This window comes from Balearica regulorum, chromosome 3, assembly GCF_011004875.1.
Source record: "Balearica regulorum gibbericeps isolate bBalReg1 chromosome 3, bBalReg1.pri, whole genome shotgun sequence".
Taxonomy (NCBI): Eukaryota; Metazoa; Chordata; class Aves; order Gruiformes; family Gruidae; genus Balearica; species Balearica regulorum.
In genome coordinates, this window is record NC_046186.1 from 54881172 (window position 1) to 55018540 (window position 137369).

General features: G+C 41.6%; 2 protein-coding genes and 1 long non-coding RNA gene across 5 annotated transcripts in view; 1 reads left to right on the plus strand and 2 right to left on the minus strand.

The window, feature by feature from the left end:
* LOC142601269 (uncharacterized) overlaps positions 1-3355 on the minus strand; it is a 13798-nt gene extending 10443 nt beyond the window's left edge. Inside the window, exon 1 of the long non-coding RNA XR_012834872.1 lies at positions 3252-3355. This is a non-coding gene — a long non-coding RNA (uncharacterized LOC142601269). The remainder of the gene's footprint in view (positions 1-3251) is intronic.
* Positions 3356-26329: 22974 nt separating this feature from the next.
* Positions 26330-33577, plus strand: VGLL2 (vestigial like family member 2). Of its 3 annotated transcripts, none has more exons than XM_075750063.1 (4): positions 26330-26550; positions 28870-29161; positions 30913-31449; positions 32359-33577. In XM_075750063.1, exons 1-4 carry the CDS (start codon positions 26470-26472, stop codon positions 32481-32483), a joined length of 1035 nt encoding a protein of 344 aa, XP_075606178.1. In that variant the 5' UTR covers positions 26330-26469; the 3' UTR covers positions 32484-33577. The 3 variants fall into 3 exon arrangements, with proteins under 3 accessions (XP_075606178.1, XP_075606176.1, XP_075606177.1); XM_075750061.1 differs by having other exon boundaries at positions 30913-31422; positions 32400-33577; XM_075750062.1 differs by having other exon boundaries at positions 30913-31422; positions 32562-33577.
* A 10736-nt stretch (positions 33578-44313) lies between these two features.
* Positions 44314-120139, minus strand: ROS1 (ROS proto-oncogene 1, receptor tyrosine kinase). Its single transcript, XM_075747951.1, is given in 44 exon segments — positions 44314-45643; positions 55917-56080; positions 61368-61502; positions 62631-62834; positions 63468-63565; positions 64608-64737; positions 67419-67483; positions 67754-67916; positions 68328-68463; positions 69183-69272; positions 69905-70092; positions 72122-72239; positions 72716-72890; positions 73866-74042; positions 77305-77537; positions 82675-82816; positions 83467-83684; positions 86150-86326; positions 87265-87551; positions 88061-88272; positions 89020-89222; positions 89882-89945; positions 90817-91079; positions 91937-92099; positions 92703-92860; positions 93185-93399; positions 94950-95050; positions 99239-99430; positions 100405-100586; positions 101100-101210; positions 102083-102295; positions 102931-103442; positions 103979-104076; positions 105262-105446; positions 106471-106593; positions 109046-109122; positions 109779-109980; positions 110450-110588; positions 111989-112137; positions 112819-112879; positions 115488-115514; positions 116202-116261; positions 118013-118066; positions 119822-120139. Coding segments are annotated over 44 exon segments (6933 nt in total). The 5' UTR covers positions 119945-120139; the 3' UTR covers positions 44314-45497.
* Between the last annotated feature and the right edge of the window lie 17230 nt (positions 120140-137369).

Genomic DNA, 137369 nt, shown 5'->3' on the forward strand with positions numbered 1-137369 from the left:
CTCTCTCACATATTTGTAAAAAAGTTAGAAGGGCATTCAGAGGGCAGCCTACCTTAGCATGGCAGAAGAGCCAACTGCAGTTTAATTTTCTCCATTGGACACTACCTACAAAGCTACCTAGTCACTGGTGTCCCCAGACATCAGCTGTGAGCAAAACTGCGCATCTCAGCACTTGAATTCATATCTAAACTTTGAGCAGGTCCACAAGTGTAACGATGATGCAAAAAACTCTCTCATCTGAGTGAGTCCTGAGTGCTAGCCAAGCACAGTCACAATTTCCTCAGGGTACAGGAGTATTTCCACAGCAGCTTCCAGAAGAGTGAGGGGGAAGAAGCAAAGTAACGCCATCCGTCTTTGCCTTCTTGTACGGCTGCCACATGCTCCAACCAGTGACGCCGTCTCTGCTGATCACTACACAGGAGGTACAGCACTTCTGCTGGGCCCTTGCAGGCGGCTTAAAGGTTTGAGAGTCTGGGTGAAAACCTGGAAACTTCAGAATATGAAGCTGTTTTCTTCACCATTTTTTTCTGTGGATGGCTGTGCAAAAATTGGAAAGCTTTGGAAAAATTAAAAGGAAACATTTTCCACACAGAAGAGATACTTTCTCTTGGAATGAACAGTAGGAGAACGTCCAGAGTATTTTCTTAAAGGACGTAGCTGCTGAACATCAAGGAATCAATTTTCCCTCTATAAGAATTACGCCTTTCACATGATGTTACTTCACTGGAAAACTTGCAGTTTCGTTTTATGAAAATTCATCTGTTCCTTGGGTCAACTGACTTAATATTGTGCAGTGTTAGCAATACAAAAATATCTCCACATACATGTTCATGGAGTAAGGCTCAGTATAAGCTATTAATTAGCTCTATTTTCATTATTCGAACCCAAAGAATACATACATAAACACAAAGTTTTTAGAAAGAAGTGATGTAGCTAGACAAGCAGCTAAAAGACATTACTTTTCTTGCAAAGTTTGTCTCTCGTATTCTTAAACCACCCAGGATTGAACACTAATATTTCCACTATTTCTACTAGAAATATACACCTGTTTTTCCAACTGAACAATGTAATTCACATTCTTAAACTTAAGAAAATTTCGTTTTGATTACAAGTAGTCCACAACTATATGGAAACCTGAAAAATCTTGGGGAGGTATGTTGCTTCCTGGAGCTTCAAAACTTCCAGGAACTTTGCACCTCTAGCTCTAACTAGAAGCCAGCAGAAACTACCCAGGGCATAAAAGAATACATGAAATAAACTGCTGAGCAAGTAAGCTGTTTTGAGCACTTGGTTTAACCACGTCATGGTTCTGTTGGTCATATAACGTGAGAACATACTTTATACAAGAGGGAGATATGCCCAACTTCATTAAGCAGAGGCTATCTTAGAAGTTGAAATGAAAGAGGAATCAAAGATTGTTCCTACTCTGGAGGCAAAACAGGCATTGCCAGGATAATATAATTTACATATCTCCCTCCTTTTCTTAATAGAAAGGAAGAAAATGAGAGTAAAGCCACCGATTCTGAGAAGTACTAGGCCTTATCTGCTGTCATGAATATCTACACAAGTCACTTGGAGGCACATCTTTGCAGGTCCCCGTGTTCCTGCCAAACCACTAGTACATCTCCAGTGCAACAGAAATAATGTAAAATAAAAAAAATGAGCTTATCATATGAGCTCATTTATCATACTGGGCCCTAAGAACAGTAATGTGGGATGGGAGTAAAGGCTGGGGAGGTACCTATCATTGATTACTGCTTAAAAATGAATTATTGTAAGTTAGGTGCCTGACTTCATCTTATTTTTAACTTGCAGATGGTGCAACACAGTTATCAGATGACCAGCATTTTGTTAAGCTATCTGAATCCTTAGTCAAAGGTGTCCACCAGTGCCGTTCTGTAAGTCAACATTTATGGTAACACAACTTGTATGTAGAAGCTTACCTAATATGTCATATCTGTCACATGCATCAGCAGTAGACAGTGATGAGGTGGCACCAGATACGCACACACCTCAGGGCTCCGTGCTAAGGATGCATCTAGGGCGTGTGTTAGTCACACAGACAGAACCCATTTCCCTTATCATCCAGCCTGGGGAGTGCACTGTCAACGTTCAAAGCCTTTTTTTAATGTTTTTGTGTCAACTACTCGAGTCTTAGCCTGGTTTCTATATGATCAGCCAAGACCTCAAATATGCTGACTGCTGGTCTACAGCAGCAGTCAAACCTGGAGCCACAGTCTCCAGCCCCAGAGGACCCACTCACTCTAACTTCTGTTGGGTGCTCAAGCAGGTCTAAATTCAGGTTGCTGAATTAACAGACTCCTAACTTTTGAACTAAAACAGTCACAGCCTTATTAAATACCTAGTTTTCACCCTCTCCATGGATAAGCCACAGGGAATGAGGGCATGCAGTCAAAATCTTTGAGAGCCAGTAAGGCATTTCTATCTTAAAATCAGTTTGGAGGAAGCCTATTGGTAGACACTCCAGGACTCAGTCTTTGGATACAGTTTGAGTTTTAGCAATAACAGGAGCGAGATCTTTCACAGGAGCCAGTCTGTGCAACCTTCCTTGGTAACCACCAACCAACACTAAATGAAATAGTCTGTGCCTCAAGTACACAGTTTATTTCATGGGGACTTGGCCATGTAGCAGTGTGTGTGCATGTGTGTGTGCATACCTATAACTTTTGAGATATCAAAACACAACTCCTCTGCTGCACATATCATTCTGGGGGAAAAGATGAGGGAATAAATCGGGATAAATGTCAATTGCATTGCATGAAGCAATACTGTAAGATATTTGCCCAGTCTAATGATGAACATGGTAACTGAATATATGGGGAGCAGAATTTTAGCATAATATCTCTGAACTGGAATTTGTGTAATCAAACTCTGTAAAGCATGCCTAGACTTGCCTGCTGCTAAGAATAGCACCAATCTGAGCATAAAGCAAACTATACTAATTTCTGTGTATACTGTGGTTGAGGTCATGTCGATGGTTGTTCATTTTAAAAGGCGAAGTCTGGCATGCAATCTTACTCCTTATAGTTCCAGCTGAGCAACATATCTTAACTTTAAACACAGGCTTGAGCCCTGAGGAAGAGTTTGCTGAATGAAGGTCTGGCACAATCAGTGCAAGAAATGAGCGAGTTTCAGAAGCGTAAGATCCACACTCCTATAAAACTGTAACTTTGCAGGACAGCAACAGGCACCTCTCTTCTTACACAGGCAGCTGCTCCAGAAATACTCACTTGTTTACTGTCGGCAGCGCGTGCACGAGGAGAGCACGCCTCCGCTCCTGCGCCGCAATTCAAAGGCACACGTAACGAGGCAGTGCATGCCTGCTGAATCCTCCTGTCAGCAAATCTTCTCGGTTTTCACTTCTTCTTCACTACTTTGCAAACTCTCAGCTATTTTTTCCCAAGCTGTAACATGGGCATTCTTAGAGATTATTGACATTCCCCCCTCTGCCCGTCATACACCTTGTTTCCAAGTATGGTCACTATGAGGGGACTGTCGCTTGGAGCCTTTGTGGAAAATTAATGGCAGACAGGAAAGGGCAAAAAAGACAGGACAGATGGCTCTGTCACCACCACCAGCCTGATGCCATGAGAGAGCTTCAGTGCCTTTGCAAATGCCACTCTGTTCCGCAGACTTACTCTGAAGTTGATCCGATCGCACCCTTGGCAGCTGCCTTTCTTCTTTTTTATAAGATTTTTCCTTGTCCTTTGACTTACCGGGCTCATCCACGTGGCAAATGCAAAAGGTCAGTTTTTAAATTAGTGACTGATGGTCTGAAATACTGTTTAACTATAAGCATATTGGCATCTTGCTAGAAGTGGTGTTGAAGAGTGTTGTTAATAGGGCTTGTTTACTTGCTGGTTAAAATCCAGATCGGGTCAGCTGAGACCTGAAGGGGCAATGAGTAAACTTCTAATTTAGTAGGTGAATGAAGTGATGTCACCTCACTTTATTCTTTAAACAGCATTCTATCTAGTTTCACTTTCATAGTGAAACACAAACCCGTAGTATATTGGGTGCATATTGGAAGCACGAAGAGATGTGTCTCCTTATGCAAGCAGTGCTAGACAAACTGTGGTTCGATTTATGCTCATACTCATGTAAAAATATGATTAGGATTTTATGCGTTTAAAACATGATGAACTTCAATAGGGTGAATAAATAGTGATGTGACACTGTGCCAGGCAGTCAGAGTCTGCAGAGAGAAAGCTAATACCCTGTCCTCTGGAGGAGCAGGGCTATAATCTCTAGTTACGTAGTTTCAGCCTGTACAACTGTAATATTGCATGGAAAAAGTTCTATGTTGCACACATGCAAAGGCTGTTTGCTATTAGCAGAGAATAATTCATGTCAGGCATATTTGTTTGCAAAGACTAGCATGTTTGTAATATTTTGTTAATTAGATGCAAAATTAAATGTTTTTCGTTTCCACCACATTTGATATTGTAGGAGAACATTTCCAGGATTGGGCAAAATTGAAAAACTGGAGAATTAGACTGATGACCAGAAGAGCTAGTGCTCCAGTGTGATTTGGAATGGAACCATTTGTCTACATGTGAAAACGTGTCACTGTCCCAAATCTACAGACAGTATTCAACTGTGGCCATTGGACGTGAAGAGATATCCAAGCCTGGGGGCATTAATGGGAATTCTGAGACAGAAGTAAACAGACCATCAATCATGAGGGATTCTTGCCATTCCTGTATCTCACTCTGGAGGAGAGGTACAGGCTGTTTTCCTACTACCAGGTATAGCCCCTGCTGGATGTCAGCTTTTCCCATGATGGTTTTGCATTGGACACTAACACCACAGAGTACTGGAATGTACTCTGCTGGAAACATAGCTACAGATTGCTTGCAGGTAGGCAAGCTGACACCCCACCTTCTGGAGTGGAAAGAGCTTTTTCTATTGCTGTGAAGCGGGGGGGGGGGTTGCCCTAATAGCACTCTATCACCAAGTCAGTGATGTTATTTCTTATGGAGAAGCCTGCTATTCCACATGCTCAAGCAGATTAGTTTTGTTTTCCTCATCAAACTCATCTTAAAGCCTGATTCAATGAAAAGTTACAATGTGAAAGTTTTAAGATAAGATGAAACTCCACTCTGGGCGAAAAATACTCATTTGGTAGTGATGGGTTACAACTGTGCCTGAATATAAAGTCTTAAAAGAATTTACATGATCTGCATGGAAAATGGACCTGAAATAACTGATCTTGCTATTTTGTAGTACTGAGGTTGCCAACACCCAGCTTTGTGACATTAATCCACATATCAGAGAAGACCACTTTGTGATAATCTGCAACAGGAGTAAACTCTGGGTTTATGAAAACAGAAGGTAAGCAATGTGTGTATCAGCAGGATTTCAGGAATATTCAAGGTGTGTCGCTCTTCCTATCACAAAGCAGTCATTGATAAGTTTTCTAGATTTACCTGCATCATTCTATATTCTGATTCTTTGAGCAAGAAGAAGTAGCTCAGTTACACCATTTCCAGCAGACCTCACTTCTGCTTCATGTTTAGACAGATTAGAATAGAAGTGAATTTTATCTTTGGAATTTACGAAGCAAGATGGTATGCAATGACAATGTCACTTACGAGGTTAAACAGGGAAAGCTGTAAGTCATTGTATGCCAACATATCTGGTTAACAAAATGGTGGCCTTACCTTGTGTGGGCTTCACTGATACGTCAGTGCTCAATGCCATGAACAATAAACAGACTGCTCAGTTGCAAAGCCTGCTGTAGACACCACTATTGAATCTATCACAATCAAAACAAGTTCCCAGACCCACTCACTTCCAGGCCTGGAAACGTCTGTTTGTGTATTCTGCACCCTGCCTGAACTTTAATCAGAGGCTAAAAGCAAAAGGATTGCTGAGGAGGATGTAAAAACATAACTGCAGTCCAATATTCACTCTTGGTAGTGGGTATGCTAAGTATGGGAGGTGTCATGCTGCAGTCCCTTGTGTAGGAATTTTGAATTAACTCATAGGTGCAATTTCATGTCTCACATTAATTATGCAGACAGCTTCCACACTCCCTAAATTCACTGAAGGTCGTCATCTTTGTGTTTTCTAGGATGAAACAGAAATATCCACCCTCCTTTCCTGATATATTTGCCTCATGATCTCCATTCCTCTCCCTTCTCATTCCTCTTGAAATTTTCCCTAACATATTACCCCTAGTGCCTCCTCTTTAACTGGTCAAATATTCTGTCCTTTGCCCAGCTGGATGACTTGGCTTTCTCTGCCCCGGCCTAGATGTGACATTTCTACTTGTTGTCCTTGCAGAATATAAATAATAAAGTGCTGTCAATCAAAGACAAGCACAGGACTTTTGTTTTTGCAGATGGAAGCTTTTGTTCATGTTTCCACCTGCTCGATATCACTTAGACGTATCAAAATGCATCAGATAATTTCCTACTATTACGTTTCCTTGTCAACAAATGCTATAATCCCCACAGGAAAGTTATGTCATGATGAATGGGAGGGAAGAGTCCCCCGTAATCTCCATGGGAGGACAGATACTGTGCCATTCCTTAGCTTCTCTTTCACACCCCAGAAGCATGGACCATGGCCACGTTCAGGTTTTGTTCTGTGTCCCCTCTTTATATGGCAATAAGTATATGTCACCACCATGAGATCTCACTAGGACAGTTGCAGAGGGAGTTTAGGAATATCAGGTTCTTAGGCTATCCACAAAGCCTAACATGAGGCTACTTTTTCCAGGCTGCAAGCCTGAGTCAGGTGCCTGATGGAGGGTAACTGAATAACATCTGCCAGCTAAGAGTGTATGTTTGAAAAACAAAGGTGGTGTTAGAGTAAGCCTGGAGTTACGTGTGTAAACTTGGACTGCAGTTCCTCTCCTTGGCAGTAAGCCTTGGTGCTGTGAAAAGCCTACATGAGGCTTAACAAAAGAGCAGGATAAATTAAAAAATATTTGTGATTTTAATTATTTTATTTACCAGATAGATGAGGAAAGAACACTTTTCCAGAAAGAGCCTCAAATTTGAAGACAAGGCTATATCCCAAGATTGGGAGGTGGTGGTAACTCCTCAGTGGCAATGTGAGGAGGATAAGCACTGGATCAAGACTGTCTGTTTTAGGAACATACAAGCCCACTGCAAATGAGGAGATGGAGCCCCCCTACTTCACAGGTTCAGGCGAGAAGAAAGGATGTGTTCCCTGGACTGCAGGCCAGAAAGAAGAGTGCTGCCTGGACATATAGTCACAGTGGACCAAGAAGAGCTCCAGAAACAGCTGTAGGAAGACACATTGCCTCTCCCCATCAGCCATGTCTCCTATTTTTCTCCTATTCTTCTGCCCACTCATCCTTCTGGAAGAGCAACCCAAGTGCTGCCAGTGTTATGGCAAGAGAAAAGGAGGCAGATTAACAAGTGGATGAAGTCTCTCCATCTTTACTACTCCAAAATCTACAAGCAATATTGATGAGCTACTGCTAGTGGCAGCTTATTAGGAGAAAGAAAGAGATCACATTGACCCTTTTTTCTGCTAATAAAAAGTCTGTATTGATAAGCAGAGATCAACCCTCTGTCTTTCACTGAATGCAGAAGTCCTCTGGATCAGAACTGATGTGGAGGCAAGGACAGTCATGTCGCAGTGACAATGGACCCATTTCAGTGTCTACCTGACACACAACTGCCTCGTACTCATCGTAGTCTGGGGGGTGCAGAAAGACAAGGGGTACTTAAAATACTGCCTCCTAAACATCTCATCAGATACGCTGTGTTGCTGCAAAGGGCTGGAAATAAGAAGATCATGTGCAGTGACTCAGAAGTCACATTCAGGGTAAGCAAGTAGTGGAGAGGAGGGGGGAAGAATGGGGATGCTGCATGGGGCTGGCAGAGAAAATGTTAGAAGTCAGGACTATACAAATGTGACATGCACATGGTCTTAGTAATACAAGATGCTTAGAATAGACTGGATGCCTAGGAGGACACAAGCAAGGTGTTGGATAACAAGTTATTAAATGTCAAGTGATTGAAGCGTGTTCTTCACTGGGTCAGGTGAGTGCTAATTAATTATGCCTGTGTCAAGAAAATGGGTAAGCACTTACAGTTGCTCTTGAAAAGCAGTTACACGAGGTTGAGCGAGATGCTTGTGTCATCTGGACGTTTACGGCAAGAGACATGGTTTGCATGATGCGATGGTTGCAATGGCTTTGTGAGGCACATTTAGTCCTTATGAGCAGCAAACAAGGAAAACCATGGAGACTATCATTGAAGTTGTAGAATAGGAAATTAATGTGGCCAGAATGTTGACTTGGATAGCTTCTATAACAGAGGAAAATGAATCAAAAAGCAAAGCTTACATAAAATGTAGCATATGTGGGTGGGAAAGTGCGGGCTGGAGAGCCAGAGGGCTCTGCTGCTAACACTGGCAACAGGTCAGAAGCAGGCCTTCTTCATATAGGCTTGCGTGTAGTCTAAGGGAAAAGGGGTGAAGAAACAAAGTCTCCCCTAAGACAAAGCACAGCCAAGGATGTGATTAGCCCCAGACTAGCCTCCCTGCTCACCAGAATTTGGAACATCTCATTTCTTCATTCATCCTTATCTGCTCTCTAGTATCAAAGATGCATTGCTCTAATATTCCTTCAAAAAGCCTGCATTACCCTGGTAGGCTCATGGATAACCCACACCTCTCACCCTGTAAGTTGGTTCTTGTTTTCCAAAATAAGTATTTTGAAGGGGGAGGCTGCTGAGCCCATTTTCTTCATCAGTTTGTAAATACTTTTTAGCTACCTGTGTCTGAAGCTGGTTTTGAAAGAGCTCAAGAACCAGAAAAATTACATTAACCTTTCAGGGCAGCAGAGTGGAAAAAGAACCAGAAACGTTTGCCAACAGTTCTGACCATGGAGAGGAAGCTCCTCTCGTTAACTTGAATTGGCCATCTCTTGGGAACAGTTCCTCGCCAAGTGGAAAGGTCAAGGATGGATTAAGGAGCTCCAGCCTGCACAAGATTTAGGCAGGAACCAAACTGTGACAATAACTCGCAGCAGCCTGCAAGGTGCCACATTAAACCTCTTGCTTTTCTTTCCTCCATTCCACCACCTCCTTTTGTTAGGAAGGATGCAGGGAAAGGTTGTTTTCAGGGAAGGGTTCTGTTAATGGCATGTTTACAGGAACAAAGGTAGAGAATGAGCACATTTTTGGAACATTGTCTCCATGATAAGTCTAATACGTCATGAAAGGGAAGTTCTATCAAACCAAGGGAAATAATTCTTCCATATTTCCAAGGGCCCTGGGAGTTCAGAGTGTCACTTAGTCATCATCAGCTTTTATTATTTGATCTGACTCTTAAAACATTGGCAGTTGCAATTAGTCAATATATGTATCCAGAAAAACAAGTATCAATAATGTCAGCCAAAAGAGATATGTGAGTAGCTTCTGTATATAGATGACATTTGTTACTACTGTGGAGACTGAGATGAATAGCTGTGTGTGACCAAGCTCTGACCACAGGCTCTTCATGTCTGCACAAGAGCTCCTTAATGACATCTACACTGATATATATTTTTAAACTTTTTCAGAAACCCACAATCACCATGCTGCTTAATTCAGTGACAGCAAAGTCAGTCTCCATTAAACTCTTGCTACAGAAAGGGCAGTGTCAAAAGGAAGCAGTAAGCGACTCGGAGGTGGCAGGAAAGAGCAGTTTGGTCAACATTACTTAGGTCAACTGACAGTAGCAAGCAGGGAAGGTGAGACCCAAGAGCACCAAGAATGGATTAAAAAAAAAAAAATGAACAGAAAGCCCTCCTATTCAATTAAACCTTATGCATTTGTAATTATTTAGCAGCTCAACTCAAATAAGTAGTGTAGATACTTGAGTATTTAAGGAGGAATCAATCTTCTGACCTCCCCCAGACATTCATGACCTCTCTCTGTCCTTGCTTTTCCATAGTCTTAAGTCAAATGAACATTATCTCTCCTTGATCATGTTCACAGAAGAGTACATACAAACCAATTCTTGAATACTACGTTTTCTCTTTGATTGAGCAGAATGACAGCAATGATGAAATTAAGTATTTTATATACAAATTGATGTTGTATAAAAAAACCAGAACTAGGGAATTCCATTTTGAGAAAGCTGTTGAAGTGATGATTTAATGAACAATTCAAACTCCTAAGCTACTTTTCCAGGAGAGAGGAATCTGTAGCACCTCTTGTAATAGCTTATAATTCCAAACAATCAGAAGCCATTGAGTGATGCTTGGAAGGGTAACATTTAAATTTATGTTAATGAGCAAACACATCACTTTTCTTGCAGAGGGAGTTAAATGTTCAGAGTCAAGAGAACAGAAATAATATGTTTTAATAGACTCAAAGAAGAGTACATTAAAAGATGCAGACCCTGCATCTTTTAAATAAAGTTTTTACTGTTAAAGATGGATTTTTACACACTTTTTGAAACTCTAGATTCCGCTATTAAAATTTTTAATACAACTTGACTGAAAGACATCAAGCAAAAGATTTAAATCTTAAGAGTTGACATCTCACTAATGAGGATGTATGTATAATCACGAACCAGGTCTAACTCCAGCAGCTCCTCTAACCCTGCTCCCCTCGGTGACAGCCCCCTTGCCAGTTGGACAGGTCGGCTCTGCCTTGCCTGGAATTTTCTTGATCTTCTCTCTTGAGTGGCAGCTGCTGGCACCCTGTGGGCACGGGGAATTCGCTGGCATATTGTGGGTCAGGCACAGTGGATGCCTGAGCACAGCAGAAAAGCCAGCTGAGACCCTGCTAACTGAGGACGAAGAGCACTGAAAAGAGAGAGAAAAGTGAGGAGGCCGCTGTGCCAGACCTGAAGATCTAGTGGGTTTTTAGTTAGTTTCTGTCCAAACAGTAACCAACTTTATGTGCTGTTTTCTGCCTGCACTGTATTGATTAACCTGGAGCCAGCTCCCAGCCAGCGCCGGGGCAGCTGCACCTCACTGCTGCCTGAGCCCAGGGAAGGGCTGGGAACACTGTGCCAAGGTGTCTGATGTGGATCTGCCTTGGTATCCTCCCATCCAAAGGGTAGCACACATTGTCACACCTGAGTTGGCACCTGGAGTTTTTCTGCCTCTGCTTATACCCACAAAGAGCAATCACCCCGTGAGTATCAATTTCCTTTGGCTTCAAAGCTTTCATTAGACTGGAAGCATTTAAAACACCAGACTGTTAATAGTGGCAGGCATTTGCAAAAGCACATAGAGCACATTTCTTACTGCTCTGTTGGTTAGTAAGTGTATTTCTTATTAACTTCAAGTATCTTGCTTTGTGCTATAACTGAAGACCTCTTGGAAATGTCTGTTAGAGCAACATATCTCAGACTGTTTCCTCAGCAGTTTTCTACAATGAGTGTGTTACTCCAGCCTGCACTACCTACCATGTTTTTCTCAGGGTAAAACTTTAGTCTTGTTTTTAACAAGCACCTTGGGGTTTAGTTCCCTTAGAAGTTAGTTATTCCTTTATACAGTCAGCAGGGATCTGGGAGTTTCCCATCGCCATCTCCTCGGTATCCCAGAGAGCTCTCTCTCAGCCTCTGTGCTGTGTGAGGGGGTGTCTGTCCTTGCAGACGGGTATTTCATACCAACTCAGGTGGCTGTGCCTGGTGTCCATGCCCAGGAAGGCAGTTCCAGCCAGGTGTGCTCTCCTCATCAGCACAACTTGCAGACACCACTATGCAGCTCTCTGCTCATCGAAAGGATGTTAAGACACAAATTTTTGCACACGTTTGTGCTTCAGCAGAACAATAGAGATGATCTTGTAAATACTGGGATTTTGTTTGGGTAGAGAATCTCAGTTCTACTTCCTGTTGAGTCTTTCTGGTGTGGAGAGGAGAAGATATACCAAATTCACTTGTTAAAAGGTTTAAAAGGCTGACTTGGGTGGGTGGTTGTGCAATACAAGGACTTACTACAAAACAGAAAGGATCACTTTATGGGACATTGCCATCAGACTCCTCGGTTCAGTCATTAGTGAGGAACACTGAGGCTGGTGATGATGAAGAAGGGTACAGTGGCTATGCGGAAATGCATGTTCACTTCTTAAGCTCTCTATAATTAAATAAAACATCAACCACTACAATAGCTTGCTCACCCAGACTGACATTCCCTAGCTGATTTCTTGGATTATATCTTAATATGCAGAAAAAAGCTTAGGAAGGGATTTCAAGGACAGGTAATGGTCTTTCATTAATGGATTCAAGGAAGGCATCTCAGGCAACGGGGAAGTACAATGAAGCCCAGAGAGCTGTGTGGGATCTTGCTGGACAGGCTGCCATGGCTGGTGTCCCTGACCAAGCAGGCGGAGGTAGGTGTGATAGGAGCAGAAATACGTGTAATGGCTATCAGAGTGCTCCTTCCAAGAAAGTCATCCATACACCACTGACTTTTTTTTGGCAAATGGAAACTTCTGATTACTGAGCAACCCAAAATGTCTACTTGCTAACCAGCTAGTCTGCTGCTGTTTCAATTGGAAATAAACTTTCCCAATTAAAGTACAGCCCTGTGGAAACCAGATGTCCTGGTTCATCATTCTCAGGTCAGGAGAAGTCAGTCGTTCATCATACGAGTAGATCATGACAGGGTGAGAAGCCAGGGCTATGGATTTCTACCATGAAAAAACTAATGGCATAATCTTATCTTTAACAATCATTGTAGGAAGTCTTTGGTCAGAAGGAAGCCAGAAAATCCTGCTAAGTCCTCTCCATGAAGTAGATCAGCTGCTATCCAAATTATAGGAGCCCAAACTGATGAATTACACATGGCGCTGACATTAAATCTTGGTGCGTCTAGCTCTTTTTTGGTTTTTAAATATGTCTACCCTCTGTTGGAGAGTCAACATGTGTTGTCACAGCTCGGCTGCCTAATTTTAACCACTAATGGGGCTCGCTTATCCGCGGGATCCAGATTCGGGCCAGAAATAGGAAGCCTAGTGATGGTCATGTGTTTGACAAGGAGCCGGGCAGTGGGCCAAAACACATTTGAGCTGGATGGAATTTCTTGCCCCTGTGAAAATGCAGCGCTAAATCTTCCTCCCCCACTCGCCTCTTTACACACAAGTGGATCCCTCTAGTACAGTGAACTGTCACCCGAAACTAACAAGGAGGATGTGTCTCCCGGCAATCTGAGCTTCGGTCAAAAGTTCACCACTTGCCAGCCCCCCTATGCCAACTTGGACCAAGATTTCTGGAATGGTTAGAAAAATATTTTAATGTAATTCACCTTGCTATGCTATTTCATTAATAACCTCTAAAAATGCAAAGAGTGCGGCCTTAAAATTCCTTGACATCCTCAGCATATGACTAATAATAATGAAACTTTCTCGCTGTCGGCAGAGCCACTCTGTGAACGCTCTGTTTTCCCTGGAGTTTCATGGAGCCTTTAGCAAATGCAGTACATTTGCCATGTCCATTTTTTACAGCCTAGTAACCGCTGTTCGGCCAGGCTCGCCTGAGCTAGCTCTTTGTCCACCCCACCAAACTGCACTTTCCTTTCTCCCTGCACTATGCTATTTTTCTCACAAGAATATTTTGTCCAGGCATAATTTGGACGTGCGTGAAATACTCTTTTACACATTATGCCTTTCTTATTTTCTCTATATTTGTTTTGAATCCAGTCTCTCGATGTCTTCCAAAATATGTTGTCCACGTGAAGCATGGAGTTGGTACCAGCCCAGGACCGTGCGTGCTCCATACCGCACTGAGTGAAAAGGGCTCAGCTCTCGGATGGGGGCAGAGCATGTCTGACATGCCATTATATAACATGAAACCAATGTATACAAGACCGTCTTTAAAAGTACATTTTACAGAGATCCCTATTTCTATATCTTGCTTCAAGCATTTCTTTCTAAAATAGCTTTTTGGGAGTCAGCAGACGAGACTCTCCTCACTGGGGGTAAGTCCAGCGCTACGGGATTGCTTTCCACTCCGTGTCTGCATTCAGGCTGCTCAAACCAGGAGTCTATAAATCACTGGGTGGTAGCTAGGATTAAATTCATTCCAGATTATTTTTTTGCTCTTTGCTCTAGATTTTGCCCCAATGGCAAAAGCAGAGCAAAGAGTCAAAAGTGTTTCATTCTCAACACCTCCCAAACTAGTAATAAAACAGAAATCCTCTCATCCTCAGGTTTTTTAAAGCATGTAACGAGGCCTAATTATGGGCCATACAGTGTACTCGCTACCCATCCTCAATAGGTCTGTCTCCACTGCACACCCCAATCTAACGGGGTCATGTTCCACAGCTCCCAGTTGACACGCAAGTATTTGTAGATGCCGTGCCAGATTACTGGAGTAGATCCCTTACCCAAACAAAGCCTCCTTTGGTCCTGGGAGGTTTGCAAAAACTTAGTTATTCTTTGGAGCTGGTGATTTTCCCACCAAGAGAAGCACTTGAGATCAAATCAAGAGTGCTACCAAAACCCCTGAGAGGTTATAATCTGAACATATATTCTCTCCAGCAAGCTTAGCCAGAGGAACAGTTCCCTGAGGGGCCACCCTGCGCAGCGCCCGATTGCCCAGCTGCCCTATTTCGGTGGTGGGGTCTGTTCATACCACACTCAACCAGAGGCAAACAGGCAGATCCAGAAAAGTGTAGAAAGGCTAAAAACTATTTTTATAGTCTGATGACCTCCTACTGCATTAGTTCTAAATTATCCCTTTCTCAATGAATCCTGTTTTTTCCTAACCCTGCCCTCTGCCTGCCTCAATTAACAGTTCATTTTTAGATTAAGGTTCTGCCATATGCACTGAGAATTTATTTCCGAGAACTTCACTGACTAACAGATGTAATCTTCTAGCACAGGTGAGGTTGGCCAGTAAAAGAGTTTTCCAGAAGTGAAAAGGAGATGGAGTATTTTTTCCAAAATATTTCCCTATTTGCTCAATATTTTCCTATTTGTTCAAAAATTGGGCCCAGGAAAAAACTGTAACTTTCCAACCTGCTCTAGAGGTAAGCAAAAACTGGGGAAAAAGAAACAAAAATTTATCAAGACAGTTTTGTGACATTTTAAAGTCCAGAATATTCATGGACGGCTGTAAATATTCCCAGCCGCAGTTGCCTTGGATTTTGAAATAACACAGACGACTAACAGCAGGTTTGGGAGTGCACTTTTTGTGGCATGGACATTTGATTTGATTTTTAGAAAACAGAGAAAGACTAGCTTTCCTCCAAAGTATGGGCAATTGTTACACTTCCACCAAACACAGCACACAAACAGTGCTTTGGGGTTTTTTTCCCATCGGTTTGGCCAACGTCTCCAATCACCGTTTGTAACCCCCGGTACATGGTGCAGGAGCAGCTGCAGTCTGAGGTGGGGGGGAGAGTGTTCCCTTGCAGGAGCTCTCTGGGAACAGCCACTTTCCATGACCTCCAGGAGAGAAAGCAGGACCTGCTTCTGGCATCTTCTGGTTTCAGAGAAACATCATCTACTGGCCTGGCCACATGCTTTATGTTGAGGCAGTTCTTCAATCAAATACTAGTTTTTACCATTTTTTGAGAAAAACATCCCTTTCCCAGTTTTAGCGAACAATTTGTTGGTTGCTGACAATTTTCATCTCCAAACTTTCATTATGGTTGCCAAAGAATGAAAAAGAATATGTATGTTGGACCTATCTATGTATAATGTATATATACACATATGTGTGTGCGTGTATATTTGTATACACATACATGCATATACTTTTTAACCACTTTTACTGTCTTCTTCACAATAAATTGTCCATTTGTGTTATTGTGTCAGAACATGTTTATCTGGGAGTACATCCCAAGTGGCTGGTATACCAGTGATGTATCATTCTGGGGTTGTGTAAACCCCACTTACACAAAAACCCCAAATGTACATGTACTGTATGTAAGCTGAACAGTGGAAAGCAGTCAATACATGTAAATTAATCAAGAGAACAGTTTTTGGAAAGAGCTGTGTATATAACAAGCATTTCCGCAGACTCATTCTTACTGCACTTGTTGTTGGCCCACAGTGCCAATAGTGTGCTTCTGAAAACTTCTGTTCTGAAAACCAAACCTATTCTTCCAGTCCTTTTCTTCTCTCTTTCCCACCAACAGCAAACCATTTTCTTGTTTTCCCAACTGTTTCTGACTGTCGGTCAGTGAGTCTGTGAAGCTGGAAACCTCAGTGCAGGTGGGAGCAGGCTGTCAGAAGCGTTTTTCACACATCAACAAGACCTGCCCTGAGTAGGTTTACATAGCATGGTGTCAAAGAAGGTTGTAACAGCCAGCTGGCCATCCACACCGGGAATGCTGCTTATACTGGCAGGGCTGAGATGAGGGTGCAAGTTTCTAGGAAGATGTCCCAGTCCAAAATGTCCCAATCCAAGTCCTTCAGGCCCGCAGAAGTGAGGGGCACCTGCTGAAGGCACCCAGGAAAAGAGATCTCACCCCAAAAATTGAAGGAAGCACACTGGGGTCTCCAGGGGCTGAGACTTCAGCTGACTCCAGCAAACAGGGTGGAAAGGATGGCTCTGGAGGAGGAGGGGGGCATTAGGGGAAAGTGCCCCTCCTTGTGACAGAGGGACCAGCACTAGAAAGCAACAGCGTCAGGGAAAGCCCTGTCAAAACTATCAACTACAACAGAATTCAGTGGTGATCAGCTGCAGTGTTAATTGTATAGTTGAACTCTAATTAACCTGTGCTAGGCTTTTTAAAGATGCTAATGTTCCCAATACAGGGAGATTTCCAGTCCTCCTTGAAAATAAAAAGGAAAAAAAAAAAAAAAAAAAAAAAAGGAGAAAAATACAAACTCAGTAGAGCTGCGGGAAATTAATGGATTTGGCTTAGGCCAAATGTTTCCACAAAAGACAACAGCAAACTGGAAATGTTATGGATCCCTGAAAGAGATTGGAGGTGAATCTTGGCTGCGAATCTGCTGCATATTAGCCTTCGGGCTGCCCATTCCTGGTAAGCCAAAGTGCTCTTCCCCGTCCTCGATTCAGAAGTTTCCCCGTCGTATCTTTCAGAGCTGAAGGCTTGACTTCTAGATATTAGTTGCTCAGCCTTCTTTTTCCATGAAATACCTTTCAAATTGTCTCTACTTAGCTGATAATTGTGAGAAATTTGTATAATAGGCTGGTAGGTAGGTAGGTGGGTAGGATGGATAGATAGATAGATAGACAGACAGACAGATAGATAATTAATCTTTGTAGGAACAGTCTAGCAGACATGTAAACTACAACTTGCAAAGCATTTGGGACTCTTCAGTGTGAAAGACTGTATATATTCCATGCATGTTTTCATATATATATATATGTATGTATTTTTTTCTGAAAAGCAAAAGGATTGACTCTGTGTTGATAAAGAGACTTGTAATCAACTTACATTTTAGGATAAATGGTGAGTACAGAGGAAGACTGTTGAAGAAAAAAAAATTTGTGTTTGCTTAGAAATAATTGCCTTTTTACTAAGTTAATGAGAATGGTAGAGTATTTTTTTCTGCTTAGTGTTTCTTGTATGTGTGGAAACAGTACTTTAGCATGTGCTCTCCCAGATGCAGAATAAAATACGGTTCAGACGAAAGCACGTACAACTACTTGGATGAAAACATGCAGCCTTGGGATGCCCTGAATACCCTTTGGAAAGTTCATTTTACCCTTGTGCCAGCTTTCTCTCATCTACATAAAAGCTGTGAGGCAGCATCACTGATTTAGGAGATTAACACTGATACAATTTATGGAGTGGGAGGCATCTTGCTTTTCTCAAATAACAGAAACATACAGAAGGATGCCACGTGGCAGTTGCTTTTAGGATGCTGCTGGGAGTGAAGGAAGGATGTGCATTTTCCAGGGGGCTGTGGGAGGCATCCCTAGGCTGGGCAAACTGGAGGACGCTGAACTGACAAACACTTCACCCTATTTCTACAGTGCATCTCACTTTTGACACTGTGCCAGGGTAATGCACAAAAGTAACATGAAAAAGAACTGGCGGCCAACCTCTGAAGCTCCAGTGAAGAGCAGGACACACACCCCAAACTGGCTGCAAGCAGAAAAGCAGCGTACCCTTAATTCTGTGTACATGGACTATGGGACTAGAGAAAGCATAGGGGCAAAGAGGTTATATGGCATCTTCTCCCGCTGTCTTCAAACAGTGTAACAGCACTTGCAGGTCAGCGGAGCATGGCACCTGGGTGTGTTTTGCTGATTAATGAAAGTTCTCCTTCCCCGTGAGAAGATGCTCACCTGGAAAAGAGCACAACAGCCATTAATCTGTGTGTGGTTTCCCCTGGAGCATGGCCGCAAGCTGTGCTCCATACGGGAAGGGGCAGGAGCAGGGTGTCCCATGCTGCGGGAATGCGAGGACTGTGGAGTTTGCATGGTGCTGGAAGGCGAGAGACTGAAGTATGGCTTGGCACGCGCCGGCTGGAAGGACACAGCATACTGAAAGACATGCTTCTGCCCTCGGTTGTGCGGGAGGCTGGGACACAGCGTGGGGCGTGTGGGAGAGGAAGGAGCCGTAGGGGATTCCCAAGGCTCCTGCTCTTCCTCTGGAGCATGGAGTTGATGGCAGGCTTTCCCCAACAGCTTTTTCTTGCCTGTTTCTGATTTTCCTGGAAGACACCCTCAGCCCCTGCTTCAGCTGCCTTGCAAGCAGCTACCAGCCTGCCCCAGGAAGGTGCGGGAGAGCTCTTGGAGGCAGCAGCATCCCTGCACAGCCAAACCAGTAAAGCCAAGTCCCAATTTATTCCCAGGTCAGGAGTAGAGGAGCAGATCAGAACAAGAGTCGCACAGACTAGTAAAATTGTCCCTGTGACTGGCAATAGGCAGTATAACAAAAATTGATGCCTTAATGGCAGAGAAGCCAGTTTATTTAATGCAGCAGTTGTATTATTTCCACAGTCAGAGATATAGAAATAGCTTTGAGCTACCTTCCCATTCCACTCTGCATTTGGCCAGCTCTTCAGCTTTCGTACTCTCCTCTACAATAAACCATTCGCCCATCTGGTCAGTGAACTGTCTGTGAGTTAAAAATCGATTTCTGAAAACTGTTATTCAAAAAGTTATGCCAAATTCTGAGCCTAAATGAAGTCCTGGCTATTAATTTCTTGTGAAGCAGTAACTCCAAGTATTTGTCACCCTGTGTGCTTGGCTTTTACCAGCTAATACAGAACCTCAGCAGAAACTTAAAGGTAATTTTTAAAGGTTTCCTCAACTGGGATATCTTTCTGAATTGAAAATTGCATTCTCTTACTTTTCCTACCTTGATATATAAAATGGACTTGCATTTCAACAACTTGATTTGTTAGGACAGTGTCTCCATCAATTTAACTCCATAGAACAGAAATTCTTTAATGCATGCAAGCCTTCTTTAAGGAAGAAAGCATAATCATGGGAAAAGTATGAAATGGCTTACCATCTCCAAATTGATGGCTCTTACATCCTCTGCCAGCTCACTGACTGATACATATGTACATGTAAAACACTTTGCAATTCAGGAAAGTGCCTACCTCAGCATGAGAAAAGATCCTTCTTTAAAATGTACAACCATCTTGTGTGAAGATCCCAGTGCATGATCCCTGGTATGCACTTCATGTTTTCCCTTTGAGGGTGTGTTCATTGCATGGGATTTCATGATTTCAACCCTATTCTAATATTTCCGTGTACAAGCAGGGGCATGGGGCAGAGATCACATGTCCTCAATAGAGTCTGGAGCATTGTTATTTATTGAAAATAATTCATCTGCATACTATTTTCTTATCCTTCCGTAGTAAATGAGATAATCTACACAGGTACTAATAAGAAATTAAAGTAGATTTTCCAGCTGGGCTACAATATGGCTGTGTATACACTGGTTTCCAGTGGACTGGGCTACAATAAATAGGTATTATTATGAAAACCAAATTACGTTTTTCTTTTGTCCCCTTTTCCCTCACACAGTGCATATCTGCAGTGGCAGTACCTGTCTTTATTCCTTTCTTACTCTCTTCCTCTCTCTCTTTCTTGGTTGTTTTTCCAACTTCATTTCTAAAGATGGGGTTGGGTTTTGCAACCATCAGGACTAAGTTCTCTGTTAAGTATGGCCATAAAAATTTTAAATGTGGGCTCTGTTCAGTTTCAGAAAGTCAGGATATTTTCCAGCCCCTGAAATCACATCTATTTCCACTCAACCCAGGAGCTACGTTATTTGGGGCAATTCCAGGCGACGAGAACACAATTCCCTGTACCATGGCTCCACCTCCAGTATTTTGCTATGAATTTTCTTTTTACTTTATTTTTGCACTTATTTGGCTTAAAATATACTCTGTTAACATTTTCTAGTGACATTTTCTTGAGGCTTAGCCAAATACACATTGAATAAAACAGAAGTGAACCCCTCCGGTATGATATTGCTCATATTCTATGAGCAATAGAAGTTTCCGCTCAGGGAAGGCTTAATCATGGAAGCAAATGAGAGTCTTTCTTTTCCTCATCCCAGCATCATATTGTCAGATTTATATGAAAGTCTGCACAGATGAAAAAAGCATGTACGTCCCCTGTTTGTGCTCTATTGCAAACCTGATCATCTTGCCATTTCCTTGCAATCAAGCCACTTACTCTCTCAAGCTGCAGTCTTTCTCTGCCACCTACCTCCCTCTGTCTGAAATATTATCTATGAAAGTGGAAAGAAAGACACTTCTAAAACGAAACTGTTTCTAGGAATTTAGGCCCTCACATACAAACATTTTCTTTTTTTAAAACAAAGCACACAGATCTGTGACCGCATGCCATCAAAATCACTGAGACTGGATATTGCCGAGGATCTGTGTATCACAATTACATCAAGAGCTTAGTGCATATATTGTATTAATAGGGCTGGTGCTTAAGCAACTTTGACAGAGCTCAGACACAGCCTGTTACTGCTTTTACATCACAGCAATAAAAAAAAAAAGGAAAATAAAACAGGAAAAAAACTATTTTGTGCTTGGGGGTGATTGCTAGGGGACATTTTGCCTGAAATTGCCTCTCTGTCCTGAGCACAGCTGAGGAAATATGTATTCCATAACTTACTTACACATACAAAAATATCTGTAGAGTGTCTTGGTGAATGAATGTCAGAACAAGCCAGATTCACCTTCGGTGGTTCAGTTCCGAGGGGAGGGAAGAGGTGCACAGCGATTCAGCTCAGACCCGAATGTGCCACAATGCAGGCATCAGAAAAACTGCCGGCTCTACCTCCATGAACAAAACTGAGCCTATTCCTGTGCTGATACGTGAAAAAACTTCCATGAGCTTTCATATTGCAAAATCAAGCCCTAAATTCAATGAGTGCAGTGTGTTCTCACACATGTTAATATATTCCCTCATGACAGCTCTAGATTTCCCTTCCAGCCCTGCATAATGATCTCTTCATCTGCCGCGATCAGTAGAGGAGAGACAGGTGATGCCTCTGGCCCGTAAGGGCTGGGTAGGACGGGTGAGTGACACACGCCAGATGCTGCGCCCGGAGCCGGGCTGCAGCTCCCCTGTAAATACATCATGGAGTAAAAATCACCACGTACGTTCCAGCTGCTGCAGAGCCTGTCACTGGAGTAGACGTGTTGTCACATATACAAACATGCACCAAATAGTATCTGTACGTGTGATTAATTAGCAGCTAACAGTTAATTCTTTGAGCCACAGGGGGAAAAAAAGGAAAAGGAAAAGGAAAAGGAAAAAAAAGCAGGCCCTCAAAGGAAGATTAAAATTAACTATACAAGGTCTCTGAGGTTGAAAATTAAAAACAAAATAAAACTGGGTTCCTCAGGACAGTGAAGGAGACAAGGAAGTCAGTGATATGTGTCCTCGTGCTATTTTGCTATACTGATTTTTATCTTTAATTTCAGTTAATTCAGTGCCCATGAAAACTGCCAAGCCAGCAGCTCTTGAGCCTAAAGTCTTCTGCATCAATACAGACCCAGAGGATGTACCTCAAAAACATCCCTGGGAACACCATGGTAACAGTTGCCAAGCCCTAAAAAAAAATAAAAGCTTTTAGGGAGACGGAGCACAAAGACTGACAAGATAAGAAAGAAGAACAGCACTATTGATCTTCATTCATTTCAGCCAAATTTGACCCATGTAAACCCACAAGTAGTGCATTCAATTGAAAGTTAAGTATGTGCTGAATTCTATAGACACATTGAAGCGTTACAGAATAAAACAGCAAAAATAGGAAGCCTCGTGAAACTGAAGTTATCATCTCAGAGGAGGCACTGCACAATATAGATGATGCACGCAGCAAACAGACAAAAATTGCAAGAAACTGGAGTCCACAGAAAATCTTTAGTATTTAGGAGTATGAATACTGCCATATAGGAGTATAGTATATAGGACTATATAGACTATATAGGAGTATTCATATTAGCTAGTTTGTGAACTGTGCAAGATGTTCTTCAGTAACTTGAAAGTCGATATAAAATCACACCAATAAATTTTGTAGGTAACATAGTGACAAGAAGACTGGTGAGTAAGGTGAGAAGTGGGACATTTGGAAAGACCTGAGTCAATTGCTAAGTCTCTTGGCACATCTAGGACCAAGGAAGGCAGGTGATGGAAAAAGCCCTGGAAGGGATGACTCTACAAGGGGTCATGAGCAGATGTCATAGGCTTGCATGGGATTGCCAAAGCTTTCAGTCTGGCTACTTGCAATCTCAGTCAGCTATGTAAGAGCTCAGAAGAAGCGCCAGAAACATCCCTGTACCGTCAGCTCCACACCGCCAAACAGTCCATAGCTTTTACAAATTTGTAATAGCGATTCTCAAAATACTGTGGTGATCACAGTAGGAAAGTACGTCAGCATGACGTGTCTTTAAAATTGTGTTGTGGCAAAAAACCCCAATAACCCTAAGCATCAGTTGCTAAGGAGGTATTTTATTTTGTGTATACCTTCAGCAAGAGAGATGTTAGAATAATTCTAGTTCTTGTGTCAATATTTTTAAAACAATGTTGAAAAATTGCACAGCATGCAAAGAAAAAAGGTACAAAAATTATCTGAGGATGGGGGAAATTGCTGTAGAAAATTAAGGAGCTGCAACTATTTTGACGGGGGAAAAAAAGATTATTATGTGGACTAAAATAAGTTTCATAGGAGAAAACATTACATATGAAAGGACTGTTTAGCTAAGTGAAGTAAGGCATTACATGAACCAACAGCTGGAAGCTGAAGCCAGTCCAACTCAAGCTGGAAGTGAGAAACGCTGAAGGCAGCTAAGCACAGCAGCAAACGGCTGCAGCAAGGGCTGGATTCTCTATCCATCTCGTGGCAACTTCCAGTCAGGAAAGTGTGCCTTTCTGGAAACAGCAAAAGTTTCCCTGAGCTGCTAAAAAAGTATATTATCAACAGCGTGGAGTATATATATGTGGTCAGATAAAAAAACAACCAAACAAACAAAAAAAGAAACCCAACAAAAATGTCCCTTCTGGCTAATAAATACTTCATCCTTTTATTGAACATGATGTTCACTGCTCAAACTTTTACACACCGGCTGCTGGCAGGCTGATGCTACATGTAGTATTCCCAGGGAAAGTGAGCAACAAATGTGGACAGTGCTATCGTGTTTCCATGATTTTTCTTGTCCCAGTCTTTCTGAATGTCAATGTTTATCTGTTTCCCTGCCCAGTAAGCCATTCTCGCTAATACTCAATTTTTCTTTTGTGAAAGGTTCTGGCTTAGTTAGATGATAACTTTGAACTACTTTATAGCAATGTTTTCTAAGGCAAGTTGTAACTTTCTGCATCTTGACGTTAATCAGAACCCATCATTCTTTATTCCTAACAATAAGATTTTCTTTTTGCATTACTGCTGTGAAACATTACCAGTGTATGACTGTAGGAGTAGGCCCATGCCAGTGTTTTAATGGTACACAGCCAATTCTAAACCCATGTCCTTCCTAAAAGTGTGCTTTCCTTCATTGCTGTCATAATTTTCTCCCTGAGATATCTCAGCTGTTTTTTTCCAAGCCTTTGTAGTTCCTTGTGTGACTCAACCCACCTAAAATTCTTTAGTTAGGACCAAGAAAAACTATTTATATATAATTGTAAGTACACAGTGAGATCATTAGTGAATATAGTTCCTGACCCTTGGTTTCCAGGATAATTTCCTATACCAGGACTGATTTCACAGAGCGAATCGAGAAGGCAAAACAATGCCGGCACTTTTGCATGAATGTTTGTATTGCTCCACATTAAGGCACTGAAGTTTGCTCGTGTCCCACAAGAGACAGTTTTACAGTCAAACAGCTGTTTGTAAAAGAAACTGAATTCACACCAAGCTGCTTCAGACCTGATTCCCCTAACGTATATTTGAGTGTGAGTTATAACCCCTAAATTCAGCCCTCAAGGAGAGATTCTCCAGGGGACACAACCTAGACCATCTACCGCATCGCAGCACCCAGTTGCACCTGTTGCTATTACACTTGGGTTTTTCTTCACAAGAAGCAAATGCCCAGCCTCGGCAAGTGTCAGGTCCTACCTTTGCTACTGCACAAAGTCGGTGGTGAGGAGCTCGTACGAACAGGAGGAAGGTGTGCCGTGTCTTTGGAGTACGCGTTCAAATCAGACTCGCCTTCTGAGAAATGGGCGCTTTTTTTGTACGTCGCCCAGCGTACTGTTACCTTTGAAACAGGCACAGATCTCGGCATGGTGGGAAAGCTCCCTGCCTCTCAGGAGCAGGGACACAGAGGAGAAGTGAGATCCCATCGTCCCAAGTGAGGTCCCTCAGTCTCTTGCTGCAAGGAGCGGAGGGGCGTTCCTTAGCTGACTGCCTTATTTTGGATGCCAGCCACAGAATGAGTCCTTCCCCGTAGTGTGGCTGTTCACTTGCTACTCAGGAGAAAATAAAATGATAGAGTATGAGATAGATTTCTTTTCTGAAGGCCTAATACCAACAGTTCTCCCCCTCGTTCAGCTCTCGTCCACCGACAAAATTTACTCTGATGGAGGAAGGAGTGGTGCTGGGGCTGAACCCCACAGCCAGGGCATTTCAGGCTGCACTGCAGTATGAAAAACAAATTCACCCAACTAGAAGAGGGAGAAAAAAAAAAATATTTTAAATATAAATTTTAAACCTTGCACCTGGTGCAGAAAAAAAATGAAACTTATGCTCCTTAGGCACTGAAATATGATTTTGGTGAAGGACAGGCATTCAGAACAATTCCTAGAATTTGGAATTAAAAAAATACATTTTTGGGGAAACAAAATAGGGACAAATATTAATTTTTAATTGTAAGGACTTTCTGCTAAAATTCGATTAAAGATTTCCAGGTCTTCAAAATTCAAAGTGTGTGTTCTTTTCAGATTTTTTCCCCCCACAGTTTTGTAAACAATCGGCATCTGAAAACCAAGTAATATTCTTTGTCTCATATTTTCTGTATTTTCGACTTTATTATAAATGCCTTAAACATTACTTAAAACGGGTCTCTTCTCTCTGTGGTTGTGACCCGTATCGTGAAGCTGAACGTTGCAAAGGGTTGGTATTGAAACGAGAACTTCTATCTCTGTGTTAGAAACTAACCTCCCTCCTAGGCATTGCCATCAAAATTAGCAGTTAAGATGCATTCACCTATGGACGCCTCCGGGTGCCGTACCCAGCAGAAAGCGAGGGAGCAAATCCAGTTTACCGTCACGATAATTTGTTCATTTCACGTGCCTTTACCCTCGGCGTTGGTTTAGTTTCTATTAGATGCAAAAGCATCGCAATTCCCGGCATTTCTAACTACTCAAAATTTCTGGGAAGATTCCTCCTCGAGAGCAACTGATTTTTTCCTCCTTTGCTTCATCAGACCTTTCAGTTTCCTCTAACTTTGGTAGCGGCATTTTCCGGCGGACGCCGGACTCGGTGGCATTCGGGGGGGGGCTTACCCAGACCCCTGCCTTTCCCGGAGCCCCACTTCGCCCCCGTCGGCAGCGAGCAGCGGGGCCCGACGAGGCGGGGGGCGGCGGGGGGGTCCTGACCGGGGGGGCGCGGAGGGACCCGGCACCGGCGGCGGGGCAGCGCCCGGCACGGTAAGCACAGGAGATGAGATAAATGAAATGAAACGCAGCGGGAGAGGGGCTGCCCCGATGAGCAACTCCCCCCTGCCCGCCCCCGCTCCGCTCCCCCGCACCCCGCGGCCGCCGGCGGGTCCCGGCGGAGCTGCCCCTGCGCCTCCCGCCCCGCTGCTCCCCAGCAGCCCCGGCTACAGAAGGGGGCTCTCCCCGGCTCCCCCCCACCCCTGCTGAAACTCCCTCGGCGGCCGCGGAGCCCCTCCGGCCTCGGCGCGTTTGCTGAAGGGAGCCGCGCTATAGGGAGGGAGGGAGGCAGGGAAGAAGGGCAAGGGAGGGGGGTGTCATCTCAGCCCCGCGCGGTCTCATCCCCCCTCACTCCTCCCACCAATGAGTGGTGCCTCTTAACCCCCGGGAACCTCCCTCCCGCGAAGCACTGCTCCACTTTGCAGAACACGAGTTGATGAGAAAAAAAATAATTCTCGGCCGCGGCCAGCCATGAGCTGTTTGGATGTTATGTACCAAGTCTACGGTCCTCCCCAGCCCTACTTCGCAGCAGCCTACAGCCCCTACCACCAGGTACGTGCGGGGGGCAGCGGTGAAGAGCCAGAGGGTGGGAGGGGTGTCTTCTGGAGGATGGCCGTCTGGGGCCTTACCAAAAGGAAAAAGGGAAAAGGAGAAGGGGAGGGGAAAGGGTGTGTGTGGGGGGGGAAGATCTGGGAGCCTGCGATGGTGAGCGGAGCAGAACCGCATCCCACCTTGGCGCGGGGCTCGGCAGGGTACGTACCCCGGCGGCGACCGACGGGCTGCGGGCTGCCTTGGGAGCGAGAGCGCGATTTTAACCCCGAGGTGGCTTTTTAGGGAATTTTTCTTTTTTTTCTATTTCCTTTTTTTTTTCCTTTGTCGGGACAGGCCTCATCCGAGCGCGGGGGCTCGGGGTAGCGATGCCCGCGGTTTGCAGGGGGCCCGCCGGGAACGGCGAGGGAGGGCTGCCCGGGGCATCGCTCACCCCCTGCGCGCCGGCATCCCCACCGCCGCCGCGGGAGCCGCTTCGGGCAGATATTTTACCAGCCGCCTTGGAGGGGTGTTCCGGAGTTACCCCCTGGAAGTGGGGGGACGCGAGATTGCCGGGAGGCTGTGGGATGTCCCCGGTTTGGCGGTGGGGGAGGAAGCCCCGGCCCGGAGGGGGCCGGGCAAGGTTGCGGTGCGGCAGGGCTGCGGGGATGCTCCCCGCTCCCGGGCCCCGCTGGGCGGCGGGACCCTGGCCGGTCCCACCGGGGTCCCGGCGGCGGCGGTCGTCTGCGAGATTCGCGGGTACTTCGTGGCCGGGAGCCACGTCTCGCCGCCGCGCTGCACGCAGCTCCGTCCGGGCTGTCGCGGGTATCGATTAATCCCCGGATTTCGACAAAAGGATCCAGCTGGCCGCGAGGATGTGTCGCGGCACGCACAGCCCGTCGTGAGTGGGGAACTGCCCGTCCCGGGACGCGCACTGTCCCGCGTGGGTCAGGGCTAGTTTCCTCGGGCTGCACCTGCTGCACACCACTTTCTCTTTCGCCCTCTGGGTTTCTTTTTTTTTTCCTCCCCCTTATTCCTTCCAGAAATTAATTTCTTCCTCCCGCAGCAAAACGAAAAAGGGGGCGGACAGAGACAGCAGCCCCCCGGCCCGGGGCGGTTTGCAGCCCCCGCCGGTGCAGGGCCGGTACCGGGGCGAGCGACCCCGCTCCGCGCAGCCCCCGCGGCTCCGCGCAGCCCCCGGCGTGTTGGCCCGTGTGCCACCTCCAGCGCCTGGCAGCGGGGCCGGAATACCTGTTACAAATAGCAAATGATGTCTTCCCCCACCTTGCCTTCCCCTCCCACCTCCACCCCCCACCCCCCCCGCACACGGCTTCGTGACATTATTTAGGGGGGTGATCATTACCTCAATGGCCGAGCCGGGAGCCAAGTGGAAAGGCGGTCGTCACGAAGGAGTGACATTATTAAATATCTCGCGTGTCTTGGCCCAAGGCTCTGACCCGTCCCCTCGGTGCTTTTCCCGCCGCCCGCCCCACGGCGCTGCCCGCAGCGGCCAAGGCCGGGCTCCGCGTCCCACCGCTTACTTCTAAGAAACTCCCAGCAGCTGCGGGCACGCTAACGCGGATAAAGAGAAGATGGGATACATCCAGCAAACTTCTCAACGCCTGCTCCTTTCCCACCCAGCGGAATCCAGTAAAAACAGAATCATCTTGTAGGAAATACCTGCAGCTTCTTGCTGGCCAGGAAAATGCTTTTTTTGCCCTGAAATGTGTTTGAGGCTGCCAGTCTTTTTTTTTTATTATTATTTTCCTTCCTCCTCCTCGCCGCTGTCGGTTACAGGACACTCTTCGGGGAAGATTTTGCGTGCCGGGGACCGAGCGGCTCTCGCCTTCCCCCCGCTGCCGGCACTGCGCCGTGGCTGCGCGGCGGCCGTATGCCCGCGCCCCCCCCCCCCGCCTCACCCCCCGCATTTCAGCCCCTGGGCGGCCGCCGTCCCCCCAGGAGCTGTCCTGCAAAGTGCTTTCTTGTGCAGGACATCGTGCTGGGGACCCACGCGTGTAACCCCCGGCCCGGCCGCCCCTGCCCCGCACGGAGGCTGTCTTGCTCCATCCTGGTCGGCATCTCTGGTTTTCGGGCCCCCAGCCCTAGTTGCAGTTCCTTCGCTGCCTCCCGGGGTGCGGGTGCTGCTGGGAGGGGGGGGGGGGGGCGGCGGGCAGCCGAGGACCAGACTTTTGCATCCTCTCGGAAAGACCGCGGGAGCGGGCTCGGTGCTGCATCCCGGCTGGCACACAGGGAGGGCCAGCGCACCTTGCTGCGCTGCGCTGCGTGACCGGCTCTATTTTCTTTCCTTCCTTCCTTCCTTCCTTCCCTCCCCCTTTCCTCCAGAAACTCGCCTTTTACGCCAAAATGCAAGAAGCCCCGGAGAGCGGCAGCAGCGCCAGCGCCAGCAGCTCCTTCTCCAGCCACCCCGCTGCCAGCATCAAGGAGGAGGACTGCAGCCCCGAGAAGGAGCGACCCCCCGAGGCCGAGTACATCAACTCCCGCTGCGTCCTCTTCACCTACTTCCAGGGGGACATCAGCGCCGTGGTGGACGAGCACTTCAGCCGGGCCCTCAGCCAGCCCAGCAGCTTCTCGCTCGGCAGCGCGAAGGCGGCGCGGAACGCCGGCTCCTGGCGGGGTGAGCAGCGCGGGGGACGCGGAGGGCGGAGGGTCCGTTGTCGTCCCCCCCCCCCGGGGCACCCTCCTCCACTCCGCCGGCCGCGGGTGCCCGGCGGGCAGCCCCTGGGAGCCGGCTGTCCCGGAGCGGGAGCTGCGGGCGGCGTGACTCTTTGAGGGGGGAAAAAGAAAAGAACCCCCCATTCTGTTGGTGCCGTGCTTCCCACTGCCCGTGCCAAGGGAGGCCGTCGGGGCAACTGAAGTGCCTTTACACCCCAAGAGATTTACCTGGCGGGGGCTGCAACCAAACAAGCCGCGGAGGGACCCCCTCACTGTGGCTGTTGCAAGTGCCACCCCTGCAGACCCTGCCAGAGCAGCTTAAAGTTTAGCACGGTGGTAACTGAAGATGGGAGCAAAGCAAAAAGCAAATGTGGGAACCATCTCACTAGCTTCCCATAGCTAAAAACCAGATTGTGTCCCCCCGCCCTGTATCTCAGTCTACATGTATCACCACCCTGCTTGCTGCCGGAGCAGAGACAAGGACCCTAAATTTCTGAAAATGAGGGTTTTCAGACCTGCCCACAGCAGTGGCCCTGTGCCGGCAAGGCTAAGGCCACAGCTGATGCGCAGCTCTCCATAGCCATGCCCGATTCACCCTGGACGGGCCTGTGGGGGTACCCAGGTCAGAGGGGAATAACCTTCCCCACCCTCTGCCCACTGGAGAGTTAGGGTAGGCACTTCTTTGGGGGCAGTTTTGGGGACTCTCCCTCACGGAGCCACCCACTCAGCCAAGAGCTGGTTTCCCAGCCCCTCCATGAATTGCTGTCAGTAGTTCCTAAAAATGAAATAGTAGTTTAAATATTTCACGGGTGAAAGATATTCAGCACTGGAACTGATATCAAGAGAGGAGAGCTCTTTGCTCATCAGGAACTGCTTCCCCTTCTCCTGAGTAACGCCAGGGTGCAGAGCTGACATACCTCCCTGGCAAACATGTATCAAGAGCTCGTTTTTATTTGTCTTGGAAACAGTGTGTATTCTCAATTAATAATGCATAACGTCTATCTGTGCTATTAATAATCACTAGTCCATCTCGCATGTTGCTTACTGGCCAAAGAAAATGTAGGGTCCTTGTCCTATGCCCTGCAATCTCCAAAGATCTGCAGAGTACTTCCCAAATATGTTAACGATATACCCAAGAAACAGGCGTAAGTCCAGTGTAATAGAAGGGGAATTGCACCCAGATATTTAGAAAATTCAAACTTGCCCTTAGTCACATCTCGCACTATTCCTATTTGCTTTGAAACGGCACTGAGGCAGCAGCTGCTCCCCTGCAGGGCCAGGCATCCTCCGAGGTGCTGGGCGTAAATGCTTAGACGGGGAGATTACTACAAAAACAAACGAGAAAAATCCAACCCTGGAAATCACTGCGGTGCATAATAGCTCTCACTCAGTTTCCCCTACCGAGGAAAAGAGACGTTTCCCTCACCTTAGATACCTGCTTTTTCCCCAAATACATTCCAAGAGAAATCTGGAGCAAATAGTTTCAAAACAGTTTCATGGATAAGCCCCGGGCTAGGCATGTTGGCTGTTTAGCTTGAGAAGAATCTGTAATCTTTGGGAGCAATTTCTGGTGTTTTGCAGTTTGGGGGCGGGGGGGAAGGGAATGGAAGGGCTGGTTTGGGGGTATCTGGGGAGGGGCAGAGCCCTAGGGAAAGGAGATCAGAGCTTGCTGGGTATGCTCATTCCTGCCTTTCTCCTGCTCCCTTCACCCAGATGGCTCCTTCCCGATGAGCCAGCGCAGCTTCCCGCCATCCTTCTGGAACAGCACGTACCAGCCCTCCTCCGTCCCAGCCACCCTGAGCAGCCCCCTGGCAGCTGCTGCCCACAGCGAGCTTCCCTTCGCCACCGCCGACCCCTACGCGCCCCCCTCTCTGCACGGCCACCTGCACCAGGGTGGCCCCGAGCCCTGGCACCATGCCCACCACCACCACCATCACCACCACCACCCCTACATCGGGACACAGAGCACTGCTTACCCCCGCCCTGCCGCCATGCACGAGGTCTACGGACCCCACTTCGACCCCCGCTACAGCTCACTCCTGGTGCCCACCGCCTCCGTCCGCCCCCACCGCCTCACCCCCGCCTCCGTGCCCACGCCAGTCAGCCCCCCCTGTGAACTGGGCAAGAGCGAGGCGGGTACCACCGCAGCCTGGACGACGCCAGGACCCTTCCCTAACGCGGCGGGAGACATGGCACAGAGCCTCGGCCTCAATGTGGACGCAGGTAAAGAGCCGCCCTCGGTCCCTCCGGGTCCCCGACTCAGCTGCAGCCCTGCCCACAGCATCCATCCATCCATCCATAGTAATAGGGAAGGACCCCCCTGTGTTGGGTAGCTGCGGTGCTGCTGTGAGGGAATAAATTGGGGGTGGAAGCCCCATGGGAGATACCTGAGCTCTACCCTGGGTGCCCTTCTTGGGGCCCTCAGGCCAGGCAAGTGAGGAAGGGGAGAGGGAGGATGGGACAGGGCAACACATCAACTCCCAAGGCATCCTTTGAATTTCTGGCTCCTGTAAACATGCCCTGAGGGTACAGGATGCTTTGAGGTACTCTTGTCCTGGCCCTGGCCCTGCTCTTGCCTTGAGCAGCGAGAGCTGGGAGCAGGACGGAGCCACCCCAAAGGTCACCGCTGGCTCCCTCCCCGGGCTGCCCTGAGGGCAGGAGTGCAGGCAGCCACAGCAGAGCAGGTCATTTCTAGACCCCACACAGGTTCATGAACTACCTCCTCTCCTTATTTATTTTTCCTTCCTGGTTTTTGAGAGGAAAGCACAATTGCATTTGCTGAGCCAAAAGGGCAGAGGTTTGCCCCTGGTAGTGGTACCCTGTGCCTGGTGGGGTGCCTGGAAGTAAGGCTGTGTGCCATAGCGGTGACAAAAAGGTGACACAGGCATAGCCAGCAGTGGCAGTTCCTGAGTCAGTGGTTGTAGAGGCAACGAAAGCCCGCTCCGGCGACAGTTCTCCATGCTGAAGTTGAGTTATTGCTGCCACAAAAGGCTACTTACGGTGGCCTCACTCAGACACGTGCCTGTCCCAGTCTAGCTTGGGCTCTTCTCCTTGCTTCTCAGCCTCCTGGGGCTCTGGGGAGCCCGTGCTTTAGACTGATTCTCTGATCTCAGCTGGCAGAAATGCAGTTTGTCTCTCTCTGTCCTTAAACGCCTGTACCTATTTTTCTTCTTCCCTTTTTTTCTTCTCTCCATTCTCAGGTTTGCAGCCTCAGGATAAAAGCAAGGATCTATACTGGTTTTAGAGCTGTCCTTCACTCTTCTTCCCCTGGCTCTCCCCTGTAGATCTCTGCCTGTTAGACATGGTGGCATTCAGAGCTGAAATCGGGTCAGTTTGTAACAGCTTCTGATCTTGGTTTGCAGCTCGCCGTTACTCCTTCTGTGGTGGATCCCTTCTGAGCTGATGTGCTGACTCAAAGACTCTCAGAGTCCCCCTTGCCCTTTTCCAAGCCCACCATGGCCCTGCAGCTCGGGGAAAGACAACAGGACTTAAAAGGACCTGGCATTGCAAGGACGATACTTTAGACTTATTTCAGAGACGAAAATCCTTCTGTTGCAAGAGGAGAGCCAAAGACGTTTAACTTCTATTTAAGCAGACTCCACACCCAGAACTGCAGTCAGACTACTCTAAGAGAGTCAAATGACATCATGGATGGTGATGTAAAACCACTGGCCTTCATACAGGGAGCAGAGGAAATCGTGGTGGTTTTTTTTTCAGTGGTGTGAATATTTTTTTATGGCAGTGAAAATTATCTTTCAAATGCAAACGTCGGAAAGCTACTTAGCAGTTTTGAACTGGATTTTTACTTTACATTCTAGAAAAGTAAAAGGAGAAGAAACTGGAACTCATAAACATTTTCAGACTATCAAGGAACTGGTCAGATTTTTCGGCTTTGCGGTTGTGAGTGGCAAGTGTCTGGCCGGGGCCACCTGCCCTGGGCTTACAGAGATGCAGCTGTTCCACGCACAACTGCTCAAACCCCAGAAAGACGAAAACCAAGGTGGCACTTCTCAGAGTTTGGCACAACATTTGCATTGGATATATAACGCTTGTTTGGTTGTGGGGTTTTTTTGTTTTGTTTGTTTTTTGTTTTTTTTTTTACAAGAAACATTTTCTGGTGAAAGTAAAACCCTCTTAAAGCAGGGGGAGGAAGGAAACCTGTGAAGAATGGCCCACCCTCGACCCAACAGCCTTTAAGGGGAACGCCAGAAGGAAAGGCACATGATGAACAATAGGTCCGAGTTGCCTCTAACATTTCTCTTTGTCTACTTGTTGCTGTCATTTTGTCACTTTAATAGTTGTTTTGTTTTGTTTTTTTGAAAGGGGGAATATCTATTTAACAGTAGAAAAGCTGCATTAAAGGTATCTCCTTCTTTCACCCTGTGTGCTTTTATGAAGAATTAAAGCTAAATAAGAGAAATGAGGCAATTTGAAAACTTCAGAATGAATTAGGAAAAATATCTGTCGTGTGGATGAAGTGAGTTATTTTAATACTTTGCATTAAAGATAAATAGAAATCCTAGCAGTTGAAAATATTTTCTTAGTGAGTAAAAATATACTGATAAATACAAAAGTTAAGAAAATGCAAGATTGCTGCAGTGCTACATTTTAGTGTAGAGTGTATATGTGAGATGGGTTAAAGTAAGGGGGCTGCTCCATAATAACTAATGTTTCTTCATAAAGCTGATAGAAGAGGGACAAGAGCATTTAGCATTGCTATTGCACTGGTAAATTAAAACACTATTACAGGGTGATGAATAATTAATGAAACATTGCAGAAATGGCAATTTTCCCCTATACTTGGAAGCTGACTTTTTTATAGGCAAAACTTCTGATCCCAACACTACCATGTTTTGGTTTTTTTCTGTTTTTTAACAATGTAATGTCTTTGAAGGCTGACAAAGTTCAACGCATGTAAGAGGAAAGTCCTAACATTAGTCCTCTGACACGAGGACAAGCAGTAGAAAATGGACTTTTGTGCCATAATGAGAGTTTTTGCCTTCCGACACTCACATAATTTGGCATACCGTTCACCACATGTCAGAAATGGAGTTATGAATAACCCAAACTTGCTTCTCCTAGGTTTCAGCTTGGCAGTAACTCAATTTCTGGGAAAGAATAGGAATCCTAATAGCAAGAGTATGACAAAACAGTGTGAGTAAATACTGTGGGAAGCTGGTGAGGATCAATGTGTGCAGAGCATCCCCGGCAAATGGCAGGAGGTGACTTGCTGTGATTCCTTCAGCCAGACGTACCCCTGAGCATTTTCCCCTTTGGCCTCCAATTAGCCAGAGCCCAGACAAGCTGTAAAGGGCAAGGGAAGGACTCCAGAATTTATATTACCAGTTAAACCAAAAATGTTCTGAGGCCGCTATCAAGAAAGAAGGCAGCAGCACTTTACAGGAGAAAAGCTAAAACTAAAAAAAAAAAAAAACAACCCTAAAAATGGCATGTAACTTTATTGCTACAGAGGCTTGGAGATAACAGGATCATTCTGTGAGCATTTGTGTGCAGGTTTTTTAGGCTGTTTTTAAAATTATTATTTTTTTAATATTAACCTGGCTTTATCATTAGTTGTGCTTGACCACAATTCTGTCTTTTTTCTTTCTTTTTTTCCCCTCTCCTCTGCAATTCATAATGTGGAGGAATGGGCAATACAGCCCAAATACTTTTGGAAATGCTCATGTAAGCACAAACCAGTCATTTACTTCATTGGCATTTACAATTCATTTTGGCTGTGAACGTTTTTGAACATGAGAATTTATGCAATGAATACATGAATATTGGTTTCGACATTTGTTCTCCAGGTAATTTTTTTTTATTGTTGTATCATGAAAGCATCCAAACACCAAAGTCTAGATTGCGGCTCAAGGTGTCCGATGTGCAAACAACTTTTTTAAAATGCTCCTAGTCCGGATGGACTGCAATCTGAAAGCCCACATGCCCTATTTCAGCTAGTCCTTGCAGACTTTTGCTCACTCTGTGTTATTCTGACTCCAGGGGGACTGCTCCCAGCACCTACCTTTAGGGCTTGGGCGTGAGTCTTTGCAGGACTGGAGCCGCAGCTCCTAATGCAGTAACAGTGCAAATAACCTCGGTGCCATTTCGCAAGCCTGGTTTATTCCTCTTTGCATCATAGGTTATTACTTGCTTAATCATGAATGCTTGCAGGAAATCTGGAAATACAAAAGAAACCTTTCTTATATGTTACATCTGTCTTACCTGTCACATGCTTGTCACACGTTGAAAGAGCCAGGCTGAGTCCCTGGTGCTGCAGCCTGAAGAGCAGATCCTCCTGCTGCCCCTTCCCAAGTGTCGCGCAGAGATTAGCACCGGTTTGTGCTGTCTAGCTACACACCTGACAAACAGACTAGCCCAGCTGGGACAGACGAACAAACACAGCTCCAGACCTGTTCCTGCTGAGTCTGGGGAAGGAGGCAGAGGGACGGGGTCTGCTGCAGCGAATGGCGGTACGGGGCATAGCGAGGGTGTCCGCTGCTGCCCAGTGAGAGCAGTTTGCAAAGTGAGCTCTGGGCAGATTCACTGCAGACATTTATTTCCCATTCTGAAAATAACTGAAAACTAGCAAAGCACGAAGGAATACTGTTTTAATGACCTCTGAGGTTAAAAGTGATCTGTCAAGGGAAGGATGGAAGTGGGGATGGGGCACAGTATTTGTGGTCTCAGTCTCCACTTTATTTTAATGAAGGTTTTGCTTCAGTGTAGCTGCAGTTGCAAGAATCCAGCACAGAGCTCTTAGACACATCTATATGTGCTCCTGCACTTACAGTCAAATGTTGGAGACCTTTAGGGCGATGTTGCTTACTTTGCACCTCCTTTTCCAGTGGGTTTTCCATAGAGGCCTGCAGTAGAGGAGGAGGAGGAGGGGAGGAGAGAGAAGGTGAAAGAGAGTCTGAGTAATCCGCTGTGCCTCCCCTGGACTGTGTGCTGCCTGTCTCTGGGGAAATGTATCTGCCTTGTCTCCTCCTTGGGTCAGGAGGGACTGCCATCCCTTCTCGCTTTCCCTTTGAAGTCCTATTTAGGTTCATGACAAGCTTTAGCAACGGCTTAAAGGTTGGTCCCTTCCAAGAAGAGAGGAAAATGCTGCTGGTGGCTTTGGATGCATCAGGGTTCTCTGACTGGCAGTTCGCGTGCACCTTTTTCTGGGCAAGGGTTGTAATTAACGTGCCCTTTTGATTACAGAGGGGTGAGCCAGCTCCTCTGGGGGATTGTGGTGTCCTGGCTGGCTTCCCTGGCCTGCCACCCAGAGGAGCAGTTGCAGCAGAGGAAGGACTTGCGTTGTGATTATTTGCAGGACTGAGCTATTGATTTTTGTAGGCTAGGCAATTTTGCATAGGGAAATGGGAATAGAGGATTGTTAAAAGAAAAATAAAAAAGGGGAAAAAAAAGAAGGAAAAGAAAGGAAAGGAAAAAGAAAAAGAAAGAAAAAAGAAAAAGAAAAAGAAAAAGAAAAAGAAAAAGAAAAAGAAAAAGAAAAAGAAAAAGAAAAAGAAAAAAAAAGAAAAAGAAAAAGAAAAAGAAAAAGAAAAAGAAAAGAAAAAAGAAAAAGAAAAGAAAAAGAAGGAGAAAAAGAAGGAGAAAAAGAAGGAGAAAAAGAGAGGGAAAAAAAAAAAGAGAAAAAGAAAAAAACTGTACTTCAGTCATCCCCCAAGCTTTGGGGCTACAGCCTTGGGAATTGTATGGTGAATTTAGTTCCCAGCACAGTAAGACTGTTCTCTAAACCGACGGTACTGACAAGCAGCTCAGGCTGGCAGGGTCCCCCTGTTCATGTCCATCTCTAACCATACAGGAGGAGTTACCTTCACAGTGCACCTTCTACTGCCTCCATAGCCAGGCATAATCTGTGAATAATATGCACCAAACTCGTGAATGCAAATTGTAATGGAGAGGCACTGGGGTGTCATGTCCCCCTCCTCCTGCCCCTGCCTTCTGTGCATCAGGTCCTGTGGGAGAAGGGGAAGTGCTGGAGGAGCACTTGCAGGGTGCGGGGTGCCAGGGTGTTGGGTGCAGGGGTGCACACCCCTGGGCCCCACTCTCATGCATGGGCACCTCCCTTTGCCGTGCTTGGCATAAAAACACAGGCTGACCGAGGACTGGAGTGTTTGTTTAGGGATGTGTCAGTTGTATTTACATTCATGGTGAAGGTAGGATAAATACCAAACAGGAGAGCTGTTCCTTTAGGAGATGTATACCACGTTGGACGTTACTGAGGGTGCCCCATCTCCCCGCTGCATGGCACATTTTTCTCCTGCCCCACCTGGCCCAGGTAAGGCACCCTCCTTGTTCATCACCACCCCTCCACCACCCCTCCCTGACTTCTTCACTTCTTTTCTCCTTGACTTCTGGCCCGAGGTCTGACTCTGCATCTCATCCCCTCTCTGTTCTCCTGCCTCACCCAGTCTCTTCCCTTCTGCACTTACTACTCTGGCCCTCTGCTGCAGCAATGAGGAGCAAAGGAACAGCATCAGGAGGGGCACAAACTTTCCTATCAATGCTGTTTGCATGGAGTTGAAACATCAGTATTTCTATGATAAACAGAATTGGACAAACACAGATCCTCTCTGGAAGAGCCAGCACATTGGCCTCAGTCCTGCACCATAGCCCTGTGGTAGGAACCAAGCCCTAATCCCCAACGCAGTGGAACAACCCCTTTTTTCCACAAGCCGAGTCCTAAGAGCTGCGACAGCCCCAGTTGCACGCAGACGCAAATGATTATTCTCTCTTGACAGACCTGCACAGCTCCCTCCTTGTAGTTAACTGCAGTCCCAGTGAGCTGGATCAGGAAAGAGACACTTGATAGCTGCTGTTTCCGTGGTTGAAATATTTGTGAAGTTAGCGCATAATCTGAAAGCAGAAGCTAATAAATTATAGGGTGCTAATTGGGGCCGGAGTGGAGCCGTCAATCATATTATCCTAAACACACAGAGACCCTCATAACCTAAAAAGGCAAGAGAGCCTCCAGGAACAGCTCCCAGTTGTCACTAGCCATGACCTCCACTTCAGCGAGAACACAGAGAGTCAAGGCAGAGAGTTTATTCTGCTAAGAAAATGAAAATCCTGTGTTTAAGAGGGCACTTGTATTTAGTTTTGTTTACCCTCTTTGGGAGAGTATTTCCCAGGGCACTTTATTGTTTTGCTTTGCCACTTAACTTGACACTCTTGCAATTTTAAAAGTATGTGTAAATCAGATTATAAGAATTTGAAATTTTTATATTTGCATAGTCCTTAAAGGAACAGTCATAAGTTTTTAGTTACAGTCCAACCTTTTTGCATATAAGCATGTCTTCTAAAAGCCATCCTATTGCTCACATTTCTTTTTTGCTTCTCATGCCCCAGAAACATATATTCTCCTTTGAAGTTTCAGGAGTCTGTGGTCTGAGCCAAAACACAACTGTGCAAACATGGTAGCAATAGGGCACTTGCAGCTCTGGTCACTTTGTCACCACCTTTTCTTATATTGCTTCCGTCAACACTGAGTATTTTACTCATCATATAATATAAAATTGAATCGAAGAATGCTGAAGAGGTTTTTAGTAACACTTTTCCCCAGAAATTAATTTCTAGATAGACACAGGTAGGCATTTCAGAAATCATTCCCTGGAGAAAAGATCTGAAAAAAAATTGGAGCAATCCAAAAGTGAGGAGTGGGAAAGCTTGATTTTGATGGCAGTATGACGACTGCATGCAGGCCTGACATCTGAGCCACAGTAAGGTCAAACCCTTTCCTAGTTTCACCTCACCCGGCCCTTTGTGACCACCTAAACTTGCTGCTGCAAGACCACATGATTAAGTGTACATAAATGTGTCATTTTTCCCTCATTTTTGATGCCTGTATTATTTAATGCCAACCTTGAATGCTGGCAAGAACTAGGACCAATAGTCCCTTCTCAACTTGCTTCTGTGAAGAGAAATTACAGCATCTAACCTGGTGATGCTGCTACTAAAGCCAAGAGCCATTTCTGAGTGGGGTAGGCAAGAGGATGTGTTTGACAAGTGACCATGGTTTATCATGGCCACTAATTTTGCTTTAGTAGATTCAGGTAGAGGATAATTCTTTGTGCTTTAAGCAACAGACTCAAAAATTATGGAGTGATACCTCTGTTAATATAACAAAGACTATGTCAGCAGACAAACCGAGGAAAGCACAAAGCTAGCAAGGTCCTACTTGAAGAAGGATGGTATGCGGTGATGTCAGACTGAAGAAATATGAAGATATGAGAGAAGATATTCTCATAAAAGGTTAATTCTCTGACTCCCAGAGTTCTACCTCTCCTATTTCTCTGTAAGAGAAAGCTAAATATATTTGCACTGGAAATTACTGAGAACTTACATGTGATCAGCCCTCCTGGAAAGGTGTGAAAATTGGATACGTGAAGAGAAATACACCAGGACATTAATCAGAGTCGTGAGATTTTGGTGCTACACAACAATGTTGAAACTGCACTGAGTTTCCTATAGGGCAGATGAAGAAGCAACTGTAGTTGCTTACTGTACTGCGTAGGGCAACAAAGGCATTTCAGTGGCCTCATCTCTAACGAGCACTAAGTGGTTTGTACTGTCAGGGAAGACATGAGAGGAAAAAAAAAAAGCAGGAAAAGGAAGATCCTGGTATGTTAACAGCATTGCAAAAAGGATTGGTATCCAAACAGAGAATGGCTATTTCACAGCTCTGTTCTTACCGTAAAAGATAGAAGGCAGTGATGAACGTCCTCCAAATGGAAGACGTCATCTGAAGAAGAAGTTAACACATTATAAAAAAGGTTATTTTATATGGCAGTATCAGTCATGTCACTGGCAATAATGACAATATTTTGGCATCATCACTTGGCTTTGATGCACTGGGTTTCTGGTTATTTATTAGACTTAAAACATAATGTCAGTTGGAGGTGCCAAGTGTCATTATAAATAGAGCCATGATCGTTTGAAAAATCCACCTGGTATGCAAGCTCCTGCAACTCACTCCAGTGTGTGTGTGTAAAAAAAACTTTCAAGAATCAATTAAAAGAAATGAAGGTGAATTAGAACTTTTTAATCATTAACAGACCTGTCAGGGCTATTTTACAGTCAGTCTTTTCTATAACAACTATTTTCAGGTCTGTGATAGCTGAATTAAGATCAACTTTATGTAGAAAGAGGTAAATTTGAACCCAGAAGAAGGCTTGCCTTCACGGTTATTATTAAAATGCATAGTCCTAAACCTGAATCACAGAGGACTGGTTTCACCCAGTTATGCTCAGTAAAGCCACACTTGAGGACTCAAACCATCATAGGCAGCATGCAACAGATGTCAAAGAAAAAGAAAGAAAAATTAAAGAACTGTAGATATTAGTCAATTCAAATAGATGGTAAAACTTTGCTGAAAACAGCTGTGGGAAGCAAGGGTGCAGTGGCCCTGCTGTAGGGATCTTTGTGCCCTTCCATACAAGTGGTGAGGGAACCAAATTTGAGGGACCATGTGATCTGGAGGATATTACTCTCTCTGTTATCTAGGGTACCAGGAAAGCTGAGGAACAACATCTTTAGTCTCAGCCCTAGGCCTTGGCTCGAGTTTCTCAGATAAGCAAGGTTGTGTTGAACTCAGCCTTTGCCTTGTCCCCATCACTTACTAGTTTTTGCGGGTAACAAAGACTGATAGAAAACACTTGTGTTAGCAGTATAGCTGCACAACCCTTTGCCTTTCTGGTGGTCATTTTTAAGTTCCTCAAATCTTGGGATGATGCCATTGAATGACTGACAATAAAGTCTCCCAGAGAAGATGAGACCTAAATGTTAAATATAACAAAGGCAAAGAAATCATCTTGACACCCCATGTCTTTTGCCTTTCATATCTCAAAAAATCCTCTTTTCAAGCTGTGTAAGTTTTCCCTTCAGAGCTTTTGACAGCCACGTTCCCAGAGCTCACGTCAAACTGCTGAGCACTCCCTCTGTGACACATGGGGATAAGCCAGTGAGCACACTGAAGCCTGGCATATCTCTCAGCAGCAGCTACACGCAAACTTTCCATAACTTTATCTTTGACTCAGTAAGGCCTCGATATTTTTGTCATAAAGCATTGGTTTTTCCTTTTTAGGATCTTGATCACGATCCCAATGGAAAGCAGGAGGTATACAGGTTTTGGATAGATCTGGTCATCAGTATGTGATGGCTTGAAAGGCCTTGCAAGCAACCCTGAAAAACAGAAATGCACTGACGGTCGGGTGTTACCACCTGCTGTAGACCAAGGGGACTGAAGATAGCAGACCTGGAATTGATGCCACCGAAAATGCTGCCTTAGTAAGTAAGTAACATCTGCCCTGGCCCTTCACATTTCCAAAATAATTTACAAACTTTAATTAATCACCACAGCATTTGTGTTATGTTGTAGTAAATACTATTCATAGGTAGCAGTAAATATTTTTCATCTATTCATATGGATGTCAAGTCTGCCGCTGAGAGATTAAATAAGCCAACTAAAGCCACATAGTATGTCCATGTCTGTCCAAGCACGGCTCAGAGTTCAGTCATTGCCATTTGAGAGCCCAGCACTAGTGGGTTGTGTGTGGTATCACATCCTGAAGCATGCTCACCATCGTTGCTCAGCGATCTCGCCAAGTGTCTGTGCTGGCATCAAGAGACAAGGAAGAGCCTGAGACAGTAACTGTCTGTGACCCAGAGACTCACGTAGGGCATCCCCTGATCAGCGCCTGGGAGCAAACACCTCCTCTTCCTAGGCAGGTTAGACACTAAACTGCGTTGGAGTTTATTTTCTTCATAGCAGCTTGTCTTGTGTTCTGTTTTAGATTTGCGATCAAAGCAATACTGGTAACACACTAATATTTTAGTTATTGCTGAAAAGTGCTTGCACAGCATCAAAGCCTTCTCTGCTTCTCACTCTGCCTGCCCCCAGTGAATAGACTGGGGGTGCAAAAGAGGTTATGAGGGGACACAACCAGGTGGATGACTAGAAATAAACGAAGAGATATTCCATGCCATATAACGTTATGCTCAGCTATAAAACGGAGACGAGGAGGCTTAGGGAGATTATCCATCTTTTGCTCAGGAACTGCCTGGGCATAGGTCTACCTGTCTCAGGCCAAATCTTGAGAAGCTAAAGACCTGGAGGTAGTTTCTCCACTGCTGTACATCAGCATAGCTTAACATATTTAACCTGACTTACAGCAGATGAAGATTGGGTCCATCTGCTTTACACTAGCCTAAGAAAGATGCTGTTCTTAAGAAGGTTTTGGAATTGCTGACAGGAACCCCTATGCAGTTATGATTCAGACTTCAGACATCACTTCCTGGTTCCTCCAGCTCTTGCAGAGGGAATCTTCGCAGGGCAGGTTTCTCCTCTTATTTAGGTGGCTTCCTCTGGCTTACAAGGGAATCCAGAAAGAATTCCTCTTACTATATTGATATCACATCCTAGACTCAGTCTCACTTTACACCTGAAATGAAGAAGGTAAAAATGCACATTATTACCTCTATGCTTGAGGATGAGTCTCTCACCTGTACGTCACACAAGCGTGGTCACTTGTACCCTTATCTCACATTTAACCTTTCTGATATGTCAGGATTCTTTTCTCCCCTAAACACATATTTCTTTTAAATTATCACCCTTAAACCCACTTACACTTATTTAAAAACCTATAGCCTTGAAAGCCAAGACACTTGAACTCAAGGTGTTCTTGACTCTTTCCCTTGATCTGCCACAGGAGGAGGTACCAACTATCAGAGACAAACACTAGCCAGGTAGTGCCCATTTCCCTGCCCCAGAGACAATGTGTTCAAATGGTCTTTCATTCTCATCACCTCTTATATGTATGTCTCCCCTACTGTTTTCAAAAGTTGCTATGAAAACTGTCATCAGGGGCTGGCTTGAAGGCGAGGGATGTCCTCCTGACAGTGAATAAGAGTTGATGAGTAAAATGTGAATCATCATGAAGAGTTTGAATGAAGAGAGGAAGCATCACTTCAATGAGAGAAGGTGAAATAACAAAGACGTGTAAAGAGAAGGGTGATAAAAGAAATGTGAGGGATTAAGAAACTTTGCAAGTAGCATCATGGGTGGATGCAAGTGAGGTAAGTTTGCGCACATCAAATTCAGCTTTACCATAGCTCAGTGGAATAGTTGCATTTGCATACTTAGGGAAAGGAGAAAGGGAGATGGAGTAATGGAGTGATGGGTAGGGCTGTGCGCAGACTTGACATTGTATCACTGAGCGTGCCTCAGATCCCTGCACTCATGGGGAAGGTTAGGTATTGCGTCTTCCACTGAATTCAGCAAGTTATAGATCAGGATCCTTAGATTTGGATCAAGAGATTTGTGTTTTATGCAGTCTAATATATTTTTCATACTATTAGGTGCAAAAGACTCAGATCATTGGTCAATATCCTGAGCTTTCTTTTGCTGGCAATGCATTAAACTTGACACTTTCCTCCTCATCATGCTGTGATAAATCCTCCTTTAAAACTAGTCTTGTCTTGCAACACTTACAAAATGTGGACAAAACAAGGCTTACCTTCCCCTCTGTTCTTGCTGTGCCACTTTGTGACTACTTCAAGACCTGAGGGACATTACTTCTGACAGCTGTCCGACACTGACACTCACCTTGCCCACCAACCCAGTTTGCCCATGTTGGATAGGCTCTTGCATAATTCTTTTCAAACTCATACCTACATGAAACTGGATCGACTTGGGTTATTGCATCACAGATGCAGTCATGAGGCCTGTGAAAGTTGTTGCCTAGACAAAATTTTGTCAGGATTGAAGGCTTCTCCTGCTAAAGAAAAAGATATCATAAGAAGTCCTGTTGGTTTTCAAAAGCTTTGTTTGTGGCTTGCTGACTGAGCAGTCCTCTTGAGTTAAGTGGAATTACACACGCATGTGAAGTCATCCAGGTGTGGTGACTACAGAACCGGGATCTTCCTGGTTTCTGGCTAGCACATGCTACTGGTCAGTAAACATTACTCATGTTTAAGTTATTGAAATGGAAGGAATGGCTGTACAATCAATCAAACAGTGCTTGAAGAGGAAGGAAACATACAGTATTTATTTATCTATCCATCACTCATGATCTGGTGAACATAGAGAAGTGCTGCAATTGTTATTAGCAAATCTGGCTTTTACACTAATTTGTAGATGAAGAAAAAAATATTTATATTATTATAGACTGCTTGAATGGGCTTTGTCAGGGACTTTGAAGCATCCTAATTCAAAAGCTCTCAATTTCTCTTTTGTTTGAGTAAAATGGTCAAAACCCAAATTTCTTGTTCATCTGTGTTGGATCTCCATTCAAGAAACTTTTGAAGCTTGATTTCAGCGGAGTTGCATCTTAAAAATGTATACATTCTGACATCAGAGAGTGTCTTTACTCTTTGGTGTGCCCCGTTATCAAATATTTGCATAAAATCAGAGCATGTTTCTAGCTTCCTGACAGCTGTCAGTGAATACCTCTGCATAATTTGCAAACTACTGTTCATGATGAAATGTTCCAAAAAGCATATTGCTGTCTTTTATTCAGTAATAATTTCTGCATCATTTTATTATATACTTTGACTTGATCTCCAAACACATCAAGGAAAAGTATGTCCCTTCACCCAGTTTGATAAAAAATAAGTCAGGATGATGAATGTTAAAAAGGGAAAGGAAAAGAAACGTAAGAAAACAGGTCTGTCTAGATTCACAGATCAATCACTGTGCAACTTAACATTCAAGATGATTGCAAGCATTTCTTTAAATTAAATAGTGAAATATACTATCGCCAGCAGTGGACAACCCAGTCACCCTTCTACAAGTGCTTTCTGATTTGGAGTTCATAAAAATACAACAAGAATTTATGTTAGGTTTTCAATTTATAAACTCTTGTACGTGCACAATGAAGCTAGATTTCAACTCTTTTTTCTTTTCATGAGCGAGTTGGTCCCTTCTTTGAAACAGCATACCAAGACTCCCTTTTTGGAAGGACTGCCTGTGTCTAAGGCACATGTGATTGTGTAAATTTAATCAACATCACAGTAAAATCACTTGCTGTCTGATTCCTTTAAACTATCTCCTGTGAAATACCCAAACCATAACATGTAGGAAATCAAAAGATACATAATTGTTGTCTTATTCTGCTACACATCATTCAGTACCTTGTGATATTTTCTGGTAGTTTTAGTGGTTTAGAGAGTTGCTGGGTTTTTTAAAGACATCTCTGTAAGTATGGCAATGTGCAGAATATTTTCCTTGGGTTATGTCTTCTTTGGTAGAGCCTTTTTTCTTCTTTTCCTCTTTCTTTCAGAGGGAAACACACTTAACAAAATTCAGTAGAATTGATGCTTCCTTGATCTTGGTTGCCTTCTTTGACTAATACCAAATAATTTAAGCCCTCTTGATTCCTTGTTTCCATTAATGTGGCTGAAAGAATACTGCCTGAATCTGCACATGGAACATCACTGTCTGCATGTGAAAAAAAAAAAAAAAAAAAAAGAAAAAAGAGAACAGCCCAGTGATATACATGTAGTATTAGAAAGCAAACAAAATCAGACAGCTGTTGGAGAAAGTTGGTCTAGTGACTGCATAAAGAGTGACTGATGATTCAAATTTATTTTCTGCTACTGCCTGTGTGGATTATAGGTTTAAACGAATCACTTAGAGAAGGTTGGTCATCACCACTCATACCTGCACAGGCAACACTACAGTTATGAATACATGACTTGCTTCTTCTGGTAGTAAAGATAGCCTGCATAAAGCCAAAGTGATATTAATCTGTACCTTTGTGTAACCCTGCTGATAATACTGCTAAAGAGTCCTGTAACACAGGCAGTTTTCTACCTACTAAATAATTATATACTGTCTCTCTAGAGGACTTGTAATATTCTGTGTTCTTTGAAGCTTGAACTTGGCAATCCAATGTGTTTTTCCCATTTCTAAAAACTTCCTATTTTTTTCCCTAATTTGATGCTGTTCACATATACAGTTGCCTGAAATCTATTGCAGGGGATATATAAAAAATGTAAAAATGATTAACTAAAGGCTCAAGTTATAATTGTTTCTGGGTTTTGCATTTATTTTTGTAACATGTACCTTCTTTTATTACACTCCCTCCTTATTTTACTTCACAACTGGAAAATTAAGCACATGACATTCAGGGTTATCTGTTCAAAAGAGTCACAAGCATTGTGCTGTCGCACCAGGCAGCATACAATTTATTATGTCACTATAATCACACCGTCCCCCAAGCTATAAAGTCAGAAGTCTGTTCCACATGCTAGAGTTCATTCGGAAAGATTATCAGGAGAAGTCTGAAGGAGAATTTTGATTTTAGAAACCTGTAAGCAAGATGGGGATTGGGACATAGAGCAAGCTGCGGTCACATACCACAGTGACTGACAGCTATGAAAAATCATTTGATACTCACTTTGTCAGTTCAGGACTATTATGGCAATATTTAGTAATTCTATCCTGACTAAGTCTTTACCAATCAGTGCAGCTCTTCTGTGTTTTTGGTTTTTGTTTAATAAAGCTTTTAAAGGAAACCCTCAGGGGCAAGTTTCTTTGGAAAAGGCACACTGGCAAATGCTGAGGGCATGTTTGCAGCAAACTCTTAAGAGAGAAACCTTAAAATAAGGACCCAAGTAAAACTGGGTATTTACAGACCAGACATATGCCGGCTGACCTGCCTAAGTATAGAACACTAGAGGAGCATTCAGATTTGTTTCCTGTATAAGTATCTGGAACTGATGAGGTGATGTTTACACAAATGTGAGTATGAGGTCACTGAGATATTTTTACCAGATATATAGATACATTACTAATTCTTTCCCCAACAGGTCTGAAGAACTACAGAATATATAAAATATTATAATCCTTTTTCAGCCTATGCATCACTGTGTTTCTCATTATAGAGAAAAAGAACTAAAAAAATCAAACACCTTGCCTTGGTTTTACTTTTGGAGCTTAGGAAATAAAATAAGCAAGAAAGACTACTTTTGCCAAATATTCTTATCCTAGAATACAATGTTGATGACCTTTCCTCTATGACATGGCACATATAAGCTACATGGCCACTTTCACAATGAGATTTTTTGACTACAAGTGCCCTTTCCTTCACTGTTGTGTCATCTCTTAGTGCAGTGTTTGTCACCTGTGAAAGCTTAGCACCATTCTGCTGTACAAGCCAAAAAATCTATGCAAAGATGTCAAGTTATGTAGTACAATGCTTGCCTCTCATGTAAGTCAGCGAAGCAAGCAAATAATGTTTGCTCAGTTATATGATGGATGGAGATGGAAGATACTGAAATTGAGCAATTTAAGAAAAAAAAAATTATATGTTGGGAAATTCCCCCAGAAATGTGAGGGCTAGAAGCACCACCAACACCCTTGGAAGCCATAAGCCAATGCAGAGAATTCTGAATAATCTGTGGAAGTCCCTTCCAAAAAATGTTAAGAATTTGAAGGAAGATAGAGAGAAGGCAGAGTGGGGAGACAGGTCAGTATATTCATGAGATATCATTCTTTTCTTTTCAGTTTTAACATTGCTAAAATTAGTTGATTGATGTATAGTCATGCTGGGTTATACGTGAGTAAATGCAGGATAAAACATGTCATGTGATCCCCTCAGATTTCACAAGCAAAGCCTGGCTGAGCCAACAAAACACCCCGAGAGGAGGCGTCCAAGGAACACCTTCATGGAATCTGAAGTCGTGCTGGGGCAGTCAACTCCAAACGCTTAAATCCTGAGGGGTTGTCTACACTGTGGACTGCTCCATAGTGTAGAGTTACCCATGTTCACTTTAAACAACCTACCTCATGGCATGAGGCAAGCTAGCTCTGGCAGTCCAGAGCTTTGTACAGGCTGAGAAGTACTCTGCTGAGAAGCAGGTTCCCACTGAGCTCTCTGGTCTCTCAGGTAGACTGCTTCCAATAAGTAAATGGCATGTTCAAAGCTCAGCACTGTACTTGCATAGATACCTGTCTCAGGTCTTAAATGCATGTAACTTTGACCTTGCTGGACACTTTTCCTAGTAGTGGTGTGCTTAAAGCACAACATGGGAGCCAAACTGCAGGCAAATTAATGACAATGCATCTCTCCAGGGGTAGCCAGAAGCTTACTCTAGAGAGCCCCGTGTTGACACAAGAAACTATGATCACCTGACTCATACTAATGAGGGATGGAGTTTGCTTGCTTAGCCTCCTCTGAGGAGACCGATCCTAACCTGATAAAATCTGTGCTTCCCCCTTCCCAATCTCAGCATCTCGGTCGGCTGCTTCCTGCCGCAGGGCAGCCATGGTGCCGAGCTGCGTCATGTATCCTGCTCCGCGATTGCAGAGTGTCTTTCCTTGCCCGCTCGGTAGGCTGTGTGGGCTCACAGCATATTTTGAAGTCCTGCCTGGAAGGGTGCAAATTTTTGTGATGTCTTGATAAGTAGATGTTTTTTCGGTGTTTAAGTTCAGAAGGTGACAACATATAATAAGAAAAAAAATGTCAGCAGAAAAGCTGATTGGTAGAGACTGAACAAACTGATCTAGAGATGCTGATCTTCTATTACAGCTATTTCAGAGCCAGAGCCTCAGCTAGCGCAAATTAACAAAGTTCCATAGAAAACAGCAGGATGCCACTGATTTACACCAGCTAAGTAGCCAGCCTGAGACGTTACTAATTCTGGGTAACATAATCCCATACGATGCCTAGCACCTTCAATATGGTAAGGTATTTAGAAGTGCAGCCACATTTGCATTTTCCCCATTAATATCCTCTTGTTTTTCTCATACATACTCTGCCCTTTGTCCCTGCCACACAACATACGTGGTAGTAAACAAGAGACTGGCTGACTTACTGGCATGGCTGAAAGACGTACCCCACAGTGAACACGTTCAAAAGAAGCTCTTGATGACATATCTTTGTTAAGGGTGAAAAAGGTGGCTATTGGACCCTGATTTCTCCACCTCAGCTATATTGGTTAGCTCAAGGAGATAGTTCCTGTGTAGGGAGTATTTTCCTGATACCTGCTGGCCACCTGGAGCTGGAGGTGCTATGTTTCAGTTTCTGCACATTGCCAGTAAGAATATAAATAGAACAAATATATATCCGTTTTAATACTCCACTCTGTATTATATGTCAGTGGAGATATATCTGTGTTTCCTGTCTAATGAAGCATATGATCTTGCATGGTTTGAGGGTGACTCACCAAGCTTTGCTACTCTGTCAGACACAAAAGGTGCTAAAAGTGAGAATATTGTTCATCTTGCATTTCCACTGCACTATACTTCTTGAAGCATTGACTGCCTGTCTTTATTTTAATAGATTTTTCAGAGATCTGTGGACTGAAACCTCTGTGTTCAAGAAGCTGCCTTGGGAAATACAGATATAAACCTGTTTATTATCTTGTTTATTATCATTTATAATGTAAGAGCACCACAAAAAAGGCCAGTTCCACATTTGCTGCAATACAATAAGGCTATATGAATAGAAAAGCACCCCCCTTCTCCAAGTCACAAAGCAGATTAATTTTACTAAGTTTTAATCACCCAGACCTTTTGTGTCCAGTTTCAGCTCCTTGCCTAGGCTGCCTTTACAGTCAATGGAGAGAGAAAGGGAGAATGAGTTGCTCTGTGGAGATGCTTATTTCATATCCTTACCTTTACACAGTAACATCCCCTGAACATGTCTACAACTCTCTGGTGACTGTCAAACAGCCTAGACAGCCGGCGTAAACGCAGTGCCCAAATTTTAGTTGCTTATATCTATACGCCCATACTAGACAAATGTCAGCTTTTATAACATTGTATCACCTGATTTTTTTTCCTTAGTCCAAGACAAAGTATTAGCATGACTTTCCTTGCAGTATCTTACAGCTCATGTGTGCTCTCTGGAATCAAACAGCATTTGTCTAGGAGACAAATAAGAAATGACCATGCCACCAAGTCCCCCTTTTCCTGCAGTGTTGTAACCACTCACTGTTTTGGAAGAAGCCTTTTCTCTGACCTCTGCTGGCTTTGGGTCAGCCACTCACTAAGCTAAGTGGGGAAGAGGATTACTGAATTTCAGAAAAATACAATGGAGACCAGATACAAGGTTTAAAAAATGTCTCTTATCAATGCATCTGCTTTAGAGAAGCTTCCGTTTGCCCAAGTGATTACTTTAAGTTCAGAGAGGTGTGCAGAATAGTTTTTAAAAGGCAGCTGGTTTTAGGAAAATAAACCGGTGACTCTCACACAGAGAAGAGCAAAGCAGTACTCTCAGTCAGCAGAGAGGGCAGACATATAATTAACGGTAAAATCGCTGATTCCAGATTTTAATATCAAATCCTCTCAATGCAAATTTTTGCACAGAGATTTAAAAAAAAAAAAAAAAAGTGACATTTTTAGCAAGTACCTTAATTGCTGAAAAAAGTAAATACACTGAGTGACTGGCTTTGGAAAGAAAGGTAAAAAAAGAAAACATTACAAAATTCTAACTGTTTTATCTTCCGACATTTTTCAAGCAAAATCTCCAGCGTAGGGATTTAAAAATGATGGTTTTGAGGCCAAATGTGTTTCCTTTCAGTCTTTAGTCTTTTATTCTGAATTTCCTCAGGCTCCCTCCAACTGCCCTGCATGTCTTCTTGCCAGAGGAGCCACTTCCAGCAGTAAGAGCGTGGTGCTCCGACACGGCTTCTGAGCAATTAGACATTTTTTCCTTATAGGTCCAAAAGGGACTGTGGGGAGCAGCCCTGATAAGAATAGTCCTCCTAGGTCATAAAGGCAAGGAGCTGCTCCAGCTGCTTAATGCCCAGTTGTCTGATGTCGGCAAAGGCGTTTGCCAAAACAAACAGGTGTTTCCATCCGTAAAGGGGCACGCTTGGGACCTGAAAAAATATAGTGCTGTCTTGTATGTGCAAATGTAAAAAGTTATGTCTGAAAATAGATGGACTGGTTATTTTTACAGCAATGCAGGGCCGTCCTGTTAGCATGCTGATTCATGACATTTTCATTTGCACTTCTTGAAACCAGGGGAAGAACAGCCTGGCTTTCAGCAACAAATGGGGACTCTGGTGGTGGGGCCTCTGCTCAGTCAATTTCCATTGGATTCAAAACCCACCGGTGTCTGAGTCCTCCAGCTGGATAGTGCTTCCCTTGCTCAGAAAAAATGTTAATGCTACTTAATGCCCATGATCAATGTCCTGGGAAAGCCTGTAAGAACAAGAAGGAAAAACTAAACTGGTAGACCCGCTCCTGGTCCTGAGTTTGCTTCCCTCCCTTCCAAAGCAGCAGTGCCAGGAAGTGCTGGTATTGCTCAGGATAATTTATTGCTGCCATTTATTGATGCCTCCCTCTAGAAGGGTAACTCTTGCAATAACGTAGCCAATGTCCCTTTTGCCATCCCCATGCTATCCTGTTAGCGTGCTGTCCAGACCACTAACATTTCGTATTAGTTCACCCACGCTTGCAATCTGTGTGTCATACTGCACCAGTATTAAAGTTGTTGAGAAAATGTAACGTTTTCCCACCTATGAAATAGCACCAACAGCATGTATGGACCTGGTAGAGGTGTGGCTACCTACAACTAGGTAAGGCTCAGCAGAATTTGGAAGATGTATGATTCCATAGGGCTAAGCATCATAGTTATTTTGAGGCCTGTCGTTTCACTTTGCTTGACATTTGGCTTTTTCTTTTGGAACCAAGTCTCCTGGTGAGAGCAAGAATTTCTTGGCGGGAGGCTCATGACAGGAGTTTCATTACACACAAAGGCCAATGACCGCTTAACATTTTTGGAAAATGTTGTCCAGTACAATCAATCATGGAACAGTCTTTTGGATTATTTGTTTTGGCTGTCATCTTTCTACTACTACTACAAACATAAGAAGTACTTCACTTAGTCCCAGCTAAAAATGAATTCAAAATTTTTAAAATGCTAACTAATTATACAGCGTTTTACAAATCACGGACTAAGACATATTCCATGCCTTGAACTGTTTGCGTCAGGGTCATAATGGATCATGCATTTTAGTCCAGAATCTTGACTAGAACCCAAATTGCTGGTTCTTGCTTTCATCAGTCACACTTCTGGAGCCCACGTTTCATTGAACTCTGCACAAGATTTACATCACAGGCAGAAAAACTGTTGAATTAATTTAAGGCTGGAGAGCTACAGAAAACTGGCATGCATGTGTCCCTGATCAGATAGTCCAGCAACATTAAGACATCACCAGGACTCTAGGCCTTCAGTAAAGTACTCACCATAACATTTGTTATTGTGTCCCTGCCCATGGCAGGGGGTTTGGAACTAGATGATCTTTAAGGTCCCCTCCAACCCAAATCATTCTAGGATTCTATGATTTTAATGGGCTTATAAAAACTCCTTGGGGAAAGAGGTAGATAGCCTACAGGCGAACTATGAATATACGGGGAAATAAGTATGTGCATTATAAAGACATGTAGAGAGCTCATCAAGTGTTTAGTCTTTTAAAATACATTTAAATGAAAGGATGATATGTAGATGAATAAAATTCAAGGTATACTGTTTCATGATGGGCATTTCCTATATGAAAGTCACCAAATGAGCCTGAGGAGAAGTTAAAGAGGAGTTTCAAGAACTGAAGCATGACAACACTGAATGGAAGCATGAAAACAGTTGCTTTGTCTTCCCATCCCATGAAGATCCAGCAGTGGGTCTGTGGCAACAGCAGCTGGGCAGAGTAAATTGAAAGGGAAGAATGGGGGGATGCCACAGTGGGCCGGATTTTGCCAACTAGGTTATTATAAACAGGCTTAATGGAGTCTGATTTAAAAAGTGACCACTGCGAACAGATTCCCTGACTATATTGTGCATCATGGAGTACCATTATTATTAAGACTACCCTAAAAGTCCACTATACAAACACATTTTCTGTAGTAAACAGTGGGATTTTTTTCAAAATTTAACCATTCAAACTGAAACTTTTCATGGAAGCCTCAATCCATATTTTCCTTTTCAATAACTTGGCCATTTCTAAGAACGCTACTTTTGTCCCTAGCAAACAAATAAAGCAATGGCTTTTTTCCTGTGACCTCTGCTGTGTGGCAGAATCTGAAATTTTGGCAAAATAATTTTTTTTTTTACATTAAGAGTATGTACTTGTCATCCCAGTGAAGCTAATGATTTGCCTAGATTGAGCAAGATAACAGCAGGGGAAATTAACGCGTAGCTGGCACATGCTAAGCAGAGACTTGCACCGAAATCAAAATCACACAGAATCACAGAATGGTTTAGGTTGGAAGGGACCTTTAAAGACCACCTAGTCCAACCCCAAAGGTTGCAAGGGTTTTCCACCATCCACATACTCCATGCCACTGGACTTCCACCGAAATTGTGAAAATAGGGATTTTAAATCCCAATCTATTCGGCCTTCGTTGCGGCCTCCTTACGACCCTTCTGTGTTTTAGTACCGTATGGGTACTGGAACAGGAAGAAGAGGTCTCCGGCTGCAGCCACCTCACATGTTACCTCTGTGCCAGGCCTGCTCCACCAAAAGGATGACAACCTGTATTCCAGCCTCTTTCCCCAACTCCAAGCAGCAAAAGGGCAGACTCGTATTTAAAAGTTTCAGCCCTGCTAAAGATTTTAACAGATATTGATGTAATGCCACAAGAATTTCTTGACTCCCTTAGTTTCATGTCTCTGTTGCCCGTGCAGTTAGGGAATGAAGAACCAAGATGTCTAAGCTAGGAAACCACACTAGGTCGGGAGTAGATGCAAGCAGTCAAATCAGTACAGCCCTGTGCCCAATGGATGTTGTGTTCCTGTAGCCATCTGAAAATTGAACAGCTAGTACGAGATGCTATATCCAAGTCAAATAAGGCAAGTCACCTAGATTCCAGCCATTATCAGTGGAGAGAAAGGCAAAAGGTGACCCCTTTCATGCTATGATACATCCCTAAAACATAGGAGTTGTCACTCTCTGGAGATGTCTGTTTCTGCTCCTGACTACAGAGATATCTAGAAGAGTATCTTAGATGATACTCCTAGCTTCTAGACAGCTGCATTTAGGTGAGATTAAGTCCATCCAAAATGTAAGGCCTATTAGCTTGGGCATAGTGCCTAATTAATTGGCTGTACTCCTTTCCTGAGTTAATGCCAGGCTTAGATTTGTGCCAGATTAAGTATCTCTTTCCTGAACTCCACTCTTCAGAGCAAATATGCCCTTAAAGAAACTGGAAATTACACTACATGCAAATATACAAAGCTTTTCATTATAGCATAAGGGTACAAAATCAGCTGTTAAAAAAGCATGAAATGATAGGTTATCAGTGCTGGCTTCCTTTGGTCCCATCATGTCTTGGTAAAGTCTTTAGTCTTGTAATGACACATAAACATGTCATGCACAGACTGGATCTGACACAGAGCGAAATCATAATGGGGAGAAACTGACATTTGTAAAGCTACATCAAATGATAAAGATTAGCAAAATACCAAATAGACTATCATTAACTGAGCATTGGACAATGGCAGTGAATTGAATATAGGTAGAATCCTGTAAAAAAATACTACATGGTTGTGTCATTGAGTACTGCATCATTCCTGGAATGGATCAGGAAATTTTTAGGAAATGATGAAATAATGATGTATCAAAACTGTTTATGAAGCAGGATGAGTTCCTAGTCCAACAACATTTTGTGAAGGGGGAAAAAAACCCCCAAACCAAAACAAAGGCTTTAGATATTTTAGAAACAACTAGGTTTTGCATTTTTAGAATGGAAAGTAATTCTTTTAACAGGAAATGTTTTTCATTAGAAAACCATAGAATGCAAACAGGTTAAATTAAAAAAAAAACAACAAAAAACAAAAACAACAAACAAATAACCCCACCCTGTGAAATAAAATGAAATATTTCAACTGATACTTTTTTTTTTGCAGATTTTGAGATCACATTGTTTGCTAAGACTTCACTTTTTCTCTAGATTTAGCCAGTCAGGAATTACTGCAGGATGTCAAAAGCTTCTTGATCTGGCCCAGTCAGGATGTTCATTTCCATGTTTAGATGATTTGAAGCACAGTTGCAAAGACAACTTCAAATTTAGCGTCACCTATTTTTTTTTAATTCCTGTCTTCACACCCTTAATAATGTTCTTATATAATATGGCTTTGTCGTGTCCCATGTCTTAAGCGTATGTTCCCTAACATCACCTCGTTTTATTCATTCACAGAGTGCAGAGCACAGGCATGATGTGACTCCTGGCTGGAACTGTCACAGTTGGGGCTAGGATAAAGGCTGCCTTACTTAGGTGCCTAATTCATGCCTCACTTTGAGGCAACTACTGAATCAGTCCTCCTAAAGTAAGTGCCTAACTGCCATGTCTAGCTGATGGAGAGGGAGTAGATGTCTTTGAAATTGGAACAGATTTCCGCCCGGAAGCCTTCTGAAGCTCTCCTGGCTGTACAAGGAACTTAAGCATTTACTTTAGCAGAACTGGGTCATGAAGTATCAACACTTTAGATGCAAGCTGGATGTTTCTGTGAGGCAGGCTCAGTTGCAACCTCATAGGGGTCTTTTTGCTTGGTAATCTTGTATGTGCTTTACCTAATGCATCATACCTAATGGCACCTAATGAATCTTTACAAGTTCATTATAAGAGAGGTAAAACTCTGCAGTTCCCATTTTATAGGCAGAGAATTTGGGGCAGTGACAGATGCCAATAACAAGAATTGCTGAATCCCACTTTGTTCATGGGGAAGAGGCCATGGGGACAGCAGGTGCTAGCCCAGACTCACCTTCAAAAGCTTGGTTGATGAATCCAGTTGTTGCCTCTTTGTCTTCAAGGTATTGGATGAAGGACAGTGGAGAATGTCTTATCTCTTGCAGTTTGTCCTGAATATAAGAGAAAGTAGGTCTGTTGTGAGGCTCTTGGGCCCAGCATCTTGTCATTAAATCACATCTGGAAAAAAAATGTTAAAATGCAAGCATTAAAGATTACAGAATCATTCATCTCAACACTTAACCATTGAATCATCTGAGAAGCAAATTTGGCCTAGATTTTCAACTTCCAAAAACTTTATATGTGGTACAAAGATTATCATCAGCTGCGAGGGAAGGAAAAGTAGATTAAAGATCAGTTGTCAGGAATACTCACTTATGAATGCTTTTAATTTTTCAAAGATGGATATTTTTGAGAGCAGCTATAACATTAAAAACCAAAACAAAACACATTTGCCATAAATATCTGCTCTTACTGAAGAAGTCACCAATATTTTCTCAGAAAGCAGATGAGGAGGCAATTCTCTCACAGAAAAAAAAAAGAATGTCTAAAACCAGAAATGAACCTGATGCTATCAGCTTATTTAATTCTCCTTCAACTCACGCTACCTCAAATTTAGGAGAAGTTCAAGGCAAACCCTCCAGCACAGAGAGAGTTAATTTAGACTTTTGCCTCCAGACCAAAACAAATAGGTGTAAGTTTTCCCATCAAAGGCAAAAATGGTGAGCTTCCCCCGGGTGCAGGGATCCTATCCCACCTTGCACAGCTCTATCTGTACAATTCAGTGGAAAACTGCCCCTCCCATTTGTCTAAAGGATAGGGCTGATTTATATTGCTTACTCAAGGTGAGTCCAGGCTACAAAACCCCAAATCCTACAAAAGCCAGGGGGAGCCAGGCTGAAAACCAAAACACAGCCAGCACCTGGACATGCTAAGTGTTGGAAGGGGAGAGAGGTCTTAGAGTCTCAAAACCAGAGAGCAGTGCTTGAGCAGCCAGTGAAAGCCAGTTCAGGAAGCTGCTGCTGGAATGCGGAGTATTCACCTCTAAGCCCTAAGTTCAAATCCTCCCTTGACAAACAGCCTCCCAGACCTGCTGCTATGTGATACCAGGCGTTACTCAACTATGTGAAATAAATTGGCGTGCTCAGATCCTCGCTTATCCATCTTAAAAAGGAGACTGCTGTCCTTCACCACAATTGGGTATTTTACAAAACACTTGGTGACAGGTGGGAGAAATCTTTTGATTTCTGATTTTACAATTATATTTTTCACTAAAATATTGGCATTGGGTGAGAAACATGAGTAGAAAAATTGTTTCAGAACCACTTTTCATTGACCTGTATTATGTGGTTGTGGAGCTTAACAGAGTGATTCTGTTTTTTCAAAAGGATCCAATGAAATCTTGAAAATCTATTTTAAGAATCTAAAAAGTGGTAGTTGCTTCCTAACACTCTGAATCACTTCATATGCATACTTTCAGGTGTACTGGTTATTGATGACACTGGAAACATAGATGGAAAAGTATTGAATAGAACTCAAAACGAGGTGAAATAACTCTGGTTTTCCTTCCGCTGCCAGCAAAGTGTCTGTCACATTGAATTTGAAAGCCAGCCTTGGATGCTGGAAGCCAATCAATCTGCTTTCTGATTATGTTGGTTGGTAGGATATCCAAGAAAAAAAACATGAGTTCAGGTGCTGTGGTCTTCCAGGTTAGCACTTGGGCTCTCATGAGCAGAGCTTTGTGCAAGGTGTAGCAACGAAGTAAAAGAGCTGACTGAGTATGCTGCTCCTCTAATTAAAAGCATGAAACAGACAGTCATAGACTAACAGAGGGAGAGAGAAACAGGAAATGATACATAAGTCATAGATTCATAGAATGGTTTGAGTTGGAAGGGCCTTAAAGCTCATCTAGTTCAACCCCCCTGCCATGGGCAGGGACATCTTTCACAAGATCAGGTTGCCCAAAGCCCCATCCAACCTGGCCTTGAACACTTCCAGGGATGGGGCATCCACAGCTTCTCTGGGCAACCTGTTCCAGTGCCTCACCACCCTCATTGTAAAAAATCTCTTCCTTATATACAATTTAAATCTACCCTCTTCTCATTTATGAAACAAGAACATGACAAATGTGGATTCTGAATTATTTTTTTTTTTATTCCTAAGACCAATCTCTGTCTTTCTAAATAAATAATTTTTTATTGGACAATCTGCTTTATAAAACTGTTCAGTTTTGTTATTGAGTAGGGATATTCATTGCTGCCAAAACATTCAGAATTGGAATTTTCTCATTTTAATTATATTCCATATTCTTATTTCCTAAATTAAATTACTTGCTGGTTGTCTTAGAACTGATATTGTTCACAAAGTATTTAATTCAGATAGGCTTTAAGTTTCTAATGACAAAAACTTTCATGCTGTCTCAGAATATATCTGCAAATTTTGCACGGACAGCTATTCGTGGCATGATATTTAGCTTGCAAGGCATGCTGTGACATCCGAAGTTTTAAGTCACATGGCATAAACTTTCACTAGCCCAAAAATGCATCAGCATGAGACCAGTCAAAAGGGTGAAAGCCAGGTTAATATGCCAAGATGTACATGAATGACAGCTTGAGCACAGTCCTATATCTTTTTGTGAGCCAAACATGGGCTAGCACACAGAGCATCACTTCAGTATGAGGAAGGGACTCAGAGGATTCCCCTGCTTCATGGGGAAAGCCTTTCAGGAAGAAATGAAAAATAACAGATCAAAACACATCATCAGCTAAAGGTTTATGTTAGGTTTAAGAACTAGCCTGTACACCTAGATGTACACCTACACACCTACACTTCACAACTGTGTTTTATCTGGGTGTGACAATTGGCAACCATATGTCCAATTGACATATGTATACATGGCACAAATAAGAAATTGAGAACCTGGAAAACCAAAGAACTAATACTCAGTATCTAGTATTGCAGGCTGAAAGTAAAAAATTCCTGAAATGCGCTGTAGTGCACAGAAGCTACAGGACATTAGCAATTTTGTTTCACACGAGATGGAAAATGTAATTAATGTGGGGATTTTCTTAGAAAAGGAGAAAATATGTTGGGATGAAGAGCCCTTGCTTTCATCTAATGCATTCTGAGCAAGCCCTTCTTCGCTCTCACCCTCCAAATCCCTCCAGCAGGGCATTCCCAGAACCAAATAGCAAAAGCTCTTAGTTACCAAACTAAAGTTACTTTATCAGACTCAGTTGTGTAACTTTGCATGGGAATGACCATTTGGTGAAACCGCAGCTTCAGGTCAGCAAGTGGCACTGCATTTGTACAAATTTTCCTGACTGTAATCCACAGCCCTTGAGAATCTATGTTAAATTAGCTCAGTTCAGTCCAAACCGTGGCATGCTCTTGCATGCAGCCTCACACCCAGGTGGCTGTGTCAGATGTGGATCTCCGACTGCAAAAGTAGTGCCGCACATACATCTGATTCATATTTCAATAAACGTGGCTCATTTATAGATCCACAAGCCCCTTTTCCAATTCATTACCAAGCTTTACCTATTCACACTTCTTTGGGGGAAAGCAGATGATTACTCCCTGGTGTAGCATCTTATGGAGGCGATGGGGGAGAATTTCTCCCCCTGCTGAAAAAAACCCAATCCCACTTCCTTAGTGCTTTTACACCCCAAGGTTTCTGTGTCAGCCCTACTTGCCCTTGCAGTGTAAGCCCACCACAGATTCCTAAACACTTCTCAGTTGAAGTAGTTTGGCCTTTGAACTCTCTTCCTATCAGTGATGGTTTGTTTTGTCAAATGACAATGAGCAAGCCAAAGTGCCGAGGAGACAATTACTGACTGCTGATGTCCTGATGCAGGTTCAAAACCACAAGGAGGGAGCAAGGAATGTCAAGAATCCCAGCATGCCATTAATGACCTAGCAAAGTAGCAAAAAGCTATTTAGGCTACTGACAGAAGCTGCATGCAGGTGCTGAGTGTTCACCAAATGAGATAAAAGATGGTACAAGAGTCTAAGAGCTCATTCAGCCCCTTGGCTTTCAAAAACTAGCTTCTGCTATTAGGCCCTGATCCCACAAGTTACAACAGGCAGACCAGCATTTTAAGCCCTACTTGCTATGCTAAATTTAAGATCTGGGACCTTAAAAATTACTTCAAGCAAAGTTTTCTTGATTCTACAGAAGATCTGATCAATAGTTTTAAAGGCAATTTATGAGCCTTTGTGTGAGCTTGAATATCAAACTAGTACATGGATATACATTACCTCCTATGCTTTATTATTCACAGGACAGCTGTCTGTCAGGAATTTTTTGAGGAAATCTTTTTCAGCAGAAAGTTTTGAAACTGAAATTGCTCTGAGCTCTCATTTGTTCTGAGACTTCCAGTTTTCACTCTGTACTTAAAACAAAATCCTAATCTCATCAGTTCTTCAGTTCCTCCAAGTGCTAAAGCTTACTTCCTTCTTTTTTTTTTTTTATTGCTAATATGGTGTTTCAGCTATACCTACATAATGATAAATAATCACCCTCTCTGGAACTCAGAGCATGGTAATTGATATGAGACCTATCACAGAGATCTGGGCTTGCCAATGACAGAATTATTCTCCAGTCATTTCCTCAGCCCCAGGAGTAAGAATTGTGCACTTTAAGTAGCCTCTCTTCCATTTGTAGGACCAGCTGCCAAGTGCATTGCTGTGACTGCTTATGGAGAGTGGGTGATATAGGAATTGAGACATTAAATTAGACAACACTGAGTGATCATTGGGCTTTATACACCTCTGGCCAGTATGGGTTTGATCCACTATATGTATTCATTTTATTCTTTTAATTGCAAGAATTTTGCAATTAAACCTGAATTTTATGCTCAAGAGACAAATGGAAATTGAAAGCTTTGTTCATCCAGCTCAGCTAAAGACTAACCAGAAGTGCAGACTTCCCTTTCACTGTACTGCTTCAGATTTTCCTATTGGCTTTTGTTAAGTTATATCTGCAAAGAGAGCATGGTTTATTTTCCACATATGTTCTAATATTAACCTAATTCCTGCAGCAACCATTGAGAAAGCCAGTTATATCTGCTATCGCAGGCACATGGTGTACAGGGACCAGTAAATTCTTTCTTCAAGCCATCTTAACTTTTAACCAATACCATCAGGCATGCTCACCCTATGTAATGTTACCACATTACTACCAGATTCATGCCCAAGACTGACTATATATTGTCTCTGAAATCCTGTTTAAAAGACCAATATCCACCATTCAATTTCAACACTTAAGTTCTTACTCACAGGCTGCACTATTGGATGAATTAGTAGCAGGTTGGCAGCTACAAGTGCTAGCTGTTTTGTATGAAAAAAAATGGAGAATGTTGAACTTTGCATGGGCATAAGTAGCATTCAAAATTATGACCACCTGGCAATAAGCCCCTTGCTGCTTATAAATATTATCAACAACATTTAAACAAATTTAACTTACAGGTCATCAGGACAATTGTTTGGAGATTCCAGCCTTCCTCCTGATTGTACATGGTGTAAAACTTCTGTATTGGAGAAACCTGGATATGGTTGTTGACCCAAAGTCAATGTTTCCCACACTAAGACTCCAAAAGCCCTAAGAAACACCAACAAAAAAATTAATTACCATAGTCATCATGAACAATCTCCCTATCAATAGTTAAATTATCTCTAACATAAGAATAAGACTCAGTTAGAAAAATTAGGAGTAAGAAGTTTTAATTTTTTTGTGAAACAACTCGTATGTCCTTAAGCCAGCCTCTGGAATAGCTAAAATAAGTGTGTAGAACTGACACACTTCCCCAAACTCACTGAGATGCAGCTTAGAAGAAATTGAGTGCCCAGAGCTTCCCTGGGCAACACTCTCTGGTTGAGCATGTCCTCACTTAAACAAGTGTTTAGAAATCTCTAGAGGTGTCATTGGAAATGGATAGAGACAAGCTCTCCTAAGCACCACTCACAAGGCAGTCAGCACCTCATTCAGTTTGGCACAGAGCACTAGAAGTCCTGCTTAGATAAATGTAAGAGTGGCAGTCAAATGGATGGGCTGCAGGGGCTGAGAACTTGGACAAGATTGGTGGACTATAGCCCACTATGAGTACCTATGGCTACTGAAATCTAAACTTGTGTGAATCTCAGATTTAATGGATCCGGTTTGGGTTTTTTCCATGCCTCCTGACAGTGAGTCTCTGCTTCTTCACCATAAACTCCAACTCACCCAAATACACACCTTAAGTAAACCTCCACAGCAAAGTACTATGACCTTCCCCTGATGATGCTGAGAAATTTGGGCTTCAAAATAATAAAGTCACCAGAAGAGGGTGAATGGGTAAGGGGAAAGTATTTGGCTGTAGGAAGGCAATGGCAATTAACCTAATGAAAAACAAAATGGAACAGCATGCAGGCAGTCAATTCACTGCCTAATCAAGCAAAAACCACATTGTGGGCCTAGTACAAAGTTGTTTGATTGAGTGACACTAGTTCTTTCCAGCCAGAATCCAAAGCCAGAGCGCAGAGCATTAAGAAATATATCCATGCAGATATTGTCATGGTGCCAAACTTTTCATTAGCTCATTAAAATATCACTTAGGAGAAAATCTGCCTTAGCCTAAAAATTATTAGAGATGGCAATATGCAACCTTATCATTCCTCCTGTAAACCAATATTTTCTTGCTGTGGCATTTAGTATGATTATTCTAACAGCTGTGTGGCTGCTATAACTCACCAGACATCAGAGCGATTTGTAAAGACACCGTCAATGAGGCTTTCAGGAGCCATCCATCTGACAGGGAGCAGGCCTTCTCCTCTTTTCCTGTAATAATCATTTTTATAGATATCTCTGGCAAGTCCAAAATCACCAATCTTTACTACTCGGGAGGAGCTTTCATATTCTCTCTCAGACACAAGGCAGTTGCGAGCAGCCAGGTCCCTGGTTTGTAAGGCAGGAAGAAGAGGATGGAGTTAGCATTGCAGAATAACTCAGATCAGAAGGCACCTCTGGAAGTCAACTGGTTCAACACTTTCTTCAGAGCAGTGCCAACCTCAGGGTCAGATCAAGTGGCTTAGGGCCTCATCCAGTTAAGTTTTGCGTATCTTCAAGACTGGAGATGACACAGCCCCTCTGGACAACCTGTTCCAGTGATTGATCCTGCATGTTGTGAACAATATTATCTAATTTCCCTCACTGTGACTTGCGCCTGTTGCTTCTCATCTTTTCCCTATGCACCTTGAGAAACCTCTGAGTCTGTGTCCTCTGTAGCTACCTGTTAGGCAGATGAAGACAGTAAATTGATTTCCCCACTTGCCCTTCACTTCGTTGCATGGGATATGGCTCTTGCCTAGGGTGCAGTGGGTCTTGGATTCAGATCTTAGAGTAGCCCACCATTTTGTGAGAGAAGTGTAGGTGATTTTTAGCAGAAAATCATAACATTGAATTTTATTCTGGTGCTATCACCTTCCCTGTTACATTGTGCCACTTTTCTAGGCATTTTTTCCTCATGTAAGATAATTAGTCCCAATACTGTGGGTAAATCTTGGAAGATTAAGGAAATAAGTTCTGTACCTGTGTATAAAATGCATTTTCTCTAAGTAGACACAGCCTTTGCAAATATCCAAACATATATCCAAGAGGTCAGCCACTGTCAGTAAGGGCCTCTGGAGCTACAAGAAACAGAGACAGTAGTTAGCCATGTCTTCCAGCTTTACAAACTCAAAATGACAACCTCCCTATGCATAGATGGTATTGTTTCCTCATTTGAAATGTATAGGGTTTTTGCAAAACATGCAAAGCACAGGTGCAAAATCTCTGTATGTCAATAGAGCGCATGTTAATTACCGGCAGGGTAAACTGCCAAATCACTGCACTACAAGGCAGGTAAACACATCCTGTTCTTTGATTTGGGGCTGAGAATATCCTGGGACCTTCAGAATTGTTTCTTCAGTACAGTGGAAGAAACGGGATCCCACTATTTCCTCCCACTATCATATCAGGTTTGCTTGCTGCTGTATTAATCAGTATAACTTATTATTCTAGTAGAACACATGTATATACATTTCAGTAGAATTCAGTACTGACCGTGGATTTGATCTGATCATGTAAATGAACTAGACAACTGCTATAATGCTGTAAAATTTCAGTGTTGAGTCCTTTTGACCTAAAATCCTACCATCCATATTCTTAACTGCATGCTAACTATGGGGAAAATTTCCTTAATTAAGGATATTTATTCTTTTTTTTTTCTTCTCTTGCCTTCTAAAGAATTTGAGGATGCAGGCACAGGGTCAGTATCTTCTCATATGCCTGAACTATGCCTAGCATATTAAGGATACTGCTGCTATTCGAAAACAAACAAACAAACAAACAAGTCCCTATGAGGCCTAATAAACCAGATACATGACCACCATTATTTATGGTCCTTTTTCAAAGGACTGATCATGGTATTCATAGAAAGAAGCTCAGCAGACACATCATGACTGAAAACACAACTTTGGTCAGTGGTCTAATGACATTCAATCATCACAGCAGCTCTGAATGCAAGGCCAGCACTCAACATTGAGTTCCTAAGGCATTAGGGAAAAGCCCAGTCAGACCTTGCAGGTAGAGAAACAGCTGACCATCAGCATGGCCTTTAAGAAAGGGAAAAACTGAGAAACTATGGGCAGCTACAGGTTAAAAATATAAGTCTCATGGTCTTTACCCTACCTTTTGCTTTCTGGCTCCTCGTAAATAGCTAAGTAGATCCCCTCCTTCCATCAGCTCCAGTATAAGGTACTGAGGTTCATTTAACAGGCACACGCCAAGTAACTTCAGAATGTGGGGGTGATCAAATTTACTAAAGAGAAGGAAATGACTGTAAGATTACATATGAGAAATCCAGCTGGTTGATAGCTAATAAAGTGCATATAGCTGCAAGCAATGAATGAGCAGTTTGGCCTTTACAATCCTGCCTCTACCAATAACATGATTTAGTAACTCACAATGCCTGGATTTGCTCAGTCATGGGGAGAGTTCAGGGACATCCTTTCAAAGCACAGGCTTACACTGTACTTTGAAGGGCACTCTAATGCTTGCATGCGTATTAAAAACACACTTCATCATATTTCCAGGAAGCGAATAAAGGTACTCAAATGGCAATCTCATCTAGGAACAACATGAATCGCCTCCTGTTCATTGAAGGTATCTATATTATCTTACTAGACTACTTTTCCTACTATATTCACAGTAGAACTGCTGATTCAGAGAAATGCACAGAGAAAGACAAAAGCACATGGTGCAACATATTATTTTCACAATTCAGAGGAACACTGTTTCTTACATTTTCAAGAGAAACAAAATATGCATGAGGAATACTTGCAGATATGCTAGCAATTGCCTGTGTGTGTCCAAAAAGATAGAGATTACCACAGAGCATTCAGCACTCTCAGATCTAGCACTTTTCAAAGAATGAAGAATATTTATGCCTCTGTCAGTGCCTGTGTTTTTACGATCCCATTTCTTGTGTTAGAAAATGGTTTTCCCTTCACACTGCTGTGTGAAAGGACTTGCACCAGCAGTCAGAGAAACTTGACTCTGTTGGGGGAACTGATGGTGTCCAAAGTGCTGTCAAATGCACCAATGTAAACAAACAAATGAAACAGAGGGACATTTTCCTTCTAACCTCTTTCAATTCACATAATCTTAGGTGTGGGCAAAGACTCTAGCAAAAAGTGTGATTTTGAATTTGACAGTTCCCCCCGGCCCCTAGCACATACCTCTCAATCAGACAAACTGTGGCAGTCTCAAGAACAAAAAGAGGGGAAGGAGCACCTGGTGCTTTCCTTACAGCTCACACAGCCCTTTCTCCACTGAGCTGTCATTCCTTACTTCCCAAGTGATGGGATACACCCAAGAATTTGCTACATGTATTTGTACACAAATGACTCACCAATAACCAATATCAAATGACTTTTTGAAATACAGGCAACTCAATTTCCCCATTGCTGCATAGCAATAACAGAAGAAACAAATAATCCTTGCTTAACTGGGACAGTATGCGTAACACTACATTCCAATTTTTTAATGAACACTCAAAAAGGCAAGCAAAATAAAAGTTGCATTTAAATATCTAACATCAAGGTTTGTAAACAATCAGGTCCACTTAGTTTTCCTTTCTGCCCTTGGTTTCATTTATGAGACCTTACAGATGAACTATAGAAAAACTATTAAGCCCCCCATGAGAGTACTAAATCATTCTTTTTTTCACATTAAAAAAATGAAAGATTTAAAGCATATAAAACATAGCACTTTATTATTATTATTGTTATTGTTTAATGACTACTGAGAATATATAATATTTAAACTTTTCTGTTCTCTTTGTTTCTGTGCCTCATTGTATTGGTGTACACATGGGCCCACATCAGTGTTTACATTTAAATGCAATAATTTCCTATTATATATTTTTCCAAGATTTCTGGTTTTGATTTATCAGCTGCAACAAGAAAGCAGAATTGGGCAACCTTCAGAGACTTTAATTATGGGTACATACAATTTCCATACTACACAGAAAAGAGACCTTAACTGGGTTTATGACTGCTAGGTAGACTGACGACAGATTGCTGGAAGTTTACACATAATGCTTACTCTTTATATTAATTTACACTTTAATGACATGGTTCCATTTTGTTTTTACACAAGCCTCATACCTCATTCAACATATAGTGTGTGGAAAAAGTAAGGCAAAAATGCAAGATATTTTTAAAGAAATATGTAAAGACAAAAAAGAATGCTGTGAAAATCAATGTCAAATTTAATAACGCTAAGTTTTCTGTACAGGATATAAAATCCTTCATTTTTCAAAAGATGCTTCTAATCCTGCACCCAAGAAATAAAAGTCAGAGAAGTGCAGAAGCGTATTGAAAACTAAACCACACTCTCAGTCTTATGTCGCCAGCTGAAAACTTCAGCTGATCTTCTACTTCTTTCTTTGGAGACTCTGGAAGACCAGATTTCTAGCTGACACACAGACCTTTCCATGTGAAATTCTTGCACTCGTGATATATATTATTTTTTTAAATCTACCTCAATAGAAGAAGTATGTGGCAGCCTCTAGTGGTAAGTATGCACATTTTAAAACAACAATTTCCACAGTAAATTGAAACTTCAAGGCATCAGCTTGTTTTGATATGTTTATTTTGGTAAAATGGGATTAGCCAAATGTTGCCCAATTGCCTTTAACAACTAACTTAGTTTTAGGAGAGCAAAGATACTGAAATACATCGGTCCAAACCCCAATAAATCCATGATATGAGCATACTGAACTTGCAGTCTGTATCTTAAATTTTGCTAATCAGTTTTATAACTTTATTTTCATAAGATTCATCAGTAGTGATTTAATTTTTAGCAGAAACAGGAGAACATCCAAAAAATGCCACAGTAATTTGTTTAGAGGAAAGTTTGCCTTTCATTCTTCTTGAAGGCCACCACCCTCACATGATACTGGCTTTGAAGGGTGCCCAGTGACAAAGCAGTCCCTACCTCATTAAGTGTGCCTCCTTCAGGAATTCACTCTTCTCGTGGTCTGTCGCACCTTTCTTCAAAGTCTACTCAACAGAAAGCAAAAGTATAATAACACTTATGTCACCACCACCATTATCACGTAGAGCTTAAGTAAAGCAGTCAAACATGGCCTTAAATACACATTATTTTCCAGCAATCATTACAAGGAGATAGGCTCAGCTTTTAGTGGCTTGCAAGAATTATTGCCAGGAAATGCCCAAATCTGTCAACACCTGTTTCTGTGGTATAACCTCTGAGCCAAATCTCTCCGCCCACCCCATACTTTTGCCAGAGAAATACACAGCTGCGATTACCTTGACCGCTACTTTGGATTTTCCACTTCCATCTGCCAGGATATCTACTGCAGTTCCTTCATAGACCTCTCCAAATGCTCCGCTTCCTAACAATTTGTGTAAGTTCAGTTTGTCCCGGGGGAAAGCTGGCAATGATTCAATCTCTGCCTGAGAAGGAAGAGTGCTACAAAACAGCAATACTAGTCACTTGTTCATACCTAAGAATATTTTAAATGTTATTAAAATTCTTCCTCAAATGAATCTGGTACTCTTTGTCCCATTAGGCATATTTAAGGGGACCTCAAGTGAAGCCTGGAGGTTTTGGAAGATTTTGGAAAACACCAGGTCTTCTTCCTTCCCTGTGCACTTGCGTTTCTTGCCAACATGAGCATGCACGGTGGGCTAGGGGCAATCCAGGGTGCATGCCAGAGAGCCAACATGGCAGGGTGTACTTCAGAGCAGACATGCCCTGCAATGCAGATGCAGCCCTTAACTTCACCTTGAGATGTCAGGGAAGAGTGCACCGATGAAAACCAGTCCAGGGAAGGCCTCTTAGGTGTTTCTGTCCTGAAAATACATTGCTCCAAGGACATACCTGACAGCATAACAGGCATTGGCTAGTCCCACTGTCTCAGCCATCCCCCTGAGTTGAGCTAATTCTTTATCTTCCTTGATAAACACTATCTGTCCAGGGAAGGCCTGTTTTCTGGATTTCTGTCTTTGGTGCCATACTGGAACAGAAAAGCAGATTGTCAGATGTTTCACTCTGAGAGCATCCAGTGTGTGAGTAGGCTGAAAGGCTATAGTTTTTTTTGTTATTCTGTTCGACATGACCCCCAAGCAGCTAATGTAAGCAAGACATTTCCATCTGGCCACCATTTTTTTCCCACAAAACACAGACAACTGTTCCTTGAGCTGAGAAATCAGTCAAGCATCCACTTCTGTATGTGGCAAGACCCAAACCAGAAGGGCTGCTGCTGCATCCCAGGAAGAGGATGAGGAGTGAGAGGGCAGGACCATGACATGTGGACATCTGCATCTCAGGGTAATCTCTACATCCTTTCTTCAGGGGCAAAGCTTAAGAGGAAAAAAATGGGACCCTTTGGTGAATAAGTGCAGTACCCAACTTGAGAATTATAAGATACAAGTTTTTATAAGGATACACAGGAAGATCAGAGTTCCTTCAGCATTCCTGTGCTCTCCCTGTAGGCAATCAACAGCAAGAAATGCCTGATGCTGGAGTGAATTGAAATCCTGTCCTTGATACTGGAAATATAACCAGCCATCTCTAGGGCCTCAAAGGATGAGAATATACAAATTCCTGCCAGCTCCCACCCTGTGGATTGTTCAGCATTTCCCTAAATCTGGAGGCCGATCATCTCCCGCCATCTGAACTGCCTTTTACTGAGGCCTAGCAAAACAAGGATATGCAAAAACCTCAGCCACATACCAAAACCAAAAAGCATGGCCACAGTCAAGCCCAGCACAACTCCAATCACAGCAGCAATGACGATGATGGTGTCTGGGGAGATCATATCATCTGTTAAATGGAAGGGGAAAATTGGTTAATGACTGTATATACAAATGATACTAGTCCTATAGAGCCGAGCAAACCTGAGAGAACCCTTGAGCTGCCTGCTGCGTACATGTCTTCCCCTGCACAAAGATTTCTTGTAGGCTGTATGTAGATGTCTACATTTGGTCAGACTAATCCTTCTCCCCCAGCTCTGGGCCATTCCTGTGGTGATGATCTACTGTGTACACGGAAAGAGAAAATGCTGAACTGTTTGACCACTCAAGGTGGGATTTTCAAAAACACTCACAGTGTAGGTCTAACATTCTGGCTGAAGGCAAGACGTAATCCTCACATCCTTACCCAGAGTGGGAGCTTGCCTTTATTTCAAGAATGACACCATAATGCAGAGTGCAGGGCCACAGACACAAACAGGTATAAAGGAGCAGAAGCAAATTTCAGGCCCACCGTTCCATGCAAAAGAGCCTGGATGAGCAGCTGGGGTCACCATATAAACATCACTGTTTATTACCTCTTAGACACATTACTTTACCTGTGCAGTGACCTCATTCTTCAAATAGCAGGTCTCTCTTCATAAATTAGTATGATTATTCTGAATAAAAAACTTGATTAACAGAGTAAGAAACTACAGGACATACCTTCACCTAAAATTATATCCTTGCTTGTGTTACTGTATTCACCAAGTCCCAGCACATTTGCAGCTGCCGCTCTGAACTGGAAAGTTCCTTCTAAGTTCTTGGCCACCCATGTGCAAATACTGGCACAGGAGCCATTGTAAACCACCTCCCACAAGGACTTCACTTTGCTGGTCTTCTCAGACTGCTTCCTGCAACGGGCACAGCAAAATAACACAGGTACATCGTTAATGCAGTGAGGGTAATTTGCTGTTCCCCCCCCATTCTTCGCTTCAGCTCCATGGCCTTCACAACATCTCTCTGCCTGCATGCAAGTTCAATCTGGTTATGGGGTTTTGGCTACGGAGCAGAAAATTGTACTGTGCCATTTCAGCAATGCTAGGAATCACACATCTTTAGTTTGCATTGGAAATGAAATGCTAGAATGTTTTAGACATAAAAAGCTCCAGCACTCTTTCACCTGTTTCAGTGTACACCTCACAGCCAAGACTTCAAAACCTTCTTATTTAGCTTTCAGAGAAAAAAAAAAAAAATTGTGTTCTGCTGGAGGCTTTTGCTTTCCTGGGCCCGGAGTAATTCAGTGGCTCTTGTGCATCAGGTTTCACAAGCTAAACAGGAAACAAGTCATTGGCAGTGAAGACACAATTCTTTAGCTAGCCAGTTTCCCATAGTATCTGCTGACTGCTGGGTACATTTCTTCCTTTCCCCATTGGACTGAGATTGATTGCTCACAATAAATTCAGAGCTGATTATTCACCAACCAAAAGAAGACCATGTATTTAAACTTGAAAGGCCATATCTGAAATATCATTTCATGTCACACAAGACTGTAATATTTCATGTGAAATGACCTTCATGAGCATGTCAATCATTCTCCCAACATACTTTAATGCAGAAAAAAGGTCAAACAGTTCTAAACCCCAAAGACAAGGGAAAACTATATGTTCATGTCCTTGGTGGGTACACATCCCTACCAGAGCTGTATGAAAACCAGGAGTTGTTTCAAAGGGCTATGCAAATATTTTCTAGAATGCTACGCAACTGACCTAACATTTTTCTACCTGGTGTAAAAGGACCATGAGGCTCAAAGAGAAATTCAGTCAAACACATCAGCAAATGCACATTCAAACTGCAGGAGAAAAGTTTATTTCATTAAAAACCCCAAACACCTTTGCATTACGATTTCAGTGATGAATAAGAAGCTGGAGCCTGGAGAACACAGCAGCTCTTGCAGCCCTGACACAGGCCAAGGGACTGTCCTTTCTTTACCCATCCATAGCAAGCCAGGTACAAACTGGCTGTTGGCATATCAAAATTATTGTGGTCTCATAGCATGCAGGTCAGTGCTGCTGTACGCTCACAGAACTGTATGGAGGAAGCTTACAGCACCAGGAAAATATGTCTGGGTGAAAACTTATATAGGTAAAGTATGCACAGCTCCACAGCGGTGCCAGTACTTAGCTTTCATAAGCATAGAGCTAACTGAGGAAAAAGAAATAATAGCTGAGTTTAAAAAATTGCTTCCCTTCATCAATCCTGATTTCAAACAGTGTCATAGGAATATCTCTGAAGATGGACTCTCCTCATTTTTAAATAATGCATTAAATAAGCCTAGCACTAACTGCCTTAAACAGATCCCTCCACAGTTGTGGTCAAAAAATGAGAAGTGTCAAAGCCACTGCCCACAGCAATATACTCTAACCTGTCACTGCAGCCTTTCCAATGCCAGTGCAGGAGTAAGTGTGAACTGGCACTCTATAGATGCCTAATGAGTATGACACGTATAGTCCAGGCAATCTGTATTTGATGACAGAGCACTTGAAAAATTATCTAGTCATCCCATGTTGGTGGGAATACCTTATGATTTTTTTCTGGCAACTTCATAAGGCCTTTTCATGAGTCCTGTGAACACTGAGATATTTCTACCTATATTTTAGCCAAAAATACATACTATATGCTTTAAATTAGTGATTTGAAAATATCTCCAATTCTTCTTCTAATTCACCAACATATATCTAAATATATCCTTGTATTTCAGAGATGGTCTGGAAATGTTGTTAGTGTATATTTTCTTATAAGTTGTCCAGGAATTTCTGGAAATGTTGATTATTTTGTTTAGCCAAGAAAGAGATCCCATCAGAGCCAAAATGAAAGCACCTGCACACCTGGATTTGTTCTGGGCTGCTCCCTACCAGAAGAGTGCCTGCACGCATAGTTTACCTGCTTTCTAAGATGTAGTAGGTCAGGTTGCTTCCATTGTCATCAGCCTTTTCCCATTGTACAGCATTTTTAGTGTCTTCTGCTCTTTTTGGAACTCCTGGCTTACTGGGAACACCAGCTTAGGCCAAATGGGGAAAGAAACAGAACCCTTAAAATGTGTTTATAGCAAGACAAAGGGCTAACAGGCATAGATAAAAATTTAGATGTGCACATGAGGGTTTAGGCATGCAAAAGGATGGAGGATCTACATCAGTAATCCTTATGGAGAATGACTCTTTGGCCTTCTCTTTGCAATGGACAAATTTCAAAATTTTTATTGACATGCAGCCTTTCACCAGTAGTTATGAGTTCACATGTGTATAGGCATTTCATTTCAGTTTCCCTCACTCTTTTCCTCTATTCCACTTCGAAGCAAACCTTTCTTTCCCCCTATTACTTCTGCAGATACGGTATTGTGCTATTTATTTTTCAAACACACACAACTCTTGGCTCTCAGTATAAGAATTGCCTGCTAAATTTTACACAGTATTGTGTTTGAATGTTCACATCGTGAAAATAGTCTTAAAATCTTGTTACACTACAGTAAGTGCTTACCTGTAGTTTTAAAGCTTGTTGAAGAGGAAGTGCTTTTCACTCCTGTAACATAAACTACTGTTACTCTTACAAAGTAGTTGGTTGAAGGAAGAGTTCCTGTGAGATTGCACGTGTAAACAAGATCTGCTGTGCACGTAGTGCTTGCAGGAGAAAACCAGTCACTTTTTGTTTGCCACTGGAAAAATAAAATATCATCGTGGTCAACTTTCTTGCTCTGTGGAAAGTGTGTCACAGTTCTATTCGTGGGTAGATTAACTACTTTTCCACCTTTTAATATCTTAGGGGAGAGATTACGTATGAGCTGTTTCAATCACAGGACTTTGTCCTCTTAGAGACCAAGGACACAAAACCTAGTTTTTTTCTTTGTTTTCAGGAGACCTACAAGTCTTGGCAGCCACAAAGGACAACAGATTAAGTGACCCCTTTGCACAGCCAAAAGGAGCCTTCCCCTTGCTTATCTCTGTGCAGCTTGTATTTCTGGATCACCATGACGTGCCCATGAGTTCAGCTTGCCATGATGCAAGTGAAAGGAGAAGGTTTAGTGGCATTGTGTTATGACATTGGTTTTAAGGAAGGGAGATGTTTGGTGTAGGCCTAATGAATCCGATTATCTATATTAAGGAATCTACATAATCCAGTTTAGCACATGACATTTTCTGTGTCCAGTGGTCCAGATATTAAAAGCTGAAACTTCCATCCATGCTGCTGTCACTGCAGCGCTTACTTCCACAGCCTGCACTACTAGACCTGTTTTTCTCTCTGGCATTTTCTCCTAACATCTATCACAGGAAAATAAAATTCACATACTAGGTTGTAGCTGATATTTAATGCTGAAAACCCTGGCTGGGGGAGGGCAGTGAGAAAAGAGGGAGGGGACTCTACTGAAACAGGAGACCCGTGAGGAATTCTGGTGGGGTCATCCAGGATGTCCTTTGGCACTATGGAGTATTAAATGCTACAGCTGCACTCCCCCTTGTTCCTGGCAAACACTGCCTCCATCCTGCCCCTTCTGAGCCACTAAGACTGACGTCACCATGCCCAAATTATCCACTGAGTCTCTTCATATACATCCTGCCACCCTGTCCTGCTCACCAGGACAGAGTGGGTTAAATTTGCTCTGATCTGGAAAAAACCTAAGGGGTATTTTTACCTTATGCAGCTCAAACCAGAAGCTGGTTTCATTGACATGCAGAGGAGCTCTCCATTCTAGCTTGAAACTGGTATTTCTGGGAACTATGTTCACAGGTGCAGGTGGAGTCTCAAAAGTTTTTGCAATAACAGGGACACTTTCAGAAAACCAGTTCTCGTTGGGATGAAAAGCAAGAACCTAGTAAGGAAACAAATGAACTGTACAGTACCAGACCAGTTGGAAGGGTGGCTTTAGCAACTCTTGAGTGTTTGGAAGTCTAGCTGTTTTCAAACAAGACAATATTCAGGCAACATAGATACAGAAAGATTTTGAGCCTCACAGCTGCAGCGTTACACATCTTCAGGCTGGAAGTTCATGGCCTAGAGTCCCCTTCCAAAGAGACTCTTCTTAGTTTCTAGTTTCATCTTTCTACCAAGACTCTTCTCTTTCTAGACCTTTCTTAAATGTCACACACTCTTACACAGGCATGCAGATGTCACATCGCACGCTAGGCAGTGTTTTAGAATCTCAAAAACACAAGGCACGGAGGTGCCTTAGTACACTGCCTTCCACTAAACTGCAATCAAATATGACCTATGTTTGGCTATGCATACTTACATATATACATATATAGGTATATAGGTATGTGTGTATGTATGAATTTCTGTGCTAGTTTTGGCTGGGATAGAGTTAATTTTCTTCACAGTAGCCAGTGTGGGGCTATGTTTTGGATTTGTGCTGGAAACAGTGCTGATAACACAGGGATGTTTTCGTTACTGCTGAGCAGTGCTTACACAGAGTCAAGGCCTTTGCTGCTCCTCACACCACCCCACCAGTGAGTAGGTTGGAGCTGCACAAAAGTTTGGGAGGGGACACAGCTGAGACAGCTGAGCCCACCTGGCCAAAGGGATATTCCATACCATATGATGTCATGCTCAGCATATAAAACTGGAGAAAGAAGAAGGAAGGGGAGGACATTCAGAGTGATGGCATTTGTCTTCCCAAGTAACAGTTATGCATGATGGAGCCCTGCTTTCCTGGAGATGGCTGAACACCTGCCTGCTGATGGGAAGTGGTGAATGAATTCCTTCTTTTGCTTTGCTTGCATGTGTGGCTTTTTCTTTACCTATTAAACTGTCTGTATCTCAACCCATGAGTTTTCTCACTTTCACTCTTCCGATTCTCCCCCCCATCCCACCAAGGGGGAAGTGAGCAAGTGGCTGTGTGGGCCTTAGCTGCCAGTTGGGGTTAAACCACGACAATTCCCCATTATACCATCCAAATTGTTAACAAAAGCACAAAACCAAATTAAGACTAGAACAGATCCCCTCCAGACATCAGCTGAATGTTCTTCCAGCCCATGCCTGAACTGCGAAAACCACTCTCTGACTGTATTTGTGATGCACCCAGTGCGTATTCTGCAGAGAACCTGTTTACTTGGTTGCTTTTGAAAATGTCACTCTGGTGATAGCCCTGCTGTCCAAATACATCATTTACTGTTTTCCTTTTAGCCCTTCACCTGTAAAGGGAGAAGCAGTATGTTTTGTTCTTACAAATCCACATTATACATTTTTATATCCTCTAGGGGCTTGTATACCAGCTGTTTACCATTTTGTCCTAATATAATCCTCATAATACCTATATATGTCCTAATACAGTCCTAGTAAAACTGTATATGCCCTTAAAATAATTTCAGGTGCTGGAGTTACACAGTGTGATCTATAATTTCCTTTTTGAAGCTGTGACCTTTTTTTGCTAGTTGTATGGGACTTATTCTCTTCCAAAAGTTACAGAAGATAATTACAAACATTCACACATTGGTTTTAACCATGTCCTTATGAGGTTTAAGGCCATCAGATGCTGCTGACTTAAATACATATAACCTACCTAAATAGTCTTTAACCTGATCTTTCCTTCTCCCAATCTGTTGTGCTACCATTGACTTCGTGTAGTTCTGTTAAATATCTAGTCACAGGTCTCCTGTTCCTAAAAACTAAACAAAAAAAGCACTAGATACTGCAACTTATTCTTCCTTTTGTCGTCTTATTAAGCACACTAACAGAGCCTTCTCAACTCTCTTTTTAGCCCTTGCTACTTTGAACTCCTTTGGTTACTCCACCTTCTTGATTTTGTCTCCATGTTAAGTTATTCTTTTCTGGTCATTCTTAGAGCAACGACAGATGTGCTCAGGCAGGTAATACTGACATTACCGCAGGATGGTGCTCCCCCTGCCCTGGCTGTCCAAAAAGCCTTGCTGCCTGAGTCTGACAGCAGGGGTGGCAGGGGCGCTGATATGTCTGCCCATCAATTCTCACTGTTCATAGCCCAGCTAAACTATGCAAGCCACCAAAGTTTTCACACAATTCTCTTGTGGGAGTCCGCATGAACTGCAGCAGCTGATGGATATCCCATGCTACTGCTTCTGCTAGCTATCCTGGGTCTGGCCTATTATTGTATTTCCTATTTCTATAAATGTCCTGTTTCAATAAGGTAGTTGAAAAATCTAGATCTTCCTCTGTCTATGACTTGCCTGGACAATGGAAGAAACTACTTCTATTGCACTGACAGCATCGTATTTCACTGAAATCCAAAACCAGAGGGTTTGCAACCACCCTTCAATATTCTTGTCTACAGAAATTTTCTTCAAAGGCCATCAAATAACCAAGCCCCTACTTGCATTTTTAAGTCATTGTTAGTCCTCTGCATTTGTTACAGGGTAAACATTGATATATTGTTCTTGTTGTGAACTTTGCATGCATATTTCATAATATACTTTTATTTAAAATGGGACTGCTGCAAGACAGAATCAGTCAACTGTTAATTCAGTCATCACCTATATCTCTATGGATATATCAGATGCTTTTGGTTTATTGGACGAAGAAAAAACATATTTTTTGCTAAATGAAAAGTTATTTATTAAAAGAAAAGCAGCAATTGGGAAAATGACTGAGTCCGCTCTTCATACAATATATAGAAGTTTCCCCTTTCTGAAAGTCTCAGACATGTTGCTTTCCTGAGAAAAACCTTTATATTTTGAGCATGACCCACTTGCACTCACATAGCCCTGTTTATTGCACTTCACCTAGTCCTTGACAGGCAGGTCACAGTTCCAGGCACGCTCCCTTAGGAATAGAGGATACCTGTCATTTGACCCTCTCAGCATGTTGCATCAAGTATCCGCTTGGATACAGCAGGATTGCAGTGGAAACTCCTGTATACTCTTGAGATCTCTGATGTGCTCCCCAAATAGAAAAGATCTCAGTTCTAAGGATTTAATCTAAACAACCCATGTAGGAATAAACTACATGATATTTAATTCTCCTTAAGACCAATGGACTGAGAGAAGTTTTCTTCCAAGTTTTGAACTCATATTTTTGAAACACACATATAGCTTTACAGAACAGCAGTCTGAAGATTTGCAGGTTAGTGAACAAACAGGTAAAACTGCTTGTAATTATACCTTGAATAAATTGTTTATTCCAGATTGGAGCCCACTGACAGACCAGGCAAGCGTCCCATTTGGAAATTCACTTTTTCGCAAGGGTGTCACTGGGACAGGAGGTAATAAATTGACAGAGATTTGATAGCGGATGGATTCTAGAGGTCCATTTGGCTTCAGAGGTTCACTCCAAGATATGTTGATGGTGGTGTCAGACAAAACGACTGTCTTAATGGAATCAACTGCCTCTGGTACTGAAACAGAAAGAAAAATTAATCTCCTTTTAGGTACAGATCTCACTAGGAGTTTGTTTGTTTGTTTATTTTCTTTTTAGAGAAGTCAAGAAATGTCACTGAGGAAAGAAAAAAAGGTTATAAGCATATGAATATGATCCATTTACAGGACTCACACTCTACACATGTAAAACTCATATTCTTGTATAGTCAGGTGCAGAAAAGTTCTAAATATTTTGAGGGACATTTTAGTATCTCCTTGGCTATCCTACCATGCAAACAGACAAAACAAAAAACCAAGCAAAACAAAAACCAAAAAAGCTGCTGTCCTATACCTCTACGTTTATAGTCGTATCACTGAATTCCTGCTTTCTCTTAGTTTCCTAATCAGGGTCTCAGATATAATTCTAATATCCTTACTTGGATATGCACTAAAAAAAAGCTCCCATGCACTATTCCAATTGGAAAGTCTTTTCTTTAACAGAAAAATCCGAAGGAAGAAAACCTAAAACTAAGCATTGTTTGCCATCATTTACAATTTTGCTCAGAAATACATGGTCTGGCTGAGCTGTGTAAACAAGAAACTGGGTTGCTGGTCTTATGTCCATGCCAGCTGGTTACTCACTAATTGTTGTGGAAAAATCAAGCCTTCCTTTGAAGATTTGAGATCATACATTTTGAAATGCATACGGCATGCCCCAACTCTGCATTAAAAATTCTTTTTTTTTCCTATTGAACTGTCCAGATAGGTAAAAAGTTAACAAGTCATTACACTATCTATGTTCCCAACATATCAGAATGATAGGTATGTATGCTGTAATTAATGTCCTAGTAGCAAGACTGCAGATTACTCAAATGAAATGCGCAGAAGCTAGACTAGCAAAGGTGGCAAATTTCTCATTTCACTAGCTAAAACATATGTGGAGTAAGAGTGACACTCTGTGGCAAGAGTAAAGCATTAATTTTTCAAAGTCGTCTTCCTTTTTCATTCCCTCTATCTTGCTATGTTTTGGAAAGTACAGATTAATCCAAGCTTCTTTCATTTCATTACAGAATTGAGGGAAAGACAGAGGGAATTCACACAGCTTCAGAGGTGTGAAATAGTGTACACACTTCAAGAGGCTCTAGCAGCATCTGATTACAATTTAAACTAGCAGTTACATTCATGAAATTGAGAACGTAACAGGACACATATACATTCTGTTTACAGTTGGTTGGAAATTTTTCAAAAAATTGTGAAAAGCTCTGAACATTGACACAATATATATATATATAAAATGTTCAGGGTTTTGATGCTGGTGTGGGTTTTTTGGTTGTTGGTTTGTGGGGGTTTTTTTGTCTAGGACTTTATTTTGATCCCGACATTTTGCTTTGCCCCAACTAGAGAAGCCCGTTCTGAGTTTCATGTTTCATTTTAACTTGAGACTGAAAAATTCCATTTCAGTGGAGCAACCCAGTCTCCCGTTTCATACACTACCTTTATGTTTCACCACTGAAATGGTGTATATTGCTGCAGGATGGCTCAGTTTACCACACAAAGAAGCAACGGTGTGAATTCTTGCCACATCCCAATAGTAGTCAATCTTATTCAATCAGTGTCATGCAAATTTTACAGTCCAAATGGGGATTCCCATGCAAAGAATTGAAATTTATTGATCATAGACCAGCTTTTCATATTTTTTTGCCATAGAGTCCTTAGGAATAGGCTCATAGTAATGAGATCCACAAAGGATGAGAGCCTATTTGCTTGATGTTGCAGATACTAAGAGATCTGACTGTCAAGAGAAAAAGAAATAGCACGGTTGGAAGAAAACTTCCAAGGTATAGCATGTCTGGATCCCAAAAGAAGACTGGCAGTGTGCCTGCACCTCTTGTTCCACATTCATTTGAAAGATGAGAAGAAGTTCAATTTAGAGGATTTCTTAAGGGGAAAAATGTGACTGCTCCCAGGACAAAAAAGAAGGAATGATCTGTGCGTAAGAGGAGCTACTGGCAGGTCACAGGTGATACTTTCCTGTGGACAATGGCGGCAAAAAGAAAGGTTACTTTTTCTACGGATGAGGTTTAGAAAGGGAATCAGGACCCCTGGCATGTACTTGTTGCCAGCTATTCTCGATTAAATGTTTCCTTGGGCACAGTAGATCAGTAAGGGAAAGAGACTTTGAGACAAGAAAAACACAGTGGTGGCTATGTGTATTTCAATTCCAGTTGCTTCAGCACCTTCTGAAACAGCCAGAAGCCAAGCAGAGGTAGAGAGAAAAGGAAACCTTAGGACTCCTGCTGAGATGGACAGCCCTAGATGCATGTCACAGTAATATCCCCATAGCTGCACAGTCTGCACAGCTGTGTGTTGGCTACAGCCAGCCCTGCTGTAGCTGGGTTAAGTGAGCTAATGCCCAAGGAGCAAGTGCTACTATGCCTCTCAATTTCACTCCTCACACTCTCTCAGAGAAGAACTGCTCCAACTCTGCATGACAACAGCCAGGCAGGAAAACTAGTGAAGGCGGGGGCTATAGCATTCCCACATCGCTGTGAGTTCAACAGCAAGCATTTCTAGGTACCATCTCCCCAGTCTTTCCTGCAAAACACAGGCTGTCATGTAGGCTTGGCTATAATTCTCCTTTGCTGACCTGGATATTATCAGAGGTGTCTGATGGCTTTGCAGGTGATGAGTTTATGTGGATCAAACTGACCCTGGGTGGTGACACCAGGCACAATAAATGGAGCACAGCTGCAGAGCAAACCTGACATGACAGAAGAGCAAGTAAGTGCAATGCGTACTGCAGGGAAGAGCTAGCACTCACAGTTCTCCATGTTTTCATCAAATGAGTCCAGCTGCATCACTCCAACGATGAGAAAATTATCTGAAGAGCAGCGCAAAGGCAACTCCTCATGAAGACAGATACAAGTATGCTCATGCACACATACAAATGCAAACCAAGAAAAAGTGCTGAGCAAGGTACTTCTATTGGGCTGGGTCACAATGCAAGACAACACATGCAAAGGCATAGCATGCATCTTTGGATGATCTTTTTCTTTCTGGGAGATGACAAGAGCTGTAGGGAAACTGGGACAGTAGCTGCTCTGCAGCTGCAAACAGGCGGACTGAAGCAAGGAGTGAGCAGAAGGATCTTCCTGCCCTAATTAAGGTATTTCCAACCACAGGAGGCATCTAGCCCAGACTAGTAGTATTCTCAAAGAATAAGTACATCTTGAACCCAGGCTGCCTGTGAATATCAGTTGTCCTTGTGGTATTTGAGGATAGCTTCTGGGCCATGTTGGCTTCAAGGATAGATGGGAGACATGTTGGCACTCACAGTGACAGCACCTGGGTCTGCATTAAAGTGCAGCAGAGAGTTGAGTTTCCTCGCTATAACATGCTCCAAGTTTCATCAAGTAAGACAAGATGAGCAGTTAGTAGTTTTGGACTCAAACAGACGTCTGAACCCACAAACAAAACCAGCATCGCTGGTTTCTATTTAGTTAGGGAACTAAAGCAGCACCAGATCTATGTTCTTCAATGGAAACTCCAGGGTGGAGAGGAAAACTATGAAGGTAAAGGGTAGAGGATGAATGCAAGAGAAGACGCAGTAAGAAATATACCAGTGATCAGGTAAAACCATAGCTTGCTGTGATCAGCTGGATAATCAGTGTGTGCTGAGCGGAGTTACAGATCCCTCATAATGTAACACAGGCTATACACATCAACAGCAGAACTGTTACAGAAGTCCCCCATTTGTTGTTCTGGAAAATGTGTCCTAAATAAAACAAGTATGTTTAAAACAACTGAGTTCTCTAAGAGAGCACTGAAGAGATGGACAGTACTTTGGAGTATAACAACAGAAAGAGAAATTTGCAAAATCGCATACCCAAAGCAGGAGGTGGAGGAGGTGTTAACCTAGACACATTTCTTGAGCTACATCATCAGGTAATATAGCACTCATGTGAGGTGAAAACTGGCTTTATAAACTAGACATGCTACAGAAGTACAGGCCCAGCTCTCAAATAGTAAAGAATCAGCTTGAATAACAAGCTATTTAGAATTTAGATGGTCTTGATCATGCTTTCTTTACTCTTTTGTTTCTCATTCTTTTTTTCAAAAACAACTTTGTACTCAAGAGAAAAACCTTTAAAATAAAACACACCTTTCACTTGCACTGCATCTTATCTCTTATGGACAGCATTATGTGCAGGTTTTCCCCAAATGTAGCTTTGGCTTGTCACTTGGTGAATGCTTCCTGCTTTTCCAGAGAGTGAGCTGTGCTCCTGTTACACTTTTCTAGGCTGCAGCTACCTGCTGCCTTAGATGCTGCTACACGCTCTTGCCCATGTCCTCTTCCATTGTATCAGCACGTCACGCGTCATCACAGAGTACAGAGGTAGCTCCACTTAAACACAATTACATTTGGCTGCCTTGCCATCATATCTTGGCCTCTTGCCTTCACTCATACCTCTCTCACCCATTTACTCCCACCCAAGTTTTTTAGTTTCCTTCTGCCATATTAGATAAGTGTACTGATGTATTTATTTTTAGGTAATCCCTAACCAGTCCACTCTCTGCCCTAAATGACACAGTGAACATTCAAGTTCAAAGCACTGCTCCTAGCTTTCTTCTTCTAGTGTGAAAGGGATCGAGAAGGGCACAACAAAATTCTTGAAACCAGCTGAGTATGTGCTATTGGCATTCAGATCAAGAGAAGTAAAAATTGTTATCTTTTCAGCCTGGTTCACAATAAATCAAATCTGCATTACCCTAAGAAACAGTAATTATGAGAATAATGTCAAGCCAAGGGAAAAAATCTTAATGCTGAATGAATACATAACACACATATTTAAACATACGTAACCACATACACATTCAAACACAACTTATTAAAAATGTGGTCCAAGGCAGAAACTATAACTGTTTAGCCACTTTTAACCATAGTTTATCTTTCCTCAGGAAGCCAATGATCAAAAGCATTAACGAATACATACATGTCTCAAGAATCTTACAGATTCATCAAGTCTGGTTGTCAAAACCTTGTGAAGATCTACACAGGTTACATTTTAAGCAGAAAATTTTTCTGCTTTCTGATTTGCAACCCAAACTCAGATATATCTTCCTTTAACTGAGATGACAATTCTGTTCAAAATCAGAAAAAAATGTGAAACAAACCTCCATATAGAGTTGTGCCAATTGTGTCTTTTCCCATAGGCAGCATTTCCTCATCTGAATAGCAGTTTTTCACTGCAACTTGTATGACATAACTTGAAAATGGCTCTAGGTTGTCTATGATGGCTATACAACCCTGAAATTCCTGTAATTCGAAATCAGATAATAAAAATGTATTCTTAGAAGAGAGAGTCATCTGTCAATGAAATGAGTGTTAAAAATAATATAGTAATGGTTTTGTATTCTAATACACTTTAGCGTTTAAAAAAGCATGTTAAAATGATATTTTGGGCAATAGATCACTACAAAAAGCACATACCAAAAAACAAGCTGAGATGTAATTTGCATGACTACAATAGTACATTGTTCAGTGGCTGGTACTTAAATAGGAAATGGCAAAGTAAAAAAAAAAGTAACAGAAGAAAAAATTACTAAGGCAAGTACAACTACCACAAAACACATAAAGGCAAGCCATATGGATGCTGGACAGTCTCAGGAGTTATTTAAACAGATTAATATCAACCACAACTGCTCTTACAAGTAGAAACCGAAGACCCGTTTCAACAGGATTTTAGCAAAGGCATGTTAAAAAGTAGGGTAGTTGCACAAAGGAAAGCTAAGGAGTCTACCACTTAACAAACACCAAACACAAAGGGGAATTACTGTTCGGGATGTAGAAGTGGAAAAACTCCCTGATAGAAAGTTACAGAATGCTTTATAAAATTACTAGAAGTGATATCACATTCCTTGTTTATATATGATATCACATGCATTTTTGTTCCAAAATAGCCATACCAATGTCTTTTGCTGTAGAGCAGACAAACGGTAGTTTGAGTTCCTGCTGTTGTTTGTCATTTGTTCAAGAAATACCAGATATGTCGGCGTAGGCTGTGATATACCAGGGCATAGCTGCTGTGGTGTGGCAGATGGCAGGCTTAATGTAAAACTGGTGTTTGTCGTGTCAAGGATGGTAGGTTTCTCACTGCCTGGCAATAGAATCAGGCATCTTTTATCTAGGAAAGACATGAAAAAATAATTAAAAAATAATTAGTGCTGGACCAATCCAAACTTACATGGGATTCTACCACCTTTCCTATGAGAAAGCATAACCATAAAGTATTCGCTCTGTTTTCACAAACAGAAAGATAAAAAAATCCCACCTGAATGTACTTTATTTGATTACTTTCATGGACACAAAAATAGCGTTCATCAAAAGTAAAGTCTCATTTAACTTTGATAAGATACAGATTCATTAAAGGTACAGATTTACTAAAGAATTTAGGTTCTTCTTTAAGTACCTAAATGCCTTGGAAATCCAGATCATAGTTGCTGTGTTAACAAGGGTAGTACACACTGATGAGTCCAAACTTGCTTGTTACAGGAAAGACAGATATGCAGAATAAAGAGTACCTTTCTCTAGCAATTAAATGTTATCTCTCTTTTCTTCCAAACAGCTTTTCATGTGTAAAGTTCATAGTAACAATAAGGAAAGGGGAGACAAATTTTTGAAGGAGAAAAGGAGCCTATAGAGAGAAAACAATAGAAAACTATGATAGTAAACAAAAGGTACCAAAAGAAAATCCTTCATCACTTAATGTACTTTTAAAAACAAATTAAAATTATATTAAATGGACTTATGCTAAGAAGGAAAAGATTAAGGCATATGCATGGGGAAGATGGTACAAGGACAAATGCTTGCCCTTAGGCCAGAACAACTGACCTCGTTGTCAATATCTTTTCTCCCTCAATGAGCAGCCCCACCATTCCTACCAAAGTCAGGTTCATGCATATAAGGGAAGGAGAATAAAACAGTCTGTTCAACAGAAATAAACGTAAGGTTGAATCTTTTTCAATTTTATAGTTACTTAGAGCAGTAAAACTCCCATGGGAAAAGTCCCAGATGGAATAAAGAATTAAGTCATTTTCAGAGTTAAAGTTTCTGTCAGGCAGTTCCATAGAAATGTGTTTACCCTGACAAGAAAATCCTTCACTACATATTCAGTCCCCTTCCTCCTAACCCTGAAGAGAAATCATTCTCTCACAGAATCAGTGACAGGACAATAATTTTCACTGAGCACTTCTGATGTGTTAAATGATCAACTGACATCACATCTCTGGGTGGCAATTAAAAAGGTTAGAATGAAAGGAAACTCTAGCAGTACTCCTTACTCACATCACTAAAGCAATAAAAAGCATGTCAGTCAACCCAGTTGGTCTTTGCAAACATCACTTTTTTTGCATATACACCATTTGCTTTCAGTAGTGAGAAGAAGAATTTTTCTTTTCTTACTTTAGTATGTTCATTTACTTTTATGTTAAGCTTGTGTGAATAATTCTGTGCATTGCTCCCCCTGCAAATGCCAAGGCTGTGTATTCCTCCAAATATATTTGCAGCAGTCAATGTAAATAAGAAGAGCTCTGTGAGGATCTCTGAGTAGAAATAAACCCTTCGGACTGAAGTTTGGTTCTTCCCTTTCTGCACCAGCTAAGCCTGGGGCCTTTGCAGGAAACCCTGTCCCTGGGCGTAGGGATTGGTACGTTCTGTACCAGGGCAAAACCAGGCTCCTGCACCAATGCCAAGCCCACACAGATCTCATGAGAACAAACTTGCCCAAAGTGCTGGGAAGAATAGCCTGAGCACTGCTCAGAGTAGCTGCAGGCAGGAGTAATTCTACTGGCTGCCCAAAACAGTGTGATATTCTTTTACTTCAAAGTCCATCCTGTTAAAATAGTCTCTTGTATATTTGTCAGATTTTTATCCAAAACTGAAGTTAAAGAATTATTTTTAATATATTCATCATGCTAGTAGCTATTCTAAACTTCTGCATTTAAAAAGATAATCCCTGTAGGTACCATGAATCCTAACTTTCTATTAAAACTATTTCTATTAATTTTTCTTTCTTTCATTATCATTCTACAATGGTTTGTTTAAAATATTAGGAGTTCAAAGTGAAGCCTGAGTCTACTATAATGTAAGCTGTAATTACCTCTCAGGCACTTCTTTATAAATCATTTTAATAAGGAGAGTTCTTATTTCTTTGTCTTTGGAAGGCCAGACTTCCCCTCCATCCCAGCTTTGCATACTTGTGAACAAAACCAGAAACCTGTATCACAACAGGGATCATTGTCAAACTCTTGCTACAACACTTTGTGGACACGTTTTCTCTTTTTATGTGCTTTAATGTGCATCACCTTTTCTAAATCTCCAGCTTTTGACACAACTTTGAAAATAGGCATGGTTTGGCATTAACATCCTGAGCCTTTGAAACACAGGCAATATTCATCATCATGATCTTCTATGTGATCCAGTCCTTATATTTATCTTTTTAAAAATGTGCATAGTGAATTGTTTCCCTCTAGAAGGTACCCAAACCCATAAAGCATACTTTACATAAATACACACAGCATGATCTGCAACTAAATACACACTCTGAAATAAATTTGTTAACATGTACAAAACAATCCAAATCCCCTCTACCTGGATACAACTGTGCCGTTGAGCTGTAGGCTAAGATTTTTAGCTCATTATTTGCTCTCTTCTGAAGAAAGTGTCTTGTGCTTTCTTTATTTGATAGCCAAATTTCAGTGTGTTCCTTTATTTCAGCACTCCAGTATATAAATTTCTTATCTACAGTCAGGCTGGCAATTTTCTGACCTGTAGGAAAACATTGTATAGTTAAGCTTAAGAATAAACCCTAAGCTGACAATTTTACAAGAGCAGATGGGTGCTGGTATTCACAGTGAGTCAGTATGGGTGAGTATCTTGGCCATACTATATCTTCAAAGACCTCCTCTGGAAAAGAGATTTCTGATATTTCCCAATAGGTGTCATGAAGCTGAGACACTATTATTTCAGTTTACAAATGTAGATTTGAAGGCTTTTTATTATCCATAATTACGAGGACTGCAATTCAATTAACAAACACCAGAAATAAAACACAAGAGCGAGAGTTGTCTATAGAAACTTTCATCATTTTTCCAAGATGAAAACCACAGCGCTCTGCCATCTCGCAGGAATCATTAAGGCAGCTCCTTTGGTAACAAGAACAGCTTTACCAGCACTCCTCCAGAATCAAGCTGAAAACTGAGCGACCAAGATTAAGCATTATTATTACAAGAAGTGCAACATAGATAAGTTGCCACCCAAGATTCTACCTGCATTGAGTATCCTCCCCACATATTGAAGTCTGCAATGCCACTTTCAGGCAGAACTTAAGATTGTGTCTATTCATTGAGATAAACTGCAATAGGTGTATCTAATATGAAACCCTAGCAAAATAACGTGTTAGTATTATAAGTGAAATCTATTGACAAGTAGCATTTGAGGCTGTAGCATCTCCATTTGATTTACATCTTACTAGAAGACATGCTCACATCAGTAAATATCCTCACACTGCTCTTTCTCCTAGTTTGTATCAACAGCGTACACAACTGGAAACACAGAACAGAAACATTTTGTTCATCTTGCCTATAGATGAATCAATTTTATAAAGAAAGTGCTTCGTGAATGCTATTTTGCTGAAATGAACATTGTTTGATGTAAGAGACAGCAAGAATCACAAACTACCTAGAAACATAACAGAGCACTCAGACCTTGAAAACTTGGTATTTTGGTAATTCTCCAGCAGTGGCAACCATCCACATCTGAGGCCCATATTTCATCTCTTCCTCTGATAAAGAGCAGCTGAGGATTCTTGGAGTCAGACACATCTATACTCATAGGTCTTCCTAGCTCTGCTTCTGCCACGTTACAGGTGCAGTAGTTCCTCATCTGTTCTTCTACTGATATGTATCCCAAAATGTGGTGCACGGTGTTATTCAGAATATCATAATAAAACATGCGGCTGCCATAATCAAGCTCTTCCATCCAGTACAAGCGGCTATCAAATAAAATGCATTGCTTACAGTAGAAAAACTTCAGTTTAAGCAATCTGCCCTAAATGCAGTCCTGTACGTGACTACAGTCACAAACCTCCCAAATATTTAAAACAAGGTAACTACAGCAGCATGCTTGCAGAGTGGTTCCAGGTGTTTAACGGATATTTTTGGGTGGAAGGTCACAATAACTGACTATTCTGGATAAAACAGTTACTGCAAAAATTGTTATCTGGTGCTGACTTTCATTTGCATCACTTAAATAGAAGAACCTATCAGTATTTAAGTATCATTTGAAATCTTTACTCAAACACAGATATCTTTTTGAAATTAGATACGTCCAAGCTCAACTAGCAGGATAAAAGTAGAACTACATCCAGAAATTTCTGAGATTTACACAGTGCAAAAGACTGATACACTGAAAAAAATCCTTTTTGATCCTTAACAGTTGATGATTTCATGAAAATCCTGTTTAAAAGATGCTTTAAAAAGTTTTTAGTAATATATGCCTTACCTTAAGAAAGGATATGATAACAAAGATGATACAGTTGAATTACTTTTACCCAACTGTATGTTCAAGGCTTTTAGAGATTTTGTCTTGAGCTCAAGATCAATAACAAATATTTGAGTTTCATTCCATGATGTTTTCAGGGCAACAAAGAGACGTCTTGCAATCCAGTCAGCTGTGATGGCTGTGGCATTGTGAAGATATGCATCTTTGAAAAACTTCAGAAAAAAATAAAAACATTACTAAAACTGCTTGAGAGCAGAATTTTCCCACCTGATGCTAGAACATTATGAAATTAAATTTGTTTCCAAAATAATTTCTACTTGGCAAATAGAAGTCAAAATATAAAGACATGCCATGGAACAAAAATTCCAATATTTTTATACAAATGAAAACTATTGTTTCACAAATATCAATTGTCACTTCCATGTTGTTTCCATATTCCTGAGATTAGAATGAAATCAAATTAAATTAAATTACATTTGGTACAAAAATTAAATTTCCTTTATATAATAGTGTGAATTTTAAATTAAATGTCTGTTCAAATATCTTATCAACAAAACAGATGTCAGTAAAATAATATATGTTTAATAGGAAAACTTTACTAATGGCATACTCTGGCCTCTTCTAATAGCTATTGATGACAAAAAAATTGAAGTCCAAATTTTATTATATAATACATACCTTTATTGTACTGCTAGAAAAGAAAACTATCCAGCTAATCTCTTTCATATTACTTCTTATATGAACTGACTGTCATTAAGAAAACTGTGTCTTCCCAGTTCTATTTTGCCCACTGTATTTTGACATTATATGTGCTTTGTTCATGATGCTGCTTTTTTTTTTTCCTGTTTCAAATAGGTAGTTTTGACATCTTCAAAAACATAATTACCCCCAAAATAATGATAATAATGGCTACATATTTTCCTAGATTCTCTCAAGAACGGGAATGAACAAATTAATACCTAAAATTTTGAAGTAGTCTGTATATTCAGAAGAAAAAGAGAATCTTCTATGATATAGTACACTTTGTCATCATTAGCAGTATAACAGATGTCCTTTACATTTGTCTTTGCTGAAAGTTCCCATATGGTATGATTATTGTCTATGTCAGTAAAAACCAATTTGTTGGCAGAAACAGTTATAAGAGTTGGGACAGGGAAAAGATCTGGAAGGGAAAAGGCACAGCAGAATTTACAAGAAACATTCTAGACAATAGCAGTCATTCATAAGGAAAGCAAGTACAAGATAAAAATAAATGATGGCCCTGCACAAATTATAGTTGAGCGTATGTCACGGCAAATAAAAAAATAATGAGACGCCTTCTTGTCATCACATGCAAACTCCTAAGATTTTTTCAATGGCATTGTGGATGCTTACCTGACAAATTTAAGCCTAGTAAAAGCAGATTTCCTCACTTAATTACTTTTAACAGCCCAACTAAAATAGCCTGTGATCTGTGGTAGATCTCTAACTCGCCTGGTTGCCTTTCACAGCCCAATTAGAAATATTCTATGATCTCTAGCAATATGCAGAATACAGATCAAAACCTACTGTTCCATACTACCCTGGAGTTGCCTAGAAAAGTTAATTTAACATAGCTTTAAGGAAAGGCTTGAAATTCCTGAAATTTAATCTAATTATAAGAAATGTGTTAATCATTTCATGTCAGAAGCTGTAACTATTTCCTCTGTAGTATCTACTGTAGGGTGGAACAAATGTCACGCAAAGTGTCAGAGGCTATTTATCTGATTACTAGATTCCTGTACTGTCAATTTCACCAGCTATTACACACAAACCATGAGATGGCATCTAAGTCATCCATACCTGATGAATTCCTCTCTGCTATACCAGATAAAGGTCCTGGACCCGCAGAAGTGAAGGCTTGCACCTGTGAGACAGGAGATTGTTATATACATTAAATAGCGACGTAAATCATTGCATTCGAGAGCACGTACAGCCATAGTTAATGACAAAACCAGAAGCAGATCCCCTGGCTGTTCAGCTAGGAATATATGCATGTGCTCTGTTTGACCTAAGGGTGTTCTGCTCAGTGCAAAGGCAACATTCACGGTTGGACCATGGCTATGAAGGATTTTAAGCAGTGGCCCAGAGAATGACAATTCATGCTGCATCTATCAATTAGAGCTCAAAGGACAACAGACAATCTTGTCTCCTTCCGCAGGCTGGAGCAGTTCCTAGTGTTGGTTGATGTTGCTACACACATGGTGTTCTTCCCCATCAATACCCGGCCTATTACACACTCTTGTGTTTTTAACTTATCTTTGAAGTACACATTCGGTGCGTTTCAAACCTTTTATCACAATGAAAACATGACCTTTTGTCAAGTTTTAATATGGAAGTCTCTTTTTATGGAAGCCATGTGAGTCCTTGCATTCATCCAGCAGTGGAACTTCTCTTGATCTGTGGCTCTGTTTTAATAGTCTGTCACCCTCCATCAGCTCAGCTGAATCTGTGTTTAACTTGCAGCTTTAAGCAGTGGCTTTGGGAGACCTCTAGAAAAGCTTCTTTTGGGCCTCACCAAACTTATATAAGATTGCAGCATTGTTTTGCACCTTATTTAGTGAACAATACAATATGTTAAGCCAGGTATCCAAAGGTGAGTCAGTGAATCAGCAGTTCCACAAGTAGAAACCACAAGTTCTTGCCCCAAGCCCAGTATCATCTCCCAAGCAAACATGTCAGGCTGCACTGATAATATCTACCATCTAGCATGAGATAAGCTCAGTAATTTTTCATACCTGAAACCTTACTCTGAGGCTAGGAAGCACATCGGTGAGAGAAAAGAACGTCAGGGTGGGTTTGATATTGCTTGCATTCCACTCTGTGAAAGTGTCAGCAGTACCATTCTGACTCAGTAGTTGATAGTAAACTCTGAACTGCGTTAATACTCCATTGTCCCTTTCAGGCCTGTCCCACCTGAACTCCACAAGGACTTTTTCACCACTTTTACACAGGTTATTTTGTAATACATATATTCTAGGGTTTGTAGGGGCTGAAGGAACTGTATAAAAAAAAAAAAAATCAAAAACACAGAGTGCAGTACTATTGAAACACAAATTCTACTTCATAATTAACTCTTTTAGTTTTGAGCCTGAGCTTTACAACCCCAATGCTGACAGAGACAGATAGCAATTGGTGAGGTGTAAATTAGAGAATAATATCTGAAACTTCATGGTAGTTCCTTTCTGGTTTTCATTGGTGTGTAGGTATCTGATTTTAATTTGCTTAGCAAAAAAAAAAAAAAAAAAAAAAAAAAAAAAAAAGGCTGTATGAACAGAGACAAATGCACTCCTGCCCTCAGACTGGGACATATCTATTTAGCAAAGTTGTGTAGGTAACAATGGAGCTGCAAGAATTTTCACAGTATAGAGTGTACTCTATCCCCCTTCTAGCCACTTCGAAATCTACTGCAGCTCAGAAGCTTTCTCAGCGCTCCAGTCACTCAGCACTATATTTTAGCTGACTTAACTTTGACCTGCATGAGTTCAAAAATAAACACTGAAGTAAAAAGTAAAAAATGCGTAACCTTTATTAAAAACTTAATAAGTGGTTAATGTATTACATGCAGCCTTTGATGGTCATTGTAATGGATCTCAATTTCTCTTTCTTGCTCATAGTCATAGGCACGTGGTAAATATACTGTCATGCAATTTCTGTTCCAAATTCTATTGCTGCAGCTGTATGCATTTATGTGTGTGTAGATAACTGCCAAAGATACTCAAGAACATGTCCTTGCAACTCTGCCTGCAGCTGACTAGCCCTGAAAGCTGCTCATTCCTCTCCAAGGTTTCACTTGCTGACACAGACCTGGTCCCAGTACCCATTACAGGTGAGGAATGAGATTTAAAATTCTAGTACCTCCTTCAGGGGCTTGAAGCAATACAGATGTTGGTAGTGCCTTGCCCCAGTATGTGTATGGAGTGACAGTAAAATCAAAGAGTGCAAATGGTTCCAACCAATCAACTCGGTAGGATGGCACAGTCAGGTTATGGGGATGGAGGCACCATTCACTCTCCACAGTCTGTGAATGAAATAAAACAGAATAAAGTAAAACAAAACACTGGCTTTCCCTCTCAGAAAGGCCTTCAGTTTTCCAAAAGTCCCCTCACCAAGCTGGTCAACTAATTCAAGACAGAGCTCCTCTGCCTGTGAGTGATCGTTGTTTCACCAACTCCTGTAGCACTGTAGCAATGCATAGCAATCTGCTAGCAATCTGCCCTTTCACTTTAAAGAACAGCTTGTCAAACGTGCTAAAATTAAGTGTGGATGAAGGCTAGATTTCGCATTCAGGCAAAGGCTGTCCCACTGGCAGCTCAGAGGACACTTCTGTCTCTGAGTTACCGCGAAAGGCTTTCTCACACTTTGTGCACTGAGAGCTCCTCACCCGCACTTCACACTCCAGTAGCCCAGAGCTACTGCTAAGCCCGTGTTCCTCCCGTGCTGGCCTCCGTGGTGTAGAAACAAGACAACTTGCTTTATATTTGCAGTTTAGTTTGGTTGCTTGACCGATTTGTAAATGCTGGAGAAGAAACAAACTGTATTTCTGTTTAAAAATAGATAACATCGGCAAGTAGATGCAGTAATACATGTAGATAATAAGAAGGGATTGCACGAATATCCTCACTTGCAGAGCTTTTGATCCCACGCAGTAAAAGACAGTTCCCCATTCCACATTTGTGGAGGGACTCCAAGTGATGTGAAAACTTGAAAAATTTCCTTTAATCCTGAAGGAAGACTCAGGCACTGAATCTGGAATCACTTTTGGTGTAAAAGAAAAATTTCCTGTCCATAGAGGAAGAAACAATAATAATTTAAAGAATATGAGCAATAGGTAGACTTTTCAAACCTGACTTAAAACATTAAAGTACTATGGCAAATCCTGTAAGCTGTCATTAGAAACAATAAACACCACCACCATGTATTCTTTTTAGCCATACCCATCAGCTTTTATAATTGCGCATTATCCAGGTAGAGCCTGGTATATTTATTAATAAGTTGCTGCTGTTCCTATCTTTCATCAAATAACTAAAGAATTTCAAGAATGAAGAATTACAGGCTGACAGTGAATATCTCTATTGGGGGGATTAGATAAAGAAAATAATGTACCTGGCAAAGGTTTAAGTGATGTGTGAACAAGGGTAAAGGCTGCAAACTCTGCTGGCTGTGAGAAGGGAATGCTAAGGCTCTGGTTGACTTCCTGAGTTGTAATGAACTGAAGACTATTAATCCAGAACAGACGACCACTGTAGTACTCCAGTGCACCCTGAGATATTTCTGAAGTACTCCAGGCTGCAAATTCTGTGACGATGGCATTACCACAACTGTTAAAACATGTATGAAATTAGCAAACTGAAAACACAGGTGTAGAGACAGCAAGATTTACGCAATGTTTGATACTTTGATAACTTTCTCATCATTCAAATTCTTAATACTTATGTCGGAGGCAGGGCAACAATTCAAAAAGTTTTCTTTAAGTTCTCTACAGTAGAACACTTTTCAGAATGGCATACTGTAGGAGCACCTGCAAAACAAAGCCTTCATTCCCTTGATTTCATTAGAAAACAATTATAAACTGGCTTAATATTCTCATAAATGGATGTAGAAAATTGAGTATTTTGAAAAATCAGCCCATTTTGAACAGTGAACAGTGAGTTCACTTCACAGCATGGGATTCATTCTACTTCATTAGAGCAGCTCCCCAGATGAATTTGACCCTGGTAGTTTCCTTGATAACCTTCCATTATTTATTAAACTCTATTAGCATTTTCCTCCACTGGCATCACTGGTGATTTAATCTGTCTTGTTACTTCTATGTCAAAACTTACAGGCCTTTTTTTGGTCCCAATTTATCTTCTGGGTAACAGATTAAATATGTTGTAAGAGGCATCATTTTGCCATCTCAGAAATGTCTTTCAGCTTAGACACATGCTATCCAAAACAAATTTGGAAAAGCTTTGACACGCCATCAGGTCCATTAGGATGGATTACTTCTAATCTCTCTATTCTGGCATACCAGGGACAATGATTTATGACTGCCAATTGGTTCACAATGAAGCTGCATGTTCTAGCTAAAACTAATCAACATATTTTGATTCTTTAAATGTTTACCATTAATCGTAGCAAGTCTAAAAAAATTAGCTGATTTCACACAAAGCCAGCCTGCAACATTATGAGCACATGTAAATACAGATACTGTTCAATTAAGTTTAAGACATTTAATGTGATATTTGCGGGGGGTGGGGAAGGCACTCTCCATATAAAAAGGAGCAAAAATGCAGTTCCATGAGCTACCACTCATCATGCACTTGGCACTTATAGAGCAAATTACTGTTTTTCCCAAGGTCTTAGTGTGTATTTGAGCTGAGCCGTAAACATGGGTTTGGTCTGGTTTGTTTTTTAAACTTTGCCTTTGAGGAATAATGAAGCTATTTCATGCTCAGGATGATGAAGAGGAAAGCCTGCTGCATGCTGATTGCTCAGGTGAAAAAGTGGTGTCAGCTCGAGTGGTGTCAGTTCATCCATGCAAGATGAACAAGTTACAGCTCTAGGCACTTGAAAACTGTCAGCTGTTGTAAATGCCAAGATAAAATAGACAATAAAGAGTGATTATTTCCTAAAGCTAAGTCTAAAAATTGATGATCGTGACCTCAGTTCAGCTGAGCATCCATACTGTGTTTCTCTTACTGTAAAACCATGTCAACAACCATCTCAATGTGTAGTTTGCCATCAGCTAGGTGTGGCCATTAGCTCTTCTTTTGTTTATTGTTAAATTGTAACTAGGGTGTTCAGCATTGGACAAAATTTGTTTTTAAAAATTTTCACAAAAACTAGAAAATACAGACTTTCTTACCTCTGCTACACATTTACTTACCCCTCTTTGCAAAGAGAAACTCTGTATAGGTTTAGGCATAGACTATCTTGCACAAGCCAGTAAAGAAATCCATAGGTGAGATCCAAAGTTAAACCAAACACCTAAGAAAAAAAGTCTAAATGGCAATTTGAACATGCCTTCACTTCTGAGGTAGAAGCCCTTAGGCATAACTGTTGTCTAGACAGCATCATGTGTAGGTCTTTGGCAAAAATAACATTACTACTATGAATGTTTACTTTAACACAAAATGAAGTAGCACTAGAAAATAATCAGGTCCTCAGTGGACACCTATTTATAGCAGCTGATGATTTTCTAGATAGCATTTTATGAGCATCTGTCACAGTGTTCATCCCTGAAGTATCTGAGTACTTCAGATATTATGGCAATAGTGTATCAAGTGATTAGTGAAACTAACTATCAAAACTTCCAGAACACCTCTGGTATTTTAATAGTCTTTGTCAGAAACAGGTGGTTGATGTCCAGTCTGAAAGTCAGAATCACTTTATGAAAGAAGTATTTCAGATCTTTTGTCTTTGCTTTCTAGCTTTGCTTTTATGCATCGAATATTTAACGTGTTGCATTTTTTATGGAAAATACATGCAAAATTTTTATTTATGTATTTGGTTAAACAGGAAATTCAATTATTTACATTTTGGTAAATCATTTATTATTAAATAAAGAGTCAGGGGAGGAAATTAAACAATCTTCCTGTTCATTACTGTGATATTTCATCTTCACCTAAACTACATGCAAGATTTTTTGTTTATTTTTAATAGGATCTAATATTCAAAATAGAACTTTCTTGCTTTTGCAGTAAACAACAGATTCAATACCATATGCAAAAATAATAGAAATCAGACAGCTAATAATCTGCTCTATGAGTAACAAAGAATTTGCTTCCACAAATTAGTCTGCTAAATGTTATCGAGGTCAGTCTATGTCGTGTCATTAGCACAGCTTACAAGTTGTTAGGGGCCTCTCTGAACATGTTTTCCAGCAGCTCTCAAACTTCTCGTCTAAACACTAGTTGTAGCTATTCTTTTAGAAGCTTAAAATTCCATTATGGATGTAAGTGGAGCAGCCTTTTTGGTTTTTTAACTCTTCATTAATAAACTGCAGAAGATGATGACAGGAAAGCAAATGCCATATCACTTAGTTGTCTGTTGGTCCTTATGTAATCACATTCTTGACATGTTTCTGTTGACATTGTGTGTCAGAAAATCAAGGTTTGAATGATTGCTCCTGTAGGTTTTCCTGCTAAAAATATCTTACAGTATGTATGTGCCTGAGTGCATATTTAATCAAGCATGTTATATTTTACCCCATTTACCTATTGTCCCTCCCATGCTCAACACCATATTACATCTTCCTGAATCTACCTCGCTTTTTTAAACATTTGGGCCTTCTTTCCTTGCCCCACTTTTTTTCTGCAGTTATTATATTTTCCCATAGACATACTCTTTCTCCTGGTCTCTGCATTCCCATTAATAAAAGGCAAATAAATACTTGTACTATTCATATTCAGGTGTTAGGCAGTAATTTAACACCTCCCTTTTGTTATGCTTCAAAAATAGACAAACTTTTTCCATTTCAGTGGAGGTATTAGTCTCTGGACACAATATATAGTTGTGATCATGCAATGTAACTCAACATCATAAGACACAACATAAATTTAGCTATTTGAAATACCCCTTGACTAGAAATATTCAGACCACCCCTAGAAGGTCCTGGCCCCTCCCGCATACAACACATTTTGCTGCTCCCCTGTAAATTACTTTTGTCCCAGGTATATCATACAGTGTAAACAACTTACTAAGTGCTTTGGAAATTCATGACAGATCATAAGACGGAATAAATCAGAGTAGCTCTGCCAAAATCAATCAAGCTATGCCAATACACACCAGATAAGCTAAACAACTGACAAAAATAAAATAATTGAATAATTGTCATTAAAGGATCTAGTTCCTCCCAAAGAAATTAGACTTTCAATGCTCTGCCTTCATATTTGTTTAGGAAACCTGTCATCTCCATAGTAGACCCTTCTATTCCTATTACTCAGATTTCAAGCTAAAAGGAGATACAGCTATATACTGCTGAAGATCCTGTACTGACCAGCTGAACAGCAATTCTTTATCAGAAAAACAGCTAGTAAATACCAGTAAGAACCAGTTATGTAGAGAACATGCTCTAACTGTTGGATAACAGCAATTAACTATTACATCTGTGTTTTAATATTGAGGTAAGAGGTACTCTTTTCAGGATAATGGACTCCATTGTGCAGGGAAGATACATATTACTACTTCTGCAAACATGTATTTGTATCTTTATATGGGATAATAATGACCAGATTGATAATTCCACCATTAATGACTATTGTACTGCCCTTTTATTCCTGATGGGTTTATTTTGGGTTTTATTTTAATAAACAAACACCTGTCAGCTATAACTGGTCACTTCTCAATCTAGACATTTTTACTTGGCTTTTTTCCTGTATGCATCACAGCAGGAGGCTGAGTTCAGGAAATCAGTGCATAGATTAGGGGCAGCACAGAAGCAGGAGAGGAGATGTTTGTTTGTAGGAGGTGTGAATAAGTGGATGGTTGAAGGCTGATATCACTGACATAGAGAAAGGTGCAGAAAAAAATGACAGAAGCAGACAAGCAGTCTTATTGCTGCCAAGGTTCTTGAAAACAAGAACAAGAAATTTAAGGTTAGCATGAGGCAATTCAGAGAAACAGGTAGTGAATCAAAAGAGAAGGGCAAGGAAGGTGACATTCACCACTTAGAATAAACTGCAAATTGTCAATCCTTTGCAGCAGATCACCCAGAAGACCTGTGATAAGTGTAAGTGTGCTGTTGAGCTTGGACAGCATATATCTTCTCATGAAGACAGTCCACATCAGCCAACTTCTGTGGAGAGGTGTGGAATATACAGTGACCCTTTGCAGCACAGACATTTCTCGCTACATATGACAAAAGTTTTTCAATTCTTCTGTATTTACATTTACAAGTATAGCTGGTGCCACACCAGAACCAGCTTTCCCTCTCCTCCCCAAACCCTCATGAATGTAACAGGGACCTGTGAGATCGGCTGGCCTTTCTAAGTGTTAATCATCTTTCAGAGACTAAGCCCGGCCTGTTTGTTGTTGTTTGGGTTGTTTTAGAATCAGAGAAACACCAGCTTCTTTTCCTTTGGGAAAGGAAATTGAAATGTTCTGAGGAGTGACACAAAGCTAACCAAGACACGTAGATCTCTCAAATTTAGAAAGGATCTTTAATAAAGAATCCGTCTTCAGGTAAAATGGAAGCACAAATTGTAAGACAGATGGACTTTTTAAAAAGGCTTCTTTAGCAAGAGCTGTGTTTTAAAGAAAGCTGTTGCAGCAGTAATACATCTAAAAGTTAGCCTCTTCTATGACAGTCAACTTGGGAGAGAGGGTAAACTCCCACACAGGCAGTGGTTTGAAGTGGGGAGCATTCAGCTTTTCTTTGAGAGAGAGAGGGAGAAAGCACTTAAGTAGATGGGCGGTCCCTCCACCTGAGTGGCTCAGGATACAGCCTGGGAAAGGTTCATCAAACCTGACGTGCTTCACTGGGTCTGCAGTCCCAATCCCACTGACTCTGAGTCCTCCAGTCCCTGTTATGGCAGTAAGGGATTTTCTTGCCAGGGAATTGGGTCATCCATCACTTTTCTCCCAGCTACATGAGGAGGTGAAGGGAGGGGAGGGGAGGGCAGGGGAGGAAGCAAGCAAGCACAAGAATGGCACCAGTTGCCAGTCCTTGTCTTTCATCAGCACAGGCAAAGGCTGTTTCTGCAGCAGCACCTCTGCAGTCTGAAGTGCCACTCTGGTGTCCCTGACAAGTGTCTAGCCCCAAAACTGGCCCTGTCAGTACCTGTGAGGTGGAGAACATCACAGAGGAAGCAGGATGCTATGGACCTCCAGTTCCATATTTTGATGGAAAAGCCAGAACTGACTCCTAGACTTCAGCCATTTGGAAAAAGCAAGTACTTTCCACATATGGGAAGGAGCAGCATTACAACTATAAGGATATCTTTAATGTCACATTTTTTGCAAGGATCTGACTTTAGAATTACAGGCCAGAATTTCACTACAGCTATTAGATGATTTAATTCTTACTCTGTTCTCAAAATCATATAGCAAGAGAGGCATGTTATTTTTCTGGTCATAATATGGTGATATTGACAACCATGAACACTGACTATATTCAAGAGATCTAACTACTAAAACACAACCTCAATTAAATAAAATAAAATAAAAATCAGTCACCTGTTTACCAGAAAAATGTAGCTGCTCTTGTAACATCAGATACTCCTCTCCATTCAGTCTTGCGCTCTCCACTGAATACATTGTGGTCCAGTATAAATAGCCATTTACAGAATCCACTACTAGATTCTTCACTAGGAACACAACATGAGCCACAACATCCATATCACCTCCCAGCACTGATTTTCTGTAGATCTAGGGACAAAAGAATTGCTTTTAGCATCACACCTAAATCATCAGCCATGATCCATTGCGTATACATAAATGACTTTTCTACAGCTGTTTAGCAGAAGCTTATGCCTTAGGCTTTCAAAGCCTGAACCTTTTGCATTCAAAGTATAAGGATGAAGAATAAAGCAAAATTATTAGTTAGTGTTTGCCAGAAAGCAACAAAAGAAAAAGCTGAAGTGTCTCTTCCCCTTTACTTTCCCAATTTTGGCAGCCTTCTGTCTGACAGAGTTTCTCACCCACTTCATATTCACTATTCACAAGTGTAAATGAGGGTGCAAGGCAGTGTGAAATCTGGCCTTCTAGCTCCAGTTTTTAAAACAGCTTCTGACTTTGCACTTACAAGAAATGAAAGGCATAATTTGACAGCACTGCATAAATTAGCACTGCAATTTTGAAGTCAGATACCTTTTAAATAATTCACATGTCAATGTTCCTGATATGAGAGTGTACAAAGTGCAATTGTAATTATTTTTTATCTGCAGTGATCTGCAAAATATCACAGTACAGAGGCCATTCTTGAAAACCTCTGTGTAAACAAATCATGTCAAATTTGCTGCATATACAAGGATTAAAATAAAGTCTATCTACTTAGCTGAGCTCAACTTGGCAACCTCCGTTTTCACTATCTTCACTTATTTTTACAATGTTGAATCCAACAAAACTGTTGTTAGCATGTTTGATTTGACTGTTTTGCACTTGGAGTTCAGTATCCTGCAACAGTGAATATTAGTGAACATTTTACCCCAAACTTTTGTATAACTCTGGAAAATCACACATGGGAAGAAAGGCCTTCTTGTTCTACACTATAATAGCAAAGGTCCAAATGCATCTCAGGCCGCAAGTTGTAAGTATTATCTTCCCAAATACTGTTTTACAGTCTTTCTTATTGACTTTACGGGGTTGGGTTTTTTCCTTTGAAGAAGTGCAGCTACACCTACCGTATTTGATTTGGCAGCCCAGTACAAGCATTGACCCAACCAATCAAAGGCCAACACCCTTGCATTTCTGACATCAGATACATATGTATTCTCAGTGGTACCCTCTCTTTCGTTCAACAACCAGGTCTGAACTTCCCCCATGGAATTAATCCAATAAAGAGTGTCATTATACCAGTCGAGGTCTTGAAGAAAAAAAGGGAAGATATTAAGCATTTCACAAACATGTAAATGAATAACCATATTTTTTTTAAAGAATAAAAAGTAGCCAGACACTTCAGGTTTTTAAAAATCAATGCAAATGAACAGTTAGGCCAATTAACATTAAGATAGGTACTTCCTAATAGGAATACAATGTACATATATAGTACATATATAGCCCTGATGATTACGTATGTATGACATATATTGGGATGATGGAGGCACAACTATTTACTTCAGAGGTGTGATTTTAGCTCTGTTGTAACTGTGGTGATGTCAGTAGGGTTTTCCTAAGGATTAATTTGAGCCATGAAGTAGAAGCAAGAGAATGGCCACAAAGCCTTGGCTCGGTAAAACCTTCTCTGCACTGCACTGCATTCAAGTCTAGACTGCTGCAATGAAAGCTCTTGTCCTTCAGTTCTGTTGATGAAATTTATGGAGAGCTAATAAGTGCCAACAAGTCTGTAGCAGCAGCATGCAGTTGATTTAGTATTTACCTGAAATATTTCTTATATGAGGATAGAGGAGTTCTCCTGGCCCATAGCTATCCAGCCACTGCTTCCAGAGACCTTCAGCTCCCACTGCCAACATATACGGTTCTTCTTCAGCTGATAAAGAAAGAAAACTGCAGTTGTACACACCAACAAGCAGTTGATGTATAATACTTGTATTTCAATATCAGCGGTTCCTGTTTCTGGAAAGTTATAGAAGCACAGTTAAAACTGCCCCTGCCCTGAGGGATAATGGACAAAGAAGAAAGGCATGAAAATATCATAATTTGAGAAACTCAGAGATTCAGGGCAGATTTAGATCCAGAATAATAAGGCAGTTTGGAACCCTATTAGATGCCTAAACACTAGTGTGTTTGGACCTGGCCTTACTGATGTCAGGCAAATGTGACCCCTAATCTGAAGGGCCAGTCCAGTACCTTAAGTTGAAAGCTATTTTCCCCTCAGACATAGGTTATTATGAGTGAATTAGGTTTCAAAAAAACATTCCAAAAATCTACAAATTTCAGACATTGTGCACACATCCATTTGCCCCATTATATATGCTCAAACCAAGGATTTTCAGCTTTTAGTGAGCCTGCACTTTCCCATAAACTATCATTAACACCCAAGGCACTGCTCAAACCGCTTCATAGAAGTTACTTTACAGAGCACAGGAAAGGAATAACACCTCTCATACCTGTTTATTTGATACTGTATCAAATAATGTGTTTGATAGTGTATTTGCATTAGAAAAATGTATATAAATAGTAATAATAAATACATAACATATAATACCATTGTTGTAGTTGAGAATCTTACTACTTTAACTAAAAGCAAATTTCGTTATCCTGTATTCTTTAATGTTTCTAAGACAATCCTTTTTGTGCCCCTCATTTTGCAGTCTTTGTCCAAAGCCTGGGCCTCACCAACTGGAAAGCTGTATGCATAACTCGTTCTTCATTTCTCCTGGGTGACTAAGCAATTCTCACCTTCTTCTAAAGTTGTGCCTCTAAATGACTCCGACCATGGCCCTTCACCAGCAGGAGACACAGCTCTGACTGACACTTCGTATACTGTGAAGCTGGCCAGCTCCTTCACTGTAAACCTAGTGTCAGTAACGTTTGAGATAACCCATTCCTCCTCAGATGGATGCTGAGATGACACTTTCACATCGTAGGTCCAGTTCTGCCAAGCAGATAGACCTGTGAGATCAAACAATCATGTTCTTACAGAGTAGATGGCTGTTATCAGAAGATACACATTCTTTAAGAAAACTGTACATTGCAGACTCATTTCAAAATTGCCAGTATCAGGGGAATTAGGAAAGATATAAATTAAAAATTTACACTTTGTGGCTCTGGGACCAACCAAGAATAGTGAAGAATGAAGTTGGAAGAACCAAAATTTTCCCCAACCAGGTTATTTTCTGCTATTTAAAGACACATACACAGAGGCTAGAGACCGTATCACAGTCACTGATCAAAAGCTGTTACATCTCTGGCATGCATTTTCTGTGTGATATCAGCAACCAATATTACTGCTACTTGGTACCGTACTCAAGATGGAGTCTTGCTTAAAATCCCTTGCAGATGACAAATGAGTTACCAATATAAACTTGTATTAACTTAGCCAGACAATTTAGTTATTTTACTGGCAAATCTTGGGTTAAATTTTTCAAACTGAGTTAATTCCACATCTTCCAGCAGGATCAACTGTTGAAGTCACCAAAGCCCAGCATCAGGAAAAGGGAAACCAGGAAGTTATTCCTCTAGAAAGAAAAGGACTGGTCTTTCAGGAAGAAACAACTGGATTTTCAGGAAGAAACAACTGGACTTACTGGTTCCAATAGGGTGTTCAGGTGGTGTCCAGCTGATCACAGCTCGATCCAATCCAAATAGTGCCATGACAAGCCGAGGAGGAGTTGGTAAAGGAAAAGGCTGAGTTGATGCCCCATAGAAAAGCAAGTTGCCAAATCCAAAGTACTCCGGATACGCCAAATTGCAATCCACAACATACTCATTGAAGCTAGAACTCCCCACTGGAGAGACCTCCTCATGGAAAACTGCTCGGCCATCTGTGACAGTAAACGTGTTATCCTCATAAACAAAGCTCTCCATGTCATTGAGTGGCACGTGTGATCGCAGCGTGTGAAATTCTGAACCATCAAGAAAACCTGACACAAAGGCCTTTTCTGTTTTGTTGAAGAAAATAAGTCTCTTAGATTGGAAGTTGATCATGAAGTCTCTCAGAGCAGTGGATTTCACTACCGGTGAAGCTGTGGAGGCAGTGCCAGGGAAGAGTGGAAGGTTTGCTCTGTATATGCCATCCTCCAGGAGAAAGAAAATATAGCTGGCCATGGAGCAAAATAGACCCAAGTAACTACAGCGCAAGAATTCTGTAGATGAGTCACAAATATCTTAACAGCTCAGACATGTGCCTGTCTTTACAGAGACAATAGGAAAATGCTTTTGGTGCTATTAATATACATCCTGGGAGAATTAAGCATGTCATTTTTTACCTTCTGGGGATTTGGCTGGCAGATTATTGGAGAATATTCTTCCATAATACCTCAAGTGTTAAGCATGGATATTTAAAATGCATAGAGCTTCATATTCATAAAAGCAATGAATGTCTGAAAAACAAATTTCTGCATTGGAAATACTTTATCTCCTCTGCTAACACCCTAGGGAAGAAAATGCAGAAAACACTGCACGGTGTCACTGTTGTTCCAAAGGTTTTGTAGTTTGTTATTTGTTGACAATTGCACTTTTGTTTTGGTAAGGGAAGAGTTTGAAACAGGAACCTAGATGACTAATGAAGCGAAGAAAATTAGAGAGGAGCTTTATAGCACCTTCGACACCAAGTGCTCAAAGGACGACACTTACCCATTATAGGGATCAGCTATAACCTTCCTAGGGGATGTCACATAAAGAGGAGTGATGTCTTCAGCTGCCGTGCAGTTCTCTAAATGGCAGACATGTATCTGAGGAATGAGAAGAGAAACTGGTGATGCATTCATAGGGCATTTGCTAATAAGCAAACAAGCTGACCCGAGATTCCTTCAGGGAAACCAGACAATGAAACACCTCTCTCACAATCCTATGTTCTTCCAGGCTCCTGAGTTGTCAGTCACCCGAGTATAACACTTGCTCAGTGTGGCAAGTACGAATGCATCCTTGATAGCTTACCCTGAAAGAACTGTCTGTCAGTCATCCCCCTCTTCCTACCTCTAAGCTGGAGGGAAAAGCCTGATTTGGGGGGTATAAGCAAACTGTGCTTTGAAAACGATCTAGCAGGGAAGGGAAAAGGGGGAAGGAAGTGCTTTTCTGACCCTGGGAGCAGTACCTTGGGACTTCTCTAACCTGCAATGGATTCAGAAATCCCTGTCATCAGTCTGTTCGTCTACAGCTTGTTTGTATCTTTTTCTCACTATTGCTTCTCCTGCTCCCTGTTCCCTGAGCAGTAAGCAAAAAATCAGACATGGCAAGAGTCTTGCCAAAAAAAAAAAAAAAAAAAAAAAATGTCCCCCACTAACCATTATGGGCAACTTTCTAGTCCTTCGTACATTAGAGGACCACAGAGGTACGTGCAAAGTCTTGACCATTAGAGTAACTGTTGTTTTATGAGTAGGGAATCAAGTGCATAGTTGCCATCTACATTTTTACTTCAAGTTGAAACAGTTGTAACTGGAGTTGTCATCACTGGTATAAAACACTTCCCCTCATGAACATCTTTTTCCAATTATGAATGGCATTATAATCACTAACTAGTTATCTGACCACCTTCCTGAGGCAGAATAGGAACTAAACAGGCTAGATGGAGAACCAAGTGACAGAAACAAAAAGTCACTTATATTGGTTATGAGGTGGGTGTGAGTCAGTCTCAAAAACAAAGCAGTTAAAACCAAAGCTTATTATGTCCTAAGGAGAAAAATAAGACAAGAACACAGAGTTCCATACAGCCTGTTTGTTTTAAATATTATCTGATATTCAAGCCTTTCTTCTTTTTTTAAATCTCTGAAATGTGACTATTACTGAAGTAAAAAACCTATTTCTATAATTATATTTTGTGCATGCATATCTCTATATAAATCAGATTTTCTCATGTAAAATAAATCACAGTAATGGTTCAAAAGAAATAAGAAATTAATTAAGCCCTAGAGCACTACCTTTTCATTCATGACGAAGTATATCCTCTGGTAAAGCCAGTCTACCGAGATGGATGTAATATTCCCCCAGCCAGCATAAAAGAGTGTTAGGTCAGATACATTGGACATATTTGCAGCTCCTTTCACCCAGATGGAATTCCCCTCAGAAAAATAGACAACTTGCTGATAAACATTCACAGAAATTCCTAAAAAGAGAAAAATATGTGCACACAGATAATATAAGAACTAAGTTTCAGTTTTGCAGTTACTTTTTCTACTTGCCTTAAAAAGAAGTATTTTTCAACTTGCAACCCAACATCATTGGAGAAAAGTTAACTGGTTTTCTCCTCCACTTCTATTCTTCTTTCAGATAATAGGGAAACTTTCCCATTTGCTATGTAAGTGACTTTGTTATAGACAGTTGCCCTTCAGAAAGGTAATCAGACAAAAGGAGGATATATAACATGCCAACCAACTGACACTGATTGCCCCTCTCCAGGGCAAACAGATGCAATTTGCATCTCCTCACAAAGCACCATTCACTCTAATTCAAGCTAGACATTGTCTGTGTCATCCCTGTATTATCAAAGAGTATTTAGTCAGGGGCAACATTCCTTCTCCAGCATCTTTGTGGCTCTGTGAACTTCACTCTGTAGATAAACTCAGATCTCCACACTGTCTCCAAGGACCAAATACAGCACCAGTGTAGGTAAGAAACTTTAGAGTGGCAAGGAATTTGAGATAACATGGTTGTCTGGTGACTTATGCTACTGTATACCTCGCCACAGAGTTCTGTGCCCCAGAACTAGCTAACATATCCACATACTCTTCAGCCAGTATCTTTTGATACTTCATATTATTTAATTCTTAAGTTTGAACCACTTCCCCGTATTCATTTTGAGAAAATACAGTCATTAATCATAGGTAAACATCTGCTTCAGCTTCATCTTACCTCACTTCAGATACCTACTATGTAACAGTCCAGCTCTGAAGTAGCTGCTTAGATTCAGTGAAAAAAAGGTTACACTGGGAAGAACAATTCATCTTTTCCCAATGCCTGTCATTTCAAATAGGTCAAATCATGTCCTGAAAGTTCCTTTTTGTCCCCATTGCCTATAAAGGGAGGCTAGATACTGTCTCAGGCTCTAGGTGAGGTGCATTCTGTCCTTGGTGAATGCAGAAGTCTAAGTCGTACTTGAGAGAAAAGGAGAGAGCCCGATCTGATTTTACCTGTAATGTTGTTGTATATAATACCATTTTGCAGGCACTGGGCTGCTTCGAGGAAATGTTCTGTGTATCTCTTCCTTAAAGACTGGTTTCTGGATAGGAAGAGCCATGTTGCTTTTTCCTTAACTAACAAACAGAGAAATCCAGAATTAAGACAGAGGACTGCAGTGCACAGAAGAATGTTGCTAACTTGGATACATCATTAATAGACATGCATGTACACACGCAGACACACACATATATATATGTACCTATGTATTTTTACACTAGCAATGACTGACTAAAACTTAAACTCTTTGTGAGCTGAAAGTAGACGGAGTTATTAATTACAGAGCCTTCTGGCTGCTCGCCCAGGGTGAGAACGCACCACATGAATTTCATACCATCGTTTCCTGTAACAGCAGCGAGTCCCTAGTAGGGGAAAGCAAGCCAGAGCAAATGAGGCCCTACAGACTTCCAAGGAAACGAAGGCACTAACACATCCATGTCACTCCGAGATCCAACGGAAGTGGTATATTTAACCCCGCTGGGCCTCTTTGAAAAGTCCAAACTAGAATATTGTCCCACAGTGCTGGGAAGAGGAAAGCAAGTATGTTTATTTCATGTATTTCATCATGCTGACCAGTGATTATTTCAAGTAACAAGTAGTTTTCACAGATAAAGATGATAATGGGATAATATTATCTTCTTCAAAGTTGATAAATTTGAAATATGGTTATTTTTTAAATAAAGTCATAGATTTTAAAGTCAAGAAGAGCTTTGGTCACAAGCTGTCTTCATGCTTATACAGGCCCAAGTAACTTACATCAAAACCTCTGCAGCAAATCCATATCTTCTGACTGAGCTATGCATAGCTCTGGGAAAGATAGCTAGTCTTTCTTGTGAATCTTAGATCCCTGAAAATCTTGCACATGCCCTGCTAAATCCATTCACAAGGTAGTTACCTTCTTTTTAAAAAGTGGTGCATTATTTTGAGTCTGAATTTGGCTAATTTCAGTTTCCAAACAATCCTTCCTTTTTTTTTTTCCTTTTTTTTTTTTCCTTTTTTTTTTTTCCCCCTCCTCTAGTTTAAACAGCTGTCTGCTGTCAGATATCATTTCCTCATATGGGTATCATGAGACTGTGATCGAATGCTGTCTTAATTCATTACCAGATAATCTTAATAGATTGAGCTGTATGCATTTCTCACATGATGCGTACACCAGAAGTCACTTGATTAATGACCTCTCCAGAGCAGAGTACAAGAGGTCAATATCACTTCCTTATCTCTTTTCCAGTGACTTTTCTTGCAATTTAGCCCAGAGATAAGATTCTTTCCCAGACTCTTCTCAGGGCTCAGGTGTACACAGCTCAGTACCTGATGCAGTAATGCCATTTCTCAATGTGACACATGAGGAAGGGTTGCTCCTGCTCATGTTAGCACAGAGAGAAAGCGCGTGCCAGTGCAATTCACAGGAATCAACTGAGGTTTTACGTGGTGACTAGTAAGGGGAGGTGGGATGATTCCACATCCCCAGAAGGTGGGGGTTTGAGGGGTAGGGGTTTTTGTTTGTTTTCTACCTTAAATTAATTGATTGGTAATTGGCTTGACTTAATGAACACAGTCAGGTGTACCACTCTGGACATTTCACAAATGGCACAAATGTTTATGGCCCAGGGTCAGTCAGCCCTAGAGGAAACCTCTGAGGGTCTTCAGATAAGGACATATCAGTGTGACTGAGCTATTACCAAAGAAAAAAAAGAAAAAAAAGAAAAAAGAGAAATAAAAGAAAAAAGATAAATAAAAGAAAAAAGAGTAATAAAAGAAAAAAGAGAAATAAAAAGGTCATATTTTAATAAGTACCAGAAGCTATAAGCTCAGTTTCTGCAACCAATAGCAGAAGACTGGTGATTCAGAGACAGACTTAAAGTTTTTGCTAGAGTTCAAGAGTTTCCAGGTGTTTGACAACTGGATTTCTTCAGGAGGAAGGGAGCATCCTTTGTTTTCTTTTCTAAAGATACATTTTGGTAACCTTGATTTCATTTTCACTTGTGCTCTATCTCAACATGTACCATTCTCTGGCAATTAATAAATATTTCTGCAATTCTTTGAGTGATACCTGTAGTGTATCATTACTTTCATTATTAATTAGTTAATATAGTAAAATAAATACAGCCATTAAAGAGCAACAAAAATTGATATGATTTCACATATTTGGCATGAGATAACTGAGGCTGTTTTGATAAGAGTTTCATATTAAGTATTTAATATTATTAGAAGAAATATATTTGTTTGTCAGCTATTAAAATCTCATCTAGAAAATGAAAGTATGTCCTCTCCATCTGTAACACAACTGAGGCCAAATTTGTTTGAGCTTACCAGCATGTCAGCTTATTACCATGCTGTGTAGCCCAATAATGTCTACAGCTAAAGAACAGGACTCTTGCTGATATGCTATTGACTCCTCAGTGCACAACTCTTTGTCATGCACTGTTTACAGTCTAAATATTATTCTCTTCTGCCAGGTACACAGCAGCCCAGCGAGCATGACTTTGTCCCCAGGAACAGACAGCGATAAGGACTCTGCTACTTTTGTACCTTTGGATTCTGGGGTTGTGATGTTGGCTTCAGCAGGGGGTCCAACACCAAACTCATTGACCGCCACAATCCTGAACCTATGGTAAACCAGAGACAGATTTTGATTCGCAGGTTTCTTTTGAAAGATTGCCTGAGAAACATTTTATCAAGTAGGGCAGCTGCCCTTTTAAATATAATGCTCTGGGAAATTTATAATAAAGATAAAACCAACCAGAAACTGAATTTCCCAAAGGTGGGACAACAACAGAATCTTCTAAATTAAAATTCAAGATGGGGTTTCAGACTCAGAAGAGCAACTCAATTTCATTTTGAAGGAAGATCTGTATTTACCAGTGCAAGCAGAATGCAGGCCTTTGTGTTTAATAAAAAAAAAAGGGATTTTTTCAGATGCTTAAAGGACTAGAGAGGACTGCTCTATCATTCCCTGAATATACTGAAAACATGCCACATAAGCTTAAAAAAAAAAAAAAAAAAAAGACAAACGACAGCTAAGAAAATGCAGCCTGCTGGCCCTATATCAAATTGCTTTTCCTTCTTTTCCATCTGACTTCTACATAAGCAGCCAACTCATCTGGAATAACTCTGTTATCTCAAGGAAGGTACCCTTGCTTTTGGCAAGAACGTAAGTAAACAGCATAATTGTGCAGAAGTGGTACTTAGGCATACCCTGTGCTATCAGGGCAAGAAGTGCTACAGCACACTTGGTCATGTTGGTTATCTTTTCTTTTCGTACCTGTAAGTGTTGTTTGGGAAGGTGGAGTAGAACTGAAAGCTATGCCCTCTTGATGCTCTCCACAGTTCATGATTCTCACTGGTCAGGAGCAAGTTATATCCAATAATCAATCCATTGGGAAAAAGTGGTGGAGACCAACTGACTTCAACAGTGTTTGGACTTGAACTCTGAATATCTTTAATGACAGGAGCTGTCGCAGGAGCTGCAAGAGGCAGAAATAACTGACTCTGGGATGGCATTTAAGACATTAATTGTTTTTTTAGGTACATTTTTAGGTTTTACACCTGTTAATTCATTTATACTAATAAATATGATTAAAGACAGCGTAAAATTTCATCAATGGTTGTTTTCAATGTCCAGGAAAATATGTATTTCAGTCAAAAAGTTAACATGCATAATTATGCACAAAAGTATCCAATGTGGCCTCGCAATTATGATCATGTACTTTTCTGTGCATGTTTTTAAAACTAAAAGGAGGAAGCAGCCCTAAATCTTCTAGTTCAAATAAAAAGAACTTGTAGTATTTTAGTTTGGTCTTCTGCAGCTGCTCAGCAGACAACATACACATCATTCTGAAGATTAAGCATCAACGTTTTCTGTGAATGAAACAAGGAAACCTAAATGTTTCTGATATGGTACTGAAAGATGCAATTAATAGTGTGATTCATTACCTCCAAAAGCATGTGTCCGGTAACTGGGACTCGATGGAGAATGGAGCTGCAGCTGAGATGTAATGATCCAAACTACTCGAAACACGTACTCTGTGAAGGCTTGAAGATCTTTAACTGTATATGAATTTTCAGATACTACCTAGATCAATGCACAGACACAATCATTTTTTTTTCTTCCTCCATCTGCAGTTACTATGTAGGGTGTTATCAAGGCAGAAGAGGTCTCAGGCAACAACATACATATTTCAGGATATAAAAGTGCAGCATCCTAAGTTTAAATAAGAAGAAATTCTGGGAGTTATTTTCACCACAGACTTTGATTTTCCATCCTTTCAGAACTTTTTCTCTTCTCTTTTCTTCAGAACACACTGCCAAATCTAAACAATGAGTGGATGAATGGAAGGATGGATGCAATATAATAATAAAACTCAATAATAAGGTAAAAATTCTAAAATAATAATGTATTATGGGCAATGTATTTTAAACTTTTGATACATATACTACAGGTTTAAGATCCAAAGGCTCCTAGCTACCCTAAAATATTTATGGTTTGAAGTCATTGTTGCCCATTATTTCACCAATGATTAATTCAAAAGAACTTCCTGCTCAGCAAATTATTGTTACCTTTGATTTGTGGCACCAACTTGCCATGCTCTGTAAATTGGTCCAATAGAGATGATGGCAAGATAACAAGTGTACAGTTGACGCAAAAGAACATAATATGAGAATAACTGTACTGAGTCAGAACAAAGGTCTGTCTAGCCAAGTATTGTGTCTTTGACAAGAACCAAAAAATATCTCTAGGGAAAGGTTTAAAAAAAAAAAAAAAAAAGAAAGAAAGCCTACAGTGATATTTCTCTCGAATACTCTCAGTCTTGGCATTTTATAAGCATTGCTCAACATGAAACAATGGCTATGTTTGCATTTAGTAGAACCCATTTTTTTCTTCCATTAGTTTGTCCAGTCACTTTTTGAACCCTATTTAGTAAATATTTAGGAGTTTAAATTTAGTAATTTAACATACACATGTGCCAGGAGGCAGCTGAACATTTTAACTACACATTCTGCAAGAAAATACCTTCATTTGCTAATTTTGAACCTGCTGGTTTCCATCAAAGTCCCCAGTTCCTATGTTGTTGAAAATAGAATAATTGTCCACTTCTCAGCTTCTCCATGCTACTCATGATTTTGTAAACCCCTTTTGTGTGCCTAACGTATTATCCAATGCTTTTCTAAAATAAAGTGAAGAGCAGAGATGGCAAACACAACCAGTGACCTGAAAGTACACAAAGAATCCCAAAATATTTTACCAATCTTAGCCAACTGCTATAAAAAGATCAAGGAATCACTTAATTCAGCAATAAATTACAGCCACTTCTGTTTCAAAATCTAGTCGTTACTTTCTTTCCTCATGTAGTTTTTTATATGACTGCACTCTATTAATAAATTACCCTTTTTTCTCCAGTGAAACAAGACTGGATTATAAATTAAACCAAGAACCTGTTTCCTTGCAAAGTAAAAGCGAGTGTCCTTCTATACCTCTGTGTACCTCCAGTCTCCAGGGAGCTGATTGAACTTCCACTGGATAATATATTTCACACCAGAGATGTTAGCTGGCTTCCACCCTAATGTGACACTGTGGCTTTCAATGGTAGATGCAAATGGTGCTCCAGGCTTGTTCAAGTAGTCTGAGGGGAAAATACAACACAACAGTAAGAAAAAACCTTTCATGGCAATCTCTGGATCTTAAGGGTAAAAGCCTATTACCCCACACACCTGAAAGCTGTGAAGCCAATAAAAACACAGAAAAGAATATATTGGAAATGTTGCTAAGTAAATCACATTGCATCTTAGAGACAGTTTGATAAGTAAGCCTGAACTGGGCCATGCTCAATGCAAGCACATGTGACTACAACTCTGCACTTGGGTAAATGCACTTTTAGTTACAAGTACTTAATAAAATTTTGTGGAATAGAAACCTAGAGAAGATATGGGAGACTTCTGAAGAGATTATCAAGGAGCCTGTTTCAATAGCACTGTATTGGCCCAATTGTTCCCATGTAAGTTGCAGGAGCTTTTGACAATGATTTCAAGGTAGCAGACAGGTCACGACAAAGTATCATCTTAAACAGTTGAGATTTGGATTAAAAAAAGTCTCATGTCCATGAAAGGGAGGAAAAAGAGTTTTACTGCAAGATAGAGTTAACTCCATTGTATTTGTTAGAAAAGGAGTGGTAATTTTCTGATTAATAAAAACACTCAAGACATTCCTATTTTTTTCAAAGAAATCCAGATAGTAAACAAGACTATACTCTTAAAACTGAATTTATCAGACTGTGAATCAGACACAGGACTCTATTCAGACTTACTCTGTGCTTCAATTCCATATGCATCCTCTGCACAGCTACAGCCAAACTTACAGGAAATTGTCTGTGTAGGGTACAGAACTCACTGGTTAGTTTTGTGTAAAGGCAAACTTCCTCCCAGAATTATGCAGACACATTTTAAACACATACAAACCCTGTGGAAATCATTACATTCATTTTAAAAAATAGCAGTACCACAAACTCACTTCGACAAGCTTCCTGAGAGCCTTTCCATCAGTTCACTGGGCACTACATTAGGGTTTTCCTCCTTACACACTGTCTCTTTATGGAAAGCACAAATACGGGGCTACATTAAAGTTGGAAATAGACTTCAGTGACAACCATGGAGTCAGGAAATAATGTTTTTTAACTGGTTAATGATATATGCCAAATGTTGGGTTTCACCCTTTCCCGCTTCATGTCTTTCCTATGAATGAGGTACATTTTTAAAAATGTATTTCCAGTCAATTTTCAAAATACTTCATATTAGCAATTGGTCAAAGCAGCAATGTCTAATTCACACCTCCTGGTTAGCAGTTACTGCTTTTGGTACAGTCATGTCTACAAGCTGCAAACAACAAATAACACAGGACAGTGAGTTCTCCACACTTGCATCCTAAGAACAGAAAACTCCTAAGAGTTTCCAGTTTAGATAGGGAACATAGATATAGTGTTACCCTGCTTTACAGGGGAGAATGTAAGAAGAGGTAGTAACATTTTCCAGGTGGATTTCTGTGGCTTAAAAATTACATGTAAGACTCTGTCTGCTGGAAAGCCAAAACATTTGAAAAGTGATGGTTTGAGCTTTTCTAGACAGCCATTTTATTTGGGCTCATTTTATTCTGCAAGTTCATCCAGCCTATAAAATCTTGAAGTTTGCTTCATACAGCAGTCAACTTTCAAGTGATAATTAACCTTTAGATCATTCAGAAGCAATTCATTATGTTAAGTGAGCAAATTTTTTTTAATTGCTCTTCCTATACTTCTAGGATATACACTTCCGGCACCCTACGGAAACCTGATAAGGCATGTTATTTCAGACAACACAGATGCAGCTGAGACAGATTTAAAAACTTGCTTAGCAGTATATTCCTACATACATTAACTGACATCTAGGCATTCAGTGCCAAGTGCAAGCACTTAAAAAGTTTTTTCCAATGTTTTCATATTCAGAGAAATAAAATATTTCCAAGTGAATTACCAGGCAAAGATCCGGGTATTAGCAGACATCAGTTATCAACTGTACACTGGAGCTTTCATTTACAACCAAGCTTTGTTCAGTTTGTAGGGAATAGTGTCTCCAGATCACACACTGATTCATAGTGCCTTCTGCTTCATTTAACACAGACATTTCTGACCATTTGGGTTTTGTCGAGTTTTTCTTTCTTCTTCTGATTTTGTCCAAACCATAAATCCAATTTTTGATTGAGGTAAGAGGATTACTGAAGCTCCTAGCCTTAGAAATTTTGAGGGAAATTTGCCATCTGCTCTGCCTGAAAACAAGAAATCCTCATATCTTTTCCACAGATCAGCATTGCCCCTGTATGAGCCAGATTCTGCTGCCCTTTCTTGTGAATATTCCCGCTGAATTCAGTGGCACTCCCCTGTTCCTAGGTAAGAGGTAATATCCAACTGGAGTAATACTAACAGATTTCAGTCCCAAGGTGTAGTCACAGGACAGATCTGAGCCAACACCAAAGGAAAAGTCACACTCTTACTACTCCTCCTTTCCCCTGCAGACTGCCATGCTCCTCTGCAGGCAGTGACCTGGTGCTTGCGTGACCATGCAGGGAGTCAAGTCAGCCAGTTGATCCAGCAGAAAAATAATCCTGCAAGAGCCCTTGCAGAGTTAGTGAATTTCACTGGCATATTGTGTGGCCAGACAAGGTAAAAAAAAAAAAAAAAAAAAAAAAAGAAAAAACCCCACACCAAAAAACCAACAACAAAAAAAACCCCAAAACCCCAACCAACCAACCAAAAAAATCCAACTCACTAATTCTGTGTTTCTACAAAAGTAAGTTGATTACTACTTGGACTGTTCCTACCCTCCAAAGCCGTCATTTAGCACACTTGTAAACCTTTGTCATGGTCACAACTTCACAGATTAAAAAGCACGAAAAAAATCAGTCCTTTCAAAGTTCCAGCTTGCCAATGGGTTTGTGTCCTACACAGGATTCCCTCCAACTCCTCCATCGCTTGCTTGAAGTGTGTTTCCCTCATCTGGGTACAACCTTCATACTGAGGCTTCAACAGCCCCACTTCTGGTTTCTACTTCTCGCCAAGCTGGTGTCATACCAGCCTTAATAAGCATTCTCTCTGGTTCATCTCTGATGGCATTAATGTAAAACTGGTTAGAGCAAGACTCCTGTGAGAGCCTAGAAGATAGTTTCAACAGGTCTGTACTGCGTTCCATACTGGTGTGATTAGTCTGCTTTCTTTAAAGCAATATTCTATGCTACACAGCAGTTTTTAATGCAAACATGTCCTTAGCCACCATGCTGGAAAGAAAGGATTCAGGTACTTCACTCGTTCTTCAGCTTCAGGGAGCACAAAACAGTTAGACCTAGATTGATAAGTTTGTGTATTTACATTGTATTTCTTAGCACTATATGGACATAGTCATCACTGAAATAATGATTTTTTTTTTATTGATCTGATAGTGTTTAACTTACCTCACATGTTCTGGTGTATGTCTTGTTCTGCAAAGAAGCAAATTAATAAAATGTGAGATTAGCATAAATATAATCAGAGAGTATTTCAAACAAATAGTATCTATTAATTAGAAGTTTCTTACAGTGAAAGTACTCTACAAAACCTTGTCACTGGCAAATCATGAAAGAAGGAAAACCCACAGTTGAAAAACCAGAAAGTCAACATTAAAATGATACCAAGGATGAATGAGCTTCAGGTGTTCAAGAGGTCCAGAAAAAGAGCAGTTTAAAAACTATCATGGTGGTTGTCCCAGACCAGTGCTAATTCTTATCCATCTGGTTTAGTAAAAGCAAGAAATCAATCTAGTAAGGACCATGTGCTTCATTTACCTCTGCATACAACTCTGAGATAGGCCCCAGTAGAGTAAAATCCTGAAAAGCACTAGTTCTTTCTCACTGCCTGAAAATTTGGGTGAGTGGTTGAGCTTAATGAACTGTGAAATGTCCCCATATTTTTACAAACGCAATTAAAACTTTTGATGTTACAGGTAACTCCCATAGCAAGAATTATTAACTTCCCCAAAGAGAATTTATAAACGTACTGAAAGAAAATATGGACATTACATCTTTTCATAGAAACACTGCTCTGGTTAGGTTTTCCACATCTTCCACTGGATAAGGTACTTGATGGACTGGATACAAGTGCTACAGAGTCAAGGCTCAGGCAATACTCACACATTTCAGTGGGCAATTGATTTGCACTGTTGCATTCCAAAACTGACATCCCTGTGTGCACTGAAAAGACAGATAGTGGCTTTAAAAAGGACTTTGAAAGCACATTTTTAAAGAGAAGAGATACTCCAGCACTAAGGGTGAGGACAATAGTTCAATTTCCAGCTACAGTAAAACATTCTGCATCACCAAGTCACTTAGCTCCTTCATGCCCTGGTTCCTTAGCAATAAAATAGGCATTTACAGCACTTAAACTCTGTAACAAAAATATTAAATATACTAAAGATTATAAGTACTCAGGTACTACAATAAGGGAATTATGTTGTATTGTGCCCTTCTCAATGTAAAATCAAATACAGAGCAGAAGAAAAAATTAAATCATTCTTAGAGATTGGTTTGTGCAAAACGGTAGATGTTCAACTACCTGTTGAGCTCTAGTAAATACTCTTACACCCTGGCATGTACAGAGAACACCAAAAGCACTGCAGGAGACCTGAGCAGACTGTGACCATCACCTGGGGAGAGTGCTCAGCTTTACACACGCCTTGGGAAAGAGCTGATGCACAGCTCCAGGGGCAGAAGGAGCCCTGGCTAAGACAGTCCATGTTCAGTCTTGCCCTGGGAAAAAGTCTCCCAGCCAGCCATGATGTGTGTGGCCAGTGTTCCCTCCCTCCTTCCCTCCCAAGTTTCTTTTACCACTGGTTCTGTGTGGAGAAGTAACAGATATGCAGGAGAAGTAACAGATACGCAGTGTGCAGCACAACCAAGTACAGTGGAAAGCCATTCCACACAAGCTCCCTGCTCTCCAACAAACAAGGCATTGGCTTTAAACCCATCATTTTTCAAAGATGTAATAAATATTAGGTGGTTTGGATTTGATATTGGACCTCGCTCATTTATTCTGTCCCATCCACTTCTTAATAGTCATGTACATTTTTCTTTTTAAAAGGAAGCTGGAAGGGAACGATTTTGGAAGCAGGATACTCTGACATCAAGCATTACAAAGCCTCATGAAAAAAATAGTAAGACGTGATAACACTGAGCAAAGATACACAGTAACCCAAATAGGCAAGTCAACCTTACTGTGTATTGTCATGACAACACAGCCTTTTATGGTCCCAGCATCATAAATGACCCAGTCTCGCTCGATACCAGGTGCTGAGAGGCTGATTCCCACTACTTTCTGTGGAAAATATTGATGACTGAATTCTCCACCACTGTTCAAAGAATATGTATAACTGACAGCTTGAATTGCATTTGAAATCTGAACTACGAGAGCATCAGCTAAAGTCCTCAAAAGAATGCTGCTGTGGAAAGCTCATGTTAAGCTAAAGAGCCCCCACGATAAACACAACCATTTGAAGTCCTACAGAACTCTAAATTTTCAACAACCATCATTTTAAGTTTTCTCCCATCAAATCACTGAGAAAACAAAATAAACTCCTTTACCTACAGTACAAAGGTAATTGAATAAAACAGTCTTAATGATTTGCATTTTGGAGGGAACACTAGTTTTGACTCATTTTCTCAAAAATGAGTGATTATGAATTTTGTAGATCACAAATGTGAACATAACTCACAGCAGAGATCCACACCCTTTACACATTTTCTTTAAACAAAAAAGATAGATGTATCTTTAATAATTTGAGCCAAACCTAAGCACACAACCTACTAACTTATGCCTACTAACTTATGCCAGACAGGCAACTGTGTACATTTATGTGAAGTCTTTGACAATGTGACCATTGTATCTATTTTATTCAAATAGCAGGAACATAAAATGTCGGTAACTAACAAAACAAACCATTACTCACTGCTCCTGTGATGTCACTAACATTGCAAAGGTTAGTAATTCCAGGTTCTCCTTCCTATAAGAGAAATACACATATTTTTACAAAGAGTCAAAATGTTTCCCCAAATTCTTCGATTAAAATATATTAAAGCACTGATTTCTTGTAAAACAGATTTTCTTTGACTAATGTTTCCTCATTTGAAGAAATTTATTGATGACACACAGTAGCTTCTTATTTGAGACTAATTGCAAAGTACCATCAAACAAAGACATTGGCAGAATCAGTTGGTGTGAATTAAATTATCTCAGGTAGGAATTTGGCTCTCATCTCCTGATTCTGGTTCACTGAGTCAATAACAAATGCTTCATAAATACATTGAACATAAATGACAAAGCCAAGTGGCTTTGACCTCTTGGGAGCAGAAAGACTTTCCTTGAAGCTAAATGCCTTTTGTCTGGCCTCCTTTTGAAAGGGTTTTACGAAACCATATGGTGACCACCCTTCCTCTCCTGCCAAAAGTGCTCTGGAGCTAAGGTGCCTATTTTTTCACATCATTGGAAGTGTGTAAAGCCGGTCACCACCCGTGAAGTGTGAATGATTTGAGGATGTAGCTAACAACCTTGGAAAAGCTGAACTTAGGTCTTAAGTTTTGTCCTGTAAACAGGTAAGAGCACCCTTAATAAAACAACTCTCAGGAAGACATTTTCAGCATGCCGGGCACACTGTGACAATAGTGAGAATCAAAGGTGTCACAAAGCAAATGTGAACACTGTAAGTAGATTGGAGGCGAAAAATAAGATTTACAGCTCTCAAACTCCAAAATTATATTTTTTTCATCTGAATCCCTTACACAATATGTTCAGTGAACATGAATGCTATTTTCCTGTCTTTCATAGATGAGAGGAAGAGCAACTTACTTCTTATTCTGAATTGATTTAAGTTTAAATCAAAGGATCCCCATTAAAGTTATCATTGCATGATAGGCTTCCAGCAGGGAAGGCAATTAACTGTTTCACTGGTGCACGAGTTAGAAATAGTTTTAAAGGAACTGTCAGACAAATGTATGAAATAAAATGGAGCATGTGATAGTCTTCTTCAGTAGGTTTCCACAGTTAGCCCCAAGGCACAAAATGTCCTTTTTACAGAGCAAAGGTACATGGTCTTCTAAACAACATCAACATTTCAGGCAAATAGAAACAAGGAGGTAACTCCTGAAAGCCTCCTGCAGAATTAGTGTTTGGATTTGAGAGGTTTTGCTTGTCTTCGTTGTGCATCGGTAGAAGGAAAAATAATAAATTCCATCAACTACTCAAAGGAACACTAAGAAAGCATAAGATTAAGGATTCAACCACTTTTACTTTAATACTTAAAGAAATATCCATGATATAAAGCATAGATGATTTAAAAAAGAAGCTGAAACTAGTTCAGGATAACTGTGCAAGCCACAGATACCCAGACAATTTCTTGTGAATTTACACTCTTCCTAGGTTTATATAATAAATGTCACAGACTAGACAGAAACTGATAAGTAAAGTGAATAAACTGAAAGAATAAAGGTTTCTCTCCTCCACCTTCCAGCATCTTCAGCATTTATAGTAATTTGAGGAGTTGTTGGCACGTAAGTATATAAAAAAATATAAAATGAAAACGCACACAATCTGGTCAATGGGATTTCTTCCTTACTAGGTTCCACAAATTCAAATGTTAAACGTTCTCAAATTCTGCTTTTACTCAGATACATTCTTTTAAATTCTTTGGAAAAAAGCTGATATATAATAGAAAATTCTTACAGTGCTAACAAAAAATTAAGTACAGTTTTTCAAAACTTACCAGGTTACTTGCACATAAGTTTTGACAATTTTTTGAGAAAGCACAGTACACTGCAGAAATCCATACACAGTAAAAAGCAGCAAGTCTTTTTAGCAGGTGATCCCACAGGCAAGTGTTCCTCATAACTTAGACAATTATTTCATCTATCAGTCTGATTCTTTCCTTGACTTGGCCATATGAACTCCTTTTAGTCTAGATGACGGAGATGCGACTGAAATTTCTGCATTTCAGTTTACTAGATATTTTTCAAATCCTTGTTTACACTCCGTTCCTTCAACAATTTTTCAGCTTCCTGGAACACTTGTCTTGAAATTGCACAACATCTATTTCATAGTTTCTTATTAAACCACTGAAACAAAAGAGTTGACCAATGAAAGTCAGCGTATCTCCTTACATAAATATCATTAACGTAAAGAGGAAACTAAGTGCAATGCTTTTAATCAGGTGCTCCAAGCAACAGGAAAACAGGGAAAGAGTGAGAGAAAACTGGCTTAATCTTCATTTCGACTATGATTAAGCTATTTCTCAATATTTTCAAATGTATACAACTATGTAAATGTGTTTGTGATGATTAATACCTTATTAGAATGCTACAGTTCATACCAGTCAGCACAAAAATGTTTAGTAATTCTCTATTTTAACGACTGTTTACAAATGTTCCATTTCTGCACCAAAATACCACTCAAACCAGACCCCTGATTGCCTTCTGATGCAACGTAGACAGAAACTAACCAGAGCCAACCTGCTAGGGTTCTCTACATGGGCGGGCACAACTGTAAAGTAAGTTTGTGCTCATGTCATGGAAGAAAATTGAAGCTGATGGATAAATCGTGTATCTATCTGATTTAAAGAGAGGTGAAGAGTCCTACATAAGGTCGGACACTCACATTAAAGAGATCAGTGGGAATTCAAGCTTAAGATACATCCATCTCCCAGTCTGTGGCACATCTCTGTCGTACACCAGAGCTATCCACAGAGTCACTCTCTGAACCGCACTAGGAAATCAGTACAGCTTATATATATATACACACACATGTATATAAACAAATGCTATGTCATTTTTATGCATGTGTATTATGCATTATAAATAAAATATGCTATTTTATAAATAACATAGTATTTTGATGATCAGTTTAAGCTGATACATCCTGTCATAGCTGCTTAAAGACGGGACCCGCTTTTCCACCACACCTTCCCAGCCCCATTCACTTGCCAAGCAAACATTCCTGGAGTCATGCGATAAACCAGGCTGAGAATCTGGCTAACACTAACCCAGCAACAACAGAAGTGAATTGTTTAGCATTAACCTGGTGCTGTTTTCTGTGATTCAGGCTGCAGCGCAGCCCCACATGCTGCTGTGCCCACGCGTGGTAGGTGAAAGGAGCTAGAAGCACCCAGACAGGAGCAAAGGACAAGATGGGCTGAAGAGACCCAATGGGTATTGCCAAGCACATGGCTCGAAGGTGGTCTGAAGAAGGAAAGGCTTTGTGGAGCAGGCTCCTCCCTCTTCTTCCACTTGTCCTGGAAAGCATTTGGGGGTTTCCTTGTGCCTTATCTCAGCCTCCTCATCACTACTGAAGGGAACTCCTAGATGAGAGTGAGACTCATCTAAGGTGAGTTTAGCTTTCAGCTAAGGGCTTTCAGCTACACAGGAGGGGGAGTTACTGCCCTTTTGCTTGTCACTTCTCCACTCCAGAAGGATGCTGCCCCCGCTCCAGCCCACCAGCAAAGCTGCTCAAGAGGGAACTCCTTAGCTCTAGCCAAAATAAGCCAGTTTAGTCTGGCTGCTTAAATAGTAGCTCTTTGCTAATCCAGCTCATCTCGGCTGAAGAAGCTTCGTCAGAGCTCCACGAGCAGCAAAACTGAAGAGGAACCTGGTGGCAGGCAGCTGTATGCTGCAATTTCTTCCTGAGGCAGAGCACTTTGTGCTCTGGATAGATCTTTAGGAGATTTAGGACCCTCAGGATTTGATCTCTAGGTCTATACCAGTAAATTAAATGTAACCACACCCATACCCTGGCAGGTGGCATAGGATAACTCAGATCCACACTTTAAAAATCACTCATACTCCAGGAGAGAATGGCCACAACTGAAACACCTATGAGCAATGGCTCCTAGCTTTTACTGCCCTCCCCACCCCGCCCCTCCCCAGGGATTCCTGGATATTATTATTTGGGCTAGTGCTGATGCGGATCAAAACCAGCCAGGGACAACTCTAACAGTTTAGCAGTTGATCTATATGGTCACTCAGGATTAGGAATGCCGCCTGGCATGGCTTTAAATTGCTAGTTTAGATGTAGCCCAGGTAAACAAATGTGTCTAAGTTCAATCTTTAAAAAAAAAAAAATAAAATATTTAGGGGTGTATATGGAGGAGCAGTGGGAGGGGAGAAGGAGGGATCAATTTTAGATTCTGGTGAGGAATGTAATCAAGGTGCATCTGAAAGCCTGAAAAAGTCAGCAGCCACATAAACGTGTTGGCATTTGGCTCTTAGGGCAAGGAAATTTGGCTGCTATCAAATATATGTAACTAAGCCTTGCTTTATAACTGGAAAGATTTGCAATTACTGATGCTGATAGTTCTTGTAAGTGAGAATTTACACATTCGTATGTATGTAGCGCATACATACCTTGCACAAATGGGCTCCAACCATTACTGCTATATAGATAGTTCCCAAAATAATAACATTAAAAACACTATTCAAAAGAGTAACTCGGGTTTTGAGGCAGAAATTTTTCTCAGACTCCCAACATTGTTTTCCACCAGGTGTCACTGTAACATCCCATAAACCAGGACCTTCAAAAAAAAACCCACTGAACTGTCTCCTTTCTTGTTTATGTTCCTTCTAACACATTGGCCAAATACTAGCAGTCACCTCAGCCTTTGGATTTTTCACCTCACTTTTAAGAATTCTTCAGGAAGAGAGTATTTTTGGGCTTTAGAAACCAAACTTTAGAAGGAGGGTTTGTAAAATCTGTAAATGATGGGGTGTGTGTTATTTTTAAGGACATGTCTTTCATAAAGCTGCATACTGGCACAGAACTAGGGATCCAAACTCTGTGAGAGATCATAAATAAATCTTGTCCTTTATATTATAGATCTACCTACAGAACACCACTTCCTTCATCCAAAGACCAGCACAGGGAGAGAAAATGTGAGGATCTGAAAGGGAGAAGACTGTGAATGAGGAGAAAAATAGCAGTGCAGTGAGTAACAGAGAAAAGCAGACTCTATTACAATTCCCTACCTGAACAGCAGTACATATCAGAGCACCTCACAAAATGTGGATTCATCTTTTAAAATCCTTTGAGAGCAATAGAAATATATAAGGGCAAATGATCAGCCCTCATAGTAATGAATATAGGCTATTATATCTTGAGGAGAAAAATGCACATTAGTACAGCTAGCAAGGCAACTAACATCTTCTTTATACCTGATATTATCATGATCAGTAAAGGCAAATCTTTCCTGTATGTGAGCATGCACATGTTTGTGCATATGTATACATGGATAGTATCGCATAAACAGACTAATGATCTAAGACACAGAGTTTTAGGGCTCCTGTGCACTTAGAGCAGAAGGCTGAAATCATTGGCTCAAGGCGGGTTGGCAGCCTCACCTACCATGCACCCCAGTGCACAGACACACGGTGTTACCCCTGCAGCCCGAGGGATCAGTTGGAAAGCATCTCCTGGGCTGCCAAAGGCTACAGCCCAACACATTAACATAAACTGATGCCAACTTCAGGTTATTTTCATGCTCCAGAGCAAATGCTGTCAAATTGTGGCGCAGCTCCTCTCTGACCCAGTCCAGGAGCCATGCCATCATGACTGCCCCAGTGGCAGCAACCCCCATCAAAAAGGTATGCCAAGCAGCTCAAGGTAATACCCACTCCAGCCATCTAATTTTAATCTGCTCCCACGTGCAAGTCAGGCACCTAAAATCTCATCAAATTAAGCACCTGACCATGCACCATCATTTAAACACTTCTGTATGTAGTTTCACAAAATCACAGCATACGCAGCAGTGGAAAGACCACAAAACCAGAAAAGGGGATGCCTGAGGAGGCAAGGAGGGGGACAACCAAAGGCCCCAAATATCTATGTCTAATCTGGACTGTTTGTGTCCAGTTACATAGCACTAAAAATTCCTTGAAGTTAGACCACATTCATGAGTCCTGTCTTGGTGGGGGATGGGGGGGGCGGGGGGGGGGGGGGGGGAAGTTGGGAAAGGTGAGAAAGGAGAGACTAAATCCCCCAGCCAGCCTACAGGGCAGAGCAATGAAAAGGAAAATCTCAGCTTTTACTTATCAGTTTCTAACCCCTTTGTCTTGTGGGGGTAGCCTTGAAAAGATATGCTGATGTGAAGCACTCACTAGTGGTGACGGATTTTCACTCTTTTCCCAAGATCAGATTATTCTCATTTTCCCTCCAGCAATGGGGCCTCATTAGCTTTTGAATTTCTCAGTAAAAGTAAGTGAACGAGGACCTTAAGGGCAAAAAGCTTCCCTCCACTGCCCCTGCCTCCCTCCCCTTTTATTTGTTAGTGCAACTGCTAAGGCAGCTGTTTGTCTGGCAATAGCAGCCAGTCAGTCAGGGAGCGCTTTGCACAAACAGAGGGAAGGCCGTACAAGAGAAACCCCCTGGAGTCTGGCTCAAGATTTATATCTATCTCTGCAGATTAGAGAAGTGGGGTTGGGGAGGGGGAAGAAGCAGACTGTTAAACTGGATCAAATTGGAAAGACAGTCATGCATGAGATATTTAGCTAAACCAGTCAGGAGACAGGGATTTGTTTCTATTGATCTGCAGTAATGATGACTGGAGAAATGTCTCATTAAATGATGTACAATGATGGATTTCAGACCAGGAAATTTGAGCTGTGGAGATTAACAATAGCAAGGGATGTGAAAGCTAGGCCAGGATAGAAACTATAAGGAATGCTAAAGGGTAACAAGGATCTATAAATATGCTGCTAAAAATTTCAAAACAAAAAAAAAAAAAAAAAAAAAAAGACTTACTAAACTACGTTTGTGTAATCATCCTGTATGACATCAGGGGAGAAAGAGAGCTAGCACAAAGTGACAATAAAAACCTTGCTGTTAAGTAAATATAGCTTGCACTGCTTTTTGTATTACTTTAAAGAGGACAGGTTGACAAGGTATTTGCAAAGCCCTGTAGTGATTTGCTCAACTGTATTATCTATTAGGTATCTTCTGGTTGTTACTACTCAAATACGCAGTCTGAAATTTGAAGAAAACTAGATTTCAACATGCACAACTAGCAGACAGGGCAGCAATGTAAGTTGAAAATGGCCGGATGCAGCATGTCTGAAGAGAACTGCATGGAAAAGATTTGCAAAGGTTTTTAGAGAGGAACAGAAGGAAAGAAGATTGCATACTGCAGAGGGAGTGACTTATCGCTCTGAGCATGTAGATCAGTGTATAAGAAGATATAAAGCCAAGATTAGGAGAAAAAGACAAAAGGAGCAGAAGCAGTAGTGTAGATTACATGATCTTTGTAGAGATCTTCAGAACAGTCAGATGCTCAGCCTGCATAAACATCTCCCATAAAAGGCTTTACCTCTAACACCTCCTGGTTTCCATGGCATTCCAAAATACCTGAACATTTAATCTTCTAGTAGTTCATAAAAAGAAATTGCTCATCCAGCAATCCAGAAGAGAGCCTATCTGCATGGAGTCTGTGACACCCAGAGAAGCAACAGTGCCCACCATGTGGGGCAGGAGTTACCAGGGGCTGGGTTTGACCATTTCAATCACCTGCTTGCGAAAATGCATGGCTGGAGTGCTGTTCAGATGTGTTGCTCACTAAACTTTCACTAAATATCTAGAGTTTCAGTCCCTCTCCCCCAAAAGTTTCTGTCCTCCTCTCCTTGGCTAAGCAGTGCCCCTGGATACATGCACTGCCATGGGTCCTCAGGCACAAGTAGCTCCCTTTCTGCACACAAGCAAGAGTCAAACCTCTCATAGTACAAAAAAAAATATTAATAATTTTAAACAAGTTCTCTAAAATGCTTTTGAGCTTCCAACAGGCAAACACAGGCTTGTGGCAAACAGCTGGACATAGGTCTGATCCTTTCTTGTTTGAGGGACAGGGAAACATCCTAGGAAGACCATGGTTAGCTGGGACTACTGACCTGAGAAATCCTGGGGATGGTTACCCAGCACATCACTTTCACCTGCGTTAACAGGTGAAAAGGTAAATGCTGTGGGAAAGCCAACATTTTGTCTCAACTCACTGACATGTGCCAACACCACAGGCAGCCCAGTTGACTCTTAAGATTTTATCCTTTAAGGGTTTCAAACCCCCTTGGAGTACCAACAATCACCATGATTTAAGACGTGGCCTTTCCTTAGCAGGCACTTGTCACCCTGCTGGGCAGAGGAGAAGGCCTGAGCATGCCTCCACAGCCCCAAAATTCAGATCAAGCCATGCCAAGAGGTGGCTGGTGCTGAGCCTCATGACGGTGCACCTGCTCCCTGGCTCTGAGGATGCCTGGGGCTTGGTCCTGTTGTCTAAACACAGGTCACTGGTGACACTGTGCTGTTTTAGAATCATAGAATCATAGAATGGTTTGGGTTGGAAGGAACCTCAAAGACTATCTAGTTCCAACCCACCTGCCATGGGCAGGGACACCCTCCACTAGACCAGGTTGCCCAAAGCCCCATCCAACCTGGCCTTGAACACTAGAGTATCCCAGAGGTTCACACAGGGCTGCAGGGATCTGGGCACCACAGCAGGCCACCCCCCAGTGCAGGGCCTGGCAGACAGGGCCTGTCCCAACCCCACCAAGAGCAGGGCAGCCAGGGGCATCAGGGCAGCCCCAGCCCTGGGCATCCAGCACCTCCCTGGGGATGGGGAGGCTGGAACGCAGGCCCATGGCTCGGCGGGGCCTGCAGGCAGGCAGGGCAGGGCTGTGGGAGCTGGAGACCAGCCCTGCTGTGGTGTTGCTGGGTGGGGCTGATGGACCCAGGAGTCTGACATGGGGTCCTGGGCTCTGGCCAGGGGGTGAACCCCTTGGGGCTGGGCAGGGACAGCGAGGGCCCCCTCAGGGTCCATGCAGGCAGGTGTCACCCCAGAGCAATGGAGACCTTCTGGACCAGCAGCTGAGAGGCAGGGGGATCATCCGAGCATCCTGCAAAAGGCAGGAGGTACCTCTGTTTAGGCCACTGAACCAAGCCTGTCATCTCCATTGACCGCAACAGCAGTCACTTGCATTTAGATGTATTGATTTTAAATTTATTACAGTTCTTTAAAACAGCCTAAGTATTATCTGTCCCCAGCTGTGTGCACGCTGCCCCCCATGCTGGCACTGGCATGCTGTCAGACCCACAGCGAAGTGTCTGTTTGGGTGTTGAACCAGCTTTTCCTTTTCCTTGGCTGAGGAAGTTTCCTGACAGCTGAAGGAAATTTCCTTCCTGAGGAAGTTTTCTTCACCGAGAAGTAAGGCAGGTGCCAGAGCAAGGAGGGGGGGAGTGCATGCAGAGCTACACCTGATCACTAATCGTGAGGTTGCACACGGAGGCTGAGCAGATTTATCGCTCGGTGAAAGAGAGCAGCCCTGACATTTTACCTGCCCTTTCCCTCCCACCATGTTCCCTGACTTCGGTTTCCCCTGCCCTGCCCTAGCAATGTGGGTCATTCCCCCTTGCACCAGCTCTGGTGTGGTTTTGATCCTCTACTAAGTTAATTGAGGTCCCCAACACAGCAGAAAGCCATTCACATTGTTGCCAAGAAAATGTTCTGCTGGCTCAGCAAGTTGAATTGGCTCTACACAACTTCAGGTGAGCACCTGGAAGAGGGGAAGTAAGGCCAAGGGACCCTTTGTCCCAGCTAGTTTGAACCTTCACTTTAATAGCTGCTATTGTTAACTAAATTTGGGTCTGAGGATACATCATTGTCCCTTAATAGAGAGAAGCATGGGGAGCGGGCTCTGCTGCTCCTGGTGTGTTTGAATGTGATCTTGCACAATAGAGCAGTGACCTCTCTCTGTATTATGATAATACAAATAATAAGAGTTGGCCTTTAATTGTAAGCACATCTGGACTCCCAAAAGATTTGTGAAACAATGACATGCGTAAGCTGTAGTGACAAATACTACCTCAAGGTAAAGCAGGATAAGAGAGGAGAAACATTAAACAAGGGATGTCTTACTGGTTCATATGTTTATGCTCCCAAGATTGGCTTATGAAAAGTATATTTTTTTCAGTATTACTTATATGCAAACACAAGCACACACACACCTCTTCTAATGCTGAAAGCAGTCAGTGGAGCTCAAAGAAAAAACGAATGGACTAGAAAATATCTAGATCAAAACAGATGTAACGGAATTACTTATTTTAAAACAACTGATACTGTATTAACTATTTCTGAGAAGATGCTTCTATATTTCTTTCTTTTGCAGCAATGTTTGGGATATGGACTAAAATACACACCAGAGAAAGTCTATTCTGGGGGGAAAAAAAAAAAAAAAAGCTAATGTACCCTTTTGCAGTAATCCACAGCAGAGACTACAGAAGAGACCGTGTCCTTCAATCTCTGCAGACATTTGTGTTCATAATCCAGTGTACTGGTGGATACCCACCCTAACAGCAATTTCAGTGAAGGCTGAACAGCTGAGGTGCAGGCACGTGCTCTCTTCTGCTGCTCTGCAAGCTGCAGAAGTAGAGCAGAGCGCTATGGGTACAGCAATATCTTGAAATGCTACAGCAAGGTCCATCAGAACCTGGAAAGTAAGGGCCCCAAGGAGCACTCGGTGCTGCTGTCAGCACAGGCTCCCCCTAGTAACTTCAAGGTGCTTTAAATTAGGCCCAAGAACTAAACTGAAGGCAGAGACTCTGCCCAAGCAGGACTGCTAAGTAGTAATGCTGCCTTTGGCAGAGTTTCCAGGTCCAGAAAGAGAGCCCAGGCACATACACTTTAGTGTCTGTATGCCAATCAAAATAGTTTACTGGATTTTGCACATGGTTCTCAGATAAAGATAATACATATGAGAAATTGTCTATATGTGTATTTCTGTAAGACCAGTAAAACAAAATAGCTATAAATATTTCTCTTGTGTAGCAACAAGTTAGCCTTCACTTGGTAGAATGTCTGTCTGCAAATGTTATCACTAGTTTCTTACTGTGGTGTCTTTGTCATGCTGTTTATGTTTCTTTTGCTTTGATGTTTGCTATTTTATTACATTAATATAATTCCACAGATCAAAACGACAAAAAAATTCCCCAGGACACTAACGTAGAAAAAGGAACATCAAGAAAAAATATTGGGTTTAAGATGCAAGGTAGTAAGTGAAGGTTCATGGTCTGCCATAGCCAGCCTCTGCGACCAGAGGAAACCAACGTGAGATGACCTACGTGTGCTCCAACAGTGGTTTGTAAACTGAGAGGAGTCTGAAAAGCAGCCGGGGTCCCTGCTCCTACGTGTTTAGAAGAGGTTGAGCTGGCAAATCGCAAAATCATAATTCACCACTTTGCCAGTGGTAGGAGCGGATAGTCTCACACAGGATATATGACCATAATTTTTCAATAGCTTTGCCTAGATCCCTAGTTATGAGGGCATATCAGTGGAATTGTGGGAGAGGGACCAGATAATAACATGAGAATGAATCAAAATCCATTTGATCTCTCTCTTTTCTAAGTAAAAGCTACAAAGTCAGTCAGAAAACAGTTCAACAGGGCTAACATGAATCCTGATGGTTGATTAATATAGCATGCTCATTTTTTTTGAAACAGTAGGTCAAATACCTAAAAATGCATAAATGCTTCAGTACTCAAATGTAGACAGCAAAAGTCTAAGCCTGAAAGATTATGGTAACCCCTGAAAAGATACTGAGTCCTTGTAATTCCCAGATGAGCAGGATGCTGCATGAGAAAGTCAGAAGCTGTGGGGACTCGGATTCTCTCTAGAGACAAGAGGTATGTGCTTCCACTGCGGGACTATACCAGGTAATTATTACCAGGGTTACTTTTACCCTGATTTGAGCAGCCATCAGCACTGCCTTAGCTGTGGCTGGCAGTACCAGCAGTGTGCTCACTGTTTGGGATGCTGGGTGTGCATCCTGCACCCCTTTTGTGCTGCACCAAGCTGAGACACCCCACAGTGTCTCCTCTGTGAAGCTGCCCATTTCTCTGGGCACATGAGGAACTGTGGCTGGGTAGTGGGGACTGTTGCAGGGACTTTGGCCACACACAAGTATTCTCTGCCAGGGTTGGTCATGTCAGCTGAAGGTTTTCTTGTTCCTAGCTGCTTGGTGCTGTTCAACCACTGGAGGAATATCTTCAGATGAACCCAGCTGGGTTCACTCAAACCTTTTAAGCTGCCATGGACAAATGTGTATGAAACAGGTAAGAAAACACATCTACTGCAGAGCCCTTAGAGTGGGAACTCAACATGCCCAGGCAGCAAGAGCCAGAAATGAAGATTTGGCAGCAGAGCTGCTCACTCGGTGAAAGCCTGGCCCTGGCCCTAATGTCTGCCATCAGCAAGCAGCTGGTGAATCCCTGGACTGAATCCACATAGGCAGTCAGCCCGATCCTGCCACTCTGCACCAAAAACACCACCATGCTCAAGGGAAAAAGGGCAAATCGCATCTGATTTTGGTATACAAATGCCATACTGGATATAGAGGAAACAATTAAAATATAGGCTGATATTAAGTTTAGGAGGCAGACCTAACTAGGTCTCAAATACATATATTGCATTTTGAAAAAGGCTTTTAAGGCCATTTGTGAACCCTGGGGCCAAGAACAACCAGCACGTCTAGCATAACTAGGAATACAGTATCTTTAATGAAGAGGAGTAGACAGAAGGATGCCAAAAGTTCTTACTTTGGGAAGGAATATTTGAGAAATGATACTATGATACTTAAAGTTAGGTTTATGTGGACAGTATCAAAGTATTTTTATCAGAATTCTCAATTATTGATAATTTATTATGTTATGAGGAATGAATGATTTGAGTGTTCACCTACCTGCTACATTTACTTTCTGTTATCCACTGATCTTTGACAAGGAACATAAGGTAGGCTCTAATTTTTTTTTTTATTTATTTCATCCACAGGCACAATAATGCATGGAATATTGTAATTAAAATATGAGAAAATATTCACACTCAAGCCCATATTTACTTTGCAATTATTTAAAAAGGGGCACAAAGGTCTTTACAAAGACAGATGACGTTTGATCGTTTTTTTTCATTTAATAAATAGCTTGGCCTTAAAAGCAATTGACAGTGAACCCTCAAACTATATATACAGTTGTAATCCACAGCTGTGACAGTTATGAATTACAAGAATTTGACCTTGTGATTCATTGGTGTAATGCCCCAGTGCTGTGTCAAAAAGTTGCACAAGAAGCTTTTTCTCTGCACATAATGATTATTGCAGATTTATGACCCATGCTTCCACTATGCATAACTGGCTTTACTTCTGTGAAGCTCCTGAGGAGTTCAGACTTCCATAGGGCCCAAAGTGAGCACGAGGAGGGGGGAGGGACCACAGTCCCCCACATCACTAATTACTAAATTAATAAGCATGATTCCCATCCCTCTCTCGTCAAAGAAATCAACTGAAGGGAAAGAAGGCCATCTCTGGACTTACTCTTCAACCCCTGAGGCTTTGTGGCTGAGTTCATATCACACCCTGCAAGAAAACTGCAATGTGGCAAGAACACTTGAAATTAGGAAGAAGGGCTAGATCTGGCGTAAACTGGATTATTTCTGTTAAATCAGGCAGTCGCTCAGCTCACACTTGTATTTGCTTTCAGGTCTCTAAGCTCTTACTCATATAGCCGGGGTATAGTGATCAATAAAGCAGTATGTAAACTGCCCTCTCTAGTATACATGAGAGTAAGTGCCGCACTCACTATATTAGAAATGGGTAAACTCTGCTCACTTGCATTCACCTTCCATTACTCCACCCTTTTTTGGGAAGAATGTGACTAGACTGATTGCTGTCTTTGATAAAAAGGCATGTGATTCAAACTTAATTGGTTATTCCTGGAAGTGACCACGGGATTGCTTCATATTTTGCACAATTAATTTCTTAGCTCCTACTTGGATGCAGCCTCATAAACATGAGTAAATGATTAAGACTACTTGTTTCTCAACTCCCTTTAAAAAAAAAAAAAAAAAAGCTACAGTTAAAAATTACATACTACCTCTGCATTAAGGGGGAAAAGCTGTATTCTTTTAAATGTATGAGGGCTAATACCTTACAGAAACAGGAAAATTCGATAAAACACCTATAAAAAGCAGTGAGAGCTTTATCACTGACAAATTGATCAAGGATGCTGCCAAGTAGTCAGTTACAAAATAGTAGGCTCTGTTTTGACAAAGAGTGTCATGAATCTTTAGATCACAATATTTTTCAAGACAACCCTAAAACAATATGTTTAAATGAAAAGGAACATTCTGCCCCATATTTCTTGACAGAATTTAAGATGGCAGCATGGCATGTCTGGTTGATTGTCTTCAAAATCTAGATGATTAGCAACTTTATTTCATTTTGCTTGAAAGTAAGACAAATTATGACCTAAGACTACCAAGCAGCTGTGAGAAACTGCAAAATATGGGGCAGTGGGACAAATGATTAGTCTTCAGCTTGATCTCATAATTACATCATAATAGGTGACATGATTGGATAGGTTACAGTAATTAAAGTGATGAAAAGTGCACATTCATCCCTTATATGGCCCTCATTAAGAGTTACGCCCAACTGCTGCTGTTGAGGTGAATGAGGCTGCGTATCCTCTTTAGCATCCAATTATGCCATAGGCATCCCCTGCCAGGCTGGTAAGGGCCCTGCTACCGCTCCCGCCCAGACAAGACCCATCGTTCTCCGCTGCTGAAAATAAAAGACAAAAGTCTTGAAGCCTGCTGCACTTTGGTTTTCTCTCCCAGAGATTATTACCCAAATTTATTGCCTGCAATTTCTTCTTCCATGTTCTTAAGATCTAAGAATGTTTATGGTCTTTCCCCACAGGGGGTTTTTGCTACCAGCGTAATTGCATAATGCCAGTATTATGGTTCCAACTTATCCTTATGGGTGTGGGCAGCGACCTGTGCCAGTGCCAGTTAAACTGTTTCTTTTATCTGAAGGTTTGGTTGGGTTTTTTTTTTTTTTCCTGTTTGTTTTTTGCCTCATGTTTCCCTTAAAGTAATGAAGCACTCAGTCATGATATCCTCTTAGTTACTTGCTCAGAACTACTTGAATAGTGGAAATGTTACTTTACTCACTCCATCACTTCTGTGCATTTTGACACCTGGAGAGGGATGCTTACAGTAAGCAAGGATGGAGGTGGCTAACAGGAGCCTCACCAGAACCAAGGCTGGCTCTGACAAGAACAGAGTCCCACAGTCTGCTACAAATGGAGACCTTTTTTGCAGCAGTAGTTAGGTGAATATTCAGAAGCCCAGAGGAGTCCTGGAGGTCAGTCCATCTCCAGCTGGTTTAATGGTATGCAGACCTAAATAGAGGGTGGTGTTATACAGGCTGAAATGTCTCTGCTGCTCGGTGGGCGTGGCCTTAGCCTTCCAATGATACAAACACAGCACAGTATATTGTGTCCATTAAAAACTCTACATATACAGAATAATTCAAGTGTATCTGAAGGAACTTGCTAAGCCATGCCACAGCCTTGCAACATCAGTGACTATGCTGTAACCTAACCATTGTTAACAAGGAGGGCTTCTCGCATATCATGTACAAATGTTGAATCTAGACACTTCTTAGGCTTTTACTCTGTATTTTTCATTTTCTGATTTTTCATACAACTACCACATACACTTCTGGCAGAATGCAGTACCTGAATACACAGGGATCAGCAACCAGGGCATTTTGTTCTCAGCTTTATCTTGTAAATCCATTATACTATTTGCTTTGCACCAATGAAAATGCAAAACCTGGCCCATGCTTAAAGACCGTTAAAAGACCTCTCAATCTGCAAGCTATCCTTCTGCTAAGTGATGAGATTAACATACCTCTCAATGTCTAGAATTGTTCTTGAGCTTTGTGATTTGTGACCTTGGGTCTTCTCCACTTCATTGTGCGATTCCTCCCCCTTCTTCTACACAGTCAGCAAAGAAAGTGCTTATGACTTCTGAAGAACAGGAACATTCCTGTTAGCCACACAAAAGCAAGGCCGCTCCAGTAAGATGGAACTTAAACTTCTTTGTAGAAATTAGGTTTTTGGCTTCCTTCCCCCCCCCCCCCCCCCCCCCCCATCCCCAAACAAATGTACTAAACAAGATGCTTTTGAAAGAAAGTATGTATACAGTGTCAACCTTGCAAGATAAGCTTAGGTAAACTCTTCAATGTGTTTTTCCTTCCTCCTCTGCCCCTTACTCCAGACAAACTACCAGCTTAACATCACACAAGGCATGCAAGGACTCATTGGATACTTTAGGTCTGCTTAGAAGAAGCTCTTTCAGTGTGTGCTATATACAAGTATGTATCAGTGTATATAAGAAGTTAAATCCATGAAGCTATAGACTGTAGAAGTCTATAACTGAAACCTGAGTATGTCCCCACCATACTGACCAACCACTTTCTAAAGTGTTTTGAGCTGATTTTGTCTTGATGTCTCATCTTGCTGTTCATCCTGAGGTCAAAAATCCATGGAGTAAAACCATAATTTCTCATTTGCAAGTGGCTGCACAGTAAAGGTATTCCTGTAATGAATACTAGATGAGATACATTATCTAGTTGTAGGTGACTCAGTTAATACCATTAGGATTAAATACACAAAATACTCCTGACTGGTATGCTTGGAAAACTAACTGTAAAGAAAGGACACATGCTCATGCTAACAAGTAACCTGTCTACATCTCTGGTAGGGATTCACCCCCAGGTGAATCCTGTCTCTTCCAAATTAAGTCAGGGTTAGTGATCAAAATCAGCTGCATTAAGCTGTCAGAAGTGGTCTGCCAGGGGGTTTTCATGTTGTGAAGCTCCCATTGGGTGACATCCCCACAAGTTATTCATCAGGCTCCATGTATGCCTTCTTTCTGAATTAATCTTTTGCCTTGACTCAAAGCCCTTTCCTTTAAAACTGTTTTTAATTCTCCTCCTTACAAAGGGAAATATGGAAAAGTACACAGGAACCAATGTAGCAATGTGACAGGGGTTACACAAGTCCTTGAAAAACAGCTTTGAGAGCTATAGACTACTTCATTCATCTTAATGATTATTTAATCTTGGAAGCTGACAGTAAGTTCCTTGCCTACAGCATATTGAAAACTGACAGGGAGAGGGCATGATAAAGTAATGTGAATTTAATAGCAAAATAAATAATAGAGAAGCTACTTCACTGATTGCGTTATTCATTATCCTGCTGAAGTCAGTAGGAAACCCATGCTTCCAACACCTTCTGGAAGAGGTGAGGTTTCCACCTGAACATTACAGACATTTGCAAGAGGAAACATGTGGCCTTGGACAAGCACCCAGCTCCTGCTGAGCCCAGGGCGGTGAGAAGGTTGAAAAAGCAGCCTTCCTGTACAGTAAACTCCTTCACCAATCGTGAAAGGAAAACAAATACCACTCCCAGATATTTTACAGCCCTAGTCTCAAGGGCATGACTTGTCATTTTACTAGACATTGTTGGAATAAAAAAAAACTGTGAGGGAATTATTCTCTAGCTATCTGTCCCAGAGGGCACTGCCAAGCCTCCTGCCAATGCCCAGGAGGAGAAGACTTCCTTTCCCGGTGTCTACCAACCCATCTTCCTCCTCCTTATGAGCCTCCTGAAGGTGTGTGGCAGGCAAAAACCATTTCGGCCTTCCAAGGCTGCTAACTTGCCTGTACCAACAACTATCAACTACCCAAGTTCTGCTGAGACCTCAGCACTAGCAAAATTATCTGCAAGCACCACGGCAGAGGTTTTTGCATATTAACTTGCCCAAGATCACCAGATTCAGTTTATTGCAGCACTGCCTCCATAATATTACTTGGGATTGACTTGCAGGAGTTTTCTGTCAATACTTATCATGACCCTCAACAAATACAGCTAAAACCTATTATTAAAGAATATATTCTAGATCTCAGTTGGTGGAATGCAAATCAGTGTAATTCCCAGTACCACCCCCTGTATGACTGACTGGTTTTGATTGCCCGCTGAAACTGATACAAAACAATGCATGCTATTACATTGTTACGTTGCTTTTCAATAATTGCAACTCTGTCACAAGTGATACATGTTTTGCAACATCTATATTAACCTATTTATTCATCTCCCTCATGTTTTCACTTATGTTGGGTCTCATTTGTAGGTCTTGAACCAGTATTTGGTATTGGAGAAACTATTTTCTATGACCACAATATTTTTACCAATTCTGTGTTCTTTTTAAATCCAGTCTTGAGGTTGTTGCAGAGTTTGACTTTTTCACTCCTTCCCCTCTGTAATCACCATCATTTGTATGGATTTTTTCCTGATAATCTCTGAGATGAATACAGTAACAGGCCACTTTTATTCACATGGACATACTCCTCTTTAAAAGTCTCTCAGCCTCCAGATTATTGAAGCAGGTGACCCACCGCAATCTCCTTCAGCCAGAAGGATGCCAGTGTTCACTGATGAAGGTCCAGTGAGGATTAGTCTCACTGCTAAACTGCTGTGGTAACAAATGCTCTGCCTTACACTACGTCTAACATTTTAGTCTAGATTTCAAACCCTCCTTTGCAAAGAAAGGTTAAGTCTCAACTACTAAAACCCTGTATTAAATACCTATACCAACAGTGCGATATAGTGCGCACATGTCTGGTCATGTCTGATCACATATGGTGTCTGAAAAGTTAAAAAGCAGATATTAACATTTACAAAACAAGAGCTCAATTAGAATAAAGGTTTACTAAACTTGACTTTTTCTAAAATGCTATAAAATCTAACAATTATCAGTTATGTCTAGGACACGCAGGTTAATTAGGTACTTCAGTTTAGCACAGCAGGGCAGTATTTCTGACCTGCCAGCAGTGTGAATCTATCTGCCTCATAGCAACCCATCCCAGAAAAGGCTGTACAGAGTCAGACAGGCTACTTTGAATTCTCCGGCATGCTTTTAAAAGGCCAACCGCTGGGGCTTGTTTAATGTGCGAGTCTCCTGCGGCTGCTGGCACTGCATGCTGTTTCCTTACCATGCACCTGCGTCCTCCTCTGTGCCACAGGTCTTCTCCAGAGCCGGGTAGCTGAGGCCGTCCCACCTGGACACATACCTGCCCACAGTATCCTTTAGAAAAAAACCGTAATTAATCAGCGTAGAACTTTAATGCACAAAAGCTTGCACATGTTAAACTTGTATTTTGCACCGCTGTGCAGAGACACCACACCAGGGGCAGGTTACAGGGATGGGGAGCCCCAGCACGACCCCAGCTCTGCTGCAGGGGCCGGACACTCCTGTTTGCCTGGTCCGGCTGGGCGCCCGGCGGCCCCACTCGTGTCAGCCCCCCCGCAGGCACCCCACGGCGTCCCCGAGCACCTCACCGCGCCCCTTCTCCCTGTGGCAGCGGCAGCGCCGCCTGGGAATTAGCCTGCAAACG

What these genes read in the sequence shown, in the direction of transcription:
- VGLL2 (XM_075750063.1), top strand. Translation starts at nt 26,470, where the DNA reads ATGAGCTGTTTGGATGTTATGTACCAAGTCTACGGTCCTCCCCAGCCC. An exon ending in CCTACAGCCCCTACCACCAG is followed by an intron (nt 26,551 to 28,869) that starts GTACGTGCGGGG and finishes CCTTTCCTCCAG; the next exon opens with AAACTCGCCTTTTACGCCAA. An exon ending in GCCGCCCTCGGTCCCTCCGG is followed by an intron (nt 31,450 to 32,358) that starts GTCCCCGACTCA and finishes AAACGCCTGTAC; the next exon opens with CTATTTTTCTTCTTCCCTTT.